The sequence below is a fragment of the Carassius auratus genome, unplaced genomic scaffold (genome assembly GCF_003368295.1).
Source record: "Carassius auratus strain Wakin unplaced genomic scaffold, ASM336829v1 scaf_tig00004606, whole genome shotgun sequence".
NCBI classification, from domain to species: Eukaryota; Metazoa; Chordata; class Actinopteri; order Cypriniformes; family Cyprinidae; genus Carassius; species Carassius auratus.
In genome coordinates, this window is record NW_020523610.1 from 1 (window position 1) to 134,805 (window position 134,805).

Here is a 134,805-nt window from a genome sequence, read left to right on the forward strand (position 1 = left end):
TTTTTCAAAAGGACAACACAATAAAACGACGAGCGCGCAGCAGCGGCGCTTACGCGTGATGGTTGCGAGTAACATCCGGATGTTTGATGGAGCTCCAGTAGAGGCGAGAGAGTAACAGACCCGGTCCCGCACGGTTTTCTTTGAATGGTTGACACAGCGATCCTCCCGGAGGAGGGATTTACACTCATTTAAACGCTTCTTTCTCCACAATTTCACTGTATCTGCCTCCCTGGCGAAGCGGACTTCTGCCCCGCTTTGGAGAGGGGAGAAAGAGAGAGTCAGGGGGGCTTGACAAAGTTCTTCCCGAATCACAGATGATGGGGGATTTTGCCAGCCCCCGCTGCCGTACCGACCGGCGGCGGTATTTGCATTAATAACAGTAACGTCAACTTAAACTCCATTAATGCAACCGGCAGCAGCGCCGGCGGCGGCGGTAACGTGGGCATACCGAAGCACAGCACGGTGGTGGAGCGGCTGCGGCAGCGGATCGAGGCTGCCGGCGGCACCACGTCAACTGCGAGGGCCGATACCATCAAGCGCACGCCGAGCAGCTGGAGCTGGACCGCCGGGAGACGCTGAGTCTGTACCAGCGGAGTTTAGATCAGCGGGGCAAGAAATCCGGCAACAGCAAGCAGCAGAGCAAGCAACAAGAGCCCGACTCGAGCGCGGAGCGCCGAGCAGAGAGCAGCACTCTCATCGCGGTGAGTTACAGTCTGCGGGGACGGCTTCTTTTACACGCTCTCCTCTCTGCGCGGTTTGTTTGGGTAGCAGTGCTAACTTTCGCTTCGGCGTCTGTGTTTTTACACTGAAAACTCCGACTTGGTGCACTTATAACAGCACATACAAGCATACTTCAACACTATTTGCAGACCATTCATAGTCGTGTGGAAGGTGCGTTAGAGCTTGGAGTAACTTTGGAGGCTTTTAACTACTTTGAAGTAGACGACAGTCTGTTTAAAGTTATGTAGTAGTTGATGATGTCACTCGATCTCCTCCTACTTACTAGTTGTAGTTCAGGCGTGTTGCATGTTTAGATAACATCATGGGATTGGAAATCAAAATCATTGTGCGTTTTCGTTTTTTACTGCTCGATTTGCACTGGTATGGAATAATAAAAGTAACGTTAGTGTACTAGTTTCAGTTTCTTTTTAGGCGCGCTGTTTGAAATGATGCTAGTACACTATAGCCTGTTTTTGTTTTCGAAGCAGGTCTAAGACACCTTTAACTCTCAGTGCAGCTCTCCACTTGCAGGATGAGCACTTATCAGTTTGTTAGTATCTCCAGACTCTCGGTTCCGACGCCACCGCAGAAAAGTTACAGCGAGTCAGTCACTTTCGAGTCTCGACCTATCGCGGAGGAGCATCGTGTCGGTGCCTTTTGTGTCAGTCCTCTTTGAAATGCTAAGTGTCTCTGTTTTCTGTGGAGGACGTGGGTAGTTCTCGAGGCGTTAATGGCCGGTGTCGTCGACCTCCCTCTGTGCGGTGTGGACATTACCGTGAGGCGGTTATACAGGCAGCAAATGCTTCACATCGGAGTCATTGCGATTTAAAGAGACCACAGGCTCAACTGCTTCTCTGTCTTTTCTCCACATAAGCGCCGTGCTGCAGCTAGGTGGCTGTATCAAGTCGAGTTAGGTCTTGCGCGTGCGTGTGGGTTCAGACCCCACACAATGGCTGTGTTTAAAAACCTAGCGAGCTGTCTATGAAGACCACATTTATTTGATTGAGAAAAACGTGCACGGGCATGCATGCTTCTATAGGTAAATATAGTATTCCCAGCAGGCTTAACTGGATAAACAACAAGTCATTAATGTTATTTTTTTTTAATTATGCCTAATTTTTACAGCTTAATATTGTTATCTTGATTTACACTCTTTTTAAGGTCCATATTTTTAACATGCATTATGGAGTGGGTAGTTAGAATTTTTAGGCCTAGTACATGTGCAAATGTTTTTTTTTTAAATCTATATATATAAGTTAATGAATGTTTTGTCAGTCTTTGTGAGTCATGTGTGTACCAGTGTAAGGTGATGACATTTTATCTTAACCCCAAGAGATAAAGGAAGGTGCAACCTTGCAGTCTTCAGCCCTGAGGTTCCAGTAGTATCTCTTTTAGGCCTGCTTTACACTTTAAGATTTGTTTTGGGTGATCAAGTCACAAGTAGGCAGTTGCAATACATTGTTTTCTCTCTGCACTAACATGTGTCACACTCAACCACTTTTTGGTTAGATTTGTCAAAGTGAGGGTCTCTTAATGTAGTCATGTTCACTACATCACCCTGTTAGTGTTATTTTTAATATTATTTATATTAATATTTTTTAAATTCTATATTTGTTAATATTTCAGTTTTGTTGATTCTAGTTTTTGAACAAACTTTTTTTTATAGGTAAAATTTTTGAAGTTTTGTAAGTTACAGTTTTTCATTTAATATTTATATTTGATTCTATTTTAGCTTTATTTCAAATCATGAAAACAATTTCAACAGTTTTAGTTAATAACAGCACTGGCCTGTTACTGTAGGATCCAAATGAATTTGAACTGGTATTTTGAAACCCATATTTTGTGCTGTTCTGTCTATAATGTATCATCTGAAATTGATTTTAGTACCACATATGAACAAAGCCTTTGTATGTTGTATAAAATCAGAAGGCAGGCCCAAATGAATCGCTTCATGTTGGCTTATGGATGTTTGAGACTTCATGTCTTTCTCTGAAAGTTTAGCTTAGCACAAAGTCACCTCTGGACCAAGTTGCAGTTCTAATAGTTCACAAAAGTTTGTTCTAGTGTGTTTAATGCACACTTTATCAGTACTAAAGTCGCGCCCAGCAGCCGTGTGTGTATTCTCCAGCTAAAGCAGTGCTTGCGGTATCACATTGTTTTGCAGTGTCTGGGACCAGAGCCCAAGATCTAAATTTAACTCCCGAGTTGGCAGGGTTACATGAGGTTTGTGACGTCAGACACTCCAAGACCATATTACCACTGTGTAACTTTCTTGTCTTGTGTATGTGTTTTCTAGGAGGCCTACAAGTCTGGTAGCGCAGGTATAATGTGTGCGAAGCGTCTCACTGTGCGTGTCTGCGTGTAAGCATTTCAGCGCTCAGAAAAGCTGCAGTCGTTTATAAAAATAATTTACTTTCCTGCAGGGGTTGTTTGTCCAGAACCTAGGATACCTGAAAACTTTGCCGTTCTAGTTTCTGTAAGCAATTAGTTTAAGTTATTACCTTTTACACAATTTTTTTTTATATGAATTATCTGCCTTAAAGGGATAGGTCACCCAAAAATGTAAATTGTTGTCATTTACTCACACTTAAGTAGCTTCAAACATGGGTTTCTTTCTTCTGTTCAACACAAAGGAAGATATTTAGAAGAATGTTGGTAACCAAACATTTTCTGGTCCCCATTGACTTCCATAATATTGAAAAAATAGTCAGTGGAGAGTCCAACTAAGCCTACTTGGGCAACTACTTGGGTAATATGAGTTTCTCAAAATGCCAACATCAGAAAATTTGGAATGCAGTGCACAAGTTGTATGGACCACTTTTTGTTTTGTCCTCTTTGAAGCTTGGCTGCCCCCCCCCACCATACCAAGATGCTAGGAATTGCTAACTAGCGTTCTGTACCTGCTCTTTGTTCAATAAGTGAAAAACAGAAACTAACCCAAGAGCTCTAGATAGGGAAGTAATGCAACTGGAGTCAATTACCGGAATCCAAACACCTTTTGTCTGTAGGGAGGAGAAAATATGTAAAGCCTTAAGGTCTTAAATTACACAATTTACAGTTTTACTTATCTGAAAATTTTTTATTTTATTATTTATGTAGTATAATTATTTATATTTAAAATTAACTATGTAACATTTAATATTTAAGTTTTTTTTGTTTGTTTTTAGTGATTGTGTCTAGTCCTTTTGTATTTTTATTTTTTTTTTATGACAAGCTAAATAGCTATATATGCATGTACACATGTTCCACTGGAATGTAGGACAAGGTGTATGTCAACACTGCAGCACATAGTCCATGCAGTTAAATCAATATTGCTGTGAGAGGGATTTCTCTTCGCCATTTCTTTTACACACACACTGCAAAACATTTCAGAGAAGATGATATCCTATATGGCTGTCTTTGGGCATTTTTAATATTGAGGCTTATTGGATCCATTGTAGTGCATTCACAGACACAAACATACTCACATGCAATATGTCCACACTCAAGTGCTCAGCTTCAGGAAACCCACTGCTTTCTCAGAGAGAACCGAAACCAAGCATTAGACCTATTTGTGCTAACAACTGGTCGTCCTATGGAATACTCAAGTTGCTGGACCGTAGTGAATTTTCAGCATTAACTGAATCATGATTCCTACCGTTCACAGGCATTTGCCACCTTTTAAGCTTGTGTGATCCAGTGAATTACTCCTGCTTTGCTGTTACACCAGGTGATTTCATGCCTTGCTGTGGTTTGCATGACAGTTGTACAGTACTACAGCCGAGAGCTGGAATACATGTATCGTTATGGAGAAATGTCAAAACTCTCCAGGCGCAAAGGTTTGATAATGTTTCAAGAAAGACTGTTAAAAGAATGCATCATTTCTTTTGCCAAAAGCACAATCAATTTGTCTTGCAAGAAGTATGCAGGTTTTTTTTTTTGTCGATGCTGGCTATTTCATAATGAACATCTGAAACTTTCCTGCATTTATGTTTGTTTATGAGTGCTTGTTTTTTCCCACTCCTGATATTGTGTATTGAGACCTCAATAGGTGTCACACACTTATGTCCTGTTAAGCAGACTAGGCTCTCAAATAGTGATATTATTAGGAAAGAATAGCTGTGGCTAAATAAATACAAATGCCATTAACAATTTTTGGCCATTTTGCATCGATTTTCTCTTTGAAGCTGTTTGAGTTTGGCTTTATCCAATTTGTAGAGCTTGCACTTAACCCAGGCTTTGTCACACTTACACTTAGGTAGTGAAAAGACTAGCTCTGCCACTGATTCTACATTTGTGTTCGAACAAAGTTCAAAAGTTTGTGTTTTCTGTCAAAATGCACAAGCATTGCAAAAATGAATAATGGATTTGTACAAAATCAGAAACTTTCAAAAGACTTCTGTCAACAACACTGATTCATCACCTTATGAGAATCTAATAAACATAATAAAACAAATAGTTAATGTTCATTCTTATATAATATCAGTAAAACATCATGTAATGCTTAACAGATCAGTAGTTCAGAAGCTTGACTTTTTTTCTCTAATAATTAGATGAACTGCAGGGTTTTCCGGTGGGATATTGTTCAAGTTCTTGAGTTTTGATCAGGTGTCAAAAGTCTTTTGCACCACTGCACACTAGTAATTTTTTACACTCACAACACCCTGGTGTTTGTTCAGCACTAATATTAAACTTAATGCTGTTACTTCCCGATTATTGTGACTTTAGTACAGCGCATTGACAGCAGCTGCTATAGGATTTTTATGCTTTTTTTTGTCTACTGGCAGTCAAAGCCAGATCTTAGCACTGTTGTAGATGTATGTTATGCGAATGTCCTTACACATCATGTAAATTCACATCTGGATGAGAAGACGGGCAGAAGTGTTAATATGTGTCAGTGAAAGTTGTTAGAAAGTACCCAGTGGCTGTCAGATTTTTAATGAGGTTTGGATGTTAGAGAGATAGAAATGGAGAACGAATGAAAGATGGAGCGCATACTAAGTCCACTATGATCCACCAGTTCCAGTATGATGAATTCCGACATCATCACGTGGGTCACCGATCATCTCCGTGCTTCAGATGCAAAGACTGATCCAGAAACAGTGAAGTCTATTATAAAGCTTGTTCTAGGAAAACAAGTGATTCATGGCCCACTTGATCATCTTCTCACCATCTCTGTGAAGCATCTCATGTGACCATCTTCTGTCATGTTGGATCTTTGAGTACCGGTGACGCATCATCTGTTCTGAGTGGCCATTCTTTGAAAATCCTAAATAAGGTCAAGTGACATGGGGAATTAGTTTTTTTTTTTTGTATAGATGTGGAATAAAGGCTGAAGAAGATGCTACTTGTTCCAAGATCTGGTTAGAAGTACTATTTGTTCAGACTATTGCTAGTAAGACTATACTGTCTTTTTTGCAAAAGAGAATATTTTACCCACAAGTGAAGTTTAATAGTCGATCTTTGAAGAGAATAGAAAGGCAAATAATCTTTGGGGCATCTTATCCGGTTTGTGTGTGTGTGTGTGTGTGTGTGTTTGTTTGAAGGCAAACTGCAAACCGCTTCATTATTGATTAGGAAGATGCCTGGAAGTCAGTCTCTGCCTTTCTTTCATACCATAGTGAGAGAGCCAGTTAAATATAGATGAGTGTCATCAGACACACACACACACTTATGCAGCTCCTCCATGGCAAGGTTTCCCGCTGCTTTGGCCTTGAGTCACACAGAAACTGGTGCACAGACATAACATACACATGTTCGAGACACACGAATGGTTTCTAGTTCTCATTGTCTGGAGTTGGAGTTGACCAGGCCCAAACACTCATCAGGAGACATCGGATAAATGACCAGATTATGTCAGACACAACCATGATCTTTCATTCAGATGCTGGCACATTTGCATTTAAGGAACCTTTTTTGTGTGTAGGATTTACATTGATACAATTTTCACTTTGAAATTTGTAGTAAACTACACATAAATGCAAAGAATAGGCAAGTAACACATTGAATTCATAGTGGAATTTTGAAGTGGAAAGACTCAAATTGCTGTTTTTAAGTGGTGAACAGTTGAACATGCAAGCATATGTGCTCCTTTATAAACACATTTTCTCTCTGGCATTTGCATGAAACACTAAACGTACCACATGCTAATCCATGTCCAGTCTGTATGCGCACAGAACTGCTGTCATAATGCCAGTTTTGGAATCCTATCTTGTGTCATTGGACAAAAGCCTCATTATAGCACTCTTGCTGTGATGCCATCACACGTTTATCGAAGTTTAGATGGTATTTTCTTTTTGTTTTACCTCCATATAATGCATATTAATGTACTGCAGTAACCATGGAAATGTTCTATCGCTGCTATTCCATAAGCGCCACCTACTGTCAGAGATTCTACTTGCGTTCTTTTGTGTTCAGTTTTGAAATTATACTAAATCTAAATTTCATGGCCATAATGAAAAAAATCTGAAGATTGTTATGAAAAAAAAAAATCTGACATGAAAATCTGTCTATGCAAACATGAACACATGATTAGGATATGTTAGATTATGATTATAATGAAGCGATGTTATTAATAAAGGAGCAAGAAATATATGCCTGAGGTGAAGAGTATACCAATAAACGGAAGCTAATTCTATGACACAGCCTATGATAAATCAGATAACTGAGATACATATCAGACGTAACATTAACTTGTATCAGCACTATAGGATGATAAGTTATGCGTTCGACAGAGAGAGAGACAGAAAGAGATAGAGACCACGCAAGCTACCACTGATGCATTTTCATGACAGCGTGCTGAAAGGTGGGCAAGTACAGCTTTTATTATAGATTCCGATAAAGTTCTAATTATAAATGTATGGCAGATTTGTGCCATATTTTCATCTACGTTATTAAGTGTAATAGTTGTAATTTAGTTTTATTTTTAACTTAAGTTTTATTTTCCAGAAACCACAAACACACACAGATACTTTTTTGTCTTTTTTTGCTACTTTATTCAACTGCTTTTTTTTAAACAAAACATTGTATTCCAGTATAACTTTAGCAGCATATTTTGATCCAGTGGTGAAACGTTTTTAAAAGATAAAGAAAAAAGTTCACCAAAGTTTAACCAAACTACTATTATAAGGTATAAAACAGAGGCCAAATAGCCTAGATATTTTAACTATGGCTAAAACTCAAAACTAAAATAATAATATATATAAAAAAAATGGATATTATATTTAACACGACCGATGAAACATTCTAATGTCTATGCAAAAAGATGAGTCGGTCTACGTGCTCAGATGTGCGAGTGCGCAGCCTGTTCACATTTAGGCCGGTGGTGGAATAAATTTGCTCTGCTGGAACCGATGTTGCATGAACAACCAGGTACCACTGAAAAAGTATACTTACCTTTGTAAACGATTCTCATTTACCTTTCACCATAGTTAAGGAAAACTTTAAACCTTTTCTGGCCCTGAAGCTAATTGTCAGCAAATCTTTCACCACCATTTCAGCGATTAGCTGTGTCGTCTTCTCGTTTCTATCTGCATTGCATTTAGGTCTTACTTCAAGTGATTCAATGCTCGTCTGAGTTGCCGCTCTGTTATCGCCAGACATTTTATGTCTAAATGTTAGATGTTAGCACATTGTATTTGTTGTAGATTTGTGTGACAGCTTTGCGTACACAGCTTACCCTGAACTGTATTCTCATCGTTCTTCTCAAAGGGAAGCCAGCCATCACTACATGATTTGAGGCCATGATTATCTGTCTTCTTACACCTTTTGAGGCATCAAGTGGGAAGTGGGCCAAGGCCAATATATCGGCCGATATTTGGAATTTTTTAAATATCGGCATCGCCAGGAATTTTTCAGCTTGACCGATTAAACTACACAGAGACGTTGTTCACTGACAAGCTGCGCAGAACCACGATCATGTTTTGCGCAGCTTTTTAGTGAACAACGGCTATGTGTGTTGTAAATGCTACTCCATGTGAAATCACGCATGTGTAAGTTAAAGATTTACCGCTGATTACAGAACCAACTTTACTGACAAGATGCACATTAAATATTGCATGCGATTTATCGTGCAGTCCTACTTTAATAATAAGAGAACGGTTAAACAAAGGAACTAGAGGTCGACCGATATATCGCTCGGCCGATATATCGGGCCGATATTTGTCATTTTTTAATATATCGGCATCGGCCGATATCCGTGTTTAGTAGCGCCGATTTAAAGTCAGGCACGTCGGCGGGCAGCCCCGTGTTATTGGCGCGGTGGAAAGTGCTGCTGCAGCCACTGCATGTGAAGCTTTTGGAAGATTCAACAACAGACCTGCGAGATAAAGGCAGTCAGAGAATTTCACTCTGTAAATGGGGTGGAGAAGTTGTCAGCTCTTACAAACACTGCAGCTTGATTGAGGGCTCCGTTACTCCGCCCCGCTCACAGACAGCACCGCGCTCTGAGAGACAGACGTCCTGGAGCTGCCCAGAACGGTGTATAACATTTGTTCGGAAGCATGGTTTGATGCAGACAATAACAAGTTTTCCATCCAACTCATTTGTATTTAGGGATGTCAATATTTGATAATTTCCATGATCGATCGTCGTTTAAATTAACGATCAAGTAATAACCTTAATGCTGCAAAATGCGTCTGCAGCGGTATTATTGTTATGTGCAAAAGCCACTTGGAAAAAAAGCTTTCTCACCTGAATTAAAGGAGTTTTAGTATTAATAAAATGCTAGTAGCAGGACTGTAAAATGAATAAATGTGATTATGATCGTTTGATAAAATGAAGAGAGCGCGCCATACGTTTGAGATCATTTTACTTTGCTGAATGTTTTCTGTCAAGGAGACCGCTAAATGCGCCTCTTTAAATGGTTTCGTGGTGCTCGTTGTTGTATTTTGAAACGCAACTGCAATGTTTTCAAATGACACTATAGTAGTGGTGCAACGGATCATCATTGATCCGTGATCCGTTCAGATCAATATCTTCAGTTCGGCATACGCGTGACCCGCGGATTGATTTATGAAAAAAAAAAAAAAAAAAAGTTGCGCATGTTCAGTCCACACTCAGTGATAATGCCTAGCGGAGGAGCTTGAACGCCCCGCGCATTTTGGCTTCCCTGTCAGATATAATGATGAAGGAAAGAGGTTAGAGTGAAAAGATTGTGCCAGATCTTTATGAACAGGAGAAGAAAAAAGTTGTGGATGAACTATCCCGCGCATCCTCTGTTGCGCTCACGACAGACGGGTGGACGTCCAGGGGGACGGAGAGCTCTGTGACGAAAACTGCTCACTTCTTCACAGAAGTCCTTATTATTATGTTAAAAAGAAGATATTATGCCATGTGCACTAAGTCCATACGAGGACGAGCGAGCGCGGGTTTGACTAGATGTATTTGGAGGTTATAGCTCACGTCTCGTTCTGCACATATCCAAATGTTTCCATATTCGCAATGTATCTGAATGTTAAACTATAATATTTTTTTAATGTAAACTAGACGGAAAAAATCATCCTCTTCACATGAGCAAAAACGTCCTTTGCATAACAGCAGAGAGGACCGGTATAGGGTGTATTTAAACTGACCAGTGTTACTTTTTAAATGTTTGGTTGACTACTTTATTTTAATAATGAACAGACTGCGATGTAAGTTCGAAATTAAAATGCACTTTAGATGTTCTGTGTCATTTATACCAAACACAAATGTTGCTGGTTGCTAGTGTCTTTGCAGCACTACTATTATTTATTTTTATATATTTATTTTTTTATATTTTTCAGTTTAATTGATTTTTATTTCTAAAATTGTATTTATTTAAATGTATATTTAAGTTTACATTTATGTTCCAACAAACTTGAAAAATTTTACTTGATAAATGTAAATGCTCTAAAACTTTTATGTAAATGATTGATATATATATATATATATATATATATATATATATATATATATATATATATATATATATATATATATATATATATATATATATATTACCTGTTTTATATATTTAATACTTGGTCAGTTTATTAATTTTAGTGCACTAAATTAAGATGAATGAAGAGATGGTTCAAGTCAGTGCTCAATAAATTATGATAGGTTTAGAAAAAATGTGTTGTGCATCCACTTATTATTAGTGTGACATTTTAACATGCAAATCAAGGGGAAAACTCCAAGATATCGGCCCTAAAAATCGGCAGCACATATCGGCCATCGGCTGACCCTGACCTCTAAACATCGGCATCGGCATCGGCTATAGAAAAACCCATATCGGTCGATCTCTAAAAGGAACTAATGTATACAGAAAGGATTGTTTTTATATTATTGCCTATTAGTAAGGCAAACATAATACTTTCTCATTTGTCGTCAGCATTGAGCAAATAAAGTGTCAAACACATTTCAGGCGACCACTAGTATAAATTAAAACTTATGCAGAGCCTATGGCGTAAAGGCTACGGTGAAGGTCCGACGCAGAAGTATAAATCAGCCTTTTTTAAAGTTTTTTTTTTTTATCATCCAAAAAGTATTTTATATTTTAATTCTGACATGCCATATGTATTGTTTGAAAATGTTTGATTCTTTATTGTTTGTCACACTTTAGGCAATATTTAAGGCTCTATTAATTAACATTAGTTAATTTATTGGTTAACATAAACTGGCAGTTAGGAATTAATTAGTAAAATTCAGGTAATTTCAATGTTTAATAACACACTGTTAAAATCAAAAGTTGCAACTCTGTAATTTATTGAACTATCATTTGTAAGTTTTAAACAAAGATTAACTCCAGTAGCAAATGTAGCTATTGTTCATTATACATTTTTTATGCATTAACTAAGGTTAACTAATAAGATCATATTGTAAAGTGGTACTTTTTGGTCTTTTATAGCCTAATTATTTTGCACTTGAATCGGTGTGATTTTTTTTTATTTATTTTTTTTACTTTATACATTTTTGTGTAATTATTTTTTGTAAATGTTACGTTTTTCTCTAAGAAAAAAAGTTATTAAACCTTTTATAGTTTGACAACTATTTTTGCAACTAAATTTCAATACCGTTAAAATATGGTAAGACCCTTTGTCACTTTAATTTGGCATGGACTTTGTATGATAAGCATAGTGGCGTCAGCCCTCTCAAAATGAACTTTTGCTCTGACAGGATTATCTGCCTTTGGTGATCTGCACAGAATGAGCTTATTCCTTGTCTTAGCATTTCACTTCTGCTTGGACCAAATCAACAAGCTTTTACACATTGGACACTACAAAAACAATGTAAAAGAAGAAACAATATTACATCATCTTTTTTTTTTTTTGTTACGTTGGACAAGGAACTTTAAACTATTTATTTTAAAGATATTTTATTTGGCCCTGTAGTGGTTATCCTATAGTATTCATATAATATGAAACATATAATGTGTATGTTCGGTTACAAAATGAATATTTGTTGTTTCTTAACTCATTTCCTTCCTCTTGGACCTCTTCCTCATTTTAGCAAACTTCAGCCTGAATCAGAAACAAAGTACAATAGGTCTATCTGCACCGTTATAGTAACTTTCACATCGCAGCTTGCAATTTTACAACAGTACAAAAACATTATTTAATTTTTTTTAATAACAATAGAAGCTGAATCTAATTTTTGAAATGAATAAATCAAAGGACCATTTGAACAGATTCATAGCAGTTATTAAAACTTACCAACTCTTTTTCATATGTTATAATTATCATGGATGAAGAATTCAAAGCCATCACAAGTCTAATAAACACAGATGCACACAAACAGATCAGCATGTGGTGTGGAAGTTTTTGGAACATACTTTTGGAAGTGTTTGTTTCTCAGAAAATTAATGGACCATGGATTGACTCCTTGCCCCGTGTTCTCTGGTCCTAATTATCGAATAATTGCAGATGTACGTGTGCTCAAAAATGCTATTTTTATCATGATGTTTTGATGAATATTGTCCAGATCCACAGCTGTTACAACACAGGGTTGTTTAGGTGGTCCGAGATCATTCTCTACTGAGGTGTTTGAGCTATATCTGTTCCTCTTACTTATAATTGAGATGTGGGAGACAGCATAAACTGAAGGTTGGGGTCAGCATAAAATGAATACTTTTATTCAGTAAGAAACCCTCACCTTTGCATCTGAATCGCTATTGGCTAGTAAATTGTTTTTGTTTTCTCGCCAGACTGAAATACAATACAATACTATACTCTCTCTCTCTCTCTCTCTCTCTCTTTCTCTCATATATAGTACAGACAAATATATATATAATAAATGAAAACTTCCCACTGACAGAAACAGTTGGCTCTCGTGCTTATTACATTTAAATCTTTATTACAAACAGTCCTGTGGGTCTTAAAGAACTTTGTTTTTCTACCTATAAAAGACATAATTGTGCATATGTAGATTTGTTTATCTAAAAGTGCACTTTTCTTTGTTTTAAACCTAGCCAAAAAGCCTGTGAAGCACATTAGACTTTGATTATATAATTTATTGTGAAATTACTACATTTCCGTATCAAACCGTCTTCATCTTTACCGCGAACAAAGCGCTGTCACTTTATATCAGCGCGTGCAGCACAGCAAAAATAGACTTGGTGCGTAAACGTCTGCTGATGTGCTGTGCTTGGAATGCACTGACGGACCGCAACCACGTGGAGTGTTAACGCTCTATTCCATTAACATGGGTGCGTAAAAAATATGCAACGGATATGCACTCTGCAGATGGAGTATGTGTGAAACAGGCGTCAGCATTCACAAAACACTGTCCACTGTTAGCCTATTTTTTTACAGAAAAGAATGCAACAAGCTCGTAATCACAACTTCATAAATGGGAAATAGAAGTTTCCAATAGCATGTGAAGACAACAGAGAAGCGCTTGCTTAGCACAGTGGAGTGAATCATTTTGTTAACTTTGTGGTTTATTATTTTGAGTCGTATGACACGGTAACTTACGGCTCTCTCACAATATGTTGCTTTACACATCTACCACTTTTGCCGCTCAGAAATATTCAAGTAAACATGCACTACGTATCAGAAGATCTGCGTTAACACTCATTGATAAATATATATTTGAACCGCGCACTTGCCCACTTCTTCCAGCCGAGCCAGGGACTGGTAAACGGAGCGATCACCCTAGTCAAACGAACCAGGCTTTGGGGGTTAAGATTGTCTAGTTTGAGCACTCTCTAATTTTTCTCCCACATCCCGCACACACGGGTCTCTACCCGCCCATCAATTGTTGTCCCGCGCCGCACTCTGCTGTGATGGGTCACGCGAACGTGCACGTCTCTACTTGAATAATTTCTGAAAGACCATGTGATACTCAAGACTTTGCAATCACAGGAATAGATTGCATTTTAAAATATTTTAAAATGGGAAAGTAATTTTTCCTTGGAACGCAAAATATTAATGGAGCACCTGGATGACCTACTACATTTGCAGCATACAATAGAGCACATTCACAGTCAAGCTCTCTGGATCACGTTTATAACTTTAAACAACTATGTATCAAACTAAGTAGCATTTCAAACTCCTCTTTAATCTAAGAAGCAAACTGTAATAAGTGTCCCATGGGCTGTGTCGTCTTGAGTCTTTGCATGTGGTATTGACCCCTAATGATGCAGGTTATGCAGCACTTGCGCTGCCGAACTGGAGGTTTGCTCTTCAGGCTTTCCAAGTACGCAAAAATGAGAAAAGTGAAACTGAACACTCACACTCATGCATATTTCAAAACAGATGCTCCCTTAGAGAGAACAGGAGAGAAAGAGACAGACTACTATACTCCTCCCTCTTTCTCTTATGTTGCCAGGACACAGTTGAGTCACACACACTTGTACACGCTTGTACATGTGTAAACACATGAAAATATTTCTTTTCATTGTGGAACTGTTATTTAATACTGTTATATAAAGTATGTGCTTCATAATCTTGATTGATTTTAGTGTTTTGTCTTAAAGCCGAAGTACATAATTTCTACCCCAGGAGTGTTATTAAATGAAATTGCAATTTTTATAACGGGTTATTTCAAACAATCCCACCATCTTATTTTAAACACTCCCACTGTCTTCTATTGGTTGGTCTAGCAGTTCATCCTGCCCCAAGCCACTGTTGCTTTGTTGGAGATGGCATGGTGTTGTGTATTTTACTTTTATTTATATATATATATATATATATATATCTCAGTGATGCGCGGGTCAATGTATTAACAACCCGCACCCGACCAACTTTTTTAACTAACGCACCCACAACTCGGACCGCAAAAAATAAAATATTGTACCCAACCCGCTTCCTGACCCGCATTTTTTAAAAGCAGTAAATGCTCATCGTAGCGTCATTGGGCCATATACGAAGGAACTAGGCAAAAAAAAAAAAAATATATATATATATATATATTCTAATTTTGTTAAGAATTATACAAAATCGTCAAACTCATAATTTGTACTAAAATAGTCTAGTCTGGCTATGTCTATTTTGGTGTTTGAAGTTCAGCAGTCAGTGAGGTTCGGGGTTTATTCCGATCAGAGCTTGTGAGCAGAGAGCGAATTTCTGAACATTCACTCATTCCGTGGGGTCGCTCACTCAACTCAGAATGGCCTGCTGGTTCGAGAAATTTAATTTTTTATTAATAAACTAGTGTTTTTCTGTGTCGCTGCAAAGATGAAGTTGACGATGCTGACTCGCCATGAACGCCAGAGAGAAATAATCATTTCATATGGATTACATAATCAGAGAGTAGCCTACTTATTTTGGTTTGAATATTTTCTTTTAAAATAGACATTTCAAGCTTTCTGCAATATATAACCTATATTTCTCAAATCTGTGAGGCACAAGCTGAGTTTGGCGACCTCCAGTTCACATGCAATGCACGTGATCGTGCTGGCGCCTCATTACATTGTCTGCTATATATTTGCTTCTTATTTATTAAATACGGGCAATTGATTGATAAAACATTGATCAAAATTAAGATTGTGTCTAGTACTATGTAAATCACAAAGGTTTATTTAGCATCTTTATTTCAAACGATCCAACCGACGGTGACCCGAATATCCCGAATATATTTTTGGATGACTCGTAACTGCGGGTGACTGCAGGCACCCGCTTATTCTGGATCAACCCGCGCATCACTGATATATATATATATATTAGGGCTGTCAAAAATAGCGCGTTAACGGAATTAATTAGTTGTTTGTCGTTAATTACGTCAAATTTTTTAACGCATTTCACGCATGCTCAGTGTGACAAATTATTCAGGTCAGGAAAGTCTCGTCGATCTCTGAATTCTCAAGATAGTAAAAAACAGCGGCGAGCGCTGCGACGAAAACATAGAAGAAGCTTAAGGTTTTACCCCAGTTACTCTCAAATACATTCATGCCAAGCTCGATAAACAGAGACGACTTTGGTAGTTGATACCCTGCTGGAGCTTCTTCCTTTTATAGCGTCCTGTGTTTCACATTGCCCATGCGCAGAACGCCTACATGCAATGCAGCGAAAATTACAGCTGTTTGGAAATGAACACCTCCCAAAAACAAGAGTGCCCAGAGTGCAGAGGGCGCATGTTTGTGTTTCTGAGTTCATTCTTTCGAGTTTCTCTATGCATAATTTCATAGATATGTGGCTATATTTAACCACTGGTTCACCTAAAACTCTTACACTATCTGTAGTTAAATGGCATGGTTTGATATAGTGCACAGGTAAATTTGATCTATGTAAATGTTAAACTTTTGAAATTCAGAAAAAAAGAACCACATATTGATGAATCAATACATGAAAATTATGTATCTGTGTCCTGTTATTTATCTTTTGGTATGCATTTCAGAAAAAAATGGGTACAATTCAGGTGTAATTGCAAATAGTGATTAATCCTGATTAATCCACTGAAAATTCTGATTAATTTGATTAAAATTTTTAATCATTTGACAGCCCTAATATATATATATATATATATATATATATATATATATATATATATATATATATATATATATATATATATATATATATATAATAAACCCATATACTTAAACTACCAAAATTTCCCTTTGTCTTAATGTATTATTATACTGCATGTCAGTACAAGTAATCTGAAGGAGCTTTTTCCACTATAAAGAACCTTTTGTCCTATGGAAAGGCTCCATGGATGTTACAATTTCCTCATGGATCCATCAAATAGCCAATAAATAAATGTTGTTTTGAAGCATGTAGCACAACAGACAATATCACTGTAATGGTATACAAACTTCACAATCTCAGGAAGGAGGAGGTGGGAACCGGTAGACATTTAAATGAAACTTTACTAACAAAATAAATACAAAACCGGTGAGTGGAGCAGGTGTTGCTCATTTCCCAGTCACTCCACCGGCCTCGCTCCATTCCCACAGCTCTCAGCACCGCCCCACTCGTCACAGTAACATGATAAAGTTTGGCCAATTCTCATATATGATGATGCTGGGTCCTCTACACAGACAAAACACCATCAGAATGATTAAAAACGACACTGAAACATCTACAAATTAACATGAAATGTAGAAACAAAACACACCATTGTAAATTTCTGATGCCAAAAATGAAAAAGAAAGATTTTTACTCAATTATATGGTAGTTCATAGTTTTTACTCAAAAACCCATTCATTTTGCAGTATTTACAGTAAAATTACAAAATGTGATGTGAAGCAATTACAATTTTTCATTGTATGGAAAGAGAATTTAAAACGTTGTGTTTTTATTTGATTTTTTTAATGATGCTGCTGCAGAGCCATATGTACACCTTACTGTAACAAAAGATGAAAGTAATTGAAAAGTTTAATTGTAATTGTCTGAGCTGGGATAGAAAAAATATTTAGACGTCTGAAAATAAAAACCTCTTTAGCATTTAAGCCAAAAAAATGTGCAAAGAGGTTTGTGTGATCTCAAATCAAATGCAAATATTTATGTTTTCATCCAAAATTGACCTCCTCGAATTTGTATGTAATGATGAGATATAACCAAGTTCGACTTTGAGGTTGGATGTCAGGTGGTTTTTCTGTAGTTCCAATCTGTCCTTCATTGTGTTTGTTTACACTGGGCTCAACGAAAGCTTTTGACCGCTAATGTAACCTTTTGCTCATGATGAAGACCTTGCACCCTGTTTTTGGTCTAGCTTATCAGGTGTTCACTGTTAGCCTTTCTCTTTCTCTCTCGTTTTCTCTTTCTGTCTCTGGGAGTTGTCATGGTGACAGTGATGCAGACAGCCGGGAACAGCCTGGCTGTCATCTCGGATCTGTCAGTGTGTGTTTGTGCAAAAAGACTAGACTGTGCTCATTTCAGAGAGAAAATTATGTAATGTTCTCTCTAAAAACAGAGAGTGAGAGAGAGAGTAAGGGCTAGCGGCTATTTGCTGAATCTCTTACTTACAATTGTAAAGCAAGTTGCCGCTGTAGAGCTTATACAGTAATTTGTAGCATTCGGAAGTGGCCTGTGCTATTTGTGGTTTCAGTCAGGTAATGTTTTATCATGTTGGGATATATATATTGAACCACGTTGAACTGCTATTTTAGCATGTGCTGAACCATGTGTGGAGAACCGTATGGTTCGTTTTTTTTTTTTTCATAAACCATTCCATGGTGTGTGTATATATTAAGCTGTTGTGGTGTTCATTCACATTGTTTCTAGATTATTGTGTGGAGTGATCAGATGCATTTTAGATAATTGATAAAAGCTTGATTGGCCTAAAAATGACACATTTTCTTTTTTTAACCTCACAAAAAATGACCAGCTAACACTTAATTTACTAATCATATTAGCAACAAATGTGAAGGTGTGAATGAGTACTAGTCAGGTGTAATCACTATCATACTAATTAGATTGTAAGAGCAGACTGATTGCTATAAAAGGAGGCAAGAAGCGCTTCCGATCATTGCGTTCATGTTAGCAATGGTTACCTCCAAAGAAAAGTGTGCAGCCATCATCACTTTGCATAAAAATGGCCTCACATGCAAGGAAATTGCTACAAAGGATATTGCACCCGAAACAACCATTTACCAGATCATCAAGAACTTCAAGGAAAGAGGTTTGACTGCAGTGAAGAAGTTTTCAGGACGTCCCAGAGTGTCCAGCGAGTGCCAGGAACATCTCCTCCTGAGTCAGCTACATAATCGTGTCTCCAGCAGTGCAGAGCTTGCTCAGGAACATGTGAGCATCTGCACACACAGTGAGGCCAGGACTTTTAGACAGTGGCCTGGTGTCAAGAAGGGCAGCAAAGATGCCACTTCTCTCCTAGAAAAACAAGGATTGGACCGCAAAAGACTGGTGTAAAGTTATTTTCTCTGATGAGGCTCCCTTCCGACTGTTTGGGACATCTAGAAAATCGACTGTTTGGAGAAGAAAAGGTGACCGCTAGCATGAGTCCTGTGATGTGCCGGCAGTGAAGCATCCGGAGACCATCCATGTGTGGGGTTGCTGTTCAAACAAGGGAGTGGGCTCTCTCATAACTCTGCCCAAAAATACTGCCATGAATAAAGAATGGTATCAAAATGTCCTGCAGGAGGGTCTTCAAACAATCCATGAGCAGGTGATGATCAGTGTATTTTCCAGCACCATGTCACAAAGCAGGAGTGATAAAGAAATGGCTCGAAGATCATTACATTTCAATTTTGGATCCATGGCCAGGCAACTCTCTGGATCTCAATCCCATAGAGAATCTGTGGTCAGTCCTCCAAAGGCAAGTGGACAAGCAGAAGCCCACAAATTATGATCAACTAAGAAGGCGAGAATGGATCGCCATGAGTCAGGGTTTGGCCCAGTAACCTATTATGCAGCATGCCAGAATGAATTGAAGAGGTTATGAAGAACAAGGGTCAACAATGTAAATACTGACTCATATTTTTTGCCAATAAAAGCCTTTAAAACGTATGATACGCTTATCATTGTTTTTCAGTATACCATAGAAACATTTGGAAAAATAATCTACAAATACTGAAGCAGCAAACCTTGCCAAACACAACACTGTATATGTGTGTATGTGTGAATATACTTTTATATATATATATATATTTTTTTTACATAACATTTGCTTTAAATTGTCAAATGTAAGATATATCAGTATACGAGTACAAAACATCTCAAACTCTTTAACTAAACTTCTCTCTCTCTCTGTCTTAAATGTTAAGTCAGGGGTGGGCAGTAGTAAGCAGAGCCCTGTGACATGTGTGTGGGGTTGTGTGTGTGTGTGTGTGCGTGGGAGGGGTGTGCTATTGGATAACACGATCTAAAAATACTTGGCTAATCTGCAAACATGTGGCTAAAAATACACCCTCGACTAGCTTACGCACTCATCAGTGTAATGAGGGCGGGCCATCCTGAAGGAAAGAGGGGGAGAAAGAGGTGGGGTGGGCAGGAAGTAGTTAGTGATAGTAGAAATGGGGAGAGCTGCCTAGGTTTTATTTTATTCATTTATTTTTTCCATTCAAATACATATGTATCTGTTGTAGTTCTGTATAGTTTTTTGAGTGTTGGGTCTGTTTAAGCATATAGTTTGTGGTTTTGAAGTTAATTAATTGTAAATAATAGTTAATTAATAGTAATATTTTAGGGTAAACTGTATATTGGGTAGGTGTATTTATTTGCCTGCTGTAAGTTTTGCCTAAATAAATATAAAAATAGAAATGTATTTCTTAAAACTAATTTATTCTATCTATCTATCTATCTATCTATCTATCTATCTATCTATCTATCTATCTATCTGTCTGTTTTACTTTTGGAAAGAGATTTGACATCCTTGTGAAGGCATGTGTTTAGCTATGTCGATGTCACAATGTTTACTCTTACACAGGGTCAGTGAGTTTTGATATTGATTCAGTTAATAGTTGCGCTGTGAATATGATAATAGGAATATGATCTCATGGAAAGGGAATGCAGTTGCAAAAGTCATTTTTTTGAGCATGCTAAAATTCCACATTAATTATTTATTAAGCTCAAGGTTTGTTGGTTATCGTAAGGCTATTGTAGCATGCACACTTCAGCAGTTCAGCTTTGGAAGTTTAGCGAGATATTTTCCAGCTACATGTAGTGTTTTACTTGTTTGTTTGCTTTTTTCTTGCTTCGTGCTGCTTGTGCAGTTTTCTCTTGTGAAGTGTGGGCGAGAAGACATTGTTGTACTCTTCATGAGTTGTGTATTTGCACCATCTCCTCTAATTACTGCGACACCGTTGAAGCCGGAGCAGGAGGTGAAGTGACCGATAGAAAGTGGCTCCAGGGAAACATACCTCTGTGTTCTGCTTCTATTGATCTTGAACCGTGGTCAAGCGCTGTTAAGGTGCTGTCTCCAGCAGTATTTGCAAACTTCTGCACGAATACTGGATGTGTTCAACGTTTAAACTGGCAAATGTGTGATTTAGACAGCAGGGTGAGCCAGAAAACTAATGGGGCAGGAGAAATGGCAGACAGTCTAACATTTTTTTTATTTATTTATTTTAAATGTCTGGCCTCCCAGATGAAACAAAGAAGACTGTATTCCTGCTCCGAGCTCATCATATGCATATGATCATAAGTTAACATTCACAAAACACACACAGTTCTTCATGAGTTTTATGCTTTTATAAAGTGGCGGTAAAACGATTGTGATAACCAGTTTTGTTATTGTTTGCTAAAATTCAAACTAAAATGATTTTAGGTAATAAAAATAAAGCTGGAATAAAATGACAACATAAATATTTGATGAACTAAAATATTGAAATAAGTACTAAAATTACTAAAACTGAAAAATAATTTAAAGCTAAATAGAAATATAAAAAAATAACAAAAGCACATGTATAAAAATATATATAATAAGCTCATTTAAAATAAAAGTAAATACTAAAATTTCAGTAAGTACATTTGGTAGAGTATTCAGTATTTAGTTGGAGTATTTGATTATGGCAATCTGTGGTTCTCAGATATTTTTGTATATATGACCACGGAGTCATATTTGAATGTTGTCCTGGCAGCCAATCTCACTGTAAGCTTTCATGTCTCTCATATCACTCTGTGGTGTCTTTCTTCTCACATGATACAATTATTTCAGGTCAAATCAATATTTCATGTCCATTTACTTGTGTATTTGATATGTAGCCATGTAATAAGTAGGATAATATACCTCGGTAAGGTTTATTTAGCGATAATTACTATCTGACTGTATATTGTCGTTTACTTGGATTAACTGTGGTTGATATTGTAGATTTATTTTAACGTAAAGGTGGCAATTATAACGGCTTAAAGACAAGAGTTCAGAGTAGGGCTGTAACAAACAATATTTTGATGATCAATATAGATTATTTTTCCAGTTAATCTATTGATTTTTAACAATGAATCTATTTATTAGTTCCTGATTAGTCAATTAATCCTTACCAATAATTGTAGTTAACACACCAATAAATAACCATAACTCCTGCCATTCATCTTTAAACGATTTATTAAAATGTTCTTTTAAAATAAAAAAATAAAAAAACAATCCCAACATAAAAATTAGAAGACTTAATAGTAATGTCTGTGCTGCATTCAGTCACTGTTCAGGATTGATTGACAACAGCATTTGCCTAAAGTATATTTACAGTATATGAATCACTTGAATATTGTTTGAATACTTTGAATGAAGAACAAACAGCTGAAGTCACAACCACATTCAGGAAACCTTAGTGAAAGTATCAAAGATGGCGATGTCCATAATTTTATCAGAATTGACAGTGCATTAAATAAATCAGTCCAGCTGAGGTGCGAGTTTATCCATCAATGACTTCAGGTTTTCTGCCTATTAGATTTGTGTTTTATTAAAGTCTACATCTACCCCAACCCTAAACCTTGCCCTCACAATAATGCAAAAACAGAAATTATTGCTGTACACATTGTGACAAAAAGTACGCTATATTGATGTGCACATTTTAGCTGTATCCCTACTAATCTTAACCCAGTGGCTGGGTCTTCAGAATAATACAGTTCAGTGTGGCTGACAACTAGTTGTCCAGTGCGGTTTTGCCATTCAGCGCAGATGGTGGAAATGTGCGCTATTGCTAGTGTTCATTTATCAAATGCGGTTGTCGCACTCGCAAAAAGGCTGTCTGAACACAACTAATATTAAGCATAAATATCCCTTAGCATCTGATGCAGTGAGTTTTGTTTTGCGTGAAAGATGTCAGTCTTAGGATGAACGTAAACAGTGTGATGCGTTGACGCATTCCACACAAATCGACTTAGTTTTGTTAATCAACGTTATCGATCAGCCCTTGTTCAGAGTGCAAAATATGTTTAACAAAATAACGCTAGAGTGTATCTTCATTGCTCAGTCAAATTACTTGTTGAAGAAGGCGTATTTTAATGTTTGCTTAACTCTCTTTTCTGTGAGACCTTAGCGCTTTCCTTGAGTACATTTCTACAGATTATTGGCAGGTAAATTGCGAAATGTTGACAAAGAATGTCTGTTTACTCAACCGCATCTCCTCTCATTCTGTAGATGCTTTTTTATAGCAGCGAAAAGAAAACCCCGAAGACAGTACAGAGTGGTAAAATCAGTTGTTTGTTTGTATGTTATGTGCTTGTTGGTGTGTGCCGAAACACTTATTGGTCAAATACCCAAGGGAACCACGAAAAAGAAACGGAAAACCAAAAATTTGGGATATTTTCATTCATCACCACACTGCTATATCTCTCCACAAATCCTTTTTCAGACTAAATCCACACACTTTTTAGTCTCCATTTAAGTCGAGTTGCCTTTTTTTTTCAACATCAGACAAACGATATCTCAAATAATCACCCCAGTCGGTTGAAATAAAGGTGAACAAAGTTATGTTTCAAAACGGCAGCTTTGTCAAACAATAATTATCCAACACCGAATGACGTTTTTAGTGCTCAGGCGAAAGGGAAAGAGCCATCTGATTATCAGCAGCTCAGACGAGATGAGGACACTCGAGGGCAGTTCAGTTCACGGTTCTTCTTAGGATTCAGTCTTAAATGGTGCTTTACATTAGTGGTCTCGTAAGCACAAAACCCTCCTTTATGCAAATAGGTGTTAGCGCAGGATCATCAGCACTTGCTCTTAAATGTGTAGCTGAACTAAACCCCGTCTGGACGTTATTGAAAGATGAATAAATTGAGGAAAATACTTTTTTTCTTTTCTTTTTTTTTTTGACTGAAATAATGTAATGCTGACATATCAATTAAGAAAAAAAGAATAAAGTGACACAAACGTGACTCCACATTTTTGTTTTGTATCTTTTGTCAGTGACGTTGTATTTACGGGGTATTTTTTTTCCACTATTTCCTTCAGAAGGGTTTGAATTTTAGTTTTCCCTTCATTAAAATGATTGCCCTTTTATTTCACTGTATGTGGTTTCAAACTAAACCACCTGTGAAACTGTTTTGACCTTAAACTTGGTATATAAGAAACTTTACTCCACAAAGACCCCTGATGGATAAGCTTACACGATACACCCAGCAGGTTCGAGCTTGATCGAAATACATGAGTCAGTGTTGCTACACAAAGGATGATGAATGTGGAACTCAGGTTAATTTAAACCTGGGCCAAATAATCTCTCTTAGGCTCTCGCGCAGTTCAAGAACATTGATATGAACAACTGATAAGTGGAAAGGAATGTTAAATCTTTCCTTGTGTCTTTATTTACTGGGACATTTTTTACTCCGTTAAAACTTTTCAGTGAAGTCTCTGTGAAGTGTTTAGTTGAGTAAACCTTTGGGAAATTGTCTACTTTGTATTTTATTTTACCAGAGCTTTTACAAGTCAACATTTTTTCAGAAGCAGATGTGAGATCTGTGACCGTTTTCTTTGTTAACAACATGTAATTAACTACAAATATTTTAAAGGGGCTACGATAAAAGATGGGTAACTCAAGACTGGTAGGTAGGTGGATAGATAAGTAATGGACAGATGCCTTTCTATTTTCAATAGATGGGGAATTTGTCAAGTTATTTGTAATGTTCAACTTTTGATGGAGACAGACACTGAGGGCATACAGAGACATATACTAAAGAGGAAGTAAGGACTCTGACAGTGACTTTGATTTCGAGTGTGTCCATCCATTCGGAACAGTATGAGTGTAAGTGTGTGAGAGGTCAGGGTATGGCACGGCTTGACGGTTGCTGTTTTGTGTGTATGTATTAGCAGTTATATAATAGCAGCGAGCTCGCACCCACAGACAGTAAGAAGATTAGACTGAATGTGTCTGAAACACAGGTCCACTACACCAACACACTTCAACTCTTACTCTATGCAGTCTTAACTCTTGTGTACGGATGCGTCAAATCTCTCTCTCTCTCTCTCTCTCTCTCTCTCTCTCTCTCTCTCTCTCTCTCTGTCTCGGACTGCCGCTAACACACATGCGCGCACACACACACACAGTATGCGTTTATGTAACTCGCAATCCGAGCGATCTGCTTCATCTCTCTCATCTCCTCACCTTTGCAGGGCTTTCAACCCGCCAAACATTCTCTCTCGTCTTGATCTCAAATCTTTTGCTTTTCCACTACTCTTTTTTTCCCCCGGTTGCACCCTCTGTCTTGTTTGCTCTGTACGTTTGCAGAATTATTGAACGTAGCCTTTCAAACCTTTTTTTTTGAGTGCTACTACATGCTGATTTTCAGAGAACCTGTGTGAAGTAAACACATAACAGTAGATCGCAAATAGTACACCAAACATGCTGGATGACATACTTTTCTGGTTCATATTATATCTGGTGCTTTTCAGGGTAATAGGCTATTTCTTTGTGCTACAAAAGAGGAATGTGAAGCAGAGTGTGCCACAACAGTTTCTTAAAATATTAAGTTAAAATTGGGGCAATTAGTTTTGTGTGATTTAATTTAGATATATGCTTATGCATATGAACACAAAGTATGTGACAAAAGAATGTACTTTACCATCCTAAAGTATGTATTTATATAAGTTGAGCTTACTATCAGTGTCATTATAGTTAAATGCAATCATTTAAAAATATATAAAACAATAAAAGATATTTTTTTTAAACCTGGTTTTATTGTTTAGTAATGTACTAAAATAACTCAAATAAAAATGAATAGAATATATAGACATATTCAAAAAACGAATCAATTAGTAAAACAATTAAAACTAGTAAAAATAAAACACAACAGAATTACAAAAAAAAATAAACTAAAATTAAAATGTAAACAGAAAATATCAAAATATAAACAAATAAAAATGCAAAAACTTGAATTTTTAAAATATGAATAAAAATATCTTTATTATACTAAAATTACAATGTGTAGTATATAGGTGAATTGGGATAGCCAGAGGCTATGTTTGCATTGAAATACTCGCATACTGTGCATATATTGCATACTGTCTTCTGTTTACTTTTGGCATTTTTGCCTACTATTTTTCTTAAAAAAAAATATTGTAAGGCAGGTAAATGTTTCAAACAGTAGTATGCTACATGGTCACATAACATTGCATGTTAAATTTAGTGAGTGGGTCTTCCTGACTTAAAAATAAATTAAACTTTCTTTAAAGGAAAACACCACCATTTTTCCATGTTCCATTATGTTGTTCCCTCTACTTAGACGAGTTCATACGTAAAAATTATGACTATAAAGTATGGCAGAAGAGCAGTTAATAGCACTTCGATCTCTGCGCAGTAATATCATCTCTCCTTAAAACTTCTCACGTTGGTTGTATTGATGGAAGTTAATATGGAAGTTGACTTCTGTCAATACAACCAATGTATATGTTTAGAAAATCGACAAGTTTTATTTTGTGTCACCATATTTGTAACTACTCATGTCACCATCTTTAAATAGGGGAAACGTAGAAGTGTTTGCTAGCTTCTAAATGTATCCCTATTTGGATCCTAAGGAATGAATGGTGCTAAGCTAAACGCTAGCATAGTGGCACAGTGTGCTACACCAATTGAACTTAGTGCACGCTCTGAGATGGGAGAGGTACGTATCAGCTTGTATAAGTTGAGGGAAGAACATAATGGAATATGGAAAAACGGTGGTTTTTCTTTAAACAATAGTTGCATTTTGCAGGTATGATCAAATAAGAGTAGATTTTTAAAAAATTAATTAATTAAAATATTAACACTGGTTTATTCCTCACACTGGAAAAGGAAGGTCAAGTTAATAACAATCTGAATTGATTCAGGTTTTGTATTAATTCAGAAAATAAATTAAAGTGGTCAGTGCTGAACAGTGCAATGGATCAGTGAGTCTGGGGCTGAAGATTTGTGTTAGTGTCCCCTAATGGCCTGGAGGAGTGCTGCAAGGTTGTAATGCAGTTAGTTATGTGAGGGCATCAGTCTCTCTTTTGTGGTTGTGTGGGACGACCATCCTTTCTAACTTTTTGTGTGTTGTTGATGGCTTTGGTTTTAATGCTTTTAAGTATGTGTGAATTTTCTGTATTTTTTTATCTGTAGTTTCTTTATCTTTTATGTTAGTTTGTAGAAAAAAACAGATGCTTTGATTTTTATGTGTCTATACCAAAGCAAAATCTTAACTATTACAGTGAGTAAATAAAGAATGTGATAAATAATTAGATTCATCACAATAATCATAATTATTTTCTCCTTTTTTCCCCGCATGTTATTCCTGGTGCTTTCCTGCTCTTCTTCTTTATGGGTAAAGGTAAGAGTTATTTTGGTCTTAACATGTTTATTTGAAACATCTCTTAATTCCATGTTATTTTACCGAGTAACCTTGTGAGAACGTGATGAAATGCTGCGGTTTGTTACAACTCGAGCCTTTTATCAGTTTATTCTGAGCAGTTGTCAGAGTACTGAAATTATATTAAAGCTTTTAAAACACACTACTGTTCAAAAGTTTGGGATCATCGAGAGATTCTTTTAAGAAATTATTCCTTTTCTTCAGCAAGCACAGATTAAAATGATCAACAGTGACAGTAAAGACATTTGTTGTTACAATTAATTCCGATTTCAAATAATGGCTGTTGTTTATAACTTTGTTCATTAATATCTTGGGGAAAAAAGATTGCTGTCCAAAGTCACATCCATAAAAAAATATGATTTAAGTGAAACTTTTATAAATTTATAATAACCAAATCTGCATATTAGAATGATTTCTGAAGGATTTAGTGACACTGAAGGAATAAATTAAAATGGAATCAAATAAAAAATGGTTATTTTAAATTGCAGTACTATTGTGTAACTTCAAGTGATTGATCAAGTGTAATATTAGCAACCTGAGAAGGTTGAGGGAAGTTCTTTTGGTTCTTCCTGTGCAAGTTTGTTTTGCATTCTGCACAAATCTAGCAAAGTGGAAGTTTTATTGTGCCTTGCAGATTTTTTTTTCTTTTTCAATGACTTCCCCATATTTGACCCTGGACCACAAAACCAGTCATAAGTAGCACGGGTATATTTGTAGCAATAGCCAACAATACATTGTATGGGTCAAAATTATAGATTTTTATTTGATGTGTGTGTGTATGTATATATTTTCCTTGCATATATACATACACAGACACACACACACACACACACACACATTATATATAATTTTGATTACCGTGGTAATATGCATTAAGAACTTCATTTTGACAACTTTAAAGGTTTTTGCAATTTTTTTTTTTTTTTTGCATCCTCTGATTCCTGATTTTTAAATTAAATATAATCCTATCCTAACATCAATGGAAAGCTTATTTATCCAGCTTGCAAAAAATTTACGCTTATAACTGGTTTTGTGGTCCAAGGTCACGCACATATATTTTCAGGACATTTTTTTAAGTAAATTTCTTGTACACTAGTTTGGAGAAAATAAGTTATTATATTAAAATATAAGCTTTGTGTGTTGTTTTTGTGTGAAGAAATTAGTTGTTTGTTTCGAGGAAATGAACTAACTTGTAAGTATATATTTCACAAGTGTATTTTTAGCACAGTAGATGATGCTTTTAGCACCAAAATGATGCTCATTACAGTTTTATCTTTGGCCTGTTTACTCCTGGTTTTAAGTGTGTTTCAAGTCTATTTTGAAACTAAATTGTTACAATATGGCCTTTTTGCTTTATGTTGGTTCACTTGCATAAGGCATAAACCAGGTGTAAACTGGTTCTCAGTTCAGATGTGTGCAATACAATCTGAGAGTTTTTACTCATGAATATATAAAGCTTGGCATGATGATGACCATGAAAATGATGATGATAACTGTAATCGTTTTATTATGATCACAAACACAGATATCACTTCTCACCTTTAATATGTCCTATGTGACTTTTCATACCACACCACATCTTTGTGAAATCAAGGAATGTCAAGTATTTAAGCCCTGCCAGCAGTCTGTTACTACAGAAATTCATTCTGTGTCTCATTTTGTAAAAGTAAAACACCAAATAATTCCAACAGACCGGCAGAAATGCACCTGAGGTTTATGGGACAGCATACCCAAATGTTCTCATAGTGTTGTTTTAAGTGGATTTCCTTCGATCTATTTGTCAGTTTCAAAAACTAATAAATGTGCAAAATGTGAAAGTTTCTTTGGTGATGGACATAATACTTCACATGCTTTGCCAGTTATATTTAAGGGGATTGTTCCTCATGAATACTCACCCTCATGTTGTTCTGAACCTGTAAGACACTTAGGCACTCTCTTGAACACAAATCAAAGCTGGCACAGAAGAGAATAAATAACTGAATAAAATCATTATTTTTGTTTAATTTGCACCAAAACCGTATTCTTGTAGCTTCATAAGATTACGGTTGAACCACTGATGTCACATGGACTATTTTAATGATGCCTTTACTACCTTTCTGGGCCTTGAATGTGTCTGTTGCTTTGCTTTCTATGGAGGTTTGTGTTTCAAAGATGAGCGAAGGTCTTACAGGTTGGGAACGACATGAGGGTGAGTAGTTATGGAAGAAATTTCTTTTTTGGGCAAACTATCCCTTTAACCCGGAACCCATTATGTGACATTCTACAGGTTTATCTTCATTTGCACTAAATCTTTCCTGTTGATGGTAACAGTAAATCTGGCTGTAAGATTCATTTCCTGGAAAGCAGTGATCTATCTGTCTGAGCATTTGAGTTATTTTACGTTCCCTGTTTGACCTGCTCAGTAGCATTAATTATGAAGTGCAGGGCTTAATGAAGCATTATAAGACTCGAGGTGTTCCCTCAGATTTGACCTGATTGGATGAAATGATTGGCTGTTGCTCTCATGTAAACTGTTTGGCATCTCTCCTCAACACATTTGTTTTTGACGAACCTCTGGAAGTTTTTGAGATGTATCAGAAGTGTCTTAAATGTTTCATTGTTATGTGTGTTGATCTGACACATCTGTATGTTAGAAATTTGAGTCTGAAAATATAAAAAAAATGTTTTGAAATGGGACAAAATGTCAGTTTAGAGACAGTTCTGTAGAGGTATTTTCCTGGTGTTTAACTTTTTAGCTTTTGTGCTATTTTTTCTGTAAACTTCTTGACACATGGTCCTCTCTTTTTAGCTGTTTCTGTGTTGCCTCACTCACTCACTCACTCTCTCATACACACAAACACACACACACACACACAGTGCGCCCCATGCAGCCGCAGGAATGTGTGTGGAGGAAGAACTGGCAAGAGAACTGCCCTGAACTTGTTTCATCCAGTACTCTCTCAATCTCTCTCGCCCTCTCCTGTGCTCTCTCTCACCCTTAATATTTTTCTCAAAATTTCTCTGTTTATTTTTTTTCCCAATTCTCTCACATGGAACATGGACACTAGGAGGAGATGATCCAGTTGAAAAAAAAAAAATCAAATTGTTGGAGAAAGTGCTAATCTCAATATGCCTCTTGGCCTTTCAGGTACAAGAGCTAATTGCCTTCTTTATATAGAAGTTTTGGTTTGAATTTTATTTTTTTTTTTTACATTGTGTATATTTAATCAAGTTTGTGCATTTTTTGGTGCACACTTTAAACTAAACTAATCCTATACTAGACAAAGTTGTTTTCCTCTTTGACTGTAGATCACTATATTTGTTCTTAAGTGATTCTTCACAATGTCAATAAACATCATGGAGGAAGGGCTTTCGGACATTCCATGCACCGTTTTGCACAGAACAGGAAAAAGAGGCAAAAATATGGCTGGGACAGTGGTTGGGGAACGTGGGCAGCAGTTTCCCACTGCCTCACCCTCCATTTATGCCATGCTATGCTAAATTTTGATACTATTGTTGTCTGATTTTATTTTTGGTTGTTATACGCTATGGAACCAGTCTTCACGAACAGTGATTTTAGTCTTTTTCCAGTCAAGCAGCCAGGAGCTGTACTTAACCTGCTCTCTACCTACATGAAAACAGCTTCCTGGGGGCATTACCAAGGTAGCTACCAAGTGAACTGATTTGTCTTTAGAGGCTTTGTCGTATAGCCTTTACTGTCCACCCCCAATGTCTTTCGAAGACAAAGGACATGTGAATGACAGGGAGTAAGAGGAAGCCGGCAGACCCCCAGGGAGCAACTGCGTGGTTGGGGGCTGTGGGTTATGAAGTGTTTGCAGTGCTTTGTGTGTGTGTGTAACCCCAGCCATCCTCAGCCCCAGTGTTTTGCTTTAGAAATGTGGCTGGGAGGTGTTCAGAAAGAGTCTGCACTTTTGTGTGAATGCCCGCATCTCTCCCTGTCACGATAAGTAGCTTTCCTCCTTTCTAATGGCACACCGCTCATTGACACAGCTTCTGCAGTCAAACGCATTCCTGCCTTCTCTCTTCAAAACCACCTTCTCATTGGCTGAGAGTCTTGTCTGTCCTAATTGGCATCGATAATGCCCTGTGTGTGGTGACGTGGTTACCGAATGCCCTCAGGCGGCTTCTCAAATGCCAAGCGGAGCAGAGAGAAATGAGAGAGAGAGCTTTTTTTCTGGCACAAAGGATGGTTTGCTAAACGTGTGTTCTTGTTTGAACATCGAACCTCGGTTTTTTTTTTTCTCTATAAAGATTGTGTTAAAATCAAACACATCTTTAAGCATTTCTGGAAGTGTATGTGTGGTGTGTATTTGTATATTCAGGAGCGATGCCAAAAACTGTGTGTACTGTCACTTTAAGAGAGTCTGTGGAGACCAGGAAGTCAAAGAGGCACATCAGCATCTGATTGGCTGCAGGAAGCAGCCATGGAAAGTGCAGTTGTGCTCCGTGCGTGTGTCTGTGTGTTTGTGAAGGGCTGGAACATCTCTGCTGATGGGTGCGTTAACAGCCCAAAGCCAGATGGGCTGTAGTCTGTCATCTCGCCACATCGGAACAATTGACTTTACAAACACACACACACACACACACACACACACACACACACACAGAGACACCTCTGCAGTAAACCCACAGGTGAAATGCTTCTCAACTGGAGCCGGTGTACAAATGGCGTCTTTGACTCTTTCCTAATCATTAATGCATCAAATCGACAGCTTGTCACAGTAGATCCAGACACAGATGTTTGTGTGTGTGTGTGTGTGTGTGTGTGTGTGTGTGTGTGTGTGTGTGTGTACCCACCCCCAAGTCAAGACCAACCAGCACCCATCACGATTACACACTTCAGAGTGAGAAAGAGAGCACATGAAAAGGATGGATGGGAGTGTGTTGGAGGAAGAGAGATTGTGGCGCAGGATATGAGATGGAAGAGCAAGTGTGACAGAAAAGAGATAAAGAGCAGGAAGAGAGGTGAAGAGGACAATCTCTGCGTTCGCCTGCCGGTTTGGAGAACATTAACATCCAGTTCTCTGGCTAATTATGTGATGCTCTTTATTAGCATATTTAACATGATTTAGATTTAAGGTTTAATTTTACCCCAACAAAAAAAAATATATATATATATATATAATTAATTATTATATAAATTAATTTATCATAATTACATTATTATAGGAAAAGTCATTTTGCATTGATATTTGTTCCTATTACTATAATGAGAGAAAAATGTTTTATATATATATATTATTAAATTATATTAATTAGTTGTTGACTGATTTTTTTTTTGACAGCCGATGCCGAATTTTAATTCATATTTAAGAAATGTGAAATAATTTGACAATAGATAAAAACATAAATGTGTAAAATAATCATACTTCTACTTTAGATGAAAAAAGTATTTTTCAAAAAAATTTTTTAATAAAAATATAATTAAAAAGGAAGTAACCACTGTAACCAACAGGGCACTCCGTGTTCTTGGAAGTCTGTGTGCATTGGGAATCATATTTTTCAAATAAAGCCAAGGTGACAGTAATTTTACATACAGCACACAGTGTGACATGACATGAATATGACAGTGGGCAAATGCATAAAGCGCAGCATAATTTAAAATCATGTTTAAAGTTTAAAGCATTCAGTTAACACGGGCCAAACCGTCACATAGAGAACACATGATCTTGCTGGATAAAAATGCACACTTCACAATATCACACAGCTGGATTCGACTAAGTTTGCAAGGTTTGTGAAATTAAATATTCATTAGTCATAAAAGATGAGATAAATGCGTATTTGCTTAATGCTGATGGCAAATGAGAAAGTATTATGATGTTACTTTCTGTTACTAATAATATAAAATAATAATACTTTTTGTATACATTAATAACTTTATTTAACTGCTCTATCTAATTATTAGACAGACTTCTATTCGTATTAGACAGAACTGTTAACAACGACAGTAAATGAGAGAGAGTAAGAGCACTGTATGCGTTCAGGTGCTGCTCTTCTCAGCGCCGTCAAAATAAAAGTCAAACACATTGTCCAAGCAGAAAAACGTATTGGCCGATGCCGATATTTAAAAAATAGCAAATATCGGCCAATATATTGGTCGACCACTAATATTAATGTTGTAGCATTTATAATGTTGCACAGCTTTTAAATAATTTAAACAAAAAATTATAAAAATGGTTATATAATAGCACTACACAGTTTTAGAATTAAGTATATTTCCTGTACTTAAATGATTACAGTGATTATATTTTAATAATTAAGCATTTGTAATCAGTTTTAATACAAAAATTTGATTACTGTGATGAAAATCCCCATTAAGTAAAATAGGAATTAAAAATAAATGTCTGGGAAAGAAAATCTACTTAATTATGACAGTAATGTCACAAAAAAATTTAATGTTTGGGAAAGAAAATCTACTTAATTATGACAGTAATGTCACAAAAGGGGGGGGGGGGGGGATGTGTTCTGAATGTGTTGTGAGATTCATCGTTGCATATTTTCATGGTTTATGCTGGTGTAGACTCTTTCTTGTTTCTGTGTGAACACACACACAGCCTTTCTGATGTGTCACAGTCTTGGTTAATATTGTAAGACCTCACGCTGCAATCAGATCTGTCGACATGTTTCCCCCTCCTTTAATCTGTTATGATCCCCCATAAACACACACCACACGCTTCTGCTAGATCATTTATTGTTCAAACCCACAGTATTAATCACTGTTGCCAGTCTGCTAATTACATCAAACAATCAGCGAACGAGTGAATGATCATTCATGCTAATCAATGGGAAAGCAGAGAGGGTGACCTTTCGTCATACATAATTGATACTAACGTTTCTGTCGACTCCTCGCCTTAAAAATCCCTTTAATTCTCTTCCGCTCTTGAGGCGACCTCTTTGTTTCTGCTGAGGGACTGTTACGATGAGCGATAATAACTACCCCTTTAAGGGTCCCTACTGTAATGCCCACCCCCTTAAAGAGGAACAGCCCTCCGATGTAGCTGCGTGCCAATTACGCCATGTCAATCAAAGCAGTCACCGTGGTTACAGCTACAACACCGGTTGTGAAAAGGCGAGAGTGTGTGTTACACAGGGAGAGAGAGAGAGCTCATGAATAAGTGATGGAGGAGGGTGCATAGGAGGATGGAGAGATCGCATGCAACAGAGGAGGGAAAGACAGATGGGTTGGTGAGGTGAGAGCGAAATCGAGAGGGATAGTTTAGGAGCAGAGAGTTTGGAGAGGAAGATGATTGGCTCACAGGAAATGGGTGGTGTTCAGAGCGCACGCGTGTGTGTGGAGAGAAAGAGTGAACTCAGGCTTGAGTGCGCAAGTGAGTAAACAGCCCTTACGGCTCTGGAACAAAGCCCCCCCCCCCCCCAACACACACACACACACACACACACACGCTTCTCTCTGTGCGGCCAGGCTCTGTGACGTGTGGCGGGCTTGATGCCCGGAGGCGCTCTGAGGGAGAGAGGAAAAAGTGAGGGAACAGACAGACAAAGCTGAAGGAAACACGGAAGAGGACAGGCTTAAGGCAACAGCTTCACTCCTTTTGTTGCCTTCATGCTCTTTTTCTTTTCAGACTGGTTCTGTCTAAAAGCTTTTTACATAAGTGAAATACTATGTGCTGGAAGCTGTTTCTGTTGGTCACTGGACTGCGACTGGTAGTTTTTTTTTTCTCAAGCGCAATTTGAATGTTGAAGGGTCAAAACTGTCCTCAGATCAGTATAAGATATGCTTTTGCATTCTTTGCTTTTTATAATATTGTGGGATGGTTATAAAAACAAAAATTGTTATATTTTTAGATCTATTTGATGAAATCTGAGAGCTCTCTGATCCTGCATTGACAGCAACGCAACTGAATGTTCTCAGACCCAGAAATGTAGCCAGGACATTGGTAAAACAGTCCATGTGACATCAGTGGCTCAACGTCAGTAGCGAAGCGAAGCTATGAGAATACTTTTTTTTTAGCGCATTAATAAAAAAAAAAAAAAAACAATACTTCTTCATAAGTTACCATCTTCTGCCATTTTGGAGAATACCACAACACATGCTCACGCTTTCCCCAGGAAGTAATCAACTTTATCAGCATCAAAAAATTGAAGTTGAGCCACTGAGGTCACATGGGCCATTTTATCAATGTCCTTACTACATTTCTGCGTCTGGGAACATTGCAATTGTGTTGCTGTCTATGCAGGGTCAGAAAGTTCTCAGATTTCATCAAAATTATCTTAATTTGTGTTCCAACGATGAACGAATGTCTTAAGGGTTTGGAACGACATGAAGGTGAGTGATTAATGACAGAAATTTCATTTTGGGGTAAACTATCCCTTTAATATAATGGTGGTCTATCAGTCCTGTGCACTATATTAAAAGATGCATGATGGATTTGTGCGATGAGCAGACCAAATCTTTCCCTCCAGTGAGCGGTTAAAGGGACAGTTCATCCAAAAATTTAAATTGACATCATTTACTCGTCCTCAATGTCATTGCAAAGGTATACTTTTTTCTTCTTCTATGGAACATGCAATGTACCCCCACCTTCATTGACAAATGCGCAGCTCGTACCTCAGATATTCTGTCAAAAAACGTCAGTTTGGTTTCATTTACATGTCTATCATGCGTTTTAAACTATATTAGTTTCAACCTCTGATATATGGTTTTGTGAGCTCACCCATCTGAAGCAGCGCACAGAAAGAGCCGGTCACACGGCAGTGAGTACTAAACTAGTTCTCTTTCATGTCTTATTGTGCTTAATCTGTCAAATACACAGAAGTTATAAAAGCACAGTCAGTTAAGTCTATGAATGTAAACAGCTGGGAAAGAAATCACAAAATAGTAAGATTATAAGATCTGCTTCCTATACCCACCCACCACAAGCTTTAAGAGAAAGGCTTACCACAACAAAGTTACTGCGTTGTCCTTTTTCACGTTTTCTGGGATGATAGATTTATAGCACATAAAGATAGATAGAAAAAAAGTCACATTTTCAGCATGTCATCTTTACATTTTATTTAACCAATATTGATTCATAAATGTTTTCAGTTAATATGTGAACAAAACGTAAGTAAACATAATTTTTAGCAAACATCCCATGTAATAATTTCACCTGTGCTTTGTTACTTTTAACACACACAAAAAAAGTTCAAATTTATCACAAAATTAAAGGGATCGTTCACCAAGAAAAATGATTTCTGTCATTAATTACTCACCCTCTTCTTAATCCAAACCCGTAAGAGCTTTGTTCATCTGAACGCAAATTAAGAATATTTTTGGAGGAATCTGAGAGCTCTCTGACCGTCCGTAGACAGCAGTGATATTACCATGACCAACACACAAAAAACGTAGCAACATAGTCCATGTGACATCAGTGGTTCAACTGTAATTCAAACGCAAAGAGAACAATAATAACAATAAGAACAATTTATTCTACAATTCTTCTCCGGAGTTACTGTTTTCTGTTTTGGGGAGTACCCTAGAATGTAATCAACATAATGAGCATTGTTTACGTTCATGAGGGTGAGTAATTAATGACAGAATTTTCATTTTTGGGTGAACTAACCCTTTAAGCAGTAAATGTTGTTTTGCTGTAGTAAATGTAAAGAGTATTGTATAATATCTCCAGTGGTATCTTGAGCACAAGTGAACCTCTTTATTTCTTGTTGTAACAAGAAATAAAAATGATCGAACATCAGAAGGTATGCAAAAAGAAACTGTACAACTTACTGAAATGTTTCAGATCTCATGTGATCTCTCCATCCGTGTTTGCAAAAGCAAAAAGACGTAAATGAAACAGCCTGTAAAGTATAAGCCAGTCTATTAAAATTTAAATTGCATTAAATAGTTTGGGTCATTAATATTATAGTAATGCACGAACTGAGGGTTCCTTTATATAATTGAAAGCATTAGGTGAGAGATTTTTTTTTCCTTAAGAAAAATTGACTTGTACTGTACTGAGATATAACCAACTGAATCTGTATTGAATGAAGAGCGTGTGAATCACAATCAGAATTCATAAAATCTCTCAATAACCATCCCTTGTGAATACCAATGTCTTCCATATCACTTTTATTTTCCTCATTCAGTTTTTTACAAATTTGAAAATAGCAGGCAAGATATTCCCTTAAACATCTTGAAGAAAGAGCATTATTCAGGTTTGGAACGACATGACCACAAGTAAATGACGACAGAATTGTCATTTTTAGGTTGAAGTATTGCTTTAACGCGACAACAGTGCTTCTCTACAGCATCACTGAGTGCTGAAACAGACACGACACCCAATCCTTTTCCTGTCTCAGGGGCAATCTGGACATGCTGTTTCCTGTCCAAACCAGTCTCGCTCCTGACACACAGTGAGCGGGTGGGTGCGTGTGTGTGGCTGGGTGTGTTTTAAGCGGCATGATGATAGTGACATTAGACCGTCATAGCAGTGAGCCATCGCACGCACACAACATCCACACACTCCTCCAGTAAACAACCATGCACACACGCCCTTGTCCATGCTGTGACAGTCACATTTAGAAGAGAATATACAGTCATATTGTGTGTGTGTGTGTGTCGCTGGCAGTAACCACACATTAGCAGATGTGTTTGGTAGGAAGTCATTTATATGTTAATGTTGTCATTTGCCATCGTAATACATTTGCTCAAGCCTGCCATCACTCCTCTACCCAACCAAATGTGACTTCAGAGTCGCCGCCTGGCATTGTGGGTAAGCAGGGAACATGCCACCACCTGAGTACAGTCCCTGTCATCCATCCAGACCTGAAGTGTGTGTTTGTGTGTACCTCTGGAATTGAGTTTTTTGTATCCGTAAATGAGGTGGATTTATTTTCGGACGTTATGATAGGTTGTTGATCGGAGCCCATGGGGCACTATTTGTCATTATCAGACATGGTTGAGCTGCGTGTGTGTGTGTTTGTGCAAACGCTCAACTCCGCTTCACCACAGCAACAATTTGCATTGCTTTAAAAGGGAGAAAAATCATTATTTCTCTCACTCCCGCTTCCCTCTCCTCCCCCTTTCTCAGGGCTCAGGTGTACTTGCTGCTTATGTGGAGAGAGGATGAGAATGTTCTTTTCCTTGTGTGCCTGGGAAGAACTCGCTTCAACCCTCCAGTGTTGGTTTTCTGCTGCTCATCCAGACTTTTTACACCCTTCAGAAAGATGTGAAGATGCTTTTTCGAACCCTCTGAGCTTTCACTCATGTGAGGCTGATGAGTTGAGTCGGGTCATGGTGGAGAGTTGTGGTCAGGGCGTCCTTCAGGGATTCAAGACAACACTTTAATGGGTGGGCCGACTTTCCTCTGGGGCCAATGAGAGCCTAAAGTGTAAAAAGACCTTTTTGGGACAAGCAATTTTTCCCCCTAAAAATTTCTGTAACGATAGCCTTGGTTGTAGAGAATCTACAACCAAAGAGTAATAGTTTAACATTTATTCAATAGAAGAAAAAAACATAAGAAATTGCAGATAGGTCAAATGAGTGAACAAGTCGCATTTTATTTTACTAAAAAATAAAATAAAACTGGTACATAAAATTATATGTTTAAACCATAAATACTGTAAACATGTTTTAAGATTTTACAGTATTCAGAACAGAACAGGAATGCAATACATACATTATAATGGAATCCATTATAAATAGTGTTTATTTTAAACATCAAACCTAAATGAATTTATTTAAAGTGAAAATGAAACAGTCAGTGGGAGCGAAATGTGGTATGCAAATTCTCTTGTTTGGCACAAAAGCAAATGTGTGTACTGCTGTACTGTATAAGACACGGCATGTTTCAGATAAAAAATAAATTTATTTATGCAGATAATCTTAAAAAGAAAAATCCAGTCATATTCAAATTCCTATGCATAGTCATATACAGTGTATTTTATGTATGTATTTACTTATTTCACATGATTGGCTTGGTTGGTGCTTTTTCTTTATTAGTAGTAAATAATTACACCCCATACTACACCCAAGATTAAATAGGATTTTTATAGAATTGTTACATTAAATGATCAATTATTTAATTAATTTATTTAATTATTTTATTTTTATTTATTTATTTTACTTTTTTTTTAAATTAAGTTTCTTAAAAAACAGAAAATGTCTATTTATCCAATATTGGGAACACAAATGTCATAATTAAAACATCTGAACAAATAATGTCCAGCGTATCGGCCTTTCACGGCCAGTAATTTGGATTACACTGAAAGACTTCAGGTTGTATTTGTGTGGGTGTGAAATCACGCCTTTGACCTTTAAACACAGTCACCAGAGCAGTGATAACTGTGATTTGTTCAGATTACAGACTGTGTATTAGTGTATTAGGAGCTCCCACAAATGCACTCGCTCACAAACACACGCGCAGGAGTGTGAATCAATACTATCATGCTGACTTAAGAAGAGATCTCCCAACAAATTAAAAGAAACTCTCATCTTCTTTCTCTCTTCTCCTCTGAGCGCCATTCATTATATTGCCGCCTGGCTTTTAGTGGTGTTTAGGCCTCATTTCACCCTTCTAACTGCAACAACATGGCTCTCTCTTTCTCTCTCAGAGGCTCTTTAATTCAACATATTCAGCTGCAGTCTAATTACTTTGTTCTATTCGTGGCACACTTGATGAATAGTAGTGCTGTTAGCTATTGCTCTTCACTCGCACGACTTCCTTGCACGCATGTGTGTGTTTGTGTGTAAATGTGTGTTTCATTGTCATTTAATAAAAGAGCATCTGTGTTTTTCCCTCAGAGGAAAGGTGTGAAATAGAGGAGCTTTTACTTGAAGTTAAACTACATGCAGCAGCAGGTTGAGTCTCCCGCTTAAATGGTTAACATCTTCATGACCCGAGACATCATCAAAACATAGCTACTTAAAGGCCTCACATATCTTTTTTTAATCCGTTTTATTTTTGGGCGTTTCAACCTGTAATCACAGATTTATGGTTGTGATCACAGATTTAGGGTTGCACGATAATCAAGATTATTAAAAAAAAAAAAATTATTTTAACATTCCATCAGAATTATTATACTTTCACACAAAAAGCACAAATCAAGAGAACATCGATTTGCATGGTTTGCTTGGAGATTTAGTCATAGCAAACAATGCAAACAGCCATGAAAACAGACTGGATGTATTACACTTTTATGTGTGAAGAATATCTCATATATTTTGACTCCTTTACACATTTTAAAAGCTCTTGGATGTTTGGGAGGTTTGGAAAATATGTCAGAAACGCTGTGCAATCAGTTTGTGACTCGTATCTTTATGCCTTTGTTTTGTATCTTTAGTGTTAACACTACATAAACAGGGACTACATATATTTCCTTTTTTGATATGGACCACAAAAAAAAAAAAAAGCCTAAAGATGTGAACACACAACACAATTTGACACACAAGTGATTAGCAAAGTGGTCTGATCTGCTAATGGTTGTGTTTTTTTGTGTGCTTTGTGTTAAACACCTGCTAAAATTAATATATGTACATTTTGGTTACTGTATTTAGTAAACAACTTTTTTTTTTTTTTTTTTTACTAAGTCATCTTAGTCATCTTCAGGTCAAGTCATCTTTAAATTTACAATGAAAAAAAAAAGGTAAAATGACATACCATAATTCCAGCCCACATTTGATTCAAAATTCTTAAAAAAAAAAAATTCTTTCTATCAGTTAAGTACATTCAAATTTTTTGTTACATCTCTGTGACGTTAGGGTTTTATGTTATGTCTTATCTTGTTAAATTAATGTTTATTGCATTATTTTAGTGCCATGAGTATTGGCGTATTGTTATGGGGTTTTTTTGTCTGTGTGTAAGTGTACCTTTACGTAATACACAGTCAGTGTACTTACAGACTCCATTACTCTATATAATGTATAAAAACATTAGCTTCTTTTATTGTTGAAGTATACATGGAATGTTCCTGCTCTCAAGCTCAGATATCGGCTGTATTTCTGCCACTTATAGTCATCTGAGACCGCTCTAGGAAGATAGAGGCCTTTTATAGTCCTTAAAGTTAAATGTTAGTTTACTATCAGGCCAAGAGAACTTGTCAGGAGTTAGAAAAGCTAAGAATCATGTGGCTCAAAAGAGCAAGAAACAATGAATGCATGAATGAGCTGACATGAACTGAATGAACAAATACAGGTGTTTTGATCACCCAGGGTCCATTCATGAAGGTTGTGTGTTCTCTTTTCTCTCCCTCAGTGTGTGTGTGTGTGTGTGTGTGTGTGAAAAGCAGCTGGGACCGCCTCTGTGATTAGATTAGCGTCTCTTAGCGCTTCCTAATTGGTCCAACAAACAGAAAGCCTGCCTAGGATACAGCTCCATCCTTTTATCTCCCTCGCACACACACACACACAGATGCGTCATCAGTATGTAGCCTTTCTTTCCTCTGATTTCAGTTACTCATTTCATTTGATCACTTTCTGTCTCACTTTCAGTAGAAAGTTCATGTTAATATGGAGGTTATTTTTGCACATCAATGCTCTCCCTCAAACACATTTTGAACTTTCATTAGGATGTTTATTTTACTGTAGCTTTTGTCGTTCGTCTGTGGTGTATGCAAGGTATCGTAGTATAAAATAGAGCGGTGGAATCAAACGTCTTTTCAACTCCATGTATTATGGTCTAGAAGTCATGATGTCATGAAGAAACCAAAGCTCCTAGCATGTAGTAATCAGATCCGTGCACTTTTGTGTTTGATGTCTCTTAGTTCACCGTTTTGCTCTTGCTTCTAACAGATTCACACGAAGAATGACATGACTAAGTGAAATCAATCACTGACAAAACTTGCAAGAAGTGTTTTTTTTTTTCTTTTTTGAAGCTAAAAGCGTTCATAACAAATGAATTTTCATGAGCATCTGAGAGAAGGTTCACATATCTGAACAAAATCAAAAGTAAAAAAAAAAAAAAGTGGAGGGGAAGCAAATTTATAAGGTGTTTTGATTTTAAAATACTTTCTCCTGTCCCATCTTTAAAGGATAGTCCATCCAAAAATGATAGTTTTCTCTCATGTTGTTCTGTGGAACCTGAAAGAAGAGATTTTGAAGAATGCTGGTCACCAAACAGTTTCATTTCCCAAACCTGTTAGAAGTCATCAGAATCTGACACTAGTCACACTGAAATTAGAATTCATCATTCAGTGTAGGAGTAACAGGCTGTGACATTTCACCCGTCCAAAACTTGATGGCTACTACATTAAGAACTTTTAAACCACTTAGTCTCATCTGCCCGCAGTTATCAGAGAGCCTGATCAAAGCATAGACCTCAGGGAAAACCATCTCAATCAAGATTTCTTTCACACGCATTTTTATGACTAAACCAAGAGCTGTGTATTTCCTTGTCACAGTGGTTACGTTTGAATTACACTTAAGAGATGTTTTTAATAGTGTAATTAACCGAGGTGTTGTGTGTGTGTGTGTGTGTCGGAGCCCTCGTTTGGTGAAAATTAGCGTGTTCTAGAAATGAGGTGAAGTATATGTACACAGTTTAGATACTTTATATAATGCTCACTTTGCTTATTCCTTCAGAATAGGTTTTAATCTTTGGCAAAACCTGAGTTTCAGTGCTTTTTTTTTTTTTAAGCATTATTGCATTAAGTAATTGCTGTAACTATTTTATAAATTTGTAATAAAGGCTTCATAACATGTTAAGGCATGTTAATGGGAGAACAAAGGCAAGAAAGCGGACAGGTTCCACTTTGAATCTATGATCTGCACACATGGTTATTAGTTTGTGAGCGTTCACGTGAGCAGCAGTACTGTGCATGTTTATCCGCACCACTGAACAGGAAAATGGTTACCGTACCATCCACATGTGCATTAACACTTGCACATACGTTCTCCGGGAAAGAGAGACCCCTCAAAGAAGTCCAAATGCAGCTTGGCAGGAAATGAAAAATGGATTAATGTTGCGCTTCCTTGACACACAGACAGAGACTCTGTGTGTGTCTGCTGCTGCTTTCTAGCTCCTTGCACTGGAGCACACAAGTTAGTGAAACGTGATTCTTTTCTTTCTCAGGACAGCAGCAAAAAAAAAAAAAAAAAAAGATTATATAAATGTTGTTTATTTGATGTATTTCACATCTTGAGTAGTATCCTCTTTTGAAAAGACTCTTTATAATATGCTATATACGAAAATATATGGGCCCGTTACAATAATTTATAGATAGTAAAACATGCATAAAAATTACTATGTAAATGTATTTAATTTAGTTTAAACTATAAATAAATCAATTGAAAATTAATTGTAAAAGTTAATATTTTCTTCTTTTATCAGAATTGTGAGGGGGTAAATTCAGAATTTTGAAATATAAGATAAAAAGTTGGAATTACGTTTTTTTTTTTTTTTTTTTTTTAAAACAATTGTCCTGTGGTGGAAACAAGTCTTCAAGCTAGACATCAAAGCAGAAACCCAGAAATTGCTAATGAAATTTGTTGATGATTATTTTCAGTTTTTTTTGTTTGCAGCCCTATTTTTTTTCTGTATTTTCTCTTCTTGCAGCTTGTCATTAGAGTATACTTAGTCGCTCAATAATATTTCAATTGCCCTCTGCCCGAGATCCTACACTGGGGCCAACAAGAGAGCAGCTCCATGTGTCTGTGCAATCTCTCTCTCTCACTCTCTCGAAAACCTTTGTTCATAGACTACTGAATAACACCGCACATCCTCTGTTGCTCCTCATGCCATAACACACACATACACACACTCTCTCAAAGTGAGGCCAGTGGGACACAGTTATTGCCTCGCCAGAGTGCCATCAGGGATGCTCATATCGGTGATGTGCTTTGTTTCCATGGTAGCCTCTCCGTCTCTCCTCCATCCAAACCCCCACTACCCTTTAAAAAGCTGCTTTGTGGAAGAAGAAAACGTGGAAAAAGTGGAACATTTAAAAGGGAAAAGTATGTAGAGTGAAAAATATGTCAGTGATGCTTGATGACACCAAAGCATCTGCATCTCTTTTAAGAATTTCTCTGTTTTTCTTTCCTTCTCTCTCACTTTCTCTCCGGCACGATTGGCTCAGCTGTACTCAGCTATCCACTGCCTGTGTGCCAGTTAGGGAAGACAGACTGCCATACACACACACACACACACACACACAGACATGTATACACTTAGACTGAATCATGCACAGGTGCACACTCTATTCCACTTATTCACACACACTCCAGACTTAACACACACACACACACACACACACATTCAAAGTCAGCAGCAGGTGTCTTACTCATCATTGAATATGAAAAGGTGTGTATGGTGTATGTCCATTTGTATGAGTTTTTGTGTATTTCTGAGAATATTATGAGGTTACTGTCTGAACTTCCATTTCTGTTTGAATTTGAAAGCATTTTGGGAAAAAAAACTCCTTGCTGTTCTCTGAAATGTATTATTTCTGTTCTGTGCTTTTCCTCTCTCTGTAAGGATGCTTGTATAACAGGTGCACACACCAGGCCTAAACAATGAGGATTTTTTTGCCCAGCCAACATTTTCACTGGCCACAGAAATAAAATGCTTTTACATTGAATTTTTTGGGTGCCAGTTTATCAATAATCGTCTTTTTTATGAATTGTTCAGTTTACATATGTTAATGTGTGATGATTACTGGGAATGATGCAGCTTTAATGTATCTCCATGAGTTTATTCGCAGAATTTAGCAGGAAGTTGTACTCCATTCATAATTGTAGTTCAGAGAAATTTTTTAGCTCATATTTTAATTTACATTTTTTTTAAATTTAATATTATGTTTTCTATACAGCATAATTTGGTGTTTATATGCAATAATGGCTTAAAATAATACAACTATGATGTTTGTATGTATAGTGTTACATATAAGCAGCTATGCTTTCATACACATGGCCCCATAAACTCTTACTCTGGCCCCTTATTCTTGATTCTTAATTTATTTATTTTTTTTTCGTGATAATGCAGCATCGGCCCCATAGGTTAGGTCACAGTCCAATAGCTGGACTGAAACACATTCACATTGGCTTTGATCCAGCAGGCCATCCTGGTTGTTCAGCCAGGTATACACACATAACAAATACTTTTTCTCAGTATATACAGAGATATATAAGAGAAATAAAGGGACTTCGTGTATAACAGAAGGGCATTGTGCAGATGCACAGAGACACACGCTCCAGTATCAAAGCACCTCCTGGCGGGGACAACGTAGCCGTGGTGACCAGACCATCTGTCTGGCGAGCTGAGGAGGGACACCCACCTTTCTTTCTCTCTCTCCCCCTTTGCCCCTGGCCTAAATGGCATCAAGTCAAAGCCACCCTGTCCCACCCAGAGCGGGCAAACCCAGATACCTCCCTGAAATAAGCCCCATCTGCAGTTGTTAAAATGAAGCCAATTTTAAGATGATAAAAAAGTGAGCTGGACTTCAGTCATGGTGGTTGTGAAAAGACGTTTCTGCATGACATGTAGAGCACAGGGACTTGAGAATAAGAAGGCTTTGTTATGTCTATCAGAAGAGTAATTGTTTTAAAGGTGGAGCAAATATTCCTTTTTTATTATTTTAAATGGAGGTAATTTGGATAAATTTTTGACTTCATATCAACTTAAGTGTTTTAGTTTTTTTTAGTGCCCCTGTTATGCCTTTTCGATTATTACCTTTCATGCACTGTGTCATATAGCTTTATGTGAAAGTTGTGAAGCCAACAGTACATGATAGATAAAGTTATAGTTTGTCAAAAAAAAAGATTCGAGTCACAATCACCGAAACGAGTCATCAGGAATTAAAATCTTATTCTGTTACGGCTCTACATCACAAAGTAACATATTCGCATAATGTCCGCCCACGTTCTACGTCGCCAACTTGCCTGCCCACAAACAGTCAAATTTCCATGTCGTGAAGACACCGTATCCTACGCTGTGAGAGTAAATTTGTTTGATCACATCTCATAATGACCACAGACTTGTTAACACTTGACACTTACCAATGAGAAATGTCCTGCTCCAATCGTGCTTGAGAATCAATCTCTTGTCGATCAGCCAGATCAGAAAAAACTAGTGTGTTTTTTTTTGACCTTGCATGCATGGCAACCTGTTTTAGGAGACTCATAAAACAATATTAGCAACCTTAAAAATGGCATTAGGGGCACTTTAATGAAATATGAGATTTCTGTTTCTCCATTGAAAGTCTTAAGTAACCAAAACTTAAATGAGGTTAAAAGGTGTCATAAAACAAATCCATATGAATCTAGCAGTTAAATCCAAGTCTTGTGAAGAGATAAGATTGGTGAACAGATTTATTTAATACTTTTATTGACATATAAACATACACATATACAAAGCAAATCAAACAATTTGATTCATAGGGATTTGTTTAATGACACCTATATAAGATTGTTGTATCTTTTTAAGTTTTATTTAAAGTGCACATTTGTAATGTAGGTTAGACATTTTTTTGTCAACTTTCTAGATAAAATATCAATTCAAGGTTGGTTCAACTATTGATTGCTATACTTGTCAAACTTGTTGTTTCTTTTAACACACTCTGTTAGCTTAGATCATTTAGAAGTTTCATCTTACCGTTGAATCACTGATGTCATATGGACTGTTTATCGATGTCCTTACTACCTTTCTAAACTTTGAACGCATCAGTTGCATTGCTGTCTTTGCAGGGTCAGAAAGCTCTTAAATTTAATCAAAAATAATCAAAAATATCTTAATAGACAAAAGGTCTAACGACAAAGGTCTTAAGGGTTTGTAACGACGTGAGAGTAACTAATTTATGACAGAATTTTAATTTTATGGGTGAACTATGCCTTTAAGAATTAAACCTATGACCTTGATGCTTCTACTGCTGTCCTCTACCAGTTAAACAACCCTGAAACCTGTTTACTTGCTTACCTGTTTAACCATGACAGTAGTATAGTCAGGTATGATCCGCATCTTAATATATCTCTTCCATTTCATCTGTTATAGTCTTGTGTGTTTCAATAAATGCTGTGATGCACATATCCAGAGCACATGACCTTCACTAAAAGCCACATCCAGACAATACCTTAGTAAAAACTACAGAGATCTATATCCTGTTTGAATAAGTACATGATATTAGATTATACTTTATTAATAACTGCAACCAAGACATCATAATCCTGTCCAAATAGATTCAATATGTATAGTCATCATATGAGCTCATTTTTGGTTTAAAAATAACTTTTTCCCCTTTTTACTTTTTATGCATTTCTGTTTCAACAATTTTGGCTTACTTTGTCCTTTCTTTTCCTTTGCTATCACTTTTTCTTTCTCTGTCTCTCTCTCTCTCTCTCTCTCTCTCTCTCACCCTCCTCCTCTTCTTGTTTTATGACTTTCCTCTTGCTTTGAGCCTGATTTCTGTGTGAGGGGAGAGATGGAGGGAGAAAGGGAGGTGGTGGAGAGAGGAAAAGGACAGGCAAATGGCCGGATTGATTTACAGAGGACTGAGGACAGCAGGAACAAACCCCTCCTCTCCTCACTTCCTTTCTTCCTCCGCCCAGCCACATTTTCTCTCTCTCCACCCCCCCCCCCCTCGCTGTGGTACGGCTCCAAGAACAGGAAGCAGTGGAACACTAAAAATAGAGAAAGAGAGACAGACAGAGAAAAGAGCATTTGGAGAGAGCGAGGGATGGCGAAAGCAGGGATGGAAAGATATAAACAGAGAAATCGTTTGCATAAACAGATGGGTAATTGGAAAGAATTAGGGAGGGAGAGAAATTAAAGTAATAAAATGGTCAACAAGATAACTGTAAAGCAAGTTTTAATTTCCTGCTGTCACAAGATGAAGGTAAACAACATGAGGGGGTGACAGAGAAATGAAGAGAGGTTACGGGGTGTCTGTCACTCTCCTCCCATCGCTGGGGTCGAGTCCAAAACCGCATATTCCTTGAGTAGGTTCTCCTTTTGAATAAGTGCTTACTTTGCAACTGTTGTATGTGGGTAGGCAGGGTGAATGTAATCTTGACGTATTACATTTGTCATGTTGTCATTATCATTTGACCTACCTGCGTCAGTTGAGTCGCTTCACTGCCATTCACAACTCCCCTCCTGTGGCATCATGGGATACTAAAGTTTCCAGTATATGCACATTTCAGAGTCTCATCAGAAGCAGAAGGTCATCAGGGTGCTTTTCACCTGTTTTACGAATACTATGCATTTGGGCATACAGCTCTTTAGAGTTTTCACCTGCTGTATAGTAAGGGAATATGTATATTCGAATAGAGACACTGTCAGATGTCAGTACATCCCCAAATTTTGGACTCAAAGTCTAAAAATTGCCATTTGGGACAGGCATTTTGTGGGAAGTGTAACCTGTAGCATCAATGCTTATTAACCATTAAGCCCTGTTCACACCAAGGACGATAACTATAAAGCCAATGATAAAGATATAGTTCTAAAAATCGTTCTCCATTTTAAAGAATAAGCACATCTTTATAGTTATTTTTATAGTTATTGTTCTTGGTGTGAATGGGTCTTTAGGCAATAAAAGTCCATTAGCATATAACTGTAGACCTGCTTGTACACATACATATTTCTTTAGTTAAAATATGTCAGGTGTCTGAAATGGGGTGTTTTTCTGCTATCTCATAATTAAGTCCGTAGCACTAGGGAGTTAATCTATCATGAATAGCTTCTTCTCTATTATTTCCATCATTTACACCAGCACCTGATGGTGTTTTGCGTAATCCCCATTTACTTTTAAGTCCTCGATCTCCTGTTGGCTGCCAGTAAAAAGCTGAAGTTACAATTCCCCAGAGTTCTGCAGTGATCACAATTTGAGCAGTTATCAGTACCAAAATTTTTTGTCTTCAGGAGTGTTGAGTTGTCATGTTGTGTGAGATTATCCTTGATTATCCGGTCGATAAAAGTGTTTTGAAATCTGCAGTCAGTGGATTATGTTTCCGTACCCATCGGATTGTAAAATGTCATGTGGCAGATGTAGAACTGATCTGGGTTCAAATTGATAATATCACATTCAACGAATGGCTTTAACATGTTTACCAAACCCTTTACGGCATTTGTTTGGTTCAAATGAACAGCAGGGTATTTCTTATTGGTCTAAAATCTGCCACTTATAAAACTTACATTAATTAATTTTATTGAACCTATTCTTTTCAGTCACAGTTTTGCCTGTATGGAAGTAGGCATATTTGGAAATTTTCGGAAAAATATTTTCGAAAACCTTTGGTTAGCACAGTGTTTCCCAAACTTGTTCCTGGAGGCACACCAACACAACACATTTCAAACTCTTCCTAATTAAACACACCTGATTCAAGCTCGTTAGCATAGAATCCAAAACCAAAAATGAATGGGATAGATAATAGATTCCTTCCAAAATGTGTGCCTCTAGGAACAAGTTTGGGAAACATGGGTTAGCATGCTAACAGATTAGCCTAATAGTTTATAATAGCCCCTTTCACACTGCAATTCTGGAAAATACACGGGTAATGTGTCCTGGCAATTGTTCCCAGGTTACTAGATTTTGCCCTTTCCACACTGCCAGTGATTACCCAGAATATGTGCGTGCGTTCACACACAACCCGTAAAGGTCCTGTAAAAACATGTGACATCAGGATGTGACGTATAATGTAAAAGTAAAAAACACTAGGCACGTTAACTTTCACTTAAGCTGGTGAACGATCTCCGTGTCAGTGCGGAAAATGAGGAACTAACTGATCGCTGCTTCATTACAGTTTACACATTTTTTTTTTTTTTAAAGAAATTATAAGAACAAACATGGATTTCGTCAAGATTCTTGTCTTGGAAATCCTGGCCCCATTTGGCCAACCACAAACAACAATTTTTCTCCTTGATTTGTTTGAACCTGTTGCAGTTATAGTATTTCAAATGTTTTTCCCGGTACGACCGATTAGTACAGCCCTATTTTCAGCAGCAATAATCAACAAAAGTTACAGGTTTGGTTCAGTGTAGGGCTGGACGGTTAATCGTAAAGAAATCGAAAACTAGAATTTAGAACCTCTAACCAGCTTAATTTCCCCATGTAGGTTATTTTGTATTTTTTATCCTATTAATACTTCCTCATAAAAACATACTACCGAGTGATGTGTATGACCATTGCGCTCGAGTCTTTTGCTGCGTCTCGCATATGAGGTGCATTAAAGAATTAAAATTTTTACACGTAGCGCCGCTCATCAATGTCAGTTCCAATAGTTCCATAATTATTAAATGTATTTTGTTCGCAAGAGAGGCTGGTTATTTTCTACATTTGACATGGCAATATTAATATATATATATATATATATATATGTATATGTATATGTATATATATGTATGTGTGTTCAATTAATCAAGGTTTTGATTTTAGGTCAAATCGGCCAGGTTTAGATCAGGGGCATTGTTTACGCTCAGTGCCGCCAATTTGGCTTATTCACATGTTGTGAAAACACTCCAGTAGTAGTGGTAGGGAGTACATTTTTTTTGTAGTTAAGCTTGATTATTGCATTAATTTAAAATGAAAATGAATTGCTAACGCTTTGCTTTTTTGTGTGGTTGTTTTGGACGCCTTATTTAGTTTGACGTAAATGGCAACCAAGCTGTGAGAAATACAATTAATTTTGTCTTAATTTTCACTTATGCACAACAGCACAACCCTCGGTGATCTGCATCCCTCTGTATTTTTGCATGTGTATCACATATATTTGAGACATACCTCACCAGTCAAACTAGTTGCCGTCAAACCCATATTTACAGAGTGATGAATGGATGACTCGAAGTTATTAAGAATGTGCCAAATGAAGTCAGTGGGAGGAGCTTAGCCTGAAGAGCGTGTGAGTAATGTACAGATGATTATGAGCAGTTTATTGTGACGAGCCGCTCTTTGTCTTCCCTCCCTCATTCTCCATGCTTCCTGTTCTCTCTTTCTCTCCCTTCCTTTTCTAGGCGCTATCTCTCTCTCTCTCTCTCTCTCTCTCTCTCTCTATCTCTCTCTCTCTCTCTCTCTCTCGGTGAGGTGCAGTAATTGTCTCTGCTGGCAGGGCTGCTGAAGGCTTTATTGGATTGGAGTAGGATTTCAGGGACTGTGTTTAACATGCACCCAGGCGCTACAGTGCACACACACACACACACACACACATTCACTCAGCCAGTGTTTAAACAGGCTGCCATTAACAGTGAGGGAGGGAGACGGCGAGCGAGAGAGAGCGAGTATTTAGCAGCGTTTAGGAGGAGGCGGTGTTGCTCAACGAGCGGATGCCTCGTGTGCTGACTCTCCGTGCCCCCTCTTTCTCCTCCCTCCTTTCTTCTGCATCTGCTCTCTCCTGTCCTCCCCCTCCTGTCTTCCTTCTATCTCGCTCTCTCTCCTCTTTTTCTCCCTCATTAATATCTTATTATATTAGTGTTAGCCAGTGGGTGCTCCTTCCATCTTCACACATACTGCCACCACACGCACTCCCAAAAACACACTGTACTGGGCTGAGAGTTATTTATAAACCTCTGTATCCCCCAGACAGGAACTCACGAGGGAGAGAGTGAGGTAGAACAGATAGAGAGAAAGAAAGGAGGGGTGAGGTAATACATTTTTTCCAGCTAACCACAACATTCCAAACTTCTACAACTCGATTCAAGCGTGAACAATGTGTATTGATCACAAAACAACAGCTTGCGAAAAGCTGAGAATGACTAATTTGGTTTTAATACAGCTGTGTATGTTGTGTGCATTTAATTACGTACAGTCCTCATATGTTTATGTACCCCTTGCATAATCTGCAAGATGTTAAGCATTTTAAAACAAATAAGAGTCATCATACACCTTTCTTTTAGTATTGTCCTGAGGAAAATGCATGACATTTATGCTCGCTTCATAGACACATTCTTGTTTGAAAGTACATTTGGTTCTTAAAGGGATAATCACCTAAAATTTAACCTTCTGTCATTGCTGTGCCTTTATTGTTTATTTATTTATTTTGTGTATGTGTGTGTTACACAGAAGAAATTTTGAATAATGTGCTGGGCACCCTTTTCCTTGCTTTAATAGGGCCTTGAACTTTAAAACGTGAGTAAAAGTGGACCATATGTCATAAAGGCATATTACTAATCAAAAATAGAGTTTTGATTATATTTATGGTAGGAAATTTACAAAATATCCTAATGATTTTTGGCATAAAGGAGAAATTCATAATTTTGAACCATATCTTACAATGTATTGTTGACTATTGTTAAAAATGTACCCCTGTGACTTAAGACTGGTTTTGTGGTCCAGGTTCACACATGAGTTGTGTGCTACTTTTCAAGTTTTCTGAGGTTATACAGTAGCTTTGTTGACTAATAGACCAGAATATCGGTTCACTAGCGAGTTGAATCAGTTCATTCAATGAATCATTCAGACTAGTTTTATGAACTGGATGAAATGAATTGCAGATTTAACTAAAAAGTGTAAATTGTTGATGAATCAGGCATTGCTGTTTCTCTCATTATTTTTTATTATTATTTATTTATTAATATTAATAATTCATATTAGAAACAGTGAGCTGCTATACTAGCCAGGGGAATCCAGGATCTAGTACACATTAATATAGAGCTACAAATAATAGTAGCTCAAGGATCAACATGCAATATTAAGAACCAGGGATATGTAAACACCTGAACAGGATAATTTGTGTAATTTCAGTTATTATTTTGTCTAATGGAATATATGTACATTTATGCTAGGACAAATAGCTTCCTGGGCGTTGTAATAAATAAAAAATAAAATGGAATGTTTATGAATGTTCTAATTTATTCTGCAAATGTGTACACTTGAGCTCAACTGTGTATCATAGGATGTTTCTTTCACCTCTTAAATTAAAGGGTCATGCACTCAGTTCATTTTAAAGTTTGATGAGCTAGATCTAAAACACACACATAGACATACACACTTACACAAACCACATTTTTCAGATGAGTACTTTGTGCAGTATTTACTTGAGAGAGGCTGTGTGTAAGTGTCAGTGTTAAAGTGTCAAAGGTCGGTCTGCCTTTATTGTACCGTGTACATTCAAGAGCTCAATTTAATGATGTGGATTAAACGCATACATATACACACACACACTTAGACACATTGGGTTTAGCCTTTAATACATGCTTCACACACAAGACACAAGACCTAAAGCATGAATTTCATGGTCATCTAAGATGTTGTTGTTGTTGTCTGATTGTACGTATCTGCTGGTCGGCGTGTAAATAATTTAAAATATCTTTATTTAATATATTTAAAAATGTAATATATTCCTATGATGGCAAAGCTAAATTTTAAGCATCATTACTCCAGTCTTCAGTGTCACATGATCCTTTAGAAATCATTCTAATATAGTTAATTGCTGCTCAAGAAACATTTGTTTATTATAATCATTTTTAAAAACCAGTTGTGCTACTTAATTCTCTTGTGGAATCAGGGTTCTTTGATGAATAGAAAGAAATATCAAATTAACTGCTTATATTTAGCAATTTTTGTAACAATTCAGAAATATTTTCTTGCTGAATAAAAATATACATTTTTCTAAAAAGAAAAAAAAAGGTTTGGGGATATTTGGTTGAGTGTGCTCATTTTTCTATTTAGATTATCTTATTCTTAAAAAAAAAAAAATCAGGGTTTTCGCTTTATTTTGTATTTTATTAAATAATACAATAATTGTCAATCATTTGTCAAACTTAGTACCTCCGCCTACTCTAAAATCTTAAGCCCCTATCACACTTCACATCGGACCCGGCAAATTGCCGGAACATTGCCGGGTCGCCTTCTGTGTGAAAGCAACCACGTCCCGGGGATTGATTATGGCATTGAACCCGGGTCGGGGACCTAGTAACATTGCCGGGTTCAATCTCAGGACAAGTGCTATGTGAACAAAAGCCAGATCTAATGCCGTGTCGTTGTGATGACGCACGTTACTGCACGAGTCTTCTACCGGCTGTTTTGAAGGAAGATCAACATCTGCGACAAAAAAATATGTGTAAACTGTAATGAAGCAGAGATCAGTTAGTTCCTCACTTTCCGTGTTGACGCGGAGATCGTTCACTTGGTTCAGTGAAAGTATAACGTGCCTAACGTTTTCGACTCTTACATTACACGTCATGCCCTGATGTCACGTGTTGTTACGGGATCTTTACGGGTTGTGTGTGAAAGCATGCACATATCCCGGGTAATCACCGGCAATGTGAAAGTGCAAAATCTAGCGACCCGGGAACAATTGCCGGAACACTTTACCCGTGTATTTGCCGGAATCGCAGGGGCTTTATTGGTCCAGAATTCTTTTTCTGTACTTTTCAGAATTCATGCTGTACTTTTAAATGTCAAACATCATCTGATTGGTTGTAATCATGCCACGTGGCACAGCAGTTTTTGCAGTATTTTTTGACAGACAAATATCATGTCACTGGAAACTTGTTTGGACACAATATAACCATGGTTTATACCTGACTGTGATTTAAAGACAGTTTAGCATTTTCTTACCTAGAAATGCAACATATATTTGCTCATTTGCTAGGTGCAACCTGTAAATGAAATAATCAAGGTTGCGTTTTCTGTTATTTTGTACAATACGGTTACGAGACAGAGTCAGTAATACGGGGTAAGTATTGCATACATTGACAAAGAAGAGTGCACAGAGATTGAGACATGAAGAAGAGAATTCAGTAGATGAGGAAAAAATCATAGGGTAGGTATAGAAGGGGAGAGAGAGGAAAGAAAACATTAGGGAGGTAGACCACTAGAGAGAAAGAGCGAGAGAGATTATTGGCAGAAGTGTCCAGTGCACTCAGCCCAGGAACTGGGGGGAGGGGCTTCGGGATCAGGAGGTTGCTATAACAACTGCACCTTGGTGGTTCTCTCCCCCCCACTCTCTCTCTCTCTCTCTCTCTCTCTCTCTCTCTCTATCGCTCGCTCCAGTCACATGAAAGCATTACCGTCTGTCTGAAGAGCTCTTCTGTCTTTCCCTCCCTCCCTCTTGTATTTCTCTCTCTCCCTTTATCCATGTGCTCTCCCACATGGTGACTGTGAAGAGAGCAGGAGAGGGAGTGTGTTTGTGTGAGCTACTGAACACTTTAATAGGCAGTGAAATGGAGAAAAACAAACATCAGCCTCCCCCCGCTATACACACACACACACACACACACACACACGCAGGTATGAACAGACTTTCTCTCTCTTCCTGTCTCTACCTCTGCCGCATGTTTTCTTAACCCTGCCATGCTAGTTAAAGCTTGGGGGAGGTTATCCCGTCGGTCTTATCCTATTACGGCGGTTTTGAGCCAAATGCTGCTAGCTAGATGGGTCTCTGTCTGTTGGCTTGTAGTGTCGCTAGTTACACCATCCGTACCATACCACTCGACCCCAGTCATCAGTGACGATGTCTGCTAGAGGGGGTGGGTGCTAAACATACCTAATTACGCCTCACTTAGCATGCAGAGTCTTTGCAGGAAGATGATCATTATTGATATCAATCGTGTGACACTCTGAGAGGATTCATCACACACGGACCAATAGGGTGCAGGAGTGGAGTGAGAAAAGGCTTAGCAAAGTCATTATTAAATTTAAAAGGCATTAATAGGACATGTTCTCGTAGCAGAATATGTTGGCCAGTACTATTTTTACTGGTCATTATGTTTCCTTTTAATAGAACTTAGAAATAAGTGGCAAACTAACCATGAAAACCTATAGCTATAGTTATTTAGTTATAGTTAAATATTTAATAAAAATAGTTAATAGTTAATAAATAGTTAATAATAATAATAATAATAATATTAATGTTACATTCATTATAATATAAAATATATATTTTTATTTAAATTAGTGCTTGTCACAATACAATTTATGAAGACAAAAATATCATTGTTAGTAAATGATGGTATATATTAATTGTAATTACTAATACTTAGTTGTAATAGTAGTAATGACAATATTATATACAGAGGTTTAATTATTTTATTTTATTTTATTTTATTTTATTTTATTTTATTTTATTTTATTTTATTTTATTTTATTTTATTTTATTTTATTTTATTTTATTTTATTTTATTTTATTTTATTTTATTTTATTTTATTTTATTTTATACTGGTGGCACTCCAAGCTATTGTTGTATGCTTTGACAGTTGGTTACCGGTTCATAAACGCAGTATTTACAGCACAATTTTACAAATATCTTTGTCAGTCCCCTACCCTGACTCTGTGAATGCAGCCGGTTTTATGTGAGCCACGTTGTTTTCGATTTCTGCGTTGATTTCTTTCTCTCTCACCCCATCATTCACTCTCTCCATGTGAGTGACAGTCATCCTAATCGTCTTTATGGCATGATAAACGGCACGAATATTGACAGCCATCGTGACAACGGTTGCCTTGACAACCCCCTTAGCTGCTGCACACGACAGAGGTGTAATGAAAGATGCAACCCCACGCAGACCTATAGTCGACATGAACGCGAGGGTCATATTTGAGCTTGCTACAGTATAGCTTACAGTACATGCCGTGTCTGTTCAGCATAGCCAGACGGTGTAAAAGTCTTATAGAGTTAGACTGCAGCAGAACATGTTTTGTATGTGTGTGCATGCCTCATTTTATCCTGCTTATCTCCTTCTTTTGCATAAAGCTAGCCAGTAAGCATCAGCCTTTCTTGTTTCCCATCATGATCTCGCTGTTCTTCTGGTCATGTAGGGAGAGACAGACTGAGAGAAAGAGATAGAAGGAGGGAGGGGGACTAGACGTATTGCCTCGGAGGAGGCTCGGAGAGAAGATCCATGAATCTTGTTGTTTTAGAATCTCATTTCGCATGTTTCGGTGGTGTGTGTGTGAGATTTCTAACATGCACACACACCGAAGTCCACTGGGATAAGTGAATAAGGTGGGTGGAATCCTGCTACTGTGTATGGGAAGAATTTGTCGCTAATGTTCTTGCGGATCTCTGGGTTTACGCACACACTTCATTTCTGTAATTAACACACCGTTAAATGTGTTCACTGTGAGAGTCATTAGCACAAACAGAATGAAGAGGAGAGATGATGGGAAACACTTTTCACCTTCTTTTCTATCCTCACTTCTCAGGAGGCATCTATCACTCTTTCCCCATCGATATTTGCCGTTGTTCGTTCCCTACCACACTGCCCTGCAATAGTGAGAGGGAAGGGACTGTCTGCAAAGTGACACAACTGACTCATTTGTGAATTAACTGGAGGAATGCTTAAACTTATATTATGACTGATTGCACTTTTTTCCCCTCCTTATTTGTGGTTGATTGTGCCAATATGTAATGCTATTTAAGGCAGTAATTGAATTTTTTAAGGTTTGTCCCTGTCCCTAACCTCTGTTGGCATGTACATGTGTGCTACTGTCTAGCATGCTTGTGTTGAGCGGCTTAGACACAGCTTAATGGCTGAGACAAATTAAGCAGAAGAGCATTGTGGGATAAAATTGTGCCCATGTGTGAACAATGAAACTCGGTTTGTTTTGCAACTGATTCCTTCCCCTGTATTCTCTCTCTCTGTTCTCTCTCTGTGTAATTGTGAAGTGATAACTGACACCCATCACCATTTCCCTCCTATCAGTGATTCTCTGTGGAGTGAGAATTCATATGTTTGTCTATGTGTGCAGTGCCAGTAAAACAGGAATGTGCAAAACTACATATTTTCAAAACGGACAAGCCAGTCAGTTGAATGACTAGTTCAATAGTTAGTCTAAATGAAACCGTGCATAATTAGGTTGGTTAAGAGTTCATGAGAACCTGATCTGACTGTCAGATAGAAAGTGCCCTTGTGTTTAAAAAATAAATAATTTTTTTAAAAATGGAACTGTTAATTTTCATTGAACCATGCTGCTGGATGAACACACTAAGACTACCTTTCAGTAGTCAGTCTAATTCATCCACTTTTACGGACTGCTTTTTTTTTTTACCGCAGTTACGGACTGTTTACCACTGTAGTTTGTGTTGATCAAAATACCTACCCTCATTTAATGTCAAAACAACACCTTAGTGAAAGATGTTCTGTACTATCAGATAAACAAAAAGAGCAAGGCACTTTGAGTAAATATCAAGTGAATGTTTAATCATTGGCAGAAAACTTTTTCTATCGTGAAGTTACCTATGTAAATTTTGGCATTTTGGACTAGAAACCACTCTGACGTCCTTCTGCTCTGAAATGTAAATAATTGTTTGAATAGCACCATGCCTGACTATTTATACACTGCAAAACTGCTTCACTAGGTAGCATTACAATATATTGTGAATGTATGACAACAATATTATGAAAATGTGTTGTTCGTTGTTTTCATATTGACTTGAAGAGACATTCTAACCATTTTTCTCTCTTCAATTTCTCTCTCAGCTCCAGGAAACGGTGAAAAGGAAATTGGACAGTGCCCGGTCTCCTTTAAATGGTGACCAAAATGGCCTCAGTGATAATAGTTATTCTCCCACTGCAAAGAGTCTCCGTAAGGAAGGATGCACTGGAATGGACTCTCTTGGTAGCCTCCCACCCATTTCCCCACTTCATCCAATTGACATCAAACCCACCTTGCCCTCGGGCAACAACTGTGCCTCCTCAAATAACGGAACCGGCAACGGCAATGCTGGTACAAACCATATTACTGGACGGCCTGAGGATTTAGGCAAAAATGGTGGAATGCCTGATATTAAACTAAACGGTTCATTGGAGCTGGAAGATGGCTTTAGCCTACTGAAGGACATGAAACAAGAGCCTTTGGATGATGGCGGTGGAATTGAGTCCTCGGAAACTTCGCTTTCAAATCAGAACAAGCTATTCTCTGACATCAATTTGAATGACCAGGAATGGCAGGAACTGATTGATGAGTTGGCCAACACAGTGCCTGAGGACGACATGCATGACCTCTTCAATGAGGACTTCGAGGATAAAAAAGAAGTGAGTGACTTCACACGGGCCACAACAGAACAAACACAGCTTGCACAAGACCCAGCACCTAACTCTGTAGCTACGGCACCCAACAGTACACCGCAAAGTGGACAGATGCCCATGGGGTCACCTCAGGTGCGACCATCTTCCTCTGGTCCTCCGTTTGCAACTGCTGCCAATGGGACACCACCCCAGCAACCCTTGCAGCAGTCACCAGCAGTTGGAATGCCATCAGGATCGCCTGCTAACTGCGTGGCACGTTCTCCACAAACTCCCACCCAAGCGCAGACCCAGGCCTCAAGGCCCGGAAATGGATTTATGATGAATGCAGGTCCTGGTGTTGGCCCCATGGCATCAACTCCAGTAACAGGAGGTGGTCCTGGATCAGGGGGAACAGGTGGAGGTGTACCTGTCCCGCCCAATTCTGAACTTTCACCGGCCGAGCAGCTGAAGCAAATGGCTGCCCAGCAGCAGCAACGTGCCAAACTTGTCCAACAAAAACACCAACAGCAGTCCCAGGCAGCAAACTGGTCACCTGCAGGAGCACCAACAAGCCCATACAGTGGACCCTTTAACCCAGACAAACCAAATAGCCCCATGATGTATACACAGGCTTTCAATGCTGGCAACACAATGGGGCCAAAAGCACCAAGCATGAACAACTACCTCCCACAGAACCACATGAACATGCTCAACCAGCAACAGCAGCAGCAGCAGCAACCTAATAACTTGGCTGCCCAAAACAACCTCAATAAGCAGCTCTCTTATAGTAACACCAAGCCGCTGACTCATTTCAGTGGAGTAGACCACATTAGTCAGCGGATGACGCCGCCCATGGCCAATCAAGCCAAAAACCCGATGATGCCCTACATGCAGGGCACCGGGGGTGGGCCACCACAAGCTCCAGGTCCAATGCCCAACCAGTCAGCCCATTTAAGTGAAGAACAGAAGAGGATGATGATGATAAAGCAAAAAGCGCTGAGTCAAGGCATGTCATATGGCTCTATGCAGCAGCATGTACAGGTAAGTTCCTTGATTTTTATTCATGCGATGTTATGGAGAGAAAAATATCAATATTTGAATGGAATATTTCATGCACCAGGGCAGCAGTTGTAAATTGGATGTGTATTAGCTAATCTTTGGGATTTTTGTGGTCGGATGGTTATTGTTACATTTGAGCTGTCGGCTTTAGAATTATGTTAGCAATTCTTGGTATACTGTATCTTTGTTAGTCTGTGCTTTGGACAGACACATTTTGACATTTTGTTGTTGACACTTGCCAACTTTATCTTAAATTTGTCATAATCTGATTTGGTTGGTTTGTGGATGAGAAGCCAGGGAATGTATGTAAGTGACAACTTTCTTAAGGCTTTAGCCATTTCCAAAAAAAAGATTGGTTAGATAGATGGATATAGATCAAGCCTTCCACTTTGCCTAAACGTTTTTAATTTATTTTTACACAAAAAGTCCATTGGTCTCTTCACAGTCCGTTCATTGACTGTCAGGTGCATATAGCACACCAGTCTTAATGCACTATTTATTTATTTTTTGTGTGTTTTCTCTATATAGCTAGTGATTCATGAAGACTGCTGGACCATTATTATTATAATTTTTTTAATTGTTCTGTTGTGTAATCTACTTCAGATAAACCTGCTTCAAATTGCATCAAAATATCAGACCTCTGATTGGTTTCTTTAACATGTCAGTCACATGGCTCTTTTTGTGGATGTTAAAATATGCTACATTTGTTGAAATTTTAGACAAACGTCTGACTATGCAAAACTAAAAGCTAACTCTTAATCATTCAGATAATGCTTCCGCATCAGGCAGTTTGCCTAGAGACACGCCAAGAGTCGAACCGATAAGTCCTTAACCATTACTCTGGATTTTATATCTGTGTTGTGCAGTGGGACAGTAATGGTTCCTGTTGCCCTGAGCAACAGCTAGCTCTTGGAATAGGAAATCGACACTCTGTAATATATTTATGCCTATGCGCCAACCTCCGATGTCCCCGTGGCCACCAGAATCCCTTTCCCTCATCCTTTCCTTGAAATAAAGAGCAAATGGCGAAACATTAAAAGAAGAGAGAAGCTCTTATTTCAGTCTCAGGAATTGATAGGATTTTGAAATTACTCATTACAGGTCACTTAAATGTCACTGCCAGTCGCTCATTGGTTGTAACAACTGGCCTTCAGTCCACAGCTAATGGGAAGTGTGAAATTTGTTACTATCTGTTGCATGATTATCTAAAACAATTCCTTAGTTAGACTAAGGTTTACATGGAAAAAGTCACCCATGAGTGCTAAAATACTTTTGTAATTGGAGGGGTGGTGGTCTCAGTTACTGAAGAGGTCTCGAGTCTGCTAGCTTCTGAACTGTAAATTATTCTCATTAATGGTGATATCCTCAGCCCCTCCCAAGCTCCCTCTCTCTCCTCCTTTCGTTTGATCCATCTGTTCATTGGGTCCTCTAGCTCTTGCTCTGAGATTAGATATTCCTCCACCCCTTTTCCTCTGTTTTTTTTTTTCTTTTCCTGCATCTCCCGTGTCCCCCCTCCCTTCACTATTTCCCTCGTTCTCTCTCCTCAGAAGCAATAAAGGGGTAGATTTATGATGGCTGGTTCTTTTTCAGCCTGAGGAAAATGCAGCAGAAGAGCGAAACAAGGTAGAGAGAAAGAGAGAGAATGAGAGAAAAAGCAGAATTAAGGTAGATCATAAGTAAAAGATGGTATGAATTATGGAAAAGGTGTAAAATAAATCAGAAACTAAATGGGAGAAAGGTACTATGAAAGAGAATAGAGTGTGAAAAAGGGAAGTGTGTGCTCTTTTCTAATTTCCCTCCTTCTAAATACACTATTGATGTTTTTTCCCTCAGTTTAATTGGTATAGTATAGTATCATATGGTACGCTTACTATATGAACGTCTGCACAAAAATTCTGCTTTCATTGCTTTGAATATAGTAGATATAATCCTGATAAACATTTGCTAATTCTTCACATCTTGTTTTCTCAGCCACCTAAGACCTGCCAAACTGGTGTCTTCATTGCTAATGCTAATTTTTGTTTTGCCTGAGGTCTGCATATCAGAATTACTTCTTTGCTTCCTTTTAGCGCAGCATCATCTCCGGTTCTTGTATAGTTATTACTGGTAAATCTCGTTACACACCAATTAGAACAATAATCGACCTGCAGTGAAGTGGCTTGCAAAATATTTAAGATTTGTGTTAGCAAACCAAAAGATGCTAACTTAGCTCAGGCACTAAATTCCGACAATTTGCATGCAATGCTTATCATTATATCATAATGTCATTTTTGTCCATAGAGATTGTGTGAAGTGTTACCTGTGTGCAGATCTCTGCTTTAGAAAATCAATAACAAATTCCACCACATGCGTTTTGTATATTAGTTGCTCCATTGCATGAATTGAAACCAATAGGTGGCTTTTGGCTTCACACAAAAGGTGTGGGTTTATAACTTTGAGAACAAATACAAAATCAGCTATTTTAAATACAGGTTTAAAAAATGTGTTCAGTCATTTCAAAATGTCACTCAGATTTGTTGCTGAAAATATTATATTTAATAATTGTAATACAACAAAAACTGAAGGGTTTTATTCCACTAATATTCTCAGACTTTTTAATTACACTGTGTTTGATTTACAAAAATGAATAGAAAACAGGGAGAATGTTATGGTTTCATAATATTGTCAAATTATGGGGTTCTTGCTTTCAGAACTTCACTATAACTGTTGTTTGGGTACTCTGTGTGTGCACCTACTATCATTTGGAGTTGAGGAATGGAGTGTAAACAGCATTGGATGCTTTTGGTGGACACTCTTGGAATGGGGGTGGAATTGCAATAAGGAATATTCATGGTTTCTTATGAAGGTTAAGACATTCAGTAAAAAGCTTTCTCTCAATGGCTTCAGAACCTAGTTGTCTGTTTATTCATTTATTTTTTCATACACAGGTGGCTAAATGGACGCGTTTGCAAAATCGTATTAGTGTGCGATTATTAAACTTTAGCTCGGTCCTCAAAATCTTTTTAGTCAGGCTTTGATTGTCACTCCATGCCATTTTGCATATCGCTGTGACGGGTGTAATTTATTTGTGGATGATCAAAAGGAAAGAAGGGGAAACGATTTGGTGGGCTTTATTTGTGTGTGTGTGTGTGTGTGTGTTTATTATGGCTAATGTCAATGTAAAGCTTGTGTGTGAACGAATAGATGCTTAGCTTTTAATATGAACAGTAGGGTTGCCTAATGTTCAATCAGCAACCCTAGCCTGTTTTATATATTTACAAAGAAACTATGAATGATACTTAGCAGAGCTGAACTTGCTACGTTGGATAGTTGCTAGATGTTTGCTTACAAGGTGGTTTCCAGGGCATTACTAAGCAATTTATGTGGTGTTCTGAGAAGTTTTTTCAAAGCACATTGCTAGCGTGTTGTGGGAAATTGCTCAGGCTTTGTTTGGTGGTTGTTAGGGTGTTAGGAGTGGTTACCAGGGTGTTATTATGAGAATTCCAAGTCTTCTGTTTAGTTTTTAGCACATTTCTTGGGTGGTTTTCTAAAGCCCTATTCGGACATTAATTGTTTCTCAAGGGAACATAAGTGATTTTCACCATTTACAGGTATAGTTTGTGATTTTAATGCCATCTGAATCCAGGATGTCAGTGTTTTTCTCTCACCACCCCCATAAAAATCCCCGGCCTAATTAACTACTGTCTTTTTGACAAACACAATGGTTGTGTGGTAAATTAATTGCTGTCCAAATCTCGATTCAAAATTCAGTGTTTAAAACCCTTTTTGAGCACTCCCGAACACCTCAAAGTAACGTACTTCGCTGTAATTTGCATTTATTTCTGAAATGCTGGAAAGTATTTTTAAAGAACAAAACTTCATTAACAGTGCTTCATAAATGCTCCACCACAGCGACTGGAAGCAGAAAGAGAAGAAAAGCACATAAACATTCGAAATGGGTCTTCTTCATGGCCAGCAGCAGGTATGCAATACAATTTTAAAATGTGTATTTCAAACAGATATATATCGTGTTTAATTATAATTAACTATTTAAATTATAATTAACTATTTTTAAACAGGAAAAACACGGGCTGTGGTTGAATATAATTAAACACAATATATATCTGGTTGGAATACACATTTTAAAATTGTAAATAAACAAATCAAAATAAATTATCAGATAATAAATATGATTATAAATTATAAAATATGCTTGGAATAATAAGAATACATTTACACAAGTTATTTTAAATACATTTTACCCAATCATAAGAAAACATTTGTAAATAAAATTCGTAGGATCACAGAACTTGCTTCTCCACTGTAGATTGCCATCTGAATCCAATAGTTTTATCACAGATATGATATGTAAATTTATTTTTAAATATGTTCATATGAGAAACAATTACTGTCCGAATTGTGCTTAAGGTGTTCTGAGTGTTTTAGCATGTTGCTAGGTGGTTGGGTGTTGTATGTAGCTGCTGGGGCGTTGCAATGTTGATTCTAAAGGTGGCATCACATCTATCATTTTTCGCTGAATTTTCTTGGATGAAATCCATTAATTGGGTAAAAATGTGAAGGCGAATGATTTCCAAACACAGATTTTAGAACAGGTTAAACTTAGAAATTTAGTTAAACTACATTATTGACATTAGGCAATGGACTTTTTTTGTCTGTGAAATTTTGTTGATGGTACAGCCACTTAAGGTGTTTTAAGTGGTTTAACACATTGTGAGGGCTAGGTGGTTGCTGAATGTTTGCTTACTAAGTGGTTGCTAGCAAAGCTATGTATATGTAGATGCCACATTCAACTGTTCCTGACATGTCCAAGCCTCTACCATCTTGGAAAGGTCACAGTGTTGTCACTCACAGTAAAAAGTTAATGAGTTTTCCAAGATGCCACAACAGTTCAGTACATCTTATTTTAAAAATCGCCAAGATGTAGACATAGGGTGCATCTCAGATAGCTCCCTTGTTCAGTAGTAGTCAAGGCACTGATCAGGGAATGGACCATTTTAAGGGCTGTCTCAATCAATAAATCCACATGAGACCATTTGATAAATATGATGGCACACAATTGAAGATTTTAAAAGACAAAACATTTTTTTTGTATGCAGGTGCTGATCATATAATTAGAGTATCATCAAAAAGTGGATTGATTTCACTAATTCCATTCAAAAAGTGAAACTTGTATGTAATATTCATTCATTACACACACACTGATATATTTAAAATGTTTATTTCTTTACATTTTGATGATTATAACTGCCAACTAAGGAAAATCCCCAAAAAAATCACTTTCTCAGAAAATTGGAATATTGTGAAAAGGTTCAATATTGAAGACACCTTGTGCCACACTCTAATCAGCTAATTAACTCAAAACGCCTGCAAAGCCTTTAAATGGTCTCTCAGTCTAGTTCTGTAGGCTACACAATCACGGGGAAGACTCCTGACTTAACAGTTGTCCAAAAGAAGACCACTGACACCTTGCACAAGGAGGCCAAGACACAAAAGGTCATTGCAAAAGAGGCTGCCTGTTGACAGAGCTCTGTGTCCAAGCACATTAATAGAGAGGCGAAGGGAAGGAAAAGATGTGATAGAAAAAAAAGTGTACAAGCATAGGGATAACCACACCCTGGAGTGGATTGTGAAACAAAACCTATTTTAAAATGTGGGGGAGATTCACAAAGAGTGGACTGCAGCTGGAGTCAGTGTGTAGTGGTCAAGAACCACGACGCACAGATGTATGCAAGACATGGATTTCAGCTGTCGCATTCCTTATGTCAAGCCACTCTTGAACAACAGACAGCGTCAGAAGTCAAAAAGGACTGGACTGCTGCTGAGTGGTGCTGAAAGTTATGTTCTTTGATTAAAGTAAATTTTACATTTCCTTTGGAAATCAGGGTCCCAGAGTCTGGAGGAAGAGAGGAGAGACACACAATCCACGTTTCTTGAGGTCCAGTGTAAAGTTTCCACAGTCAGTGATAGTTTGGGGTGCCATGTCATCTGCTGGTGTTGGTCCACTGTGTTTTCTGAGGTCCAAGGTCAACGCAGCCATATACCAGGAAGTTTTAGAGCACTTAATGCTTCCTGCTGCTGACCAACTTTATGGAGATGCAGATTTCATTTTCCAACAGGACTTGGCACCTGCACACAGTGCCAAAGCTACCAGTACCTGGTTTAAGGACCATGGTATCCCTGTTCTTAATTGGCCAGCAAATTCGCTTGACCTTAACCCCATAAAAAATCTATGGAGTATTGTGAAGAGGAAGATGCGATATGCCAGACCCAAGAATGCAGAAGAGCTGAAGGCCACTATCAGAGCAACCTGGGCTCTCCTAACACCTGAGCAGTGCCACAGACTGATCGACTCCATGCCACGCCGCGTTGCTGCAGTAATTCAGTCAAAAGGAGCCCCAACTAAGTATTGAGTGCTGTACATGCTCATACTTTTCATGTTCATACTTTTCAGTTGGCGAAGATTTCGAAAAATCTTTTCTTTGTATTGGTCTTAAGTAATATTCACATTTTCTGAGATACTGAATTTGGGATTTTCCTTAGTTGTCAGTTATAATGATCAAAATTAAAATAAATATACATGAAATATATCAGTCTGTGTGTAATGAATGAATATAATATACAAGTTTCACTTTTTGATGATATTCTAATTATATGACCAGCACCTGTATTTCAACATACTGGTAATGAACACATCTAATTAACATTTATAATTAATATGCAGCTGAAATGTTATAAGAGCATGTGACAGAATAATGTCTTCAAAGAGAAAAAAAATATATCAAAATGAAATTGGTCCTGCTTTTTGCCTAATAATTCCAGTGATGACCTTCTACAATGTCGTTCATTGATGTTGTATGTAGTCATGTCACTGGAATTAGAGCGATCACTGTACCAACCTACAGCGAGATCATGTTCATGTACTGCAGTATGTGCCACATCTTGTTTTGATTTAAGTTTACTGACCTACTTTTGATGTATCCTTCCAAAATGTGCCAAATTCTGTGACATTCCGCATTATACAATGAATTCCATGTTTATGACTGGATTCTGCAATTCTGTCCATGTTTTCCACATTGCAGATGTATCATATGGCCCTATAAGTGGTTGTTAGGGCTTTGCTGGGTGTCTGCTATCAAGTTATGGATGGTTGCCAGGGTGTGTCAGGTGTTCTAGTTGGTTTTGTAGGTGGTTGCTAAATGTTTACATACTATTTGGTTGCTGGAGTGTTGCTAGGGCATTACAGTGCAGTTTTTAAAATGTTTTTAGCGCATTGATAAAGTCTGTGATTGCTTACAGTAGGGCTTAGCTAAGTGTTGGTCTGTGTAGTTGCTCTGTGTGTATGTTTGCATACTAGGTGCTTGCTGGGTGGTTGTCGGGGTGTTACTATGCAATTTATAAGGTGTTTTAAATGTTGTTAGTGCATCTTCTGAGGTGTTGTAGGTGATTGCTAAGGCTTTGGAGGTGGTTACTCACTCAGACAAGCCTGTGCCTAAATAGTCCTGAGGTAAAGCTTAGTTTTTTTTTTTTTTTTTTTTTTTTTTTGCTCTTTTGTTTATCACACCAAGCCAAAATGATACGTCTGAACACTTTGAACATAATAGCATTCCTCTCCTCAGGTAACATCACCTATTCAAGGTATCATTTAGGTTTGTAGCACAAGCAGGTAGAACGAATTACATGCCTTCAAATCCTGAAGCCTAGGTATGGGCAACTGCAGTGTTTGCCTAAGCAAGACACGTTTTGGTTCTTTTTTCCACATTGACAAAGAAAGACAGTGTTATGACATCTCTATCTTATCTGCAGAGTTAAAAGTTCATTCATATGACTAGCATGTGCTGACACATGCACCTGGAGTTCTGTCTATATTACGGACATCTTTCATGTGCCACGGAAGCGCGGAGTCTTGTGGAATGAATCTCAAACATCGTTTGTGGAGAGATTCAGAGATTTCGAGAAATTCTTAATTCAGAGAAATCATAAAAAGACCACCCTACCGCTCTTGTCCTCTCCCCTTCCCCCACATCTCTTTATTCACAGGAAGGAGAGGTATTGCTTTCCTTCAAACCCCCTCCTCATCAGACACTCTCTCTCTCACACACACACACACACACTCACACATGCGCATGCACACTTTAGGGATTGAGCCGAGCCGCTCTCAGATCCTGCAGGAGTGAGGACGGGAGGAAAGAGCGGTGGGGGCTGAAGCGCACCGCACTCGTTGTATCCTTGACAACACAGACACCAGACAAAACCACCACCGACCGTCGCTGTGCCGCCTAAACAAAGGCATTTGTGTGCACTTGTGTGTGTCAACAAGGAAAGAGGGCAGATACAGCGATGGAGGGTTGTTTTAGCAACTAGTTGTATAAAGAGTTTGTAAACACACACACAATTCCCAGTTGTGGCAATATTTTCTCCACTTGATGTCCCATAATGATGTATGTTTATCTATTGGGTATTCACAGGGGGGCTCTAGTCAACATCTCTGCACTGAACTATATTGACACAGCCATGAGTGAGCTACAGAAAGTGTGTCCGTATAGATACTATAGCGGCTGTCTTTGGGTTAAAGCTTATGGCTGAGTACAATAAACCAAGTCTGACTAATGCTGAAGTTGGCTGAGTAAGGTTAAGAGATACTGTACACAAGTTGATGTTAACCTTGTGCTCCTGTTACACATTTATTGATGGTGCTAATTGACCTAATTCAGAACGGCTTGTGTGGCACATGTACAGCTTTTTTTATTGGATATATATTTATATTCACACAGAACAAAAAGATACAGTGTGTTTTTGTAATAATAGATAACACTTTACTTGAAAGATTACATTGACACCAAATATTAGTCAAGGATTGTGTCCTGATGGACCATCCAGCCACTATAGTTGAGTGAGGTAATGAGAATCATCCGATTTTTATGTTATTTTAATTCTATATATAATTATTATTATTATTTTTTATTATTTGTTTTTTGTTTGGATGTTTTTAGTAGTACACTATTTTATATTTTACATTTAAAGTTTATTATATATTTTTTTCTTTGTGTATTTATTTATAATTTTGACTTTTTAGTGGAATGTTTTTATTTTTATAATTTATGTATATTTTAAGTTTGTTTATTTAGAGTTTGGATCTTTTTAGTGGAATATTTCTTTGTTTTGTTTTTGTATTTTATACATTTTACTTTTCTTTATTTATTGGCTCTTTTAGGTGTTGTCATAGTACTCACACAATATTCACAATATTCATTTGCATCTTTAAATTAATCCCCTTTAAACCATCATCACTAAAGCCATACATGCATACAGACATTGCTGGATGCTGATTTGAAGCCCCATCCACATTCAGATCAAATTTAAGTAAAAATAAAAAGTAAAATATGGCATCTGGACGCCTTGTCATAAAGCGGTATCAAGCGATATGATTCCCACTGCAACTACGGTGCCAGAAGTGACCGGTACACCATAAGTGCTGCAGTGCATATGCGGAAGAATCTGACTAAAACCTCCAAGAAATGAGTTCATTGTCAACATGCACATGAATTTTGTGTTGAAACAAGCCCCAGTAATTGTTTTCTGAGATTCACTCACATCGCCTGCTGTGAGTGTGTCTTGAGTTGCAGGTACGTGCTTGTTATATTGCACTGCAATACCTGTGTGCACTGACTGTTGTGTGTGTGTGTGTGTGTGTGAGAGAGAGAGCGCTGCCACTGCTGCACTTTTCTCTTTGTCCGCGCGCTAACACTGACAGATGGAGAGACCACATGGATCATGGCAGAGGAGAGGGAGGGAGGAGATAGAGAGCAGAGGAGATGGAAAGAGGATGGTGGTGGGGGTTCGTGCACAGGCCAGGAGGAGGTGTGTGTGTGTGTGTGTGTGTTCGCTGGGGCATATGGTGCCCAGGAAAAAAGCAGCCTGCAGTGGGTGTCTGCCTGCCCGCGTGTATTAGCGTTTGATTTTCCAAAGCCTGCTTAGATGCGGCTTCCCCATATATGTAAGCTTGTGTTTGAGTGTTGTCACTATCAGAACGCAGGCTATAAAACAGTCTGGATATTTATAAGATTCACGTTCGTGTGAGCGTGTGCTTGGATGACAGATCTCTGTTTAGTATGCAGGGACCAGGATGCTTTTGCTGCCAGTGTGCTATGAAGCCAACACTGGCCTGTAGCACAGAATAAGAATTATGCCTCTCTCTCTCTCTTCCTCTTCCCCCTCCTCTCACTTCCTCCAGTGAGGATACCTCACCAATAAGAGAGAGAGAAACTTTGGCCGTCTCAGCCACTGTGTTGCCATAGATACCATGGCTCATAGCGCTTTACTTCCGAAATCAATGGCAGACTCGAGATGGGAAAGGTGGGAGTTGTGTGTGTGCGGAGCTTGCACACGTGTGTGTATGGAAATGTATGACACCTGTCAACATGCGAGGATTTTTATTTAGTCTTTAGTGTGTTTACTGCTGCCCTCGAAACATGTAGACGCTCTCTATGGCTTGATGGCAATATTTTGGCTCTGTTATGATTCCATCTCTGTATTGATAACAAGTCAATAACCTCGAAAACAACAGGCGGTAGTTGTTTGTCATGTAGCTTGAATAATTACTATACCAGTAATTGAAATAAACATAAAATTGTTGTGTACAGATGAGGCAGGCAGATAAAAGCTATCTTTAAATCAAGCAGGGTCATGGATTTTATTACTCTTGTATGAAAGTACATGAACGATTATGGTAGGTGAAATACAGTTGTCTCAGCATGTTCTTAAACACTTACACACGTGTTTGTCCTTTAAAGTTCTGAAGTGCTAAAATATTTTTGATGACGTGTTTTCAAACTGGAATTTAACATTGCTCTAATTCACTCAACAAAAAATCAAGTAGGATTTTTTTGGGTTATTGCAGAAAATAAGCTCTGTGCCTAATGAACGTTTATGACACTTAAGCTCAGGACACACCAAGCCGATGGTCAGCCGTTTTAATGCTAATCTAGACTGTTCTAATGTTACGTGATCTTACCCAAGTATTCCAATATGTCAATATTTTCATAACAACATGAGCTAACTTTTGGTTTCTCCTTTTGAATGATGAATATTTACTATTGATAGCTGCAGATATAGACAGTTAATTCCTCTCATGCAGACAAAGAACGCACATTTGCTTTTGGCTATAGTCTGTGCGGTGTAGGGATGCATGATCAATCGCATGCGGTTTGTCATGCGTGTCTCACCAGTAAAGCTGGTTTTGTGATTAGTAGCAAATCTCCATGAGCTGCACTTACTACACAGAGCCGTAGTTCACTGACAAGTGATTACTTGCAGATAAATTGTATTCGGTTATGAACGCGACATTGCGTAGCTTGTCAGCGAGCTATGGCTCTGTGTAGTTAATGCGGGGGGGTAAATTAACTGTGTAGCCCTAGTGTGATGTGTTCAAGCACAGCTTTTTGTCCGTCTGCTTTTATCACCACAAGCTCTTTAGTCGACTTGGTGTGTCCCAGCCTTTACAAGTTTTGTTCAACAAGTTAATCTTGCTAAATGAACACAACATTTTTAAAATTGAAAGTAAAAAGTTGAAGTTGAGTGACTTCAACAACAAATTCACTAAGTTTCTGACAAACTCTTTGGATCTATATTTAATAATTGAAAAAGTTTTAGTTAGACTAGTTTGCAAAAATGCAAATATTTGTACACGAGGCTGTAAAAGCGCGAACTAGTTGTACGAGTTTACCTGTTTACCTTCATCTTTCAACAATAGTCAGAGATATTTTGACCTTTGACGACCTCAAGACTATTATTACTGTTTTTATTATCCGACTAGTATTATTATCTAATTAATGTAAGGGCTTATTAGTTCCATCATGTTTCTTTGGACACATTTTTATAGTGTTGCACATTATAACCAATCACACACAAAACCTCTGATCTTATGAATGCAATGGCACGTGGGTTCGCTGACTGAATTCTGGTCTGACAAACTACATAGTGCAGATGTACGTGCAATGTAATTATAAGAGATTCATTCATCATACAGTGTATCATAAAGTGCATAAACTCGCGCTACACTGAAGTTAGTGAGTTACTTTGATAATGTAAATATTCTTTGTTCATTTTCTGTAGCTGCTGCTTACTGCGGAAACGTAGCCTAAGCATTTGAAACTTAGTGTTTGTATAAAAATTTTATCATGTAAAATACAAATTCAGTTGTATTAAAATAGTTTAGAACATGCGTATGCTACTTGGCTAAAAAGATATAGCCTAATATGTAATTAATAAGTTACACCAACATTAGGCTGCTTTTAGCCCTAGAGTTTGTTCACGCTCACAAATAATTAAATAAATTAGCATGATATTATTGTGTATCAACGATCTCACAGGCTAACGTTAGGACGATATGAATATGGAGCATATCGGCAAACACTACTGTTAGGCATGATGATTATTAATGTCCCCGGCAGTCCCATTTAGCTACTTGTTAGCAACCGTCTTTTTTAAATGCATGTAAACAACAACAAAAATCATGAGTGAGGGATTGCTGATGTAATCTGTGTCAAAGAATAAATTGTGAAAACTTCTTGAGCTTGTTTTAACCACAGCCCTTATTTCAGGCATTTTACTAAAAACCTCTTTAAAAAACGATGCAACCATAAGTGCTCAAATGCTTATTGATTTCCTAGGTTTTAGGGCACATTCCTGCCGCACATTCCACCGATTCCATCGCTTTATACTGAGCTAATGATGTTTTTAATCAGCTAACCCTAAACTGAACCCTTTTAGAAAGCATTTTTACATTTTTATTCATTTTCAAGCATTTTTACATTTCATCACACTCTGGTTATATTTTAGAGAACTAACAAGAGCTTAGTGACTGTCCTCATTCATTCCTCAGGCTTTACCACTTGTTTTCCCAAAACAACTGAAGGAGAGAAACAGGAAGATAAAGAGCGAGGAACACCTGGGTCACACACCCCCACGTACTCAAAAAAAGAAAGACAGCTGCCTCTTTCCATATGGCAAAGTCATGGATATGACACTCGAACTACGCACGCACACGCACACACACACAGTATCAACACAAGCTGCTCCGCTCTCTTCTGAAAGACCTTCACTATTTCACGCTTTAAACAGAAGTGAACTGCTCACGGCAGACTCGTCTGCGCTTCCACACAGTGACACGCTGAGTTCATTTTAATAGTAGAGCTTTAAAGCCAAACTTTTGTCCCTGTTGTGTCAGCTTCCTCTGCTTCCATGTAGAAATATGTATTGTGGCATTATACATATGCCAGTCGAGCAGTCGTGTCATTATTTTATATTTAGTGTAATAGTGGCACCTCATCCTGTTGACGCAGACCGTCTTATCTTTCCCAAGGAGCCTCCAAACTGTCATATCCTGAAAGAATGACGGAGGGAGGGGTGGGTGAATTGTCTTAAAGGAGGCAGCTCTCAAAACGCTCACTGACAACTTGAGAGAGTGAGAAGGGAGGAGAGAGAGAGAGCAAGTTAAGGAGCTTTGAAAAGGATTAGGTGCAGAATTTAACTTTTTTGTAGCCAAAGATGCCTTCTCAGAGCAATTTGCCTTGAACGCTGAAACATGGTTAATCCCTTCTTAAAAGAGCATAATCCAACAACCCTGCTACCTGATCCACACTGCAGAGAGACTGAGAGCTGTGGAGCTCCACTCTACCTGAACCAACACACACTGGCTCCAAAAACATGTCCGAGGAACCCTGCACGCTTTGCCGTCAACTTAACCACTCATTTACAAACACAAACCTCTGACACAGAATGTCCTTACAGAGTTTTGGGTGTGCTAGAGCTGCTACCGAGAGAAAGTGTGCCAATGAGAGCATTTCAGGAGGAGTGCAAACAAAGCCTGAGTGCTGTACTGATTATTGTGCAGTATATACTGCACACTGAAAAAAATGGTGTAGAAACAAATTTCAGTCTGAAGTTGCTAGTAAAGCTCATATAATTACAAAGAACATCAATTAGCAATGAATTAAACATGCATTTTTTAAATAGACTAAATATTTTCTTATAAAATGCACTTGAGTAACCTTTATTTTAACTTTAATATATTAAATTTAATATTATTTATACCCTTTTTTCTGTCACTATTGCATAACGTTTAAACACCTTCATGCACATTTATTTTTTTAAGAACTCATGGTGTGCGGTGGGGTTATTATTATTATTAACACATACAAATCTCACCAAGTTAGTGTTTTAAGCATGTTACATTTATTACAAAATAAGATCTGAAGGCTTTAACAATTTAAGCAATATATTTTATTTGTGAGCTTATGTTCATCTATTCTTTTTAATAGTCCATTTCTAAACGAATAAAAAAAAAATTGTATAATCATCAGTCATCAAAGATCTGTAAATATTTGTCACAGACATGGAGATTTACATTCAATTTCACCAAGATGAGTACTTACTAAAAACTCCCACAGATCATGTTTTCAGGTCATTTCAAGCTTATTTTGAAGTAACAAATTGGTTATATCTTTGTGTGATAGTTGGCATCAAGTTTTAACACATAAATCTTATATCTCTCTTTAGAGGTAGTCTTCACAGAAAAACTATATTAAAAGAATATGAAGCAGCCACAGCACCAGCTACTAACGCTAAGCCTAAAACACGGAGCGTCGATGTGGAGAAGCAACAAATCCCGGTTTCCAGATCTTGCCTCACTTGCATGGAAATAAATATCAGTCCCTTTCACCGGCATAGACAGAACTGTTTTTTTTTTTTTTTTTGCTGCTGCAAATGTTGTGGATGAAAATAACAGAACTGGGTTTGAGAAGGCAGAAATGCTTTTGTTTATTAAGAAGAATCTCCCACTAAAGCCCTCACATAACAAATAGAAAAGTTGAATTGAAAACGTGACTTAGTCTATATATTTTCCTAATAAATATCTAAAATATATAAAATAAATGCATTTCTTATGCATTAAATACTTGAAAATAAAAATTTGTTGTTAATGAGTTGTTAATTGCAGATAATCCATAGTTCTGTCGTAGTTCTGTTAAACCCTTTCTGTTAAAGTCTTCACTTTCACTTCACTTCACGAATTCGGAGTATGGGTACACCATACTTGGCTGAATGTCACTTCACTTCACTTTACTAAGTTTTGTAGTGCCTTACACAAAAACTGTAAAACATTTGAAGAGTCAGGAGGACTGATGTTTGTTATTATAGTTAGGCCAGAGTTACTAAAATATCAGTTTCATCAGTTCATCTTTACATTTTCTATTCTCCTGGGTGAACAAATGACAGATTTTATGAAAATTGTAATATAAATATATTAACTTATCGGTTATCGGTATCTAGAATCGGCCATGAGAAGGACTTTATCGGTTATCGGTACCAGTTAAAAAAATATTATACTGTGCATCCCTCGTTTACTCACTTTTTTAAATCAGTCTTCCAGTAACACCATTATATTGTTCATTCAGATTGGTTTGTGAATGTGGGACACGCACAAACACAAGGTGGGATTTATCGCATGAACCAATCACAGATACACATTACCAGTTATATCCAGTCATATCACAATGAAGACATTGCCTCATCTCACGTGACCCCCCCCCCCCCATTCAGTCTCAATTACCCCCCACCAAACTTCTGGCACACTTTAGGAGGTCTGTTAAAACTCAGTGTGCTCAGGGGAGGCGAGAAAGACATGGACTCCTGCTGTAACTTCGCAAAATTACAAAACAAATTTTGTAACAATTGCATTGCTTTATTTTTGTACTATGATTCTTTTCCCTCATCCAATATTTTAAGGAGGCACCGCCTCCCTCGAAACAAGTTAGCATCAAGTTCGCATCCCTTGATGAAAATGTTTTATAATTTCCGAAAAGGTTTGTGATCAACAAAAGTCTGATTCTTAGATGATTTGTTCATAATAATAAACTTTACTTAAATGATCACAAGTCTAGACTAAATACAATCTCCAGAAGCTAACGTTAGACTGTAAATAAACTACACCATGCTGCATGACTTACAGTATTCACTGTGCGCATGCTATTTTTTCAAAATGGTAAATAAATCAGTAGACAATATACTGTACCACACTAAACATTAGTCTGTTACGCTGTGTGTGTGTGTTAATTCAGTAATTGGATTCCATTTATTAAAATATGCATTTTTAATCCACTTTTTCTAAAATATCTCAACTTTTGTGAGTCTGGGAACTAAGACAGAAAGTTAAAAATAGTCAAGCATCATGTTATATCTGCAGCACAGTCTGTGAATCATTGACCAACTGGGCAGCCGCCCTTGGTTTTGGATACAACAGGTCTAGGTCACTCTTGTTGACAGACAGATGTAGTGTATTTCCGGTTGTGACATTGATATGTATCTGTGATTTTAAAACTCTGAACATCTTCGGCTGCGCTCACATAGTGAGAACGCCGACAGATAAAATCTGTCAACACCAAGACTCAGTGATGCTTAGAGATTGTTCGTTCAGTATTAACTGTCTAATAAAATGTGCATATGTCTTTGTGTTTTGACAGGCAGTTGTTGTGTTTATTTGTAAAGCATGCTACTGTTGTCTTTACAGTTATAATTTTACAAAAGTTTGGTTTTAAATAAAGCCTGTTCTTTTGAACTTTGGGTTTACCAGAGAATATTGTAACAATGTATCCGTTTCCACTAAAATACTAAGCTGCACATCATTGATAATAATGAGAAATGTTTCTTGAGCATCAGAATAGTATAATACAATAATTTTTGAAATATCATGTGACACTGAAGACTGGAGCGATGGCTACTGAAAATTCAGCTTTGCCATCACAGGGATGCATAACATTGGGAAATGTACTGATAAAGAAAGCGGTTATTTCAATTTGTAATAGTATTTTTTGTTGTTACTTTTATTTATTTAACCTTGGTAGCATTTAAGACTTCTTTTTTTTTTTACTTTTAAAATGTACGTTCCTTTAACTTTTGAATGGTAGCGTATATCTCTTTTAACAGTTTTATATTTTGGACTATTCATTTATATTTATTATAAATGTTGCATATCATTAATTATTATATACTTGATTAGGATATTTATTATTAATATTGTGTTGTATATATATATATATATATATATATGAACTTTTGTTTTAATATATGGAAGGATTTATGAAATTGGATTTATAGAATTATTGCAAAGTAAAGTATAAATTATTATTTCTAACATTTAGAGGATGAAATGCAATATAGATTAGCAGTTTTCTGACACCAGGTTCAATATTTATTTCCACAGAATTTTTATAAGCTCTGCACTGTTGAAAAGAACTCTTTCAATTACATCAACAACTATCAGAAAATCTACAGTTTCTTTTTTCATTTTTTCTCTCTATTTATGTGAATTTTCCTTTCTTTGCTGCTCTCATTCTTTGTTTCTGTTTGCAACCTGAGGAGCATTGCACACTGTGTTTGCCACCCACTCTTCACTGCCTGTGGACTCACAGTGAGAGAGAGAGAGCTGCGTGTGTTATTGGGGGGCTGCTGTAGATCACTCCTCTCTCATTAGAGGACACTGGGAATGCTACAGTATAGCGGCCACACTCAGCATCCCTTTCGCTCAGTGTTTGGACATGAAACAAATACTTTCTGCTCCTACACAAGTGTTTGCAGGCTCTTCAGGAGTCCATCCTGTAGCTACCTTTCTATTTCACCTCTAGAAACCTTTGTTGCGGTCCTGGCTCTTGATGTAGTTCTATGTTGGTGCGATTAATGGCACGTTGAGTGAAGCCAGCTAGTTCCCCTGACCCACATTAGTTTTTTTCCTGCCGCCTCCTCTCGTTATCATGGGTTATTCGATACTTAATAGTGCTGGCATCACAATTGTTAGTGCATTTTATCACATTTATGGACAGTTTGATTGAAGCCAGCTTTCCTATCAGGCACTGCAGCAGTCACCTATCAGAGAGGACCCATTGTCCCCCAGGTGATGATAAGGATTCTTCAGGCTGACGATGTGGAGTTTGGGGCTTTATCTGTTGGCCGCACTATGTTTGTCTAAACGAATGAGACGTAATGGAAAGGTTGGACTGACACGGTGAGAATGTACTCAGCATGAGCTCTCTGCTCCAGCAGGTTGTGGGCGTTTGGATCTTATTGTTTCATGTAGGTACATTACAGAGTATCTGTCTGTTTTGTGGTGGCAACAGTTATGCTTGGCCTGAAAGCTGTAAATAATACAAGGGTTATTGAGTTCTTGTCATTTAAAAAAATATATACATATTTATGTATTTTCTTGTCAAATATATTTAACCTAAACAAGGGATTTTCAGCCTTTATAGATCAAGAAACCCACCACCAAAATCTCAGGTTCCCCAGAGACCCTTGACTTTAATGGTTTTTAACTTTAATTAAGAACAATAACCAGCATTGTTATCAACATATTAACTCTGTAAAGCCTAACGTATGAAACTAAAGTCAGAAATATCTAACCTTTATTAAACCTTTGGATAATTTAATATTTTTTTTGCTTTTTAAGTTAGACTTTTATGGCTCACATAACTGAAAACTGATTGGTTGCAGTTACAGGTGTTTGAATAACCAAAGGTAAGATGAAATTCTGATAGTTTGTAATGTAAATCAGTGAAAATGTATAACAGGATAGCAGACTACTTGCATAATGCATAATTATCAGTGGTCAGTAATTTAGAGGCCTTAGAAATGTATGTATCTATGATACTGTAGTCTTTATAGGGTTAAGCTTAAATCATGTTAATTTAAATTATTGAAAGTAGTTTACATTGACACACTTCAATGGAAAAATTCAGGGGTATGTTATCAATTCTTAAAGGTGCACCAAAGGAGTATTTTTGGTAAACAAGATTTGTTGATCGCATCTGTGTCATGTTAGAGATAACCACAGAAAATAATTTCACTTGTCGCTAAGATTGCAAAAATAATGGAAAGTTTGTCACTGTAATGGACTTACAGTACAATGAATGCCAAGGCATGCAGTGGTCTTGTTTTTCTTTTCTAGGTATATGAACATCCTTGCATGGGGTTGGATCACAGCTGGTGTTCAGTGTACAAGTGTAGAAGCAGTTTCCGCCCAAACTATTTAGGTGCGGCATGCAATTATTTTGGAACACCATGCATAAAACGTCTCTGTTTCCTGACAGATAAATGGCAAAAAAAAAAAAAAAAGAGCGGGAGAGAGAGAGAGAGTCAGACGCACTTTCTGCCTGTCAGTCATTATACACACTGGATTTCCTGAAGCCAGGCTGGCTGACCTCTTGGGAGGGGTTTTGGTGTTTGATTTAGGGGATGCTTTGTTTTCTGATTTGCTATATCTAGCTTGAAATTGACTTTCAGCAACTGATGAAAAACCTGTATAAGTAAAATCTCAAAATATTGTGTAGAACTGGGTTATAGAACCAGGTTTTGGAAGTAAAAATCTCATTTGGTTTCACCATAATGAAATACATCTTTAAAGGGGACATGGATGCCCATTTTTCACAAGTTGGTATGATTCTTTAGGGTCTTCATGAAATGTCTGCTAGATACTTTGGTTAAAATTCCTCAATGGTCTGTTAAAAAAAAAAAAAAAAAAACCTGTTTACCTGTTCACAGCAAACCATTTTGGTACATGTCTCTTTAAATGATAATGTGCTACTACTCACTCCACCTCCTCTTCCATTGAGTCGTGTTACCATCAAAAACAAAACTACTGTGCTGCGTCCTCAGTGGGTCTCATGTCAGGAAAAAATGAAGAATTATGTTCACTTTCACATTGAATTCTTTATCGGCGATGTATCGTCTGCGATTATGAACGTGATATTGCGTAGCTTGTCAGTGAACTACAGCCCAATGAAGTAAATGCTGCTCCATCTGAAAGCAGGTGATGGAGATTTACTACTAATCACAGAACCTGCTTTACTGACGAGATGCGCATGATCATCACATTCTATTATTTGCACAGTCCTAATGTATGCTAAAATTCAGTGGTCAATGGCTTAATTCATGGTGCTTCTGTCTATTCCAGTTTTCAGAGGCTTTTTATACTTCACTTATTGGGAATCCATTGATTAATTTTGAAGCTGGATGGTTTGGTTCATTTCGTAGAAGTCTTTATTTTATTTTTCTCCATTGTGAAAATGAATAGGAAAAAATATTTCCAGAACCAAGCCTCAAAAATTTAATGTTCACTCTTGTATCTTTATGTCTGTATATGTGGCCTTTTCTGCCTGGCTGTGCCGTCATATAATATCATTATTTCCCAAGCTGCCTGGCTTTCACCTGCGCACACACACATACACACACGCTCTCACCTCCTAGCCAGTGGAGCTCAACGAAGCCAGAGATAATTCACTTTGCACACTAACTTTCAATTTGGTCCCTGCTCCCTCCATCTCCCTCCTGCGAAACGCACTGCTCTGCCAATCACAGACCCCGCTGCTTCAAGGCGGAATTGAATCATTCACTTACTGTGTGTGTATGCACTGCTCGACATTGTGGCATGTTATGGCAAAGCTTTAGCACTTTGGCCTAGTTACCAAAGATGAGAGCGATCCTCAAGAGCACACAGTCCCCCCCTTCTTTCCACCATTTTCTTCCTCTCCCCCCTCATTCACTTTTCTTTCTCTCAACATGAATTGGCTTTTCTCTGATAGATAAATGACTCTATTATGCCCAATTGAATCAATTCATTAGTGGTAATGGATCGTTTCTGCCCATTTCCATTGAAACGGAGGGAGTGAGAGAAGAGGATACTGCAGGTACAGTCTGGATGTGGGAGATGGGAGATCTGCTATTGTTTCGTTTTCCTCTGTCTTGTGTGTGTGTGTGTGTGTGTGTGTGTTTAGATGAAGAATAAAACATATCAAAACTTATCAAAAAAAAATAAAGACTCTCTTTTTCTCACTGTCACAGTTTCCTCTTCTTCTTCTTTCGTTGTCTTTCTTCTCAGGAATTTCTGTCAGGGCTTTTCAAGCATTCTTTACCAAGGACCCCCAAATATGATGATCTCCTTTTGAGGGTCCACTGTATTCAAAAGCGAAGACTATATATTTTTATCTAATACAAACCTATTTACTCTGTGTGAGGAAAATGGTGAGAATGACTTTAAAACGGACATTATCTTCAGAACTGGCTTTTATTTGTACTCAAGCCAAACGTATGACTTATTCAGATACTTTCTAGAAATGTTTACTTTTAAGTTAACAGTATATCTTTTAAAGAAATAACATTATGATGATGATTGTTATTATTCCTGATCCGACAATTACATTTACTTTTATTGGTACTTATAAGTACTAAAAATACTACTACTACTACTACTACAAATAATAATAAAAAAATAATTTTTTTGTTTTTGATTTATTATTAATATTATAGAGTAAAAAAAACTATATATGATTATTATTAATGTATGAAAAAAATAGTCGCATATTTTGGATCATTTAGATGTTGCTAGATGAAGCATATTTTAGGTTGACTGGCATATTTTAGGTCATGTATCATCCCCAGTGACAACCCTGATGTAAATCACATGCTAATCTCTTATTAATCTTATTATTAGTCTCTTATTAATATCACTCCTGATAAAAAATTATCTTTATTTATCCATTAATTAGCCGCCAGCAATTAGCCTTTCATATTTTATTATTAGTATTTAGCAATGCAGTGCATGGCATTATCACATGTTTTCAGGTGTGTAATAACACGCTTGCCTTTCTGGAACTCAGCCATGCATTAAACTTCTTACCCCGCTGTAAAAAATACACCATAAAAAATACTGAAAACTGTCAGTGTAATGAATTAGCCTAATTATTTTGCACTTCACTGTGTTTTGTGTCACCAGATAAGAGAGGAAAACACTGTGATATTTTCATCCCCCATCCTCTTGTCTAGCCATCTATCAGAAACCACTGCCGCCCACTGCACTGATGATGTCAGCAGCGCTCACAAACACGGACAGACACACAAAGAGCATAACCCTGTGTCTGTTTCCCCTCTCATCCTCTCTGTCTCTTTCCCTCCATTGTCAACAACCATAACCAGCATATCAGTCTCTATAGCCCCTAATGAAATAACCCCATTTTGCCACACTCCCCCTTCCAGACGCCCGCCGCCCCTCCAGACCAGCCCCTGGCTGCGCTGCCCCCTCTCGACACCTCTTCCCAGGGCTGATGGAGCTCTTTGTTTGCCTGTGTGTGTGGTGGGCTGGAGCGGACCGATAAGGAAGGCAAAGGGGAGCGAGATAGCTCTCCAAAGGGGAGCGATAACACAGGGAGGTGAAGAAAGTGAAGGAAGAGAGAGTGAAAGGAAGAGATGGGACAGTGGTGTTATGCGATGAGAGAATCGCACGCTGGGGGAATGTCAAGATGCTGGACATGGTCCATATGGGTTTGTTATGCCACATCGAGAGGGAGAGAGGTAGGAAAAGGTGAAGAGAGAGACCGAATACCAATTCCAGGTCCGGAATCCGCCCTCCTTTTTTTTTTACATTTCAGCAGCATTCACTGATCCTTGGATAGCTTTGAGTAATGTGATATATTCACGAGAAAAATCATAAATGGTGCAGTGTGCATAGAGACAGTTTTGTGGAAGTTACTTGGAAATGATGAAAAGCTTATTCCTAGACTAGTTACAGCTATAGAGTTCAGTTACAGCCAGGCTACACTTTAAAAAGGCATTAAAAGCCTATACATCAAGAAGTATATGTATAGATCCTAATAGCTTGTCAACAAGATTTTACTCTGGTAACAATATTTGTTTGTTTATTTGATTGAATGATTCTAAAAAAGATATGATTATATTAAGTTACTTTTTTTAATGTGCCCTTGCAGTGTAATTATACACAACAAGTACTTACTAAAGGGCTAGGAATAGGGTTTGATTTAGGATTAATACATGTAATGTCTAATAAGGACAACTATAAACAAAGTGTTGGATTAGATTACAAAAACACTTAGGATCTCTGTTATTGTGACAAAACAAAATACCACCAAATACCATCAATGAGACTAGAAAATAGAAAATCACAGCTCGAATTTAAGTATTTAACTGAACATGTTTTCAAATGAATATTTGTATTAATAATGGGTCTAAAAGGAATCTGTGAATTATTTTATTCAACTGATGCATTTAAATCATCTAAGCAAACCACTTCACTAAAAGTCATCAGACATCCTTTGTATGAGTTATAAATAGGAATATTTATTATTACCTCCGTTCACTCACTCAGCATGTTTTCAATCACATGTCCAGAGTAAAAGTGTGTGTGAATTTGACTGGTCATGCAGGAGAGCTTTCTAAAAAGACAATAAAATGAAGGATATAGTGGAAGTTTTTCAGACCAGATGCTTTGTTGGAACCAAATACACTGAAAAAAATGATACTTTTTTTTTTTTTTTTATGGTAAGTGGTTGCAAATTGCAAACAATTTATTTTAGCAACATAAAAAATGTATATATGTGTGTGTGTGTGTGTTGAAAGTTAGTTGACTAAATTAGCTTATTTAAATGTAGCTAAAATAAATTCATTGCAACCACTTACCTAAAAAAAAAAAAAAGAATAAAAAAACCCCCATCTTTTAGAAAGCTGTGTCCAGTATTAAAGCAGTGTTTAGAGGAGCACACCCATATGAATAAGAAAAAGACATCTATAAAGAATTAGAGAGCGATGAACAGTGTAACAGATTGTAAATTGGTGTTTGAGGGGTGTGTTTGAGAGAGAGAGTGAATGTCTAATCCAGTGGCAGTCTCTGGTTTGGGGTCACTGCAGAGTGACTAGGCTTGAAATTGTCCCTCCACGCTACTAAGCCCTGCCTATGAACTGGGGTGTACGTGTGTGTGTGTGTGTGTGTGTGTGTGTGTGTGTCCGTGTCCCTGTAAGCTCGTGGGTGGGCTAGATCAGGAGAGTCAGAGGATGGGTACTGCATTCATGAAAGAGAGGCCACACTTCCTAGAGAGAGACATGGCTCCAGATCAATAGAGTGAAACAATACAGATTCTGTATTCTCGAATGGTCAGCAAGATTTTATTTTATTTTATTATCTATTTATTGTATTTGCTTTTTTAAAGTAGTCTCTTTTAATTGTTCATTGAAGTTCATTGAAGTTAAAAATGTTAGGTAATATTTACAAGATCGGGCTTCGTTGGCAGATTAAAATTTTTTAATTATTTTGTTATTTTTTTTGGAGACTACAATAATGTTTCCCCTCAGTGTGACGTAAAATCTGCACTATTTGTTCTGACGTATCCAAAGTCAGATTTATTGTAAGAACACTGAATCCCCATTTTAGCCTCCCCTTTAAGGCGTTCTGTTATTTATTTTTGCTGCTCATATGTCATCTGCCATGTTCTGCCAACCCTGATCTTTCTTTCCTCACCATTTTAACAAGAGACCATTTTAAACCCCCATTTTTCTCAATCACTCACTTGGGATTTGCAGCTTGCCATGAAGAACGCCATCTTTGTTCCCGCTGCGGCGGAAAGGATTCTAAAATAGTAGGCACAGAGGGCATGCAGGAATTCTAAACCGGAACTCATTTGGGAACGTCATGGCCTGCGGACCCCGGGAGGAGTCAAAAGACAAAAACCTGGCATTCCCGCGAGGACGACCCTGCTGCGAAGAGGGCCATTTATCACGACCAGCTTTGGTTGCACTGTCAAGGGGAGGGAATTTGCTGCCGCTCTTAGCAAACATACTTACCTGCCGCTGGTGCGTGATTGAGTCCCCGACCGCCCTCCGCCAGGGTTTCATTTGTTTCAGCCATAAACACCTTCACCTCCACAGCCTCATTAGTGTCCCTAGCCCTTACTGCTTATTTTATAGTCTGCACTCAATTGAGACATTGGTCATGATGTGATCATTTATTTGTTTTTGTCTGCTTTAACCTTGATGAGGAGAAGTGCTGGATGGTGTGTGTTTGCGCGGGTCTTTGTGAGGCGAGACCTTGCATTGCCGGGCTGTTAAAGGCAATCTTGATAGCTCTGGTCATAAATCAGAGTGGATGAAAGGGAAGGAGACTCTATTGCTTCATCGACACCATTAGAGTTAAGGTTGGATATGGAGACGTCAGGTCACTTCACACCTGACAGTGGGTAGCAAATGGAAACCCACTGGCCAAGACCAGATGGTTTATCCTAAACTAGTTGTATAGGATTCATTTTGGCTATATGATATTGCAATAAGTAATATTTGAATGGACCATTTCCATTTTCATTTCAGCTTTGCAAAATTACGGCATTAATATATGGCAAAGCAGTTAAGACCTTGATCAGAGACCATCCTGAACAGCTGATTACAATATGCGTAATACACAAACAAACCATCTGCAAATGATATGTGCATCACAGGAGACCTTTAAAGTAATCTAGGCACACTTTACTTTTACAGCAGTGATACCTTGAAGTGTACAGTATTCAAGATTATTTGTAATCCAATATCTTGAAACCGCAACAATAATCTTGGCTTCCTCCAGCCATACCTAATCTCCATATTTGATTAAAAATATGTAGATTAGGTTCTTGGCCTCTTCACCAAAGCCGCTTCAGACCTGTAAGCTCCTCACGTGCAACAACTAAGTTTATCAGGTAAAGAAGAAAATTGGATCAAGCTGCGTGTTGTGCTTCATGTACCACAGCTCAAACTCTGCTGTTTACTGTTTGTCCATCTGAATAAATGCACGGAGGTCAAGGAGTTGCATTCCAGCAGTGAGAAGGAGGTGTGAGGCTTGAGGAGGATCAGTCCTCCCTCAAAGCTCGGCCTTCGCTCTGGCTCTGCCTCAGGAATGCCAGGCATTCTCTCAGCCCCTCTGATGTCTGCTGTGTGTCGAGAAGAGAATATCAGTGAGGGAACGGGGTTTTAAGTCTATGACTGGAGCAGGACAATTGAAAACCATTTCCTTATTCAGGTCGGGTGAGAGATTGTGGTGATGTTTGCAGCAGAAATCGAAGAGAATTCACAGAGCTGCTCTGGGGTTCATATAGCTTGGGGACAGTTTATAGTATTTCACTTTGTCCATATTATGATAGGGATAGTTCACGCAGAAATGGACAAGGACATTGTTTAATCACCTTGATATCAGTTCAAATCTGTATGACTTTATTTCTTTGGAACATACAGGTTTGGAATGATATGAGGGTGACTTTTGTGCATTTATTTATTTTATTTTTTTCATTTTTAAGTCAACTATCCCTTTAAGCTCCACCCTGTTAGTTGTATGTAAAATCTCTTTCATAAAAAACAGTTCCTGACGACAATATCATCACCTAAGTGGCATTATTTTGGTGAGAGGAAAACAACAGCCCAAACATCCGCAAGTATTAGCACTGGAGATTATTATTTCTGTGATGTTTTTTTTTTTTGTTATTCGTCTTGGTCTTGGTCGGTTTAATTACTCTGCCCCCCGTTTGGTGAAATTACAGAATTTAGGATAACATCAACATTTCAAATGATTGTAAACGCACTAAAAAATCAACTAAGTTTACACCCTCATGTAAACTAACTCTGAGTGCCTCCCTGAGCAGTTGATTTCTCACAATTGTGTGCTGTAAATCTTGTTAAATAATAGTTTAAGTGCCTGATCTTGTATGTTAATATAGATATTGTCTGGTATACCCCTTTATAGAAATATGTCCTTGAATTACAAAACAAGCATGTCAGTATTTTGAATGTTACTTGGTTTAAAGTGTGTTGCATAACCGGAATGAACCAAACCCTAATAATTATGGCCAAAATAGCCTGGATTCATCTCATCTCAGATTTATTGTTTTCTCCCCCCCCCAACCTTAGTCCTGTTTATCTTTTTCCCTTGCCCTCACAATATTCCATCCCTTGTTCCTTGTCTTTTTCTACTCTCTTCTTTTATTTTTTAGTGTGTGGTGGTAAAAGGTCTGTTTTGTTCCAGCCATAAAGTCTTCCATCCTCCTCCCACTCCTGCCTCTCTCGCTCTCTCGTCCCTCCTTCACTCTTTGCCTTCCTCCCTAATGGTTGCTCTTTCCAGCTCTTGCTCCTATCAGCCGTGCGATAATGTTACGTCAGACACTAATCTGGCAAGAGAGACTCTCTCTCTTCTCTCTTGCTCTGTTCGTCATCAGCCTCTACCTTCCTCATGTTTTCTGTGCCTTATCTCTGTTGTTTTCAGCTTGTTGCATGGTTTTCTTTTCCATTATTTTTCTTCCACTTGATTCAGTTCTGTTCTTCTTTGAGTGTTCATGGGGACTTTTTTGGACATTGTGGTCTGCTTACTGATCATTCAGATCATTGTGGATTGTTCTGGTGAATCTGGTATAATGACATATTTGGAGTGACCCACCCATCAAGAGATTTTCATTTTGTGTATGGCATAAAATCACTGAAACTCTGAGATCCAAGAACACACACAGACTGTATGTTATGAAAGTCATGTGGAAATACACACACCTTAGAAGGCGTCTTTAATTCATTGTGCTGTAACTGATTTGGAAAGTGTTTGATATTTATGTTTGTTGATATGTTTAATCACCTGTTGCTATTTGAGACGTTTGACCTTGGCGTGGGAATCACCTCTGAAGATGAGGGTGCACTACGCTAGTAATAGGACACTTTTTAAAGTGTTTTCATTTAGGACACAATATACATGTACCACATACAGTAAGTTAGTGGTTCAAAATTACAGATTCTTTCAGTTTGTTTCTTTGTCTTGTCAATTTTAGGAATTTATGCTCACTTCAACTGTTTGCAAGAGGTAATTAGATTTTTTGATAATGTAAAAGTTTTTACTTTTGATGATTTTGATGATTTTTTTTTTTTAATGCTGAATAAAAGTCTTCTTTTTTTATTTTCTTTGAGATTATGAAAATTTAATTTTTGATAAATGTCATCTTTAGCAAATCTCAAAATCAACATTCATCTAAATTCGCTTTTGAAATATAATTTTCTAGTGTAATTTTTTATCAGTACAGTATAGAATTCTCATTATCAACCATTTATCAGTTATCGACCATAACGTTGAAATAAATAATTAACAGCTGATATAAATAATTAACAGCTAATCTGGGATGACCAGAGTTTGAATATTACATCCGTATTGTAATTTTTAATTGCAGATCTCTTGATTTGAATGGGACAAAGTAGAAGTCGTCCTGCTCTGTGTTGTTGTGAAAGGTGCGTTATAGTTGTCCTAATGAAGCATGGGGGAGGAGGGGAGCTTAAATCTGACAAGTCAGCAAACCTTCTTTTTTCCTGCTGACCTGTGCTCCTATCTGTCTCTCTCTCTCTTTTTCTCTCTCATGTGTTCTCCATGCCATTTCCTGTCTTTCTGTCTGATGCCGGCTATTAAGCTAGATGGATTTGCTCATCAGTCTCAGGGTGTGATTAGTCTGAATGGCCCATCTTCATCTCATCTTCTCTTGAGCGTTTGATTACGTCTGCCCTCCCTTCCCTCATGTCACTCTTGGATTGGAATAGCACAAACAGTTCCTGCTGAACTTGCAGAAAAAGCTCTTACCTTATCTTGTCTCTCCCTCTTCCGTCTCCAGCAAGTAAAAGGTCAGGCTGCTTACTGTACACTAGCTGTGAGTAAACCAAAATGAAGTGGTGAGGTGCATCATAACTAGGCCTCTGGACATTTGTCACATTTTCTGGGCAGATTATACAGGAACACATGCGGAGTGAATTTGAACATGGAAAAAAAAAAAACTTTAAATCTGTACATTCTACTGACTTATTACGTAAAGAAACAGTGAGTGTCACAAATGACCACGTGGATGCCATTTACATCAACATTAAATAAAAAATGACACATTATATACATCTAATTCAACATTTAGGTGTGTCTTTGTATATTAAGGAGTATGTTATTTGTAACCGTCTTGGTTTTGAGGAGCCCTCAGAAATGTTTTGTGTGGCTATCTTTGTTCCTGTCTTTCGTTTGACCTCTTTTTAAAGAGAGTTTGTGTCAAACTTGTAAAAAGTTTGATTAGTGCGATTTAAACATGATTATTTGTCCATTTGTTTTCCTTTCCTTAGTAAGTTGTAAAGGTGATGAAGTGGAAGTATGCTGTATTTTCTCAAAATAGGCCTTTGAAATCTTTAATACCATGTTTGTGTGATTCTTAAGGTCATTACTTAGTGTTCATCACTTGTATTTCTTAATTCTCTGCAGGAACTGCAGGAAAGAGAATTATTCTCTTCTGGAATGTCGCATTGAACTATATTTAGAGTCTTGTTTCCGTTCCTCCTTTTCCGTTTCTTTCCTTTTCTTTTTTTGTAGATGAGACAAAAATAGCCGTGGTCATGTCTTCAGACTCACCTGGGAATTCATGCACAACTTCTGTGTGTGTGTGTGTGTGTGTGTGTGTGTGTGTGTCTGACAGCCTTTCCTCAATGACTTTTACTAATTATATTTAGCCTTGTACAGCAGTTTGTTCTCTGATTGGAAGTACGTAACTCATTTCTTTGGATGTAGTTGTGCATCCCATCAGACATCCACTATCACACAGGAGATTCTCTGCTTGTTTAACTTGACAGGTTTAGGCTTGAACATGCATTTACCAATCACATATCTGCTCCTTTAACAGCTTTTTAACTTGGAAAAGGGCTTGCAGCCATCTTATTCACGTTAAATGTCTTCTCATTGCTGATTGTATTAAGCTAGACAACTTAAACTGGCCTCATGTAACACTTTATGTAGTTCAAAGTTGCTTATATGTTTTATAGGAGAGATAAAGGAATGGTTCGGGACAATAAACTTGTCGAGTAGCTGTCCAAAAACAGACTAGTTAAAATATTTTCAATACTTGATATTGTTTAGTGGGATGAACGGAAACTTCTCAGAGTGAGTTGGAATGTTCTAACAATGTGCTTTAGCATGCTAACTGCTAGCTGATAGACTGTTAGCATGCTTTCTGAATTCATCCAAAAAGTTTGAGGTCAAAACAAAGTTTCAAAATGTTGTCAGATTATTTAAAACATTAAATCGATCAAAAGTGACAGTGAGACCAAGGCTCAAGTAACAAGGCTTCCTTAAGACTGACTTCGTCAACTAATCATTCAGGCAACCCACATCTAGTTTATTTTGGAAGCATTTCAGCACATCCCAGGAAGGGATGGTTGCGAACATTTTGAACGCTCTGTAAACTCCCACCCTGCTTAGTGTGCTTCATTGAAAGAGAGTGATGATTCTTGAAGCAGTTTCGACTCTTCAAGCGGGTGCAGTGTTGCTGCAAATTGGCCAATACACAGGCTAGAGCTTCAGGTTTTTATTGAAACAGAGGAAAGCAGTTGGTCTTTTCCATGACCATTAGATACTGAAAAAGCCTGAGTCAGTTTTACTACTGACGCTAAAAGCTTAATTTCACTGCACGTGGTTTTTCATGTGTGTATGATTGCTTACATGCCTTTGGTATCTGTGTGTGTGTGAGAGGGTTTTTATGCAGAATCCAAATGAACACTTGCCAAGTGCCAAATGTGAGTAAAAATGGCTTAGGTGAGTAAATAAAACTTGCTAATGAGCTACTAGACAGCTATTAACTTTATTAGAAGCTGTGTAACATGGTCAACATCGAAGTAATATTATGAAAACATTGATCTAACACTTGCTGATGCGCAGATTTCAAACCTTAGGCACAAATATGTGAGAACATTTTCACATTAAGCAATGAATTGCAAATATGAGGAACACGTTGGTATTTTGTTGTAGATACTGGCTCATCTCATTGCTGTGAGTGACCTTGACCTCTACTTTGTCACAGATATGTCAATAAAGAAGAAATACATTCAGAATCAGGTGAATATAAGAAATATTTCTGAACCGGGTGGCAGAAAGTAAATTTTAAGACCCTGACTGTGTTTACTATATTGACTACAAGATTGCACTATGAAGTTAAAGGTATAGTTCACCCAAAAATTATGTCAATAATTACTCATGCTGTCATTTCAAACCTGTAATCTTCGTTGGTTTACTGAACTCAAATAAATATATTTTTGATGAAATCCGAGAGATTTCTGACCTTCTGTAGACAGCAAGGATCCTATTCAAGGGCATCGTTAAAATAGTTCATTTGACATCAGTGGTTTAACCTTAATTTTATAAGCGCAAAGAAAACAAAAATAACACAAGAATTTCTTCTCTTCCATGTCAGTCTTCCCATACAGTCAGTACCACGACACAGTTGTTATTTCTGTTTCCTTTACATGATAGTTGCGTTGCTGTCTATGCAGTGTCTAAAAGCTCTTGGATTTCATCAAACATATTTTAATTTGTGTTCTGCTAATAAACAAAGGTCTGACAAGTTTGGAACGACATGAGGGTGAGTAATTAATAACAGAATGTTCATTTTTTGAAATGACTTTAAAATAACATTTTCTTTTCTAAAAACTCACACTACTTTTATTTGAATCACTCTGTCTCTCACTGTTTCTCTCTCAGACCTAAATCCCAGTGATATTTAAGGGTCTTAACCTGTGTCTTTCATCCCTCCGTTGTGGAGCGTGTGTGAGATCTAGCGTTAGCCCCCGTCGCTACGCGCTCTGCTAGCTAATGTAGACAGGCACGCTCTGAGCGTGTGCAAAAGCTCATGACCCTCTCCACAAAGACAGACTGCAAATGAGCCTCTCTTTCTCTCCTCTATCTAGATCTTTGTCTCTCCGCTAGTGTCAGCATTCCCTCCTTCCCTCACTCTCTTTTCTCACTCTGTCACACAGTCTCTCTTTCGTTCACTCCCTCGCTCTTTCTCTTTATCTAAGTAATTACCACTCCCCCCGACATCTCTGCCACTGTCATAATCTTGTTTCTTTCTTTCTGTCTCGCTCTCCTGCACAGTGTTTCTCCCTCTTTAGCAGTTCGAGAGGAAATCAATATAGACATGACCCTCTCAGGAGCCACAATATTACCTTTGGGTGTGGTGGTTGTTGGGACAGCAAACGCAACGTTAAGACACTCCTTGGTCTACTTGCACTGATCTTCGTGACACACCCAAGTATGACTCGCAAGATCCGGTTACAAATATGTTGAATGTGCTATATCTGCAAGTTGACTAAACGGCATTTAAAATGAGTCTTTGCAAGAAGACTTAAAAATTCTGACATTTTCAGAGACAAAAGAAGAAATTCTGATGAATAATAGGAGAACAATTTAATGTAATGCAACATTTTTTAATAATTTTTTTTATTTTTTAAAATCATGTCACTGTATGTCATTTGCATGTTAATGCCAATATTCTAAATATTTATAGTAGTAGCTCTGTCTGTATGTTACCCTTTATTCTTTAATGATTTATATATATATATATATACACACACACACATAACACAAAAGCAAATCTTGTTCATTAGTCAAATTCGTTTATAAATGATAACTCAACAGGTATGAAATATGATCCGTAAATGGAAAAACACTGTTTATGAGCGCTCAGGTGACCGCTAGACTGCTGCAGGTTAGTAGGGAAATGTATTTACATACATTTATGACCAACTAATACCTAAACTATAGTTAGTTTTTTTAAGCATAAGCTAGGGTATGTGTACAGTCTGCGTGAAGTTAATTTCATTATCAGCGTGCACATAGTGTAGTGTATGTACACAGCACATTATTTGTTTCAATGCAAATTACAGTAGTTTGTCCACAAGGAGGCGTCAAAGCTGGGCTGTTGTTTCACAGTTAGAAAAGAAGCCGAAGGAGGCAGGACTATTAAAGACAGTAAAAAATAAAACAATTGACACCTGCATTGATCGGTGCTTGTTTTGGGGAATTAAAAGCCACCTGCAACTCTACTTTAAACGAGAACAAATACATTATTTTCGCTCATAACTTTTGGGGAAAAAAAACTGCAACTCTGAACAAGGATTAGGCCTACTTCTAAGCATATGTCAAGCGCACTATTAAATGGATTACACTTTGAAAGGTTGTACTGTAAAAAAACCAAATAGATGTTAGGCCTAACATCAATAGAAAGTGTATTAGTAATCCAAACATTGCAAAATGTTTTTATGTGCGTTTACAGTAGTTCTAGTTTTAAACCAACAGGTTCAGCAGCACGATTTTAAGAAAAACGCAACAAATGGGCCTTTGTTCATTTCTCATTATGATGTCACGAAGCACATTGTGTCAGGCTGCTGTTCTTTTCCTCTCCCATTATTTTATGACAGGAGGGGAGATGCTCACTTAGCAGCTCTCTCTCTGTCTCGTTCTCTGGAGGTAATTAGTGAATCAGCCAGTAATTAGTTTGCTTCATGTCTGGTAATTCCCTCTCGTTGCCCACAATGACACTCCCAGCCGTCAACAGTCAACACTGTCACGCTGTTTAAAAAAAAAACAGACACCTCGTCTCTTCCTCTTTGCCTTTTCCTCTCCTTGTCGAACGAACGAGTGTGTGTCAGAGTCTCGCCCACGAACAGCTCTTTTGAGGCAGTGTTGTGTGTGTGTGTGTGTGTGTGTGTGTGTGTGTGTGTTCTTAAACACGTTTACTCATCCTCTCTATTTCCCCTCTGCGCTCTGTAAGTGTGCCGGATTGTTTACCTCCCTTTTTCCTCTCCACCATCTCTCTCTCTCTCGCTCTCTCCCTCCCTCACTCTAGGATCGGAAGTCCTCCGAGGCTGTGCATTCTTCTGTCCCTCCCCCACCCATCTCTCACTATAGACAGAACATGCAAGACAGAGAAAGAGCTGCGTGTGGTGCCCTCCGCATTAACATACAACACGATGCACACGTACAGGTGTACGCATGGATACTACGCTCTCAGATACTTAATCGAATGTGCCCCATCCCAAGAGGATGAGGCCTTTTTCATTGCGTGCGTGCGTTTGTGTGTGTTATCTGATGAGGTCTGTCTCAGGGGTGGCTATGGTGCTGTTAGAGAGTGACTTGCTGATAAAAGGCCTGCGAGAGAGGCAGGAAAAAAGAGGGGGAGGAGGCTTCTTTGACTGGACACATAAATCAAGGCCCTGGTAATTGCTGCTCAGGAGAAAAAGTGCCTGGGAGAGGGCGGTTGTGAAACTGAACACTAAAGCCATGCTAGCGCATGCTCACACACATCACAAACACACAATGCTGTCATGTTGCAAATCCGATTATAAACAATACGGCTCCTTTCTGAAACCTAGCACCTATATAGACAGCTACCTTGTAAGGCAGCATCCGAAATTTCACTAGTGAGTGATTTGGGACACTTTACGTAGGTAGCACTTCTTTGCGTCACACATATAGCACTGGGAGGGCACAGAGACCCGACTCACAATTGATTCCAATGGGATTTGATGTTAGCATGTTGCTAAGCTAACAGCTTGACGCACTGATAAGCATAAAATGCAAAGGTTGTGCTAATGTCGTGTGAAATAGTCTATTTGTTGTTATTGATACATATAATTTCTCTTGCTTTACATGAACATTTTTGCAGTGGATTGTGGGATTGTCTTTTGTGCAATGGGTCAGAGCTGCCTTAGATATGGGCTTAAACAAGGTATCTTAAAGTCATAGAACAAGGAATCTAAGGGATAGTTCACCTAAAAATGAAAATTCTATTATTTACTCCAAAATTTTGTACCAAACCTGAATGCCGCCTTCTGTAGAACACAAGAAGATATTTTATATATTATTTTATATCTAGATTTCTACAGAAAAAAAAAAAATTAGAATGACATGAGACTGAGTAAATGATGACAGAATTTCCATTTTTGCTTGGCCTCCCTTGACAAGGCATCGTAACGTTGCCTTTTTGTTCTTTGTGGTGCCTTAAAATGCTTTCTAGGTGGGCAGCTTATTAGGATTTGGAACAAAGCTCATATGTAGTATTGACACACTCTGCTTCCCTCATTCCACACGTACCCACACACTCGATTTATCAGAGCCTGCGCTTGCCTTCCTGTGTGGGAATGTTGGACAATAAAGAAAGCAGATCTGAGGCTGTGATTGGTCGTTTTATCTCATCTCTTGAGAGAAGAGCCATGATTGGTTCACTCATCCCAGGGAAGTGAGACAGTAAAAGATGAAAATTAATCTGTCACAGACGCAGACGCACTTAAAAACCCTTCACCAATCAAACACCGTTTCAACAGCTTAAAACATTTCCCTCCGCTCTTTCTCTCTCTCTCTCTCTCTCTCTCTCTCTCTCTCTCTCTCTCTCTCTCTCTCTCTCTCTCGGATAATAAAGTTCATCATAATTTCTGCTTCTGTCGAGCCTTGAATAATTAGTCATGATCGCTTTCAACAAGGCACAGCTGCGAGAAACAAAGGAGAGATAAGAGGAGAAAGAATGAGAGAAGATTTTGAAACAGACACGCACAAGCACCTGTTGTGACATTCAACTGATTTCTGTTGTATTTTAAGAGTAAATCTACATATCGCATGACACATGCAGGTCGCACGAATGCATACAAATCTCACAGGTTTTTCTCCAAAACCAGGGTAGAAAACACAGAAGATGTGTTGCATTATTTTTGGTATCTGAGAACATGAACAAATTACCCCAAATGTTTAATAAATAATAATGTAGTTAAGTTAGAACTTAGAATCTGATTTTGTGTGGCACTCTATATGGCTTTTCTTGTCTTTTTTCCTTTAAAAAAGCAGAACAGAATAGCTTTTTGCTCCAAATACTGCATTTTATCCCTCATAAAGAGAAAAAAGAGTGGTAGACAGGAAGAGTGAGCATAACAGAGCGAGGAAGCATGAGGGAGACATCTATTTCGCTGTGCTTCTGTTATCTTTACTTTCTCATCCTTACATCAGATTTCGTCATGTTCTCCTCTTACCTCTACCTGCAGATCCACACAGAGAGAGTCCGTCTGTGTTTAATTAAGCCGTGTGTGCTCCCTATTTATTTCTGAAACTTTGAGGCGAAGCCAACGAACAATGCACACTCGTCCAAACAAAGGAAAACAAGTAGGCTCATTCAGACACCGTCTCTCTTGCATTTTAACGCTCGTCTTTCTCAAAGAGCGATCGTTTAATTTCATTTCACGCTATTTTAAGTGACAGCTGATTTTGTAGATGTGGTTGAAATGAACATCTGGGGGTTAACATCATCATTTGACGTTTCGGTCTGTTTACTGGAATTGTTTATTAGGGATTCATATGGAGAAATCAGAGCCGTGGATGGGTTTCTATCCATAATGCTCAATGAACTGGCACTGAACCTTTGCACGCGTGAGTGTGTGTGCGTGTAATTGAGCTGTAGACAGAAATATGGCTTTACGGCCACCACTAATGGCTTCTGTGCAGAGGAATAGAGAGAGGGAGAAAGGGAATATAGAAGCTGGGAAAGATAATGCAACATGGGAGGGAAGGGAGGGCAAAAGGTTGGGGTAGAGAGAGGTGGAGAGTTTGTGCAAAAGGGGACGGAAGAGTGGGAAATGAGAGGGTGGGCTGCACTCCGGCCGGTTCTACCTCATAACAGGTGTGTTATGGAGGCTTTGACACAAAAAAAACGGCTACTCTGGCATTTCTTTGTTCTTTTGTCATTGCACCAGTAGATGTAAGGATCATATAAAACGTGCTTTTGTTTGTAGTCAATTTGTGATGTAGATTTCTTGGTTTTGGCTGGTGATCCATGCCTGCCAGGCTCTCATTTGTTTGTAGATTTGATGCGATTGATATTCAAGCAAATAATCTGATAAAGGCAGCAGCACCTGGTGATTTTGATAGACGGCGGCCCCTCCACACCTTTGTTGCAGTGTATTTTTATTTCATCAATCTGTTTAATCGATCCTTCTTAGGTAGTGCTGCTTGAGAGTAAAAGTAAAGCATAGCTACCAATGTGAAGGTCGTAATTTCAGTTACCAGGGATTGCATGAACTGATAAAGCACCAAGCTGCTTTGCATAAAAAACGCATGCATAAATACAAGAGCAGTGGTTATAGGGGGTGTACCACCAGGCATTGACCATTAAAAATTCTGTCATCCATGTGGGAGCATCTCAAGCTGTCTCTGGGGTCTTTTAAGCCATATTGGGCCTTAACTTGATCAGCCAAGGCTAAATTTATGCATCACTGGCATTGCCAAAATTCTTTACCACGTTTAAGATGCCATAGCTTGTGTTTATGTGCACATCTGTCAGTATTCAACTCAGATTTGATGAATCGGCCAGTCACTACACAAACACCCTCATGAGTGTGTTGGCACGTGGTGTATTATTATAGGGAATGATGTGAGCAAGCCCCTCAGATTAGTGTCTGATCTGGGCCGAGGCTCACTACTGGTAATCAATGTGTGTTTGTGTGTGTATGCATGAGATCAATGAAAGCAATCACTCTGACTCTCTGTATTGCACTGTGTATTGCTTTGTTCAAACTGCAGTGAGCTGTTTTCCTTAGCACATCCTTCAACACCTTGAACAACTGCAGATGAGCTGAACTTTTAAGAGTTCACCGTCATCAGATAGTCTTGCCTGTTTGTTGACTTTGGTAAAGCCTCGCATTTAGTTGGCACCAGTGCACCAACATACAGTGTGCTATGGGCTATCCCGACTCGAGGACCTTTCCCTATCCTACTCCTATCACTCTCCCACTTAGCTTCCTATCAGTTCTGATCTATCCTATGAATCTGAGTGTGACTTAGGTAAAAATTTGCACCAATAGCCTTGTGAGCAGCACGCCGAAACAGCGCCATTGTGCTACGAGCATCCCGAGTTCGAATCCTGACTCGAATCCCCCACCACTTATCTCTCCCCCACTTTGCTTCCTGTCAGTTCTATCACAGTGATGCCAAAAAAAACTCACACTTAATGTTTTCACCCAGCTTAGAGTGTCATTTACATTTTAAAATACTTTCTTCTTAGACAACTGCACGTAAACCATAGGTTGATTTCTCCTAAAAGTGTAAATACACTGGAGAACTTGTGCAGGAAACCTGTTTGAAGTCATTATTTTAGTTCTGTCATGACAACTCTGAGTGATTTGCGTGGTAATGTACATGACAATGTTAATGTGTTTGGTCTTGGCAGAATAGACCTGCTTACGCTGCTGCTGCTGTGGCAGCAGAACAAGTACCAAGACTTGCTACTGCCAATACATCCACAACATACTGCTGAGCATGTAAGAAATTCTGCTGCTGCACATGTAACATTAATAACCCACATAGCATACATGATCACCCCATAGTAGATCTATACAGGTGGAGCTGGTGAAGGTGGAGGGTTTCTGAAGTGCACTGCAAACTGCTAACACAATCATTAGCCAAGTATTTGAATGTTGAGCAGCGAGCTCATTGGCTGCCGATACAGAAGAGAACCAATCAGCTGTGACGTGATGTTGTCATTATGTCATGCTGTGTTAGATCTATCAGACTGTGCCATCTAGAGTTTCATGCCAGAACATTTTTTTTTTTTTTCAGTTCCATTTAGTGATACTGGTGCTACAGAAATTGCACATTTTGTTTAAAAAACTTTCCATTTCTAGGTACACATCTTTGAAGAGTGCAAGTTCTGTGGTGATTACAAAACATTGCTGTTTGACTGGGTGGTCAGCTTCTGCATAGACCAGTGGCATGAGTTTGGGGCAGGGTTACTTGTTTGCCTAAACAGGGGCAGTATGAGGCCCCGTCCACATGGAGACGCGTTTCTGTGAATACGCACAAATTTTTTATCGGATAGGGTTTCGTCCACACGGATCCGGCGTTTTCATCAGGTGAAACCGCAATTTTTTGAAACCGGGTCCCAGAGTGGATAAATTTGAAAACGCCGTCTTTGCGTTTTCGTCTGGACGGCTAATCCGTATATTTTCTGAAACGATGACGTCATCAGCCCACGTCGCCCCCCTAGTCAGACACCTCTACATCACGTAACAGCAACAAAAACATGAACAAACACTGAACGATTGTCTTTTTATTAACTAACATTAACACTGATTAATAAATGTATTGTTCCATGTTCGTTTGTGTACCACACGCAAGGTTTATGAGCATAGTCCAAGTCTTCTTCTCTGTTTTTAGTGTATCTCTGTGGCAGAATTACAGCGCCACATACTGGTCTGGCATGTATTCTACATCATTATGCTGTTTCGTGTGGATGCAGATATTTCTTGAGACGAGGAAAAAAAAGATCGGATTGGGGTAAAGTCCGTCTTCATGTGGACAGGGCCTGAGTGTTCTGGAAACCGGTTTGGAAACATATTCACCCAATTACTTTTTTGGTTGTGCTACTGCTGCAGAAAATATGCACTACTACTCTTTCAGCAACAATTTCAAATTCCGTAATCATTCTGTCAGTTTATAAACCATCTTATTATACAAAAAATTCTTACTGTATTTGCACTGATCCTCCAGTCTTCAACAACCTTTTAAGTTGACAGTTTAGTTTCAAAGATGACAAAGCGCAAACTGTAGGATCAAGAGTGGTTCACACGTGTGAACGAAAGAGAAAAGATGGATATGGAATCAGCAAAGGAGACAGAAAGAGGAGGAAGAAAGGATAAAAGAGAGGGACTTAATTTACGCTGCTCTCTCTGGGTCTCTCTCTCTCTCTCTCTCTCTCTCTTGCGCGGCTGCTGCCCGCTGTTGTCCATCATGGCTCCTATGAGCACCATCTGCTCAACATTACAGCCACTGTTGCCTGGCTACCTGCTTTCTCTCTCTCTCTCTCGATCTCTCTGTTGCTCTTTCCTGTTTTTTTCTCTCTCCCTCTCCTTAATGTTTTTTTTTCTGTCATTTGAATCCTTTTCTCTCACCCCTCATCTCTCTTTCTCTCCATGCTCGGCTGAGGAGTCTTTGGCTCACACGCATTATCCGGCAGGAAGAAGGAGACACATCTTTTACACCACTCATGATTAAGCCATCTGCAGAGAGAGCTGAAGGGAAAGGGGGGGATCAGGGGATCGTAATGAAAACGAGTGTGTAAGGCGGTGAGGGTGAAAGAGAAGAAAAAGAGAGGAGGTTAAGGGAAATGTGGAGGAAGGAGGGAAAGACGGAGAACGGAATGGAGACATGGGCACAGAGGTGGAAGAAATAGAGATAGATGACGACTCAAAAAGGGAGTGAGAGAGAGACTAAAGGAGTGATGGGGAAAAAAAGATCAACACTGCCCCCCTCTGGCCTGTCCGGCTTTCAACAGAGATTTGGGCAGCATGACTGGTTAACAGAAGAGATCCAGCTGTCCACACACAGATTTGTGCTCATTGACCAGTCTGGTCTAGATTTATCTGAACAGTCTCCTGTGGCGTGCGCATGTTTGTGTTTCATTATTTATTCTGTTATAAGAGCCTCGTGGAGAGCTGGTTTAAATAAAATGATCGCTCCAGATTGGAGCCTTGTGGTTAGTGAATGTGCTCGGGCACATTGAATTATGTGGTGCTTGTGCGGATAATGCAAGTTTGAATCCAGTTTGCAACAGTTCCCCCTTCTCTGTCCAACATCCCCTAGTCTAGCTCTAACTGTTCCTATTAAAAAGTAGCAAAAGGCTTAACAACAGTTGCGTGGCGTTTCAGTTTAGTTTTCTTGGACGTCAGATCTGTAAGACTATAAACACTTGGTCTGGGTCTCATGTCTCTTTGCTTTGGATCTCAGTTTATATTGTCTCAGACAAGACCGCAGTCTATTTCCAGTGTGTTAGAAGTCATTTTATATTACCTTAACCACTATTCAGAGGGAAATCTTTTCCTCTCCCCAGACAAGATCTCCACAGCTCCTTTTATCCCACTTTGTTTTGAGTTTTTTTTTTTTCCGTTATTTTTCATTAGGGAAACAAGTTTTGATATATTTTGCAATGTAATTTAATCCTGTTTTAATAAAGCTGAATTTTCAGTAGCCATTATTCCATTCTTCAGTGTTGCATGTTCCTTCGGATCATTCCAACCTGCTGATTTGCTGCTCAAGAAACAGTTCTCATCAATGTTTCTTATCAATATATGTTCAAAAGAACAGCAATTATTTGAAATGATTGCTTTTGTTATTTTATGTGAAATGTATATTGTTTAATTCAGTACCAGTCCTCAGACATCAACTGACAGCTCACTCTGAAAATAATCTGTTAGGGAATTAGAACCGTATCATGCTAGTTGTCAATAATTTAATGGCTAAATAAATGAAGTGTATGAATGAAGTGTCTGATCGGCTCTCTTTTCTTGTGCCTGTAGGAAGGTGTGGTTGGTCTGCCGCGGCAGGCTGGTGGAGTTCAGCCACCTCACGGAGGACCGGGGGGTGTGACATCAGCAGGGCCTAATGGGCCGGGGCCTGGCGGATATATGCCCAATCCACAGCAGCAACAGCAGGCGGCCATGATGAAGCAGATGATCGCTATGGAGCAGGAAAAGAGGGTCCAGCTCCATCTGATGGAGCAGCAGAAAGCACAGCTTATGAGAGAGCAGAGACAACAGCAACAGCAGCAGCACATGCTGGCAGAACAGGTGAGTGCCACTGAAACGGCAGGGCTTTTGTTTCAAATACTCGTATGAAATAGCCACACTTGTGAGTGTGTAAGCAGCTGCTGACCCTCCGTGGTTTCGGAGTTCTGCTTTCTGTTACTATCGATAAGGAATATTGATATTCATGCATTTTTCTGCTTTGCTTCCCTTCTTTTTCCAGTTACAACAACAGCAGCATCTCCCCAGACAGATGAGTCAGGCACAGAGGAATCCATACCCGCTCCAGCAGTTTCAAGGCAAGACGCACACAAGTACACAGAAAAAAAAAAATATCCATGCCCAAACACGAAACACTTTGCCACTAGATGTAATGACCATATTACTTTGTGGCCCCAATGGCTTATGGTGTTTAGCAATGTAAGACCCTGAAGTAATTAGTGAATCTCCACTCCTTTAAACCTCTAAGTGCATTTCTCCATTTTAAAATGAAAGTAATTTTCTCATTCACATTTTTAAAATTATGCCTTGCCACTTAAACACCCAGTGCATCTGTCAGCATTTCTAATGAACACACACACATACATTCACTTGAACTAAGACTGTTGCAGTTACAGGGAGCCCAACTTTTTATTTATTTTTGTTGTTGAATGTAAAACTTAAATTTAGGCACCAGTAACATTATATTTCATATGTTCCTTTGGTTATTTGACTTGAATGAAAATCAGTACATTCGCAGGTCATCTTTTACAAACATTAAATGAAGGTAAAAGTACAATTTCTGTCTATTAGAATGGAAACTAAAATCTAAAAAACAGTTTGACCAGAGTACATTTTAATAAAATATTTCATATCAACAGTAAAATCTGACAACGATATCAGAAATGCAGCTTCATAAACTCAAATTATTCTGAAAAGCAGTATTTTTCAGTCGTGTGTTAGGGCTACAAACATTTTATTTATCTTTATATCAATTTTGTCTTGTCAACATGATTTAACATTTAATACATGTGTGCTCATCGAAGCAGTAAGTTGTCAAACATGGAATTAATAATTTGATGCACAGACATCTGACAAGGTTTCAGTGTGCAGTTTATGTCATCATATATAAATGATAGTGATTCGCTATGCTCTTGAAACTAATGCCATTAGACTTTAATTGAAACAAGCCTTTGATGTACTGGAAATGTAATGAGAACAACAGATGTCTGTTAATATTATTTAATTGTAAATTATTTTAGGCACGCCCCAGGAGATGGCAGCAAGAAACCAGACACTGCAGAACATGCGCAACGCTCGACTTCTGCAGCAGCAGCAGCAGCAGAACCCCGGGATACTGCAGATGACGCCCGTCCAGAACTCGGGCGCCATACCTTCGCAGGGTGACATGAGTATGGCGTACGGAGGCCAGCCGGGTACACAGACCGGGATGTACCAAGGTATGAACCCAAATATGGGCCAAATGCTCCAACAGCAACAGCAGCACCATCCTAACCAGCCCGGCATGGTGATGGCACAGAGACAAGCGGGCGCCGTCGGGCAAGGGATGGTCGGCGGAGGCGGATATGGGCAGGGAATGCTAATGAACCCATCACTCCCGCAGCAGCAAATAAAATCAGCCGTTGTTGCCCCTGGTGGGCAGCCGATGGCCAAAGTTCAGAGACTGCAAGGCATGATGGGAGGCGGAGGCCAGACTTGGCCGCAGCAGCAGCAGCAAAACATACAAGCCATGGGTGGAAGGACTTCAAACGACATGGTGGTGTTTAACAGTAACCCTGCGTATTCCATGCAAGGTGGCCAGGCTCCGAGAATGGCCAAGCAGCATTTCGCACAAGCGATGGGCGGACAGACTATGGTGGACCCTCGTTCGATAAACCCAGCGGCAATGGGTGGACCGATGATGCCGCACATGGCAGGACAACCAAGGACCAACCAGCCGCGGGGAATGGTGATGCCAGGTATGAACCAGGGTGTGCCCAACATGGCTGCTTTTGGACAGGGCCCTGCTCAGGGCATGCCGGGAGCATCGGGAGGGGGTGGGCCGTACATGCCAGGGGGTCAGCCTCAGGGCTACCAGAGGACGTCCAGTCAGGACCTGGCGTACGGTTACGGCAGCCAATCAGGGGCTGGGGCCGGGGTTTCGTTCGGCTTGTCGGATGGGACAGATTTGGATTCGACGGAAGGTTGGATGGATGAGTTTTTCCCCAGCCAATAGCCTAAGGGATTTTTTTAACAGGACAATTTTATTGAAAATGTGATTCGTTTTATTGTTTGATTTTTTTTTTTTTTTTTTTTTATTACATGGTCGACAAATCTAAGAAATATATTACATGTTGTGTATTACATGTGTGTGCTGTCACAATATTTAAACCAATTCCTCTCTGTTTGGGTTGCTTCTCAAGTAAGGATCCAGTGTTCTGTGTTTTTTTTTTTTTGTTTTTTTTTTTTTTGAAGAAATACACATTTGATTCATTTCTCTCTCTTCTTTCCCCCCTCTCATGTCCTTTCTGCTACATTAAGGGCAAGAGGCACTGAAAACCTGCAAAATGACATTGGGAAAGATTTGAATGTGTTTTTAGTTTACCATTATTCTGACACCCTGCTCATGTATGAAAGAGTGTGTGGAAATTTGTGGTGGGCCTTTGTCAACAATAGATCACTTTTCCAAACCAAACAGTTGACCCACACCTCTTTCTTCTCTTTCGTATCTTCTCTCTCTCCCTTTTTGACACGTGTTCATCCTCTGCATTTGCTGTGGTTTGTGCTTGTGTGTGTGTGTGTGAGCATCACAACAAAACACATCAGACTCTGCGTGCTCTCAGTGCATGCAAGATGGATGCTCTGCTGTCGCTAGGCGACCGGTGTCAGTAGAAGAGTGAAGCCATGTGTGTGTTTGTCAGCTAGGTGTTTGTTAATAAAGCTTGAAGAGATTTGGCAGCTACAAACGTCTCCCTCCCCTCCCTAAAACTGTGAGAAATATGCTTTCTTTAGTCACAATGGCAGCTAGAAAGGATACTATGACATTTAACTCATAAAGTTTAAAGATTTCAACGGCCCACAGACATTTGCGTATTTAAATTTTCTTTCAATATTTAAATGCTAACCAACATCCTATTTTTTATTCCTTTCTTTACCAGAACATTACTGCTTGTGAACACTGGTTAAAGATATTTTAATAAGAAAAAAATGAAATACACCATATGTATCTCCGCTCATGGGTCATACCACTTTTCATCTTTTATTTTACTCTTCAAATGACAAATATTTATTAGTTTCCTTCACGTTTCATTTTCACTGCACCACTCCCAGCTCTTGACACTCCTTTCCCTGCCACACATTGTCTGACAGGAAAGACAAGCACGTCAAGACTACATCAAGCCAACTCTGTTGCATACAACGTCCTCTTTCTCTTTCAACTGTGACACAATTTCAACCAAAACAAAAAATCGATTTGTTAATATATTTACGACCCATTTCCTCCAACTTGTGTTCATTGTTGTGAGTTTGTCAGCTAATTTCAAAAGAAGTCACAATATATGGCATCTTAGTAGCCTGACTTTAGTTTTTTGTTGTTTACCATGAGATGCCACACAAATAAGAACATCAGTCGTTTCTGCTCTGTTGTGTGTTGCTGTGCTATTATGGTATTGTAGTCATGGTGTCTTTGTAATCAAACTCTAGTTTTATTGTTTCCCGCTCTCTGAAGAATGAATATGAATGTAACATTGTGACTGACTTGCCCTTTTTTCTTATTTTTTGTCTTAATGGGAGATTGACCGCATTCACATCTTCAGTGTTTCGCAGTGTTATATTGTTGCTCTGTCAAGAGGATTGCAGATGGAGAGGGTAAAGCCCGCGTCCTCGTGCCGTCTCACCAAATATCAACAATCTGGGACCAAGATGAACATGTTTTTGATTTTTGTTGAAGTCATCAAGCTTATCTTTTTCTTCTTTTTATTTCGTACTGGTGCTGACATATATGTGATGGATAAAGATATATATATCAGATACAGTTATTTGTAAATATGTTTTTACAATTTTAAATACATCAGAGGATACGTCTCTACTCACTGTAAAGATATTGCTGTTTAAGATAGAGAAGTATTTTTATTTCATCTTTTTTTTCCACTTTTAAACTCATCTGAGCTATACCATTGCACTTCAGACAATGTCTTACTACTAATTTGTAATGTAAACCTCCTCTGATTTTTATTTTGAAGGTTTTTTTCTAGTTTAAAAATTTTACTCTGTATCTAAAGCAGTGCTTTTTTTCCCTTTCTTTTTTTCATGTACAGAATTATGTAAATGGTAATGCCAGAGAGTTACAAAGAATTTGTTTTTCAGAAAAAATACATTAAAGAGATTGATCATTAAAAATGTTCTCATTAAAATATGTCTCTGCAGTTTATTTGATTGAAGAAAAGAGTATAGCAAGTTTTATGTTTATATGTCAGTTTAAATTATATAAGAAAGAAACTGAAGAAAAGGAGAACAAAATGGTAAAACAAGAAATGGGCCATAGTTAAGGTAGGTACGTGTATATATATATATATTTAAGGACAACGAGACCGTAATTGTTCAGTGGTTTGTAGGCATTATTAAAATGTTCTGATAAAACTGTAATATACACACGAATATGACCGACACTGAATCTACCCCTCACATCGTTTTCATTTGTGAAAAACGAAATCTTGTCTACTACGAGTTAGTCTTTATCAGAAAGAAAGAATAATAAATGAAAGTAATAAAAAATGTACGTTGTTGCTTGTTTGAATAAAACCTAAGAGGAGAAATGGTAATGAGAGAGACTCTTTATATCCTAATTAAAGGCACATATGCTAAATAGCGTCGTTTAATATCTTCGCCTAATGAATCACTCCCCTTCTCTTGGAGTCTTTCTCTTCTGTGCTGTGCTGCTTTGGCACGCTGGCTTCTGATTATGATGAATCGAGAAGTGTCACTATGACACCGCCATTACTCATCTTCAGGGTGAGACACATGTGAGGGAGAGGGGAGAGAGGACGGAGGTTTGTTTGGATGTGCTGCTGAAGAGTAGAGATAAGATATAAACACACAGACTGTCCTGTCCCGTGGGGTTGCCTGCTAAATGGGGTCATCTAGTCCCTCAGCACTTCGTACATTAGTTAAATAAAATCGTCCTTTAATCTGATCTAATAAAAATAGCCAGTGCTGCGAAACCACCAGCAACCATCTGGAAGACCAGAACAAATCACGTGGAAATGTTCTTCCACTTATTTCCTTCTACATGTGGCCTATTGCTTGATTCTATTCGAAGTAAAAAAATAAAATGAAGAAAACGCGTTTGATAAAACATTTAGAACATAGAATAAGATGCCATTCCTCATTTAATAAAGCAAATATGAAATAGACGGGAATTAAATCGTCTTTCGCTAAAGTAGCCTACGTCATGTTTTGCAATCATTCAAATTTAAAACAACATCAGGACACTACAAGATTGGCAAACATAACCTGGAAATTTAATTTTAGGTTTAAAATATGATTTTATTGGGCAGTGCGTAACTGTAGGCCTACTGTAGGCTGATTGTTCCTCATAATGATCGCTAGATGGCAGCAAGGCTCTTCTCTGTCGTCAGAGGAACGTTTTTATCATAATCTCTCTCTCTCTCTTCTCAATGCAAAACACTTTATCTTTCACTTATAAGTCTATTCTAACATCCATTACACATTCGATATAAAGCCTGCACACTAGCTATTTGATCCCATCCATAATTTTGTTTTCGGAGACACATTTCAGGAATTGTAAAAGATTCTGTGTTATAAGTCTTTGATCACTTCAGGGGTCATCTTCATGGACATGCATACTTCTTGAATGGTGGTGGCCAAAAACCAACAAAAAAAGGACTGTTCCCCAAACCTATGGTCAAATATTGATACCATAGCATAGTACATACACAACCATTCAATGTTAAAACTTACTGAGAATGCATTTATAAACAATCTTTTGATATAGGCTCTCATCAAGCAACACAAAACAACGGAGTTAACTATTCACGCACTGTTTGACAAGAGATTCCTTTCGAGATTGATGCGATTTTCACACTCAGTAGCATGGAAACAGTCACTCTTTCTGTATAACCCTTGATCAGAATGTAAAATTGCCAATGCTTGACTTCAAATAAGATTACCTTAGTGATAAAGATGCTAGAATAAAAACCACTAAACACATGATTGCAACCCCGTCCAGACACAACAAGCTGGTCACAAACCATTCTTGCAGCTACCAAAAAAAACCTTTAACAATACAGTGCATACAGAGAAAAGGCCAACGACAGGCATCAATCACATCAGGGCCTGGGACAATGAACCAACAAGAGGTGGAGAAATAGACATTTAATGTCTAATATGCACTTGAAGTCTTCTAAAGCACAAAATCAGCATGCTCCATTCTTGTGTTTATTGTAATTGAAAAAAACACAAAGTTACGAGTGAACACACAGAAACATACAGGGGTAATCATGGAAATGGATGAAAGATTTTGTAAGGCAGATTTGGACCTGCTAAAATTGCTGTGTAATGACTAGAAAATGAAAGTTCTTCATGAATAACAAAACAAATGGGGAGTTATTGGTTGTAAAATTGGAGCTTAGGCTGCACAGGTAACATTAATGAGTGGGTCATATCAGGCTTAGCCTTGTGTTCGTCCAGCATCTTTGTCAGTTCATCCTGGTCAGACCCAGAGAGTTTATCCAGCTACAAGAGAAAACAGCAGATGAAATCAACTAAACAATAACTGGAAGTAAATCAAACACTCCTTTCTCATAGACTTTGTATAGTTGTGAGATTATTATAAGCTCAACTAGGAAAGACAACAGAACAAACCTTCTTCCCCTTCTTGTAGAAGTGGAATGTTGGCATACATTCAATGTCACAAGACTGGGCGGCATCCTGATAAAAAAACAGAACATCACTTTAATATTTCTTAAGATGCTTTACTGCTCTTATCAAACTGCTTTAAATAAAAAAGAAAATAAAAGCTTTATGTATAATGTAGACAATTTTAAAAGTTGAAGAAAATCGTGTAATGAAATGAATGCATTGTACAAATATGATTGAATAAGAATAGGACTTGCAGGGCACATTCAGAAAAAGGAACAGAATAATATATTTTTTTAAAAATTTGATTTGGATGAAGGCTAGCCATAGCATCAAGTTAATGTAATTCTAGTGCCATCTAGTGGTAAACATCATGAGCTAAAACCAGTGTAATCAATCTCTTCATTATTTTGGAAAGTCACAGAATTGTACATATATATATATATATATATATATATATATATATATATATATATATATATATATATATATATATATATATATTTTTTTTTTTTTTTTTTTTTTTTTTCCCATTGAAGCAAATGAGAACACAGTTTATTTTTGTTGTGGTTTCCCTTACCATTATACAAATGTTGACAACTATGATAAATTCTGCTTCTGAGAACCCCAGAAATGTGAAAAGTGTTCATTACTCGGTGATAACCTTACTCTGGACTAGTGTCTTCAAAGGATTATGCATTTCTATGGCAACATTATTAATGCAACCATGAATGGGTGTAATCGAATAATAAATTCACAAAATCACAATATTACAACTAACAGTTAAGCAAATGCTTATAACATGCATTTAAATCGTATTAAGCAGGACAAATACAAATTAAATATTCAGCTCACAAGATACAAAAATAGGAATTCTTAAAAAGAAACTTTACAACAACTAAATTACATTTCACTCCAGTTTCTGGCATTTTGAGTGGCTCCACATGACACTGTGGCAGTCGCACTGTGAAGAGCGAGCATTTGGGAGTTTTCAGAAGCTGAATAAGCAATAAAACTATTGTGAGCCGCTTTATTAAAATACCTGGAGGTGAGGAATAATACAAATAATGTCATATTCACTCAGTATTACTTGATCTAATTCACAAATATCTAAATTATAGCTAAGTAGAAATTTGTAATACTCAGTTGTGTTGTAGCCACTAAAAAAGTCCAGTAAATTATAGTCAAACACATTTTATATTGAAATAATCAAGATTTCTGTGCCACCCGAGACTGGTCGCTGGTCCCCCCTGGCCACCCCTATGAAAAGTGAGAGAAAAAGTGAAAGTGAAAGTATATGCAGCCAAGTATGGTGACCCATACTCAGAATTCGTGCTCTGCATTTAACCCCCGTCCAAAGTGTACACACACTGAACACACACCTTGAGCAGAAAACACCCTTGCTCCACCACTGATTGTAGGTCAAAAAATTAAAAATAAATAAATACTATGTAAGTGAGTGGCTACCATTACCTGTTTTGTTACCAACATTATTCAAGGTATCTTCTTTTGTGTTAAGCAGAAGAAAGAAATTCATTCATGTTTGGAACAACAAGAGGGTGAGTAAAACTATTCACATTTTTTGAGTTAACTATTTCTTTAACTTTACTGTGTTTTTTTTTTTTTTTTACTATTTGCTTTTATTAAATTGTATTTAAATATATACCTACCACATGCCCTAGGACTAGGTAACAACACAAAACCACATCAGTAGACCATCAAGGTCAACATTTGGTAAGAATTATTACACGATTTATCTGTAACAGACGGAAACAAATAATAGGGCGCATTTGACTACAACAAACAGTAAGAAAGTCTAAATAAACCAACGTTTAATAATGTTCTTGTACACTGTCTAGCTTCCTTCACTGCAGTGAATGATCAAAAGTCTTTTGAATTGAAGCAGCGATCTCACCTGATCTTTAATTTCGATGATAATTTTTATCGCTTTACTGCTGTCTGGAGTTCAGAAAAGAAAATGTAAACTCACTCTCCCTTAAATGAGCCTCCTCTCTCTGCTCTTCCTGAATCAAGTGTGCAGTTTAAAAATCATTGCTTTATTGAAAAAGCCCTGCCCCGATTGTTAATTGAACTTTAATAAAAATAAAAAAAGTAAAAAAAAAAATAAAAAGCCCTGCCCCTAACACGCTCATGCTGGTGCATTACAAGCCAGAAATCACCCCATTGTTTGGGGCTCTGTGTGAGAGCAGCACTTGACATTCTTACATCATTAGGTTTAAGTAAGATGTTTTGCAGGTGCTTCTCAATAAACTAGAATTTTCGAGGAAAAATTCATTTATTTCAGTAATTCAACTCAAATTGTGAAACTCATGTATTAAATAAATTCAGTGTACAAAGACTGAAGTAGTCTAAGTCTTTGGTTCTTTTAATTGTGATGATTTGGCTCACATTTAACAAAAACCCACCAATTCACTATCTCGACAAATTAGAATATGATGACATGCCAATCAGCTAATCAACTTAAAGGGGGGGTGAAATGCTCGTTTTCACTCAATATCCTGTTAATCTTGAGTACCTATAGAGTAGTACTGCATCCTTCATAACTCCAAAAAGTCTTTAGTTTTATTATATTCATAAGAGAAAGATAGTCTGTACCGATTTTTCCCGGAAAAACACGACCGGCTGGAGGCGTGACGTGTGGGCGGAGCTAAAGAATCACGAGCGCCAGTAGGCTTTTGCGTTGAAAGCGTTTGGAAGTTGTGACATTACCGTGAGGAAAAAAACATCCAAAACAAACCATGGCTAACAGTCAGATTCAGCGTATATTTATGATCCAGAATCAGATCCCGAGGCTGAAACTGAACGAGAGCAGCAGCAGCAACGACTCGCTCCGAGCGGGGCTCGAACCTAGGTCTCCGGCATGGGAGGGGACGCACTAACAAGGAGGCAGAGATATTTTAAGCATTTTTACTCACTGCCTGCGGTTCCAACACACGATCGTGACCCTTTTTCGTTGGGATTGCATCATCCTTAAGAAATAAACGATACGTCCGTCGTCAAACTAGGCCTTGTTTGTAAAACAAGCATCTTCAAAATGCAGGGAACAAACAAAAACACTTGCACAACTCCGTTGATGCTCTGTAAAAATAAACTCCATCTACTGGTCCCTTAATGCTGTTTTTTTTTTGGTAATCTGTGCAGGGTTGTCTTGCCCTGGCAACCAAAAATACACTTCTTTTGTGACATTTCGCGACGCTCTCCCTCTGATCAGTGAATGTCTGTGCTCTCAGTGCTCTGCTATACGGGAGCGCGCGCTCTTCCGGCAGACGTGCCCTCAGGACCCATATAAGGAAATTCCGCTCCATCTAACGTCACACAGAGCCATACTCGAAAAAAACTTTCCGAAACTTCTGACAAACCGGAAGGAGTATTTTTGGAACAGAACTTAATTTTTGAAACTTTGTCCATGTTTAACATGGGAATCCAACTCTTTAACAGTGTAAAAAACTCAGTATGCATGAAATAGCATTTCACCCCCCCCCCCCTTTAAAAAACCTGCAAACACCTTTCCTGAGCCTTCAAAATGGTCTCTGACAATCATTGACACCCTTCACAAGGAGTGCAAGTCACAAAAATGCATTGCCAATAAGCTGGCTGTTCACAGAGTGCTGTATTGAAGCATGTTAACAGAAAGTTGAGTGGAATGAAAAAGTGTGGAAGAAAAAGATGCACAACCAACCGAGAGAACCACAGCCTTATGAGGATTATCAAGCAAACTGGATTCAAGAATTTTAGAGAACTTCACAAGGAATGGACTGAGGCTGGGGTCAAGGCATCAAGAGCCACCACACACAGAAGTGTAAAGGATTTTGGCTACAGTTGTAGTATTCCGCTTGTTAAGCCACTCCTGTAACACAGACAATGTCAGAGGCGTCTTTCCTGGGCTAAGGAGAAGAAGAAATGGACTGTTACCATTGGTCCAAAGTCCTTTTTTCAGATGAGAGCAAGTTCTGTATTTCATTTGCAAACCAAGGTCCTAGAGTCTGGAGGAAGGGTAGAGAAGCAGAAAGCCCAAGTAGCTTGAAGTCCAGCGTAAAGTTTCCACAGTCTGTGATGATTTGGGGTGCAATGTCATCTGCTGGTGTTGGTCCATTGTGTTTTTAAAAAAATAAGGTCACTGTACCTGTTTACCAAGAAATCTTTGTGAACTTCATGCTTCCTTCTCCTGGCCAACTTTTTGAAGATGATTACTTTTGTTGGTGTTCTTGACTGACTAGAAAACTCACCAGACCTGAACCCTATAGAGAATCTATGGGCTATTGTCAAGAGGAAAATGAGAAACAAGAAAAATGAGCTGAAGGCCACTGTCAAAGAAACCTGGGCTTCCAGACCACCTCAGCAGTGCCACAAACTGAACACCTCCATGCCACGCCAAATTGAGGCAGTAATTAAAGCTAAAGAAGCCCCTACCAAGTATTGAGTATTTGTACAGTAAATGAACATACTTTCCGGAAAGCCAACAATTCACTAAATATGTTTTGTTTTTTTATTGGTTTTATGAAGTATTGTAATTTGATCTGATCAGTGAATGTCTCTGTTCTGCTCTATGGGAGCGCGTGCTCTTCCGGCAGAAGTGCCCTCAGGACCCATATAAGGAAATTCCGCTCCATCTAACGTCACACAGAGCCATACTCGAAAAAAACTTTCCGAAACTTGTGACAAACCGGAAACGTACAACTTAATTTTTGAAACTTTGTCCATGTTTAGCATGGGAATCCAACTCTTTAACAGTGTAAAAAACTCAGTAATGCATGAAATAGCATTTCACCCCCCCTTTAACAAAGAGATCTAAGATGACCTGTGAAGGCTTTCACTGTGGAACATATTTGTGTAAACAATAGTAATAATAATAATAAAAATAGTAGCCTATTACAACAGAATTTGCTTACAAATTCAATTGTTTATAATTTTTTTTACAAACACCTTGATGAATGAAAACCTGCACGGATAAAAAACAATCACAGGGACTGATCTCCTCTCACTACAGGACATATACAAAAAAAGGATCTGCAAATGGGCTTGCAAACATCAAAGACACCATCAATCCCATCCAAAATTTCTTCACCATCATGGCAAGCGGTACCGGAGCCCTGCAGCCAGAACATCTTCTTTTTTTAAGCTACTTGTATTATTATTTATATTTTTACTTACTTTACAGTTTTTTCTATTAATCTTCTTTACATACTTTATATTGCCTGTGTAAGTTATATTTGTTCCCATTATACCCTGTCATTCTCGAGAGGAGTAAGCAAAATAAAAGTTTAATTGTTCTGTAGTACATATGACTATAAAGTTCTTGAATACTTGAATCCTATCTAACCAGTGCTCAGCTCTGCAGCTGGGCATCAACTGGAAAGACCAAATGAGAGCCTCTATTGTGGGGAACTTTTCACATCTACATCAGCAGACAGACCCAATCTACCAGAAGTGAAAGAGAAGTGAACATTTAGGATACATTTCTAACAGCGGTTGACCAAAATGAAAATAAATAAGCTGAGAGATTGAAATAAAAGCTACCCTATACAATATGTTTCAAGGTAAACTATAATACAAAAATATAAGGCAAACAGAACAATGTTCAAATGTTTAGGGTCAGTACGATTTATTAAATATTAAAATAATATGCGTGTGAATTTTGACTGTTCCTTCTTATCGCACTGCAAAAAAAATGTTTTCTTTATTTCCAGTTCCAGTCTAAAGATTCATGAATCCATATCCATTTACTTGAGAAGCAAAATGACATAGGAAGCCTTATTTTCTTAGAAACTGATTAAAATGACTTTTTTTATGCTTTAAACAACAGATACAAAACAATACAACAATATAAAGCCAGGGTAACAAAGGATAAAAAAATAAATAATAACAAAATAATATAAAATGAAATAATAATAAAACAAAAACAAAAAATCCAATCATAGACAAGCATGACTTTTGCATTACTAAAATAATTTTAAATATAGAACACAAATGGATAGTTTTAATTGCCTTTCTATTAGTACTATGTTGAATAGTACACAAGTAATTTTGCAACTCTTTATAAAACACTTTTTTTCTGTTAGAAAATTTACACTTATGAATGTGAAACTTAACCAACAAAATAAATAGATTAATAACAAAAACTTTGTTGTTCACATTTCTATAATCAAGATATCCAAAAACTAAATTTTTGAAATGCAAATTAAAATTAAAGAGTACCTTTTCTTTGATAAACATGGAGACATCATACCATAATTCTTTAACATGACTACAGTGCCAGAAGATGTGGGGTACAGTTTCCAAGTGCAAAGAGCCATTAACCTCAATATCCTTCTTAAAAATAGAGAACGAATAGATTTGTTATTTTTAGTCTGTGAAAAACTAATTTCACTACATACTGTATCAGTTAGACTGACAATGGGCATATCAACCAACATCAACCAAAATTTCTAAATAAGGAAACTATAATACAAATTGGTTGCAGATAAAACAAGAGACAATTCCTTGGAAATCACATGAAAATTAAAGTGTGCAAGAAACTCCTCATATGTCATAAGATATCCTTGAGTGTAAAACAAATGACACACTAAAACAATACCCTTATCAAACCAGCTTTTCAAAAAAATGCTTTTATATTTAAACAAAATACAACAATTGTTTGTGATTGGTTGTGCTTGTAGATCAGTTTACAAGTCAGCAGAGCTAGAGCATGAAAGGCAGATAGCATCACAGGCAATTACTCAGTCTTATAATCACACATCAGTAAAAAAAGAAAGTTAGTCAGAAATAGAATTAGAAATAAAATTCCACAAAGAAGGTCTATTCAAACAAAATTTTAACCAATTAATTTTGAGAGTGTTATTTAAAGAAAAGAAATGTACAGATGTAGTGCACACGGTTCTTCCATAAAAAATGTAATAAAATTTGATCGATAGACTTTACAGTTTTATTGTCTAGATATATGGTTGATATAGGGAATATAGGTTAATCTAGAAATTCCTTCTGCTTTTGACAGAAGAACTCTGTAAGAACCTCTGAAGTCCCTTAAAGGTCCCCTTCTTCGTGATTCCATATTTTAAACTGTAATGTTGTTGTTAGAGTATAAAAAATATCTGTAAAATTCTAAAGCTCAAAGTTAAATGCCAAATGAGATATATCCCATTTTTCGTGCTTTTTTGAAGCTTAGATTGTGTTTATAGTGTGCAATATAACGTGTTCATGTTTCGTGTGTAAAAAAACACAGTTTTTTCACACAATTCACCTATCTGTATACCGCTGTTTTCACTGTCATAAAAACGGGCTGATGACTTCCTTGTTCTATAAAGTCCCTCCTTCAGAAATACGTAACGGGTTCTGATTAGGCCAGCGGTTCCTGTGTTGTGATTCGACACTTGCTTAGCACACGCTGCCCTCCTGGAAACGCGATTGGGCTAGTTTTGAGAAGCAAGTGGGCAGGATTTGTTTTGAAAACTGCTGGAGATGTACATATAATCACTGACAAGATGTGCATGAAAATCGCATTTTATTTTTTTGCACAGCCTTAACATCTAATTAACAAAGCCAAACACCGTTGCCTTTTGTGTAATAAGTTACAGAAACTGTTAAACGCACCAACTTAAATAATACAATACACTTACCCTTACACTTACACTTAAGTACAGCGTCCCTGGGAAGGCCAAACAAAGATGATTGGACTCAGAGATGAAAATAACAGCGTTTCGACGACATGGCGACAAACACAAACGCAGCTCTTCCTCTTCCCGCTTGGCATTAAACTTTGAGCTTTAGAATTTTACAGATATTTTTTATACTCTAACAACAACATTACACACTAACTAAAGTTCAAAACATAGGATCACGAAAAACGGGACCTTTAACAGAATTCGCCTACATCGAACGACCAGTTTGGACTACATCCATCTACTTCCTGCAGTAATGACGTCACTAAACGTTTTTTGACTAACCTCTGCCCACAGGAATACACAAAAAAGGGGGCGTGGTCTTATGGCCCTCTCACGGAGAAGAAGAAAGAGTTTCGTTTCTGTTTGTTATTTTCTTCTCTGAATCCAATCATCTTTTTTTGACCTTCCCAGGGACGGCTAAAAAAAAAATTTCATGCTGCTGGTATGACCCGCAGTTCAGGTGCTTCTGCTGCGGACCTGTGGTGAATCAGTTAATGAGACAGGAGATGGAGTTAGCCGTGATAGGAAGACAGGGGAAGAGTCATATCTTTCCTTAAGAAAAGAAAATCATGGGCTCAAAAACTAAAAGAAAAGAAGATTAAAGAGAGAAAGGCAAATGAGGGCAAACAGTTGCTCTCTCAGTTTTTTTAAAAGAAAGGTGAGCTCCAAATACATCATCGAGCATTGACATTGTTTTTACATAAAGATCTACTCTTGGAGGAGTTCTCCCCTGAGTCAGAAGTTTACATGAAAACACTATATTTCCCCCCATTGTTAAAATCAAACACCCGTGAAAACACAGATCATTAGCACCTATTTTAAGTGAAGTGAAAGTGACATACAGGAATTCATGCTCTGCTTTTAACCCATCCAAAGCACACACACACACACACAGAAGTGAACACACACCCGGAGCAGTGGGCAGCCATTTATGCTGCGGCAGCCTGGAGCAGGGAGCAGTTGGGGGTTCGGTGCCTTGCTCAAGGGCACCTCAGTCATGGTATTGAAGGTGGAGAGAGAACTGTACATGCACTCCCCCCACCTACAATTCCTGCGAGCCCTAGACTCGAACTCACAACCCTTCGATTGCAAGTCCAAATCTCTAACCATTAGGCCATGACTTCCCCTTGTTATGCATTATTATGCATTGTTATGCAAATTAGCCTGCGCACACTCTTACATTAAGTACATGATTGTTCTCAGTTTAATGCACATCTTAATGATTGAAAATGACTTATTTTAAAACGTAATTCAAAGACAGAATTTCTAGTTTGGCGGTTAGTGTACCCTTGTGATTCTATAGTCTGCATTTATTTTAAACAGACAAATAATCAACAATTAACTTATACCTAGCCTACACTTTAAAAAAGGTATTGTGACAATAAAAGATATTTTAGCAACCATTTGAAGCCATATATTTCAGTTTCAGACCCTGCAGCAGCAGGCCCCTCATCATGGCCAGGTAAAAGCAGTGACAGTGAGGTGGATGTGACAGTGAGACAAGGTGAGCTTTTAGAGGAATTGCCTGTTTTAACACTTAGTAATTAGTACTTAAGTTTTAAGAGGAAATAAGCTAAATGGGTACATTGTTATTGTACACATTTAAACTTTAAAGGGATAGTTCACCCAAAAATTAAAATTCTGCCTTCTTTTACTCTCCCTCAAGTTGTTCCAAACTTGTATGATTTCCTTTTTTCTGCTAAACACAAAAGAAGATGTTTTAAAGAAGGTTGGTAATTAAACAGTTGCTGGTCCCCATTGACCATAGTATTTTTTTTTCCTACTATGGAAGTCAATGGGGTCTATCAGTCGTTTGGTTACCGACTTTCTTTAAAATAGCCCACCCATTGGTATCACTATGGTATTTGGTACGGGGCCCAGCAAGATGGTTTGTACCAAGGGCCCAAAATTTGGTGCTACGCCCCTGATTAGAAGACTTACAATTGTGAGACAGGTTGCTCAACTGTGTCCATTTCTTTTACTGTCTATGGTTTTTATGACAGTGAAAACAGTGGTATACAGATAATGGAATTGTTTGAAAAATACAGGTTTTTTTACAAGCGAAACATGAACACATGCTATATTGCACACTGTAAACACAATCAAAGCTTCAAAAAAACATATAAAATGTGACCTTTAAAAATAAGGATTCCTTTACCATCATAGCAGACAAATGTGTAGTAATAGTCACATGATGAAACACCCTATTTATCATTAACCCTCGCGGACTACTGTTGCGCTTGAACAGAACCAAAACATAAAACAAAATCCAGCCCTGGTCCTCCCTCATCCAACACTGTCGTCACTCCTCCTTTTGCAGTTTTTTTTTAGCTATGATTATTAGTTCCCAGCTTGCTTTGCATATGGCTGCATATGGAGAGTACCAGGCGGGAAGGAAATCGACCGGAAGTTGAAGTCGGCTGCGTGCTGCCATCTTGTAGCAGAACTTCACTTGCGTTAGCATCCCATTGACTCCCATTCATTTTGCCGTCACTTTGACAGCGAATAACTTTACATCTGAGGAGGACTCTGTCGCACAGTAGAGAAATTACCGTACAGACAGGAGGATCTCGCAGGCAATTAACTTAATATGGCGTACTGGCGTTACATTTTAAAATACTATACAAAATAATTAATCAGAATGCTTACTCCTGCTCACTCACGACAAAGAACTCCCCGCTCAAGCTCGCCGTCTCTGCAAGATTAACGATGGCAGTTTGCACGCACAGCTACTAGAAGATTTACATCTGTCAGACAGGTTGCTGACGTCGTCAAGCTTCGTTTGAGTTTGCGCGTCGGAAACGGAAGTGCTAAAAAACGCTAAAAATGGGCTTCACTTGTCTCAATTGAGTTCCAATGGGGTCGCTGTGTCCATTTCTTTTACTGTCTATGGAGAGTACAAACAGGCCTTACTCAATCACAGACGTTTTAAAATTATAGTTTGCCGACTTAAAATATGCTGATGTGCAGTTTTATATTTTTATATATCATATATCATACCTCATATCAATTGACCTAAACCCATAGACATTAATTAAACATATTTTGTTTGATATTCTTTATTAATATTAATATTTTGTATGATATTTTGTTTACAAATATATGCAGGCTTCATAAATTTAGACTGTTTTGACTGTCCTTAGTGAGTCAAATAAGTTGCATTTCAAATAATCTTATATTTCAGGTTAAACATGGCCTATGGGCAAATGAATTGTTTTAATAATAATTCATTGTTTTAAAAATAATAATAAGGTCAGCTGATAAAAGAGTATGACTTCCTTCTCTTAGAAGAATTCGCCATGATAGAGGAAACATAAAAATAATTGCATAGGCAGTGATTAATTGATATGATGCAATAGTTAAATTTCAGATAATGGGTCCAGTGGCCTGTTTTTGTACTGCTGACTGACAAGTTACGACGATGAGATCATCCAAAACACTGAAGCATCTTTATGTACGTTGCAGTGTGACATGAAATTTAAAGATGACATCATAGTTCAGCCACGCCAGCGCACTGGCCTCTCATTGGCTCGAATCCTTGATTGATGTAAAAACAATATATATTTGACGTGCATAGTGGACGCTTTTAAACTCAGTCAAGATACGATTTGCAGCCTTTTTTGTCCGGCTGTGAATGCAGTGCAGAATCGCAATAGTGCAGAATCACGCTGGCACACGTTGGAGCAGTTACTGCGCATGCTCGACGCGCAATGTCCAGCCTTGCCAAGACCTGCCCCTATTCTTCTCCAATGAACGGGCAAATTTACAAGCGGCATAAGCGTTCACTACAGATGGCCGAGACGGACGGTGACAACTTGAGGATGAGATGTTGTTGACAAACCACTGAATATCTGCTAAATGCAACGTTGGTGCCCAAACAAGAAAGTCTTTTCTTCGATCCTGCTAAAATCAGGTAACGTTAGAGTGCCATATCATATCCTAAGGGAGCCGCATTGGCCCGGCTGCGCGCGTGCCGTCCCCGGTTGCATGTGCATGACATTTTATTATATCGCATGTCTAATAGAAAATAATAACCAGCTAAGTCAGCAAAACGGTATTCGCTTTGAAAATTAATAAAGGTGAAAAGCGAATTGCATTTAGAGCAAGCCCTTTAGCGATCATGTCATTTCAGCAACAATCCGCAATGGATCCTGTCTGCAGCCAGACTCGACAGATGGTGCGGACACACCGCATTTCTTCTAGACGTTAGAAGTATTGGGCTGCGTTCTATGTTAATTCAAAAAGTGTTCAGTTAAATTTGTCCAATAGACATTAAAGCTGCACCTCTCCATATCGATAGCACTATTTAGGCTACTCAGTCTTAGTGATTTATAAAGCCATGTCTATTAATGTGTAATGAGACGTTACTTATTTTTAAACCATATTTAACCCTTTTGCAGGTGGGTTTTTGTAAAAGCCGTTGGGGGTGAAGCTACCGGTACAGCTACAGATATTGGAGAGGACAGATCTGTTTTTCAGAGCTGCTGGCGAGAGCGCGCGACCTTTCTGGAGCGCAGGCTGATTTAAGGACCACGCGAGCGACCGGAAAATGAACCATGGCAACCGCATCTTTCGAGAAAGAGCTCGAGCGCACTTTTCATCATTTGCGTTCATTTGCCCTTTTTGGAGAATAATTAATCGGGTAGTTTTATGTGGTTTATTGGTTATTGAGCTGTTTTTGTAAGTGATTGTTTGTAGTGCATCTGACGCGGGATATGGATATTTGGACTTGGTTGCGTTAAAGGGACCCGCCGCCTGTTTGTCCATCATAATGGATCAAGATGATAACCAAGAAACATGTGAACCCCCACCGCATGCCCTTTACGGGCCTAACCGGATCCGGCCTTCGTCGTACCGGGCTCTGCGGAGTGCCGTGTCCAGCCTTGCACGGATTGACGATTTTTGCTGTGAAAAAATCGGATCCGGGTTCTTCTCAGAAGTCTTTAAGGTAACTTTGCCTCTTTTTATATCTACCAATGATAATCCATGGTCGTAGATTTTTTACAGTGGTCAAGTTTTTTTCTGACAGATGTTTGGTTGCACCTTCTGATGATTTGCACTTTAAATAATTAGTCAAGTTAAGAAGCAGTAAGAGAGAGTTTTCATGATTTGAACAGTCCATGGATTTCATAAAATACTATTAATTCTGAGCATTCAGGCCGCTAGTGAAATTAATTCACAATGACTTGTGAGATGAGAGATGAGCCTCTGATTTACAACCTTAAACTATAGTTTATAATGGAAACTGATTATCAGTATTCAGTTTGACCAATATGTGTGTGTAAAACTTTTTATTTGTTTATTTTTTGTTACTTTTATTTATTTTAGTAAAATTTTGTCTATTTTGTCTACCAATAAACGGGACTTCTGTCAAAATTTTCACCAGCAATTTTTAAATGATAAAATTTAGCTTTGTTGGTATAAATGTTGGTATAAATTAATGTATTTAGCTTGATTCAGTAATGTTAATGATTAATGAAAACCAGTTAACATGATAACATTTTTGTTAAAATGTTTTCATTAAAGAATAGCAGTGCTGTTAAAAAAAGCATTGTTTAATAATAGCCATAAAATAAAACGCCATAAACATTTATTATAATATTACAAATAATCCATAATTAATATAGCAATTTTTTAATGATCATTTCAATTTTGTGTCAAAAAAAGAAATGGATTCAGAACATTGTTCACAAAGAAATAGTTTAAACCAATTTGAAAGCATACACTGGAATTTGAATAACTGTGTAGTTTAAAAAAAGACACATATCCTGAAGTCTCACAGTCTCATTCATCTTGTATATAATACAACAGAGTCATATGTGTCCATGTTAAGAGCAGCAGTGTATATGATTAATGATAAAACAGGTTGGTTGTACTCGACAGTATAATCAGATTACCAACCTGCCCTAATCTGTCTGCCTCTTCACAGAGGGGTGTGTGTGTGCTTATTGGCCCATGTCTATTGCTTTCATTTGAAAGTTTGTCCATCATTGTCCCATATTTAATAACAGACACTCCTTTCATACTTTTTAAGAACATTGTGGACCACAATGTAATTTTATTTTATTCTTTACTGTTTTGTGTGTGTGTGTGTGCGTGTGCGTGTGTGTGTGCGTGTGAGCTGTCATAGTAGCTGTCATACTTCATTAGTGGTTACAGTAAAGTCAGAAAATACAGTAAAGTAACTAAAGAGGTCTAATTTCTAATGCATAACTTTTATTTGTATCTATAAATAAAGAAAAGCAGAGCAGTTTTGGTACATTTTTGAATATTTATATTTTTGCTCGACAGTAGGCCTAAACAACTACATATCATTGCAGAAAGCTGTGAATGTAACTTTTGAAAAATTTAATGTTTAATGAAAGTGGTTTGTGTTTGTGCCACCTCAAGAAAACTCATTTGTCTTTCATTTTCCTTTTTAGAAGTCAAAATGTATAAAACATTTGGTGTCACCGCAAAAAAGTGTAATAAAAGAATTAAGTCTAAATGACAAATGACTCTGTAAGGCACAGTTTGAAATATGAATGTATTACTGACATGCGGTTCTCAAATAGTTATAAATCAAAGTCGGCCTGATATCTGATTTATATACATGGGCTGGTGTATGTTGCGGTGTTTGGTGATGCCCATGTTTTGTGTGTGTGACGTTGCTGTGATGATGTCCTGGTTTCCTGCTGGTCAGATGGGATGATGGGAAATCCAGAAAGCCTGTTAGTGCACTAATGGCTTTAATACTCAGTATACTCTACTGGATCTTTCTCCAACTCTCTCTACCTCAAAAACACACAAAGCCATATTTATGTCAGTCTAACGCATGTTGCGGAGTAATTCTGCCTAGTAGGGCCAGAAAAAGCTTTAGATACAGCTTTAGATACTCTTGTGCAGATGTACAGTAGATTTTATCCTGAATGAGAACAGGTTATTAACGTGACTGAATGAACATACTCTGCTGTGCTGGCCAGATGTGGAGTTTTAGGCACTCCGGCATAGTGTACAATTGAAATATTTTGAAAAGTTAAAAATTATGGGAGATGATAAGCACCCTACAGTTTCTACATACAGAAGCTTGATATTAATATATATAATTATTTCTGTTATAACAACTCTCTGAGAGTTTAACATAGTAATATACATGACAATGTTAATGTGTTTGGTCTTGGCAGAATATATCTGCTACACTGCTGCTGCTGCTTAGACTCGCTACTTCCAAAACATCCACAAACATGTTGCTATGAGCACGTAAGAAATACTGATGCTGCACATATAACATATATGAAAAAAACATATATAACACACATGCAATCACCCTGTAGCAGATGTATAGAGGTGAAGCTGGGAAAGTGTGGGGGGGGGGTGCAACTTTTTTTAATGTTCCTGTAGCTCAATTGGTAGAGCATTGTGCTATCAAGCACAAGGTTGGGAGTTCGATTCCCCAGGAACACATGATAGGTAAAAAAAATATTCTTGATAGCCTGAATGCACTTTTAGTCGCTTTGGATAAAAGCGTCTGCTAAATGCATAAATAAAATTTTTTCATTTAACTGATACAGCAAAAAATATTGATTTTAAATGGTAAGAGATGCCCAAACCCTTTAATACAACAGGCCAAAAATCTGATTTGATTCAAAAGTAAATGTTCAATCACATTAAAAAAAATTGCCCTTAAATGTTTCCTACCATGTATCCTGAACATAAATACATGCTCTCAGTTTTGACATTTATTATGCTGCTTTAATTTGTTCTAAATAACAAACACATTTACATATGTTTAAAAGTACTAAATTTGTTCCTGTGCATATGAATTCTATGAACTACAGTGCTTTTCTTAGAATATCTGCTGATTACAACAGTCAGATTTTGCCCCTTGACAAGGCAAGGTTGATTGCTACTCTCAAAAATGTGCTTTGATATGTTCACCTGTAGAAGTCTATGGTTAAATCTCCAATTAGCAGTCAAAAGCTGCAAATGCATTTGCTGAAGATATGACTAAGGTACCCATGGTGGTAAAATACTTGTTTTGGTTGAGTACCAGCTGTAGCATGGCACGCCAAATCAAAAAGGCAAAGGGTCATGGGCTTGTTTGGGCATCTCTGGTCTAGTACATGTATCATACAAATGAATAAGTCTCTGAATAAGTGTGTGTGTGTGTGTGTGTTGTGCAGGTGCAGCACAGGATCACAGGGCAGGTGATGGCTCTGAAGATGAACACACTGGCCAGCAACAAAGCCAACATGCTGAGAGAGGTGCAACTCATGAACCGCCTTTGCCACCCCAACATCCTCAGGTGTGGGATTTAACATTGGTCCTTTTTTGTACATAAAACCGGGAATACTTCTCTCTGTATTCATTGAATGATATAAAATACAACAGTGTAATGGCATAAATAATATTTTTCTTGGGTTATGTATTTGTAGGGTCTGACTTTAATGTGATAAAATTTATATGTATCCTGTTGAAAAATGATCCCAGGTTGAAAGTACATATTCACAAAAGGAATACAAAAAATATAGAAAATAAAAAGTTGTTCTCACCTTCATTAGGTTTTGGGGTGTGTGTGTTCATGAAGGACAGCTTCATGCTCTTACAGAGGTAAGACATTGCATAGAAATCCAGACTTCAGGAGTAAATGGACTGTCGGGTTGATATGATAATAAATGTAATGTCACCGTTTACAGTACATAAATGGGGGCAATCTGGAGCAGCTGCTGGACAGTGACATATATCTGTCATGGATCGTGAGGATAGGTCTGTCTCTGGACATTGCAAGAGGGCTGCAGTATCTACACAGCAAGGGCATTTTCCACCGAGATCTTACATCAAAGGTACAGACACAATGACAGTCATATATGGTTTATTGTGCCAGCAGCTCTGTCTGTTCATTTTGTGCTTGCTGCACGCTGGAGACATGGGACAAAAAAGAGCATTGCAGTGATGTCGTGTTTTTATAGGCCAACCATCACCGTTTTTCTTGAAAAAAGTAGATTTTTCATGGGCTTTTTTTGATTAGTGCAGAAACTAAGCTGTGATTAGCAAAAGTTGATTCATACACATTTTGTTAGTCATGATCATATTCATAAAGGAACACTAATTTGATGAATTTTGATGTCTAAATACAATCTCCAGAAGTACAAATTGAACAAATAACACACTGGTTGCATGATTTTAACGTCACTAACATTACGCTTCTGATAACAATATTTTAGTCTATATTTAAAAAACATTTACCTGAAAATCTGAGTAGGAATTGTTTGCAAGATTGTGATTATAAACACAATGAGGCTTTAAAAGTAAATTAGTGAATAGATGAGTTTAATTGGTCAGCGTGATGAGGTTAAATTTCCTTAATAATCAATGTATTCAAACAGACATGCTAACATTTTAACTCGTTTTGGGTTTTGGCCTACAAAAATGTCATCAATGCAGTATTCTATGAATAAGGCTAAGAACCTTGAAATACTCTACCATTATATCCTATGAAATACCCTGACTAGACTACTGTACTATACAGAACTGTCTGGTCCGTTGTGACAATGGTGCTTTTACTGCTGTGGTTGGGGACTTTGGGCTGGCAGAGAAAATCCCTGATTACAGGTCAGTACATCTCTCCTTTTGACACACATTTGATGATGACATTTAAATGGATCAGTACTTAAATAGAGACACAACCAAAAGTATGACAGCTATCCAGAAAGGCTATATTCCAAACATAGGCCAAATATTGATATAAAAAAACCTATGCTTTGTCTTGCTTGTCTACAGTGATGGTGTTGAAAAGCAGCCGTTGGCTGTTGTGGGCTCCCCCTACTGGATGGCTCCGGAAATGTTAAGAGGAGAGCTGTACAATGAGAAGGTTTCTTATCTTTCAACACTAACAAGTCAGCGTCCAACTCTACTTGTGTGCCTGTGAAACTTTATTCATCTCATTTTCATACCATAGGTGGATGTTTTTGCGTACGGAATAATCCTTTGTGAGATTATTGCTCGAATTGAGGCTGACCCAGATATCCTCCCACGAACAGAGGTACATAACTGCACACCACCAAATGAAGCATAGAATCAACCACAGAATCATGTCAATCAACTGATCAAGCTTAAAAAATAAAACTGTTCAGATTACTTTAATAACTAATAATTAGTAGCTAAATTTAATCTAGCCTCAGCCTATGTTTATATTTTCTATGTCTGGGTAATGATAACTGAAATGTTTATATTCTGCAATTGTATTAAAACACAAAATATATCTGTTATACTAAAATGTAATCAAATTAATGCAAAAATAATATGATTATTTTGCTTTTGTTTTCTTTGCTCCCGTGTTTATTTCTAAATATGATGTGTGCATATGCATAAGCATATAGTGTATTCAGATCCATTCTAAGAATTCAACGAAGTTAAATTTTTCATGACCACTTCAGATTAGACTTTGATATCAATGTTTACTTTTTAATTTCATGTCTCCCTCTGCTGGTGAAGCAGCATGGTGTAGTATATTTCCATAAAAATAGGTTTTTCCTATTTTTATCTTTTTATTTATTTATTTTTAGAAAACAACACATTGTTAATTATTGCAAACATCCAGATTAATCTTAAATTTTCATGTGAAGATGCCTGGACAGAGCAGTAAATATCATCTGGCTGTTTGTCTGTAGGATTTTGGGCTGGATGTGGACACCTTTGAGCATATGGTGGGAGACTGTCCACCTTCATTCCTTCTTCTGGCTGTCAGTTGCTGCAATGTAAGCCACATATGCATATATACACTCAGAAGTTCAGTGTAGTGTACATGTCATGCTCTCAGTTGTATTTAATTTGTTATGCTCTTTCTGTGGTAGATGAGTGCAGACAGTCGTCCTGCCTTTTCTGAAATAGTAGTGACACTTGAGAGGATAGAGAGAGAGAGGAAGATGAGTGAAGCTCCAATCATTCTAGGTAAGTATGTTACAGATAACACAGGCAGGGGTTGAAAGGATTAAATCAGTGCAATACATTAACAGTAGTAGTAATTTTAAAATAGATAGATTTTTTAAATAGAAAGTTTTTTTCTAAATTGTAATAATATTTTACAATTAAAAAATAATAATTAAATGCAGCCTTGGTGAACATAAGAGACTAAAATCACTTTTTTTATTACTCTTTTTACATCCACCAATAAATAATTTAGCAGTTTTCTCAGTCCTCTGACAACCAATCCTTGTTGTGGTTTCCTCAGAGCCCATTGTGATTGACGTCAGTCCGTATAGGAGGAGAAGCTCTCCATGCTTCCTGGTGACCAGCGCCTGTCCCGTAGTCAATCAGACGTATTGCCCCCTGCCACTTCACCGTGTTAGGCACACCTGCACGTGTCAACCCATTCTCTCTTCGCCAAGACCTCAACGGTGGTCGCATCAAGCTGTTCGACACCCCTAGTAAATCTGTCATCTCCCTTACCTTTACCCTTCCACCCTCCTCCAGACCCCTGTGCCTCCCAACCACTAAACGGGAGCCTGGGGCTCCGGGGCCCTCCTCGAAGGTGTCGCTCCCTGCCATGCACCCCCGAGCTGGGACGACAGCTACCCTCCTGGGACCAAGAGGAGGAGAGGACTGAATATCTCAGAGACAGAATGAAAGAGAACGAGGCAGAAGTATGGCAAGACGAGGTGGTGGACTCAGGCCTGGTTCTGGACTTAGATATGGTGTCTTTAGAACGGGTAGAAGAAGAGGAGGATGAAGAGGTGGAGAAGGAGCGACTGAGCCTCACAGAGCCCATGGACTGTAGCAGCTCGCCCGACACAGCAGAAGGAAACGTGTCAGGGAAGCAGTTTATCAGCGGTTCTTCTTATTCCTCGTCCTTGCAGTCCAATGGTTGGGCTACACCCATCTCTAATGGACCACCGTTATTACCTCCCCTTCCCCGATTGGACAATAACAATGGACTGCTGAGGCCTGGGCGGCCAATAGCATGGGCAAGACTGAACGGTTACCGAGGCCCCGCTCCGGAGCCTTTACCACCCACTACCGAACAAGGCGATGTGATTTCTTGTCCAGCCTGCTGTCTGGCTGGGTTCAGCTTTCCCTTCTCTGTGCCTGCGTAGAGCTCCTCCCTCGCGCCGTGGACCTCTGCGACGACCGTACAGGAACTTCAACGGAGGCGAAGCATCCGCAGCCACAGCAAAGGGACTGTTCTGTCGGGGAGCGATGGGTCTGGCTCCATCCACAGCTACTTGTGAGCCAGGCTTACCCCTCCAGAGGCACAGACCTAAAGATGACCACTGCGACATCTCAGAAACTGCAATGCCACACAGTGAGTGCAGTGTGGGTTGATGTAAAGGGATAGTTCACCCAAAAATGAAAATTCTGTCATTTACTCACCTTGATGTTGTTCCAGACGTGTATAACTTCAGTGTGAGAAACACAAAACAATGTTTTGAAAAATGCCACACTGTTTTTGTCCATACGGTGAAAGTCAGTACTATTTCATTGGTTGGATCTTTAAATCATTCTTTGAAATATATTCGTCCTATTTTACAGAATAAAGAAGTCATATGATTTTTGGCATGAGGGTGAGTAAATAATGACAGAATTTTTTTAGGGTTCCAAAATATATTTAAAAAATTAAGCAGATAGTATCATATGGCTTTGTGCGATTGTCAAATTGCATAGGTTGAAACAGTTTCGACTGAGAACACATGTCTAAATGAACAGTGTTGCAGCAGTGCATTTATTTTAAAAATACTTTTATTATAATAATTTTACGGTTGTACTATAAAATAAAATTGTATTTATTAAATTTCCAATTTTAAAATGTCCATTAAATGCTATTACAGTATATTTATTTTTTGTTTAATTATTTTTATTTAAATAATATAATAAAATCATAATATTAATTGTTACTTTGTAGTCATTTTGAATAAGATAAAAACAATGGCAATTTGGCCTATGAAAGCTTAAGTGGAAAGAGATTACTTAAGAGATTACATAAATATTTTTAACTTATGTTTTAAAAAAAAAGTTGTTTCTGTTAGTGTTATTCAATTATTATTTTATTCTAGAATGATTCCCACCCCCAAAACATTGCACAGTATTCAAGCCATCTGCTGAAAAGTGTCTATATATATATATATATATATATATATATATATATATATCATATTATATATATATATATAGCATTATGTATTGCATTATATATAGCAGTAAAGCTTTTTGTTTTTGGGTGAACTATCCCTTCAAAGGTGTGTACAGGATAGAGTGAACACAGGATAGAAGTGAGGAAGAAAGGCTTTCTGGTGCCATAGTGCCAGTTCTTTATCATGGTCTTTTTGCCGTAATTCAGAATAACTTTAATACCATTACTGTTCAATAATGGCTGCTTTTCATTGTGTGCTCTTGTTGGGCTCCATAAATGTTTGATCGACTGAAAGCACTGTGTTTAAAAGGACATAAATACTGTGTTTGTAGTAAGGGGAGACCTACAGTACACGATAATAGTGGCATTTTAAGTATTTTAATTGTATTATCTGATTTATTTATTTATTTATCAGAAAGACTGAATGCTCTTCACTTTGCTGTGAGAGTGGACTCGGGTGCGTGACACTGGCTACTGATGTCTGACATCAGAGACATTTTTGTGATACATGTGAATGTTTAGATGCAATGTATGCAGTAAATCATGGTCATTATGTAAAGTGTACTGTACTAATAGGCATTTTTTAAATGAAAACTGATACATTTTGAGTTTTACACAAAATGATGATGTAGAAGATAGTGGTTTACATTTTTTTATCTCCCCCTTGCTGGTCTGGAGGATACACTCTGTTAGATCACTGCTGCTGTAGGAAAAAAAAAACTAAGAATTCCTCTCACATGAGAGATGTTAGAGGACATTTACCTTCACGTTTGATCAGCTCAGCTTTTTTGTGATGTTCAAGGTATGAAATCGTATTTGAAAAGCAAAAGAGGCATCTCGCACAAAGTGTTTTCTGATGGCCACTAATATTTACTCAAGACAAGAATGACACACCCCAGTAAAAATTATTAACTTTTTACAATTTTTGCTTTGTGTTTAAACATGATTGTAAATTTCACAGGTACCTTGATTCATTGTTGATTCAATACTTGTCTGGGGCTGAATTTATTTAATTAGTTTATGCAAATCTTGAGATTCCATGTCTGTTATGAAGAAGTGTTTTATGCCTCAGAAACACATCCACTGAATTTCCTCATGCTTGTTTATGTACATCTGCTTATGAAATGAGCATAGGAAGTATCTGCATGCTGAGTACTGTACAAAAGAGTGATCTGTACGTATCAGTGCATGACAATAGACAAGAAACTGTCTAGCACGTTAAAACTTCCCTTCAGACTGGCATCAGAGGTGGAGTTGTCTCAAGGCATTTTTGTCTTCTGAATTCTGAGACAAGATATGGATGCAATAAGTGCTCTTGTCTTAATCAGTAACTTTAACATTAGGTTCTTGAAGCGCATATATATTTTCTATTACTAATCTGTGAAGCATAGAATTGGGCTGAAGCTAAGAAGCTGTTTTAACTATACATTTTCATGCACAGAAGAGATGAAAGCAATTTGATCAGGTGTATCTGAACAGCACAAACATTCAGAAATTGCCTCCTTTGTGTCAGTGTAGAATTATGTTATAGCGGATGGGATGTGGATGGATTTGTAAGGTCCATGTGACTCTTACTGTGTAAAGATTTGTTTCTTTTTTAAAAGACAACCTCTTTCTCTCTGAAAGCAAAGCACTTATCACTATTATTACTTTTATTAGTTCTGTGGAACATCAGCTTTAATACATGTCAATGAATTGTTATTTTTAAAATGTCATAAATAAATAAAAAAAAGATTGAATGTAGAAACTGTCATTTTTACATTAAAATGTATTTGAAATGTTTACAGAAATTGCAATTGATCAGTTACGTCGCCACAACATAACTTTGTGACATTGCCAATAAGTAACTGCAACGTAGTGGCAATGTTGTGAATCAATAGATGTGTGCTGATAATCAGTTGGTAATTTTTTATAATTATTTATTTTCTATGGGCAGACATGCAGTAGTTTAACCTAAGTTTAAACTATTTTAAAGGCTGTTTCAGCTGTGAATGTTGAATACAGACTCTAAATGAATTCAGTTCAGAATGTTACCAGTCTAACGGAGTTGTTGAACGTTTTTGGTATAGCTGTCCAGAAACAGGAAAATGTCAGACACCGTCCTCTCCAGCAGTTAATGCTTGGACGTCAATGATGAGAGGATAATGGTTATCCACCACCATCAGGTAAAAAAAATGAAGACACTATTCAGAGCACTTCAAACTCCCACAGGCCTTGCAATTTAAGGTACAAGGTGCACTTGTGATGTATTTTGGTCAATTTGTTGTCAATTAGCAACTGATGATTGGCTCATCAGTTCCAGCTCAAATGGAACTTGCCGATCAATTTTTGACTTACCGTGCATGCCTGAGAAAGCAAGGTATATGCTACTGGATCTTCTTGAGTTGATTTGTTGAGAAATCCATTGTTCTATGCCGCTTTTGTACTAGACTTTCTCAAACCCAGAATATCTCATTGCGAGTTGTTCACTTCAAACCATTTCTCACTACAAGAGGACTTTCAAGCTCCCAATGCCTCCTCAGAAATATTTCAGAGTAAAACACAAGCGCTGCACTATAAAAGAAACATGAAACTCCTGTTCCTTCACGTTCTCTCCATCCAGCTCTAGGTCCGCTATAGGCTGTGCTCACTCCTGCAACCGAGTGCCTGCCCATCACTGTTCCATGCACAGTGGGAGGAAAAAGGCCTGTCCAAATCTTCAAAAGCGGGCCCTCCGAAAACCTCCTCCCCATGCGGCGAGGCTGTCTGGTTGAAAGACTTGTCTTTGTGTTGCTTCCATGCATGAGAGGAGCATCGATCAGAAGAGGTTGTCATTAAAAGTGGCGCTGCACTTTGTCTATTTTTGGTAGCATAAAAGAGGGTTTGGGCGGTGTGCAGGGGCCAACGGAGAAACGTCGTTAATCATAAATCACCGCGCTCTGCTGCAGCTCACACAGAACAATAACCAATGCAGTATGCATACGCTGTACCCACATGCATGCACATATTTTGAAACACACGGCCAGGTGTGTGAAAGCAGTCTCTCTGAAATTCAGAGGCAATGTGGTTGTTCTCTCCTATTCACTTTGAAGATTTTGGGCAGAGTCACAGAGGAAGAAAAAACAGATAAAAGGAGAGAGAGAGATAGAGAGAGAGAGAGGTTGATGAAGCCCTGTAGGGTCCCTGGTCTTATTGTATGATTATTTTCAGAGAGCCTTTGGTGTACTATCAGAGGTCTGACTCACATGGGTGTTATCTAGCTTTCTTTGTGGTCTTTTTCTTCTACGCTCCTCAATACATGGATGTTTGCTAAACCAAGAGTATTCTCAATACTTCCAGTGTCTTTAAAATTAGAGTAACAATCAGCAGTGTAAATAGTACTAATGTAATATGCCTAGCTGTAAATGTTCCCTGCCTCTGAGGTAGAAGTCACACTTCAGCTGGTGTATTACTACTATTAATTTAATCATAACATTAAATCATACAACACAATGCCTTCAGAAATCAGCGGTTAAAAAAAAAAAAATTACAATGTTTGCAACATTTTCTAAAATTAAGATGTTTTTGTACCTCTGAAAAGGAAATTACACTTCGTCTTTGGCTCTTGTGGTACAACCGAGCAATCTGCTTTATGTATGAGGCTCTATTCCGGTCATGCTTGTTCAACAAGCTTGGGTTTGAGGAGCAGAAGACCCACACACCTCAAGCTGTCGCTGTACAACACTCCATACTCTGAATCAGAAAACCATACCCACCGTCTTTGGCAGCAGGTCTTGTTTGGACCAGGATTTGTTTGGGTTTCACACTGAGCTTTTTAGACCAGACTGCAGTTGCAAAACGCTCTCAGATTCAGAACATACGGACATATGCCTTCTTCTCTGATCAGCAAGAACCAGTCTGGCTAGTTGTAAAAGACAATTTTTTGTGAAAGAGAAATACCATTACTATACTGCAAAATACTATTACAAAATGTACTATGAAAAAATAATCTTCAAAATACTATTGATGTCCTATCAATGTATCTCAACGACTTACAATGACTAGCTTATTTATAGGATAGTGATGTATGCTAATTCATGCTGTGGTTAGCTATTAGCCAAAGTGTTAAATGACATTCCTTGTGGAATGCCCCAAACTCCCTAAGAAATGCAAAAAATGCTTTTCAAAGTGGGTGTCTTGGAATCTTAAAAGGATCCGTTTTTTCCAAACAAATCTTAAGACCTTATTCTAAACTCATGTATCCCGCTAACCTCACCCCTTTTCCTACAAACACAGGAACTCCAATTCAAATTAGGGCTGTGCGATATATCTAACGATATGATCATGCGCATCTAATCAGTAAAGCTCCTTCCGTGATCACCGCTAAAATCGCCATCACCTGCTTATAATTGGAGTGGCATTTAATAGACAGAGCAGTAGATCGCTGACAAGCTACGCCATATCGCGTTCATTATCGAAGGCGATTCATCTGCGATAATGAACGCGATATGGCGTAGCTTGTCAGCGATCTACGGCTCTGTCTATTAAATGCTCCAATTACAAGCAGGTGATGGCGTATTTAGCGGTGATCATGAAAGCATCTTTACTGATTAGATGCGCATGATCATATCGTTAGATATATCGCCAGCCCTAATTCAAATCTCTCTCTATCCAGTCAACAACCAATGCTTTTTTCTTTTTTTTGGTTCAGTAATCCATTTCACTCAGATGTTCTTCACAATACATAATAAAATATATGTTGCTTACTAACGCTCTGAATAAGTGTTGTTTAGCACATCCCTGTGATTGAATCAATGGCATTGGTAGCTAAGGTCAACCCATGAAACAGGCATGTTATTGTATTGTGGCTTTATTGCTTGCATGCATGCTGACTGTGCAGCACACGAGATGCACCTAGATGCACAACTTCCCATTGGGCACCAATTACTGCTGCAGCCTGAATCAGTCACAATCCTCATTAATGTGTGAAATCGGGTTCAACTCAAGGGACTGTAAAGGGTCTCTCGTGCGCCCCCACTTTTTCCTGTGCGAAACAGCACCACTGTTAATTAGAGCCCTGTCCTGAGCCGAGCCCTGTGGGAGCTGAGAGTGGATCTCTCTGCTCTTAAAACCTGACAGAATTCAGCCATGGGGTCTGTAGTATTTGATAATCTAGCCGGACTGTTTTAGATACAATGTCTGTCCACTTGGCTGTCCCTTTCTTCCAAGTGTAGATATTTCTGTTTTTCCAAGTTTGTCATTTTTTTAGGGGGCTAAGCCTAAGCAGAGAAGGTTATTATTCTTCTGGCCGGGATCTCTAGCAAACCCTAGAACCGTATGCAAAAAAGGGTGATATTGGCAACGTGATTAGGATTACTCTCAATATCCCTAGTGCAGTGTCGGTGTCAGTGTCTTGTGCCCTCTAGCAGCATCTACAGTTTCACAGTTTGAACTGCATTGCCTATGAAATGTCGTCAACCTGGGGGTTCAAATTCTTCCTGGCTACATTACTCGCTATTTTGAATTTTGCACAAAACAGCTTTCATTGGTCTAATCCCCAAATTTGGCGGAGATCGTATTGAAACCATGTGTGTCAAAAGTTTTTCAAGGTTTTGATACTGTAAGGCATTTAAAAAATTGAGGATCCCATTCGGAATCATTGGTTTGACATACACACTGCCACCTACTGGTAAAAACTTACAGTAATTTATATATTTCTTGACTTACACCAATTTAAATCTGCATATTCCACAATAAATTTCCCCTATCCGCCATGCCACAGTGAATTCAGTGT

At 38.0% G+C, this 134,805-nt stretch overlaps 2 pseudogenes; both read left to right on the top strand.

The window, feature by feature from the left end:
* Nucleotides 1–6: 6 nt before the first annotated feature.
* LOC113070603 (mastermind-like protein 3) lies at nucleotides 7–105,146 on the top strand (annotated as a pseudogene).
* A 14,544-nt stretch (nucleotides 105,147–119,690) lies between these two features.
* On the top strand, nucleotides 119,691–128,248 carry LOC113070602 (dual specificity testis-specific protein kinase 2-like; annotated as a pseudogene).
* Nucleotides 128,249–134,805: the final 6,557 nt, after the last annotated feature.